This window comes from Carassius carassius, chromosome 47 (assembly GCF_963082965.1).
Source record: "Carassius carassius chromosome 47, fCarCar2.1, whole genome shotgun sequence".
NCBI classification, from domain to species: domain Eukaryota; kingdom Metazoa; phylum Chordata; class Actinopteri; order Cypriniformes; family Cyprinidae; genus Carassius; species Carassius carassius.
The window spans coordinates 24,721,885-24,862,046 of NC_081801.1; the positions used below are offsets into that span (position 1 = coordinate 24,721,885).

Here is a 140,162-nt window from a genome sequence, read left to right on the forward strand (position 1 = left end):
GATGAAACAGAGGATGGTGGTCTGATAATAGTTGTTGTGTCTGGTTGCTGTTTCTGTGGAAAACTAGGTCTTTCATATGACTAGGGATTTCTTTTTTTCAGGCCATGAACTTCATGTGCATGACTTACCAGGGACTGAAAGCCAAAACAAACTTCAATTTGTTTAGCCAACTACAAAGACAAATGTTTATGTATTCCTCCAAGATGTCTGTTAAAGATCGCTTCATCTGGAAAGCATCTTCTGTGTACAAACATCTGACAGACGTCTTTAAGATGTCAGTTTTACATTCATTCTAAAACATAAACGTCTTACAGACATGTTCTAAACATCTATTTGACATCTGATAGGAAACGTCCTGTAGATATATTGCAGATGAGGAAACACTCAAATAGACGTCTCCAGGTTGCACGAGTGCTGTCAGGGCAATTTAAAGCTGGTCTGGGTGGTCTAATGATATTTTAAGACACTGGATGAGTGTAAAGAGCACAACACATACGGTCTATGGGAGTAACGCAATATTGTAATGCAGCATTACTTTTAAAAGTAACTTTCCTCAACACTAGCAATGATGTCAGTTTCAACAAATACGTCTTTAAAGAGAATCTTCAAAACTGAACATTAAATAGTGATAAATGAAATTACAGGACAAAAGGGCAAGAATGAAAAGTTACATTATGTTGACCAGTGAACGAATGAAGCCCTAAAATCAATACGAATGAACACTTGAGATCGATTACAACATCCAGGTTCATCATGTGCAGATAATTATCAAAAGTGCTTCTTTCATCCTTTTTTTGGGTCTTGATTTAACAGTGCTCTGTGATGTATATCTGAAAGAGTGCATTTCTCATTATTCTACTTCATTCAAGCTCTCAGTAAACCATTCCTGGGCTCTTAAATAAAGCTTTCAGAAGTCAGTTTAAGAGTAGCTCAACTACAGCACAAATGTCAAACGAAACAGAGCATCTCAGAGTAATTACAGTCTCTGTAAAACAAACAGCTGTAAAAGACACCTTCAGACATTAGAGAGCCGTGTGCGCTAGTTTCTGGAGCATTTTCATGGAGGTAAACGGCTGAGTAAAGCCTCGAGCTGCTCCTCTCCTAAACGCTGTTTCTCTTCCAGGTCTTTCTGGCGGATGAGTAGAGAGGCCTTGGTCTGAATGAAGCGCCGGTACTCCTGCAGCTGTGTGTCCGTCAGCTGTTTGGAGAGAAAGGTGGAGACCACGCGCTCCCGTCTGTCCAGGTTGTCCTTTAAGTCTTTGGCGTCCTCCCTCTGCTTGCACAGGAGACGGTAGCGGCTGTCCAGTGATTGCTGTGGATCGAGGAAAGTATTGATGTTATTGATATGCTACAATTCTAACAGTCACTTACAGGAAAATACAACTTATTTATAAAATATGAGAAATCTATCCCATTTTCCCATCATTTACAACTGTCTGTAATACTTCATCTTCAAAACAACTGTTTCTGGGTCAAAATGACCCGGAGCATGAAAAGGTTTTTTTTTTGTGCAGAAATTTTATATAATTTAATTTTAGTAAAATATAAACTATAACATTCATGTTTTTTTTTTTTTTTTAAGTCTAAATGACTAGTTTTTACCAATAATTCTTGATATAAAATAAGCACAATCTTCACATTCTTTTACCCAAAAAAAACAAAACAAAAAAAACTTTTCAGTGCATGAATAGAGCATCAGAAATGGCCACAAAGCTGGAGCAAATAAATTTGAACATTTGGGATAAAACTCAGTTTTAAAAAAAGTTTGCTTCTTTATGCATTTAGGTATATATTTAGACATTAAGGCCATTAACACAAAAATGCGGCTCACCAAGAGTGTATTGATTCGATCAAAAATACAGAAAAACTGTAATATTGTGAAATATTATTGCAAGTTAAAATAACCATTTTCTCTATGAATATATTTTAAGTTGTAATTTATCTCTGTGATCAAAGCTGTATTTCCAGCATCATTACTCTAGTCTTCAGTGTCACATGAACAGCCAGGGTTGCCAGGTCTGCGAAACAAAACCAGCCCAACAGCATTTTTCCTGCGGTTTTGTTGAAACAGCTTTCCTTGGAGGCGGAGGAAGGATATCTTTAACCTACGGACTAAAACACAACCCGAAAAGTAACCCTATTTTACCACACACTTGGCAACCCTGTGAAGAATCTTGTCTTTACTGCCACTTTAGATCAATTTAATGCATGCATGCTGAACTAAAGATATCAACTTCTGTAAAATCTTACTTACTTTTCAACAGTAGTGTGTATTTTAGAAATATTTTTTGTGATAACATTTCTGAAACAAATACATTTTGTAATGTTTGAACACTCATGGTTTTCAGATATCTGTCACAAGAGGGCAGTGTAATGGTAAAACTCATCGAAACTAAAGACTGGTTTCGGTCAGACAGTGTTGACTCCATCAACACGACTCTCTCTCTCTCAAAGCAATTCTAGCAGTCTTCCGTGTGTTTAGGGTTCCTCACATAAAGACAGGCCTCATTTAAACACCTGGTGTGATCTAAACTCACTCTCTCCTCCGTGTCCATGCTGTCGTCTGCAGTGCTGAGGGCGTTCTGCACACGGGCCAGACGGGCCGACAGACACAGCAGCAGACTGACCACACGCTCCAGGTCCTCTATAAACTGTGTGTAGCGCTCCAGCTCGGCTGACACACAGCTGTCTCGTACCAGAGCCTCCACAGCATCGCCCCGCTCCCTGTTCACCTTCTCCTCGCTCTGGACACTGGAGCGCACTTCCTCCAGACACTTCAAGTGCTCCTCTATGTGTGCCATCAGCCGTCTCTATACGTGACAAGATGCAAAGAGAAACCATAGAAAATACATCTTCATTTAGGATAGCTGATACTTTATGCATAAGATTACAGTAAATCTCACGTATTTTCTTCACAAACCTTTATAAAGCTTTCAAGACAGAACTACGAGCTCTGAGGGAAAGATACATGCTTCTGTAGAAGTCAGAAGTCAATGTGATTTCACTCCAGTGAAGCATTGTGAATGACATTAACAAAACGGTCTTCAAACTACTTGTAGATTACATATACTATACTATGTTTGTTTGTTTCCCAACATTCTTTGTGTAGAACAGAGGAAAGAAACTCAAACAGGTTTGGAACAGTTCGAGGGTGAGTAAATGACAGAATTAAAATTTTTGGGTGAACTGTCCATTTAACGTTAGTTAGTGCATTAAAATGAACCAACAAGGAGCTATTTATTTGTTACAGTATTTATTAATCTTTTCTTATTGTTAGTACAACTGCTCATTATTAGTTTATGTTGATGTTGACATTAAGATTATTATATGCTTTAGAATTAGGTTTTATTGTTAGTTTAGGTTAACTAACGTAACCTTTGTTAACAAATGGAACTTTCTTGTAAAGTATTGGGCTTAAACATAAACTGTGGCAGGACTAAGTTTGTGAACCCAAAATACTAAGTTATTATACTTATATTTTACATTATTCTAATTTTAAGATTGAGAAAATGTCGATCCCTAGGCTTAATGACTTTTTAGGTTTTTGCATAGTAGAGATTCACTCCTCATCTCTCTGTATTACAAAACACAAACACAAAATCAGATATTTAAAGAATTATATAAATGTCACGAATTACCTCACCTTCAAAGCTTTTTTTTTTCTTTAAAAACATGGTCAAAGTTTAATTTAGGGATTAATTCTCTCAATATAGCATTATTGCACTTTCCAGAAATAAGAGTACCTTTTTGTCGATGACATCCGTGTTGTGCAGGTTATCTTTCTGGTTTAAAAGAAGAACAGACTCATTGTTCACCGATGACGGAGGTTTCAGTGACATCTCAGCGCTTTAGAAACAAAAACAAATAAGCATGATAAACATGCAGTGGAACTGAAATATAAAACAAAATGATTTGAGTGAAATATGAAGTGATCTGTATCAATCTTAAAATGTGCTCTGTTGCAAATAAGGTAAAAATACAAGTAACTTGCTTCACAACGCACACAGGAGACCCGACTCCAGTCCAGTTTTACATAAGCATGATTCTAAGCTAACAATTCACTAAGCATTTAATGCATAATACACAAACTTATGATTAAACCTTTTTTCAGTAGTGCACAAAAACAAAAACCATCTTGGATGATTTATTTCACTTAGCTTGTTGCAGAGATCACTTGTTAATATGCCTTGAAATACCATCTAGGAAGGCAACTTACTGTGTAGTGCAGGAAGCCCTGCTGAAAAAAACAGCATATGCTTGTTAGGTATGTTTTGATGCTGGGATGCTGGTTTATGCTGGTCCTTTTGCTGGTTTATGCTGGTCCTTTGCCAGCACATGACCAGCAAAAACAAGCAAAGGACCAGCATTTTCCAGAAAAGGACCAGCATAAACCAGCAAAGGACCAGCATAAACCAGCAAAGGACCAGCATAAACCAGCAAAGGACCAGCATTATCCAGTAAAGGACCAGCATAAACCAGCAAAGGACCAGCATTATCCAGCAAAGGACCAGCATTATCCAGAAAAGGATCAGCATTAACCAGCAAAGGACCAGCATAAACCAGCAAAGGACCAGCATAAACCAGCAAAGGACCAGCATAAACCAGCAAAGGACCAGCATAAACCAGCAAAGTTCCAGCATAAACCAGCAAAGGACCAGCATTATCCAAAAATGGACCAGCATTTTCCAGCAAAGGACCAGCATTAACCAGAAAAGGACCATCTTAAACCAGCAAAGGACCAGCATTATCAAGAAAAAGGACCAGCATTAACCAGAAAAGGACCAGCTTAAACCAGCAAAGGACCAGCATAAACCAGCAAAGGACCATAATTATCCAGAAAAGGACCAGTATTAACCAGCAAAGGACCAGCATAAACCAGGAAAGGACCAGCATTATCCAGAAAAGGACCAGCTTAAACCAGCAAAGGACCAGCATTATCCAGAAAAGGACCAGCATTAACCAGTAAAGGACCAGCATTAACCAGCAAAGGACCAGCATAAACCAGCAAAGGACCAGCATTATCCAGTAAAGGACCAGCATAAACCAGCAAAGGACCAGCATTATCCAGCAAAGGACCAGCATTATCCAGAAAAGGACCAGCATTATCCAGAAAAGGACCAGCACAAACCAGCAAAGGACCATAATTATCCAGAAAAGGACCAGTATTAACCAGCAAAGGACCAGCATAAACCAGGAAAGGACCAGCATTATCCAGAAAAGGACCAGCTTAAACCAGCAAAGGACCAGCATAAACCAGGAAAGGACCAGCATTATCCAGAAAAGGACCAGCTTAAACCAGCAAAGGACCAGCATTATCCAGAAAAGGACCAGCATTAACCAGTAAAGGACCAGCATTATCCAGAAAAGGACCAGCATTAACCCAGCAAAGGACCAGCATAAACCAGCATCCCAGCATCAAAACATACCTAACCAGCATATGCTGTTTTTTTCAGCAGGGAGGGTTTTGGAACAGAGCCATTTATTTTAATTATATGCACATTTAAAACTTAGGAAAGGACAAGATGCTTTTGATGTGTTTATTTGACAGTCACCTGTGAGCAGACTTTTCTGGGTTAGTAAACTTCTGCTCCTGTTTGTTCTTGTAGTGCTCCTCCATTAGAAGAGTGTCCTCGGAAAACAGCTGCTCCATCAGCATGAGTGCTGTCTTCCTATTGGTTATTGGGTAAAGAATGCCAGCTAACGATTGGTCAGCTGAGACCACCTCCTGAACCAACACCTCCCACTCCAGTTTGTCCACCGGAACGTTCACTTCCAACACCTCGCTTTCCATCACAACAGGGCTGTCTTCTTTCCTCACGTTCCCGTGTTGTTCCTCATTAAGAGCAGGTACCAGGCTGGACTCTGTTTCCTGAATGCTAGGAAATGTTGTGAAAGATGTTGTTTCATTCTCATCAGATGGGCTACGCGGTGCATTCTGGGGTTCAGCAGAAGTTGCCGTTTCAGTCGATGGCCAATAGTTAACCTCGGCCTCATTTATCTCAGAAGAAGTGATCCATAGACTGGGATCTGTCGTGACTCCGTGACCGAGAGAAACCTCTTGACAGGAGAGAGATGTCTCACTCTTATCTCGTGGACAAACGTCCTGCTCCTTGCTGTAAATATATCCAAATAAACAGTTAATTAAAAGTATACCTTAAATACAGCCACACAAACAAATTAATAACAATACTGACGACTACATTTCTTTTGTTAGAAAGAAAATGTAAGTTGTGCTTGCTCATGCAAAACTCTCTGCGATGATGCTGATTATGCGTCAGGGATCTTAGGATGTTGCTTACTAGTCCTCTATTGGGACTCTTGTAATTTTTTAACCCTTGTTATGAAACATTGCTCTGTAAACTCTGTTACAGTGGGAAATACAGTGCTGTTCAAATGTTTTTTAAAGACTGCTCTTCTGATCATTAAGGCTGCATTTATTTTATCAAAAATACAGAAAAAAACAGTAATATTGTGAAATATTATTATAATTTAAAATGATGGTTTCTATTTTAACATACTTTAAAATATAATTTATTTCTGTGATGCAAAACTGAATTTTCATCAACAATTACTCCAGTCTTCAGTTCATGTCACATGATCCTTCAGAAATCATTATAATATTTCGATTTATTATCAATGTTGGAAACAGTTGTGCTGCTTAATATTTCTTAGGACCTTAAAAAGTACCGCATTTATTGAAAATAGAAATCTTTTGTAACAATATAGACTACCGTTCAAAGTTTGGGGTCAGTAACTTTTTTAATACCTTTCTTTAGCTAGGATGTGTTAAATGGATAACAAATGGTAGTCAAGACTTATATTGTTAGAAAATATTTCTATTTGGAACAAATGTTGTTCTTTTAAACTTTTTATTTATCAAAGAATCCTGAAAAAAGTTCCACAGGTTCACAAAAAATATTAAGCAGCATATTAATATTACTGTTTTGTTCTGTATTTTTGATCAAATAAATGCAACCTTGAACAAGCATAAGAGGCTTCTTTTAAAAAAAAAAAATTTAAAACCCCACATGTGGCTTTATAATGTATTTCGTTAAGCAACTGAGGTCAAATTCTGAATGTGAAACACTGATGCTACTGTAAACACACATATCTCCATGCTTGAGAGTGAAAGAGTGAACCAAGCCGTTGTCATAATAAGCCACAAACAAAAACACATTACCCCAGGCCTTGTGCATGTACTGAATAAAACTTTGAAAATTTAATACCCTAGATTAAATCCTAACCCAGAAAAGATTTAGCATTGTGAAGCATGGAAAAAGATAACTCACAGTTTTGTTTAGAATGATCTGGAGGTAAAAATATTAGTTTAGAAACTATTAATATAACACTAGATGAAGTAGCAGGAACATGTGAGTGACCCATCGAAATGTAATACTTAAGCACCTAACCAAGTATGAGCAAAAGTATCAGTACTTACAGAGACTTGCCTTAGCAAGCACTACTAATAAATGAAGCAATTGATTCAGATATACCTGACTTCTGGCCTGGAGAGACTGGGCATAGACAGAACCGTGTCTTCTTTATTTTTACATCCATTGTGTGAAGCTGTATGTATTTCATCATCATGGGAGGATACATGCTTTACAAAATGGGTTAAGAGTAGCTTCTCAAGGCCTGCCTGAGAGCTAGTTGTGTGTTCTGCAGAGCTGGGGATCCTCCTATGTGTGCGCCTTCCTTCACCAAGAAATGACACCATTTTCTTCTCTGCACTGGGATTGACCTGCATGCCCTGAAGTTGGTCAAGCTGCTCTGAACTTTTACTGAGAACTTCAGGTCTCGTGACCTTGGATACACCAAGCTCTTCCATAGATTTCCCTCTTGAAGCTCTGACTTGTACACGCCGCTCATCAGGGACAGATGCTGTGTGACTGTGATGGACTACTGTCTCTTCCTCTACTTTTCTTTGAACTCTGAAAAATAAATCAAGTTTTTTTTGTTCAGTAAAATTAAGTACTAAAATGTCTCTTTAGTCAAACTCAATAACACTCAAATTGTGGTAATAATAAATAGAGATGCACCGGTACTAAATTTCTCAGCCGATACCGATGATATCTGCTGCTGCGGATACAGATAGCTTGGTTTTCCCTCTCCCAACTAATGCGGTGAACTATACAGAGAACCCTCTCATTTGGTACATTACTATAATATTAGAGGTTATAATTAACAAAAGAGCCCAAACTATTATATTAAACTATTTCTATTCAGATATAATAATCACTCAAAACTGAAATGTTTGTATACAACACAATTGCACATAAGGTAGTTTTCAAAGAACAGCTAATTTTTTTTAACTTTATAACATGTATTTAAGTGGAAGAGATAACTTGTGCGCTGTGCCAATGCTTGAAACAAAGTGGCTACAGCGATCTGTCATGCCACATTTAAGAGCATCAAAACACAATTATTGCTTGAATTTGTGATAAAAATGTATATTGTTTTAGAGCTGAAATTTGTTTTTTTATCAGAAGTAAAAAGCCACAAAGGTCTTTGCGATCAATGAATGGTAGGCGCATTATATATAGTGTTTGATGAAGGAGAAAAGATCTGGCAACCCTGGCTTGAACTATGGGTATTTAATTGGGTCAAACAGTACCTGCGTTGGCATCTTAATTTTTAATTCATGAGATTGCATTAATGCGTGGTTACTGCGCTAACTTTGAGAGCCCTATATTCTGCACAAGAGACATTTTAAGTTTTTTTGCACCATTTCAACTGAACAAGTATGATTTGGCTCTGATCATCAGCTGTTTTTAAGCATTCGGCCAAGGTGCAGATAATTGCTTAAATCGGCCGATACCAATTATTGGCCCGCATCCCTAATAATAAATGCAGGACAGAGGTCTAAACTCTACTGCTATCCTGCTCAGCAATAAGAGCAATAATTTATCACCTTAAAATAGCCTTATTATGATTGGCTGAGAACTCATCAGGATGTTTCCGTACCTAAAGAAAAAAAAAAAGAGGAAAAAATTATGCAAAATACAACAATATGAAAGTCTACATGTTGGTCGTGGATGTAGAGCTGCACGATTCATCGTTAAAAGATCGCGATCTTGATATAAACACCCACGTGATCTTATTTCTAAATGACAACGAATCGTCTGTGTCTATTAAACCTTTAATAAAGTCATATCGGAACATTTAAATCTGTGTCCATGCTGTCGCTGACACACAGAGCAGTTTACCACCGTACCACAGTATTATTTCTGTGTTAATCATTCATATTATGACAGAAGCAATGGGATAAAAGTTTAATAGTTTGGGTATAAATACTGATGTCTATGGTAGTGATCAAAATGGAGCAAATCTTTTGAAAGTTATTTTAGATTCAAATTAACATTTTTCATAAGGTTTGTTGATTGGAATGTTGATTACAATGTTTTGCCACTAGGTGGCAACAAGTGACTTAAAATATTTTCATTGAATCATTCATTCAAGATTCATAAAAAAAAGGTTTTATTTGGTAATGGATATATTTGTTAAGTATTTGTTCATTATTTAAAATAATTCATTAAAATTAAATTAAACATTTTTTAATGTTTTGTCATAGCCTCTAGTAAATTGCGTTATTTTGCAGAATCATGGGAGGATCACGATCTATATTTGAAATATTTATTTCATTCATATATATATAAAAAAAACAAAAACATTATACTCAATTTAGCCAGAATTGTGCAGCTCTACATGGATATTAATTTAACTGGAAATTCAATTAAAACTGCAATTTTGTTGAACATTTTTTTAAGATACCTGGAAAGCGTGGGGAGTCGAGGTGCTGCGGGTCCGACAGGACTTGGGTTGTTCAGGCTGGTCCAGGAGATTCTCCACAGAGGCTGACTTCCCTGCTGCAGAGGACTCCTCTCTCCAGCTAGACTGCCTTGAGTGCTTAGCAGTGATGACCTGGGTGTATTTAACAGAGCTTGACACGGAGTCAAGAATCTGACCTGCAGAGAGAGGCCTGTGGAGCTTCTTGGAGTCGGACATGCCAGAATTATGTCTGGAGCTCTCCGCGGTTGAATTCCTGTTGCTGGGTACTTGTGGAATTGGGTGCTGGGGCTCAGCTATCTTTTGACCAGTTTTGCGTTCCATGTATGCTACTAAGGCTTTATGCTGAAGGTGCTTCAGAGGTGATTTTGAAAAGTTGGAGACAGACAGAGCACGTCCCCGTGTTTCGAACATCTTCCGTCTAGCAGCCACTAGACCATGATCACCCTCTGAGAGAAGACCTTTCGCTTTATTGCCAAGAAAGTGAGGGGTCATATGAGCTGGTCCATCTGCCAGCTGGTGTAGTTTCTCAGGCTCAGAGTGAGAGAGTTTCTTCTGATCTGCTGTCAAACGCTTCCTACTCCCTACACGAGGCACCTGTGGTTGAGCAATATTCTGTGGCTTCTCTGGTTCTTTTCCAATGGTCTTTTCAATCTCTTGACCAAGGTCCTCCCTGTACTCTTTGTGTTTTTCTTGAGGATTGTGTAGTTGTGGCATTGGAAGTGTCTCCAAGTTGGGCAGCTTGTCTTGAAATGGAGGACCGGAAGGTTCGGTAAAAGGTTTTTTGTCTGTCTGCTGCATGATCCTGTGGGGCCAAGAAAGCTGCAAATCTCTTCTTTTAAACGAAGTCTCCCTCAAAACCTTAGATTGGGCATCTTTCAGTTTCTCCTTATAATATTTCTTGTAGGAGTCATCTAATGTGCCACATGGGTAGAAGAAATCCTTTGGTTGTTTTTCCTTAGACATTTCATTCTGCCGATATTCACTGCTGGGAGGGGTTTGCTCATCATTTCCAGCTTTATCTTTGGCACATTCTGGATTCTTGACCGCTATACCACAATTATTATTGTTTTTGAACTTGTCTGTATATAATGCCCTGTTCGCTCCTGTGAGGTGATATAACAGTGGGGTAGTCTCCTTGCTGATCTTGTCTCTTGGAATATCCAGTTGGGGCCACCTCGAAACTCTGGTCATCGGATCCTCTTTCTTGGGATGACTGGTATGGTCTTCCTTAATTAGAGCAGGGGTCATTAGTAAACCAACTGAATTGTCCTCTGGACCACAATAGAAGATAGGGTGGCTGGTGGAGTGATTCCTGCCAGTTTCTTTACTCATGACCCTTTGGTCCTCTACACCTTCAGAGGTCTGCTCTGACTTGAAAGATGAATGAAGTGCCTTGTCATTAGGATGCTCCACAACTTCCTTTTGAATACTGAATTTGTGTTCCTCTTGGTAAAACAGTTTACCACTTGGACCATCAGGACAACTTCGCTGAGCTTCATAAGACCCCTCACTGGGGGTTTCCACACCTCCCACGGCACTGGGCTCAGACGACTTTAAGACTCCTGTAACAAAATAAAACTGCCCTTTGTGCTGAATACTCCCATCGATCATATTCCTTGGCATATGGCAGGAACTGACAAAGCACTGGTGCTCAGAAACGGGTCCACTATAAGCTGAATGCGATCTCTTCCTTTGGGTTTCCGATTGACTGCTCCAAGACTTCTGAAAGGGCTCTGGTCGACAGGGTTGCAGGGGTGATCTATTTACAATTCCTTTAGTCTTTGGCGGTTCAAGCATCTTGTCCTCCGGGTCTTGCTTGAGGTGATCTTTAAGCTGTGAAGACGTGCAACCATAAACAGGCTCAGCCTGGACACCACAGACCTCTGAATTACTCGTCTGCTGCGAAGTAGAAATGTCAGCAAGCTGTCCTTCTGGAATCTGACGTGCCCATGAGTTTGCAAGGTTCCTGGTTGTTACTAAACTGTTCAGACGAGCAGGAGGTGGTGGTGGAAATGGATGTGTATAAACTGGTGGATCTTCAATGTCAGAGAAGTCACCGTTGCTACAGTGATGCTCTTGTGCAATGGTTTCCATGGAACGGTAAAAGTGGTCCATGCTTTTGGAATCTGAATCAAGAAAGGTTGGGCTGTATTTACCTTTCACATATTTCAGATCGGTGTAGTGCAAGTTTTGTGACTGGGGCTCATCCAGTAGAAAAGGAGAAGGGTAATCAGGGACTGTGGAACCACCAGAGAATGAGCTATAGGCTGAATCCCCTTTGCAGGGGTGATGGGTATACTGATCAATACTACTGCTGGACTTGGTCTGGGAGAGTCGACGAACCGTAAGACTCAGAGGGTAAAGGTCAAGGTTACTCATCCTCTCAAAGTGGAAATGATAGGAATCCATTTGGACTATGAAGTGGAATTATGAACCCAGCTGAAATATTTCCACACTGTAGTTACAAAACAGAATCCACAGGAATCTGGCATTACCTGGGTGAAACAAACATATAAACAATGTGAAATTGGCATGTAACATCTTATTTACCACAATACACATCACAATACAGTTTTTTTGCATTAACAAAATTACTAGTTTTACATTGATTGTGTTAATGATCAAGTCGCTAATAACATGAGTTGTGCCCCAAATGCCTCAAGTACACTGTAAGTATAGTATGCTTTTTGTACTCTACCATCTAGTGTATGAATTTTAGAAGGTTATTCGATCATCTAGCATCATCTGATAGCCAGCCCCTTTTCGCAACATAACACCATGTCCTAACCAGACGCAACACGACAAGATTCCCAAAAACAAGCAAATTGTTTATCGACACCGAACATGATATGGCCAGATTTCACAGCCAATCAGAAGTGTGGATGGGCTTTCTCTGGAAATGGATAAGTTTATAATCTAATTCATAAATATTAAAACATTTATAACATTAAGTTATATAAGTACATACTGAGTGATTGATACCATCTTTGTTATAGAATACACTTGTTGTTTCGCAATGAGTTCAGTTTTAACGTCCACGTTTGCTTTGATTTATTTTTAAGATCTGAGGTAATATATTTATTGTTGCTTTCAGTATGGCTATAAAAGGTCACGTAAAATGATATTCGGACTCACATTAGACAATTTTAACATCGAATCAAGCACATGTAGTATTTGATATTATCATTGTCACAGTATGCGTGCTATTGTTCCAGTCACGGCGTTGCAGAAGGTTTCTAAAATAGAATGTGCTGTCGCTGGTCACGGTTGGTTGGGACAAAAACACAGGTTAACATGGAAAAGATACATTTTATCACGTGCTGCAGTGTAACTGCACGTCTGGTTAGGATACAGTGCAAGGAAAGCGGTGACAGTTGAGTGTATGAAGAGTTCAACATTGCACACTTTAAATCTGGGTATCTGAAATGCACTTTTCTTTCTGGGATTTCAATGTGAATGCACCTTACTCTATTCACACTACTATATCACAAAATGGCATAAAACAGTGCAGAAGTAAACCATTTGGGATGCACCTATGATCTCTATGAGAGATGTGTGTAAATTACAACTTCTTCCCCTGAAAGAATGTGTTTGAATTCCATTCAAGTTTAGTGCTTGGTACAATCCAGTACTCTTAAAAGTCCCCTAAAATAATTACGAAGCAATCTGATTTCAGCCTTCATGTGAAAAATTCCTTTAATTCCAAGCTCTTTCCTTGAGTCCTATTTACCAGCTCACTGTCAGGATGACTTAACCTATTAAGTTCTTTAATAAAGAAAGCGTGAAACTTGAAAGGAGCAACATTTGCTATTTTTTCCCTACATTTCAATTTCCCTAATCAGGAAACTGATGAAACCGTTTGGTAAAGTGTATAACAAGGTGTAGAATGTAAAAAATGCATATTTTTAAACATACTATACTGTACACAAGTCTAATGAAAGGAGCATGCAATTAGATATTACAAAACTTTTTTTTTTTTTTTAGAAGAAGAAAGATATAAAGAAATGAAAAGCGGCATGGTTGATCAATGATGACATCTTTAATGAGAGTCCTGATGAAATGGTGCTCGGATGAAGGACTGATTGAAAATGTCTGGAATGCAGTTTTAACCAGGCTGAAACATTCTGGCAGTAATCATGTGAGAACTCTTAGATGGATTATGTACTTCGGAAAAATGCCAGCTTTATAAAAGATTCCAACTTAAATTTATATTTGTAAGTCTTTGATCCATATAACCTGTAAGCATCACTTTTATATACTATAACATATTTGATTGTTCATTTTCAACCTTGCTGATCCTTCTATCACCAGACAACACTGATAGCAAGCAATTTAAAAATCCAGATTAAGCAAATAAATTCAACAAACAATGCTTTCTTGATTGACAATGAGAACATTATGCCCTAATTACATATTGCAGTACAGAAACATGGGTGTTTGTGTGCAGGAAATGCTACATGCTGTTCTAGGCACAAGTACAGAGAAGCATTCAAGTGGAAGGAAGTGCAACACAAACTAGTAACAATATGCACAAGAGCTAGAGGAAACAACAGAGGTTCTAGATCCAGGACAAACCCTTTGATCACCATCCTGTATAAATGTATAAAGCTTGCTAGGCTGCATCAGAAGCATACTGTGTACTTCTCTCTTATGTTGTATACTACGTTATGCTGTGAGAAATGTCGCCAAGCCTCTCTTACCAGAGAATCTTTAACTTTCTCTCCAGGCATATCCTGGAAAACATTCTCTTCTGGAGTTCACTTTGATTGGCTGTTTGGTCAGCGCAGTAAATCTCTCCTCAGACTAACGCCAGCAGGATGGGCCTCCTTTCTGTGACGTCCACCCCGAGAGTGCACAATGGGTGCAGCAGAGGGAATATTTCACCGCTGATAATGGTGTCTGAGGAGTGAAAAAAAGGCCTTGCATTCCCGGCCAGCTTCAGAATAAAGAGGGCCCCGGTGCCATTTATTCCCAGAGTCCTCTGCACGGAGAAAGCTGCCAAGCACAGGCCCTCTCAGAGATGGGTCGACCCTCCCCTCGAATACTGTAAAGGCTTCATCATCCAGCCCATTATTCCATTCAAAATCATTTGAGCTGGTAGAACAAGAAGAACTTATGTAGAGCTGTTCCCATAGGAAAGGTTTCTCCCAGACAACGAGATTAAAAGGAAGACTTTTTTTTGTTGTAATATTACATGTCTCCTCTCAACAGTATGGAAGCCTCTTTCTGCCACTGAATAAAAAATAGAAAGATAATTATGACTTTATCTTGCAATTCTGACTTTTTCCTCAGAATTGTGTGATACGAACTGACAGCTGTGACTTATAAAGTCAAAATTGTGAGATATAAAGTCGCTATTCTGAGAACTGGAATTTATTAAGGAAAAAAAAATCTGATTTGTTTTCATATTCCACAATTCTGAGTTTGTAACTGGCAATTGTGTGTATATCTCGCAATTCTGAGAAAGAAAAAAAAAATAAAATAAAAAAAAAAATAAAAGAAGTCGTCAGAATTGCAAGATACAAGTCACAATGTCCATACGACAGTGTCTCAAGATCTGAAATCAATAGTCAGACACTTCCATATGAAATTAAACATTAGATTTCATTCAGCCATATTATATTAGTTCAACTTCTGAATTCACCAAAAGCCTTCCACAAACAAAGGTGAGCTGTTCTTAACCTTTACTCAGACTCGAAGTATCACTCACCTGCTCTCGTAAACGTGTGAGAAGATCTCTCGACAAACAAGATAATTGTCCACACGTGCGATTAATGAAGAAAACGTCAATTATTTCATAATTGCATTTATAAATAATGTTCAATACTGGTGAAGTGAAACAAAACATTAATAAACAAACACCAAACTTAATATATATATATATATATATATATATATTATTTGAAGTGAAACTAACGTGTGGTTAAATGCACACTTCTCTCATTCGGCATCAATACAAAGGAGTACGCTTTACGTATATTTTGCTCGATGTTTATTGCATTATATTGTATAAGACACTTTGGAATATAAGTCACAGTAAGTTTCAGATGATAAAAACATGACTTGTATTACAGATACAAATGCAATACGTTTTCAAAAACTTGTTTCAAAATAGATTTGAGCATTTATTGTTTTGTTTTTACCGTGGAAACTCTTATTTATCTTTGACCTGAAAAAAAAAAATGTAGCTGTCTTTTGGAACCCAAATTATGTAATGTTTATATATTCATCTTTATGTGAAATGCCAGCAAAGACATGTAAATATTTATCAGCAAGACTACTTTCCTCATGATTGGGAATGTCGTGACTTTCTTACTCCGATCTACATCACAAACACATTTTTGACCTGGTCTCGTCAGGATTGGTGTCTGGGATTATCTTTATTGGCTCTGACCCAGACTTTTAATGCAGTTAACAAGCAACAGTATAAAGTGGATCAATGCAAATTATGAAAATACTTGCAGTAGCATTTGCTAATAGACAATTTAGCAATGCAAAATATTTGCCAAGACAGTGGCAATGCTCCAAAAACCCTTTGAAGCTTGACTAACCAAATAAACTTTTTTCAGAAAACATGCTTATGCACTTGAAGAATGGATGAATTCACTCATTAACATAATCAGTTAATACTTGTCTAGATTACATGTTAAATTCATTCATTTAGTCCATGATCCGTGGATGCTGAAGGTACTACTGATTATAAAATGTTCCATTGACACAGTTGGGGTCCTCAGCTAGCACTTCTCTAAATATTTCAAGATTTTGAAAGAAAAAAAAAAACTTTAATGTGACAGGTAACAGAATTTGACACGTTTAAATAAAATTCTATTTAAAACTATTCAAACACAGATCCCTCATAGAATCAGAAATACACAAAAGATTGTTAGATGGCAATTAATTATTTTAAGTTGAGGCTTAATGAAGGGAGAAAAAATAATAATAATTATATATATATATATATATATATATATAATCCCATTTTAGGTTGAAATCCATGGAAGGATAAAATGTGATTGTATCCAAATCCTGAAAGTCACTACTATCGAAGAAACAATGAGGTCAAGCAAACACACACACACACACACACACACACACACAACAACAAAGTTACTAAGACGGACACATAATTATTCAGTAAAAACTTTACAATAAGATTAACTAACCATATATTTTCTACAGAATTTATTAATCTTTGTACTGTAATAATCATTCATTGTTCAACATAATGCTTGATTTTAAAAATGTTTTAGCATGTAAATGTTGGAATTAACAGTTTTAGGTTTTGTGATAATATGTAGAGTACATTTAGGCCTTGTAAAAGTTGCATCATTTCATATTTTTTTTAATTAATGTCCCTGGCACATTTTAAAAGAACGCCACATTATTAAAAAAAATTATAACATCTCCAGAACAACAGATGCAAATGAAAACCATGAAAGGGCACGCAAGAACTAAACCTTAACCAGAGAAATGTTTGTGCCAAATGATGTCACATTCTTAACATTGCCTCGCTTAGGTAACAGGACAAGGTGAAAGAACGAGTGTAAGAAAAGACCGTAAACAGACGCGCACAAGCGTCGGTGAGGAAACGGCCCACTTTGAGATTTGATATTCTTCCTGAAGTCTATGTAGAGGCCGTCCTTTATAGCAAGAACACAACAGAATAAAAAGTAGTGGGAATTTACTAGTAGCAGTATCCTTATTGTCAGCCATGATAAAGATACTGTGAGGAATAATGGTGGACCCTGATACTGTTCTCTCATTACCTAAAAACTCACGATTAGAAGCCATGAGAATACAGGAAGTGGAGCAGGTAGATGAAGGGACGGTCCTTAGGGAAAGGCACAAAAGGTGTCAGGAGGGGAACATTGACGCAATCTTTTCTCCAGGCACTCCAGTGATCTAATTCAATGACGTCACAAAGTGTCTTTCTTTCCTGTCACTGATAGTTGCTCTAGAAAGAACAAAACCGTTCTGATTATAGTTATTCATTTCCTTTCATAAAGAGGTTTCCTTGTATTCCTAGAACTGGTATACAAAATACATTGAGTCACATCTGGAAATCATTTATTTGGCATCCAAAATGTTACTGTAGCAGCTCACGGGTTTATTTTCTGCATTCTATCTTGACGTGCAATGCTACATTTTAATAAACTAAATTTTTTTCTGATCATTATTAATAAAACGTTTGTTGAGCACTGGCGTGTTTTATCATAGTGAGATTGTTAAGATTTGTATCATTTAATAGGCATGTAACGATTCCCTAAACTCATTATGTGATACGACACTGATTTCACGATAAGATCTGCTCATGATTTTACACACGATGAGATTTAACTCAAAAGGAGTCCTTTTACTATTTCCCAGACAAAATGCTGCACTTTTATTTGTGAAATTGAAATATGACTAATAAAGAAACTAAACAGAAATGTTTAAACAAATCCCGAATCAAATAAATAACACAAATGAAATCTCCTCATATACACAAACTAAGGCTTTGTCTGTGCGCTTTATTTAAAATCAGAGGCAACTACTGGATTTTACTTGCAGTCCAAACAAAGATGCTGCATGCATGAGCAGTTTTAAATTAGATAGTATAATTTCAACCAGAAAGGTTTGACTTTAGCTTTGTGTAACTATTCTACATAAAATAGATCTGAATGAAACCAAAACAGCAGAACCGGGCTGAATGAAATCCGATTCACTCTCTGACAGCAGGTGGCGCTTCTGGAACAAAGCAGCGCTGCGCTAATAAACACTGCTTTAAGATGCATTATACAGAGACAAGATGAAAAGAAAACCATCTAAAGTTCACTGAAGAACCTCAGAGACACATTCATGTAAACCCATCACCAACTGGATCAAGATTAGTTTAACATCTCAACAGATTTTAATCTTTTAATATTGCCTGATGGAGCCTGAGAGAATGCAGTTATATGCCATAAATTCAAGATATGAGGGCAAAAATGCCCCTGTTTGGGTTTGTGTCTTATATTTACATCATATGATAATTTAGCAATATCAAACGTGCAATAGTTTTGTCTTTTCCAGATATCAGCACGATTGCAAATGTGAAACTAATCTCACCATTCAATAATCAACGTTAATAGGGTTTTAGATCATTTTGTCAGCCATGTCGGTTTTGCCCAATTTCGCAAACGCAAATAGATCTAAACGAAGGCACAGCAGAACTTTTTCAATACTGCATGAATCTGTGTTTTTTAACAAATCGAATGAGTACGTTTTTTCAGTGAACAATTCTAACAGCAAAACGCTTCGCATCTGGATGAATAGGTTGAATAAATGACTCACTCATTAAGACCTATTGGTGCTTTTGGTTTCATATTTATAGTATCATTTTTATTTTTTTTAAATGTAATTATAAAAAACATTAATACACATTTATTATCACTATTTCTGCACTATTTTCTGCAATGCTGATTCAAAATGAATTATGAATGATGGAAGTTGGCACAAATTCTGCTTACTTCAGGACAATCACGCAACCTGACAGATGCATGGATGTTCATTGTCCCTTCTCATGTAACCTAATGATAACTAGCTAACAGCACTCTTATGGAGTCCTTATCAGTGGTGATAACATGGAATGGGAATGTGCGAGATAAACGTACACATGCAACTCAAGCACATACAGTATTATGACACACTGACTCAGGTTTTTAACATTCATCACACAGCTTTCTCTGATGACTCAACTTCTGTTGCTAATGTGTTTCTGACAGGACTTGTGCTGACTGGGACTCGTCACATTCATGACAGGTGAACTGCACTCACTGCATTACACAGAAATGTTCTGTTTAAAGACCATAAGGACAAAGTTTAATTTTTATCCTCCCTTACATAATATGTAAGCCTCACAGAGGAACTTAACGAAAACAAGTCACTGAATGGCAATGCCAAATGTTTATAAAACCGCAACGCCTGTTAATCATTTCGAGTTCACTAAAGACAAAAAACTACCAGGTGCACTTTTCTCCTTTTGCAACTCCATTGGAAAAGAAGCTGGAAACAGATCAGTAATCCTACCCGGGGAGTGGAAATTGCTGAAATTCTCACATTACCGTTTCTGAAAGGACAAGCCAGGAAGAGGTTACTATCAGGTGACACTCACCTGTCAATCAAACTCAGTAACAAACAGTTCAACTCACTACTAATTATACATGATCCACACAGAAATGAATATGTCTACAATACATACAAAATTATGGAGATCAGGTCCACTCAGACACTTCTTCTTCTGGATTGAAGGCTTTTGATTATTAGGTTAATTCAGTATATCAGCTCCAAAACACGCATACAAAAATCATTTATTTTTCTCAACATGTCACCAGTCTGATGTCCACATGCCTTCTTAAAAGAGCATGAGAACGTCAACCTTACAAAATCAGGGTCATCGTTTACCTCGAAAAATCTTTTTGCACCAGGGTTATTATAGTTAAAGGGTTAGTTCACCCAGAAAGCAATATTATGTCATTAATAACTTACCCTCGTGTCATTCCAAACCCGTAAGACCTCCGTTTATCTTCAGAACACAGTTTAAGATATTTTAGATTTAGTCCGAGAGCTCTCAGTCCCTCCATTGAAGCTGTGTGTACGGTCTACTGTCCATGTCCAGAAAGGGAAGAAAAACATCATCAAAGTAGTCCATGTGACATCAGAGGGTCAGTTAGAATATTTTGAAGCATCGAAAATACATTTTGGTCCAAAAATAGCAAAAACTGCGACTTTTTTCAGCGTTGTCTTCTCCTCCGTGTCTGTTGTGAGAGAGAGTTCAAATCAAAGCAGTCTGGATATCCAGTTCACGAACGAATCATTCAGTTCACCAAATCGAACTGAATCGTTGTTCACCTTCAGTTCTCTCTTCACAGCAGTTCAGTCAGTGTACTGTTTGAGTAAATGAATTACTCCGGGATATTGGTTTGTTTGAACTCAGAGGGAGTGTCAGCCACATTAAACAAGTTAACAGCTTAAGTCATTTGTGGATTAATGCGTATTAGAGACGCGAACCGTTTAAAACGATTCAGTTCGATTTGGTGAACAGAATGATTCGTTCGTGAACTGGATATCCAGACTGCTTTGATTTGAACTCTCTCTCACAACAGACACGGAGGAGAAGACAACGCTGAAAAAAGTCGTAGTTTTTGCTATTTTTGGACCAAAATGTATTTTCGATGCTTCAAAATATTCTAACTGACCCTCTGATGTCACATGGACTACTTTGATGATGTTTTTCTTCCCTTTCTGGACATGGACAGTAGACCGTACACACAGCTTCAATGGAGGGACTGAAAGCTCTCGGACTAAATCTAAAATATCTTAAACTGTGTTCAGAAGATAAACGGAGGTCTTACGGGTTTGGAATGACACGAGGGTAAGTTATTAATGACATAATTTTGCTATCTGGGTGAACCAACCCTTTAACGGAAATGAAAATGAAAATGATAACCATAAAAAAAAAAAAAAATCATCATCACTTTAACGGAGATGAAATCAAATATTTTTATTTCAGCTAACTGCCAAGAAAACATTTCTCATTTAAAGTTAGATTAACCTGATGTACTAAAATATGTATTATGAATGTATAAAAAAAAAAAATAGACACAAAAGAATAATTACTAAAGTGCTATAATAGTACCCCAATGACACTAAAATAACACAGTTTGACAAAGAAAGTGAATCTTATTTTAGGACTGAATGATTGATCGATTGCATTTTCATGACAATCATGACATTAAATGTAATTTTTTTAAAAAGCTGTATTTTCAAATATAATATTATGTTGAGCTAAATTTTATTTATGCTGAAATATGACACTTTTTTGTAATGACAATTACTTTTGCATAAAACTTTTCACTTTCATTAAGCAAATTAAAATTCCTTTACTTTTTTTGATGTTGGGGTGAAATATAATTAGTATAATGTGTTTTCTCTTTACTGCTAGCAAGCCTTTATTAATAGTATGAAGAAATAACCTTGATGTCTGTCAGTTCAAACAATCCTTTCCTGTTCACTGACCTTGAGATCGCAGACAATCATGCAACGAAGCAAAGGCGAAGTCATATAACGATGGCAACTTTACAAGACCAAGACAACCAACCACATACACTAACATTTGCATTTGTTCCTCTCAAATTTGACTTGCAAATAAGGACAGTTTGATCAGCTGAAGAGATGGTACATGCCCTCTGATTGGTTTGCAAAAACACTGAATAAATTAATAAAGCAAAAAAAAGAAATATATAAGTATTTTTTTTTCACGAGGGACAAAAATCTGCACCTGTTCTGCTGAAAGACTCAAAGATCTCAGCAACAAAGACACACTTCCTTGAAACTACAGCTAATGGAAAGTTCAGCGTTGCTGTTCATCCTTCCCACTGCGTAGGACGCTTGAAGCTCAACACAAAGGCCTTGAAGGTAAAAATTAAGGTAATATAAGATAATAGCTGCTATTAAAATCCTAATATGGAAGGAATGGAACAAATGTGTTTAATCCTTGCACTCTTGCTAATTACAGCAGATGACGAAGAGCAGCCATTACAGTAGAAGAAAGCGAGTGAGAGAGTTGAGTTGGAATAAAACTCAGATTAAGCTTCATTGCCACAGTTTAGTGCTTGTGAACTTTGCTACTTGGCATTAATTCAAAGATGCATGACTATAGAGAGTGATGAAAAAGATAAAAACGTGGAAGTCGAGCGATGGAAGAGGCATGCAGTGTGTTACATCTCTCTTAAATCTCTGTTAAATCAGACATCTTGGTGTTTGAAATATGCCTGAGATGCACTGTAATTAAATGTCAAGCCTACCGCATATCAGCATTATGAATACCTCTTTTATGAGCTAAAATAAAATCACACTAGTTTAAGCAAGACACAACAGCGACATAATGCCACAAAGTGGAGAAAACTCCTAGAAACCAAACCAGCAAACCTGAACCGATTGAATCGCCATCAGTGTGAACGCAGCTTCAGATATCTAGCTTCATGCTCATTAATTGCAATAATGTCAAATATTGAAGTTATTATTTGTTAGATTAACCCCCAACTGAAATTCAAGTTTATCCATGCCCAAGCCAGAGTTTGTTTTCCTGCCATTAAAGTGGTGCAACTTTTGCTGGACAAACAGAATGGCATTTTTTTCAGAAGATGGGTGCATTATAAATGTCAGAAGTCTCATTGTCCTACAGTAGGCTTTTCATGCTTGATCACTCAGAGACGCCCAGTCAAATTCTCCAGGAGATCCTCTGAAGTTGAGCCGCTTGGATCACGCTGCTTTCTCTTTATGAGTTACACTAGTTCATGTAGACAGCTCTCTCATTTAATGAATTACAAGTGGGTCACATGATCATGAGCGCGTGAAGAACGAAGAGACATAAAAATGCAGAGATTTAGGGGTGTCAAGCACTAGGCAAACAATACTTTTGCCATCTTATTACTTCATATGACAAACACATTACCAACTTTTTTCCTGAACATGGAAAATGTTCAGAATCATGTTTTCTTTCTTTCTTTTTTTTTTGTTAAAACAGTATTTTTCTTCACATTTTAATCACCTGACTGAAAAGAAAGTGGACTGTGGAAGTAAAACAATGACAAATGTAAACAAAAAAAGCATGCACTAATTAGAAAAGAAATTCACATATTATATTAATAATAGGTTTTATTTTTAAACAGATCTTAGGTAAACTAAAATGTTCATTATGTATACATCAAGGGTCTAATCAAATTCAAGCACATCAGAAATAAAAGTTACACACTTTTTTGTGTGTGTGCACTGTACAGGTCTGCTATATAGTATGTTTTTGCTCAAGTGGCCAAAATGTTCGGTCAATAGAGAAAAGTTTTGTTCAGCCAAAAAAAAAAGAAAGGAGGGAACATTGTGTGTGAAATTATTTTCAGTTAGTGCAATTCAACATGCTTTTGCAACAATACATTTGTCATTATTTTCACATAACTGTGTTCATACATTTGCACAGAGTAAGTGGCAAGAATTCTAAAGTAAGATTGCATGACAATTAGTAATAGATTTCGGTCTTAGTTAGAAATGACACTAATATTATTTGTATTATTATATATAATCTGCTCTCAGAGTTATCAGGCCTGAAGAATCTCAGTTTCAGTTGATGAGAAAATATTTTGACTTGCATCAAAAGCAAATTAACATAAACACTGATCAAATGTTGCATGCCCTTTAGGGATTGTTCACCCAAAAATGAAAGTTCTGTCATCATTTACACACACACACACACACACACACACACACGTTGTGCTGGTAGCCACAGACTTCCATAGTAAACAACAACAACAAAAAACCCGGCAATTTTGTTACCAACATAACTTCTTTTACCTGTAGCTGAAAAAAGAAACTAACATACCTGTAACAATGTGGCTGCTATCCAACACGCTCGATGATGAAGACTTATTCTAAAATACACAGACGATCACTAAATATTTTTAACACAATATGCATTAACAACGACCAACAGATACGAACAAAAACACAGGGCTATATGTACATGCACATAAAGGACTAAATGAAAACACAGGTCATAAATATTGGTAATACAGAAAAAAATTATCACATAATCAGAAACTGAGAAAACCTAAATGAAACAAGAGAGGAGAAACCAGGACAACTGGAAACAGAACAGAGTATCAAAATAAAAGCCAACAGAATGGAACAGAATCCAAACAGCAATGACATGAGGGTGAGTAAATGATGACAAAATGTTTAGGTGAACTATCCCTTGAAGATGTGATCGGATTTAGCCCTTCTTTGATGAAATAGAGTCATTTTGAAAGGAAAACAGTGTTTGGGAGTTTTGCGTGAGGGTGAAAAAGCTCCCCATGCAGATTTTGCTCACTGAATTTCCACACTAAAAGTGGCTTGGTTTGAAGGTGACTTCTGTGAGACCTGTGCTTTATGCATCACGACACCTATGTCATTGAGACTAAGCACCAAGTAACCGCCCAGAACACCTTCACAAGCATCTAGCAATGCACCACCTACATCACCTACCACAAAACTCTCCAGCATCATAATGGTGGGGTTTGCATGGGCAAGTGCACCGAACGCTTCTCTCTGAATATGTAAAAATCCAAATTTATTTTGCTTCCATCTTCCAAGTGCAAGTTCTCTGATGTAAACATGGCTTACCCTGCCAACGTTAGGAAACTAAACCTAAACAGTTCATTCACCGATAAGAAGAGATTCCAAGAAACATCCAGTGGTTTTTCCAAAAACAATATCTTTGACTTTATTTACTCATCTTGCATGTAATCTTTGTTTCACAGAACACACACACAAAACATTATTTAATGATCATTTATGCAGATCTCATATTAAATTATTATGTTTTATATCTTTAAGTGTTTTTTTGGTCATTTTGGAGCATGATCGGCATATTTCCCCATTCATTTTCATTAAAAGACTTCTCCTTGAAACATTTCTCCTTTAGTACTCACTGTAATGAAAAAACCTAAATGAGGAATGGAGTTTCATTTTTGAATGAACTGTTGGTTAACTTAAAAGATGACAAGACTAGACAGGAGTACATCTGGCAATCCTACTAACCCTTTGACCATATTTATTACAACAAAAGCTCAGGTGACTTTGCCTCGGATCGGTTTACCTTCATGCCTCACCAACATCTGCCCATAATGGCATTTTTAATGAGTGTAAATGACCCAATGGTACATTCCACGTGAGTGTGTCAGCATTTGAAAAAACATGAATTTAAGCTTTTGAAACTCGCAATGATAATCAAACAGGAAGTTTCTTAATTAAATGTTTTTTGTTTTTGGTTTTACTCAGAACATCAATGTCAAAAGCTGCAGTTCAAGATGCATTTTATAGATAAACACGTTTGTGACAGAGAGCCTGGATAGACCAGTTTGCATTGGGATGTAGGCTACTGAACGTTACAGTAACACTCAACAATAAATGGATTGTCTCGTGCAAAAGAACATTGCTGAATGTTACCCAGCGAGCAGATGATTATTGTAATCCTGACCTCCTCAACAGACATTCCTTGAGTTATACGAGTGATATTTGTCAGCGTGTGAGCATAGACGCACCTGTAACAGATACAGGTGTTTTCAATGACAATGCAAGCATGGGAAGCGTCTTTGTGACAGTAAAACTGGCTCATGCATGCTCTGAATCTGTGACAGGAGTCGAGGATGCATTGCGTGTTGCATGTTTTTTAGTAGGTGCATGTGCATGCCATGCTATTGGTAAATCAAGCGAAGCCTGCTACAGAGAACACAGGGAGGCAGTTTTCATCGCCAGAGTCTGGTTTCCTCCGAACAATGCAGAGCAGAGCTGTCACATTTTCACCTCTCTAAACTCATCTTGAATAATTCAGCTAAACTGGACTGTGAGTGACCCACAGTGATGCAACTTATCTATTATGAACAGACCATTTGCCAAAATACCCTACAATCCTCTGATCTCTTTCTATCCATTTATTACATAGAGGGGGAAAGTAGATGGTCAGAACTCTTTTCTGCGTGATTAGCCAACCTCTTTCCCTGGTGGGACAAAGTCCCCGAAATAATGCACTTCTGTACAAAAACCTCTTGTGTAATAGCGTTACACTAAGCGCGTATTAAAAGTGCATGTATATGAATAAACATCTTATAAAATAAATAAATCCATTCCATTCCACATATTTGAAGCCCATATACGGACACACTATTTTATCCACCTGCTGCTGTCAGCTGGTGACCGAAACTAAAGTATATACAAAGCGATTCCAGCACTCTTTTATCAAACTTACCTGCACGCTTCCGAGCGCGTTTCATCACCGCTGTGTGTCTGTCGAGGTGACGCCGTTAACGGAGTGTTCTGAACGAAACTAAAGCGGAATTCCGTGTGTCTTGAGGCAAAGTGAAGCCACCGCCTCCTCTGTGCGGGAGCCAATCAGCGGGCGGGGCGGGGCCACAAAGGGGCGGGGCGCGAACAGGAGAAAGTTATTGAGCTGTCTATCAAAGGCCCTCATATTTGTTTATGTACATGTTAATGCTGCATAACTGTAAACATGTAATATCCTCCTGATAACCAGAAAAAAAGTTTTGTGATTTTATGTCATTACATTGTTCAGAGCATAATAAACACATAGAGAATTTTTTTTACATTTTTTTAATTCATATTTTATTCTGTGTCATTTATAGAGAACGCCAGCACTAGGTTATTAAAAATATATATATAAAAAAACCCAATAGACATAAAGAGGCATGTATAGACAAAAACAATGTATTATTTTTCCATGCACCAATCAGTTTTTATGTTTCAGGCTGTTTTTAGCCAAACTTTGTACAAAGATGATTCTCAACTATGTTATGAAAGACATAACAGATTTGATATACTAACGCACTTTAAGATATGTGCGTAAAATGTCCATAAATGGACATATAATGAATTTATACACTACATCTAATTTGCATATTAATGTGTTCTTGGGGCAAAGAAAAAAGATGTGTGATAATGGGAGTAATAACTTGGCAACATTTTCATAAGAATATCTTATATTTCATCGGAATATTGATCTATAAATTCTTGTGTTTCTCAAAAATGCCAGATTAACATGCTCTACAGAATATGAAAATTATGCAGAACAAATTCGGAGATTTTGAAAATTAGCCAGATTTAAGGCGAGACACTGCAGGTGAGTGTAATCAAAATAACTCAATTGATTGATTACATTGATAATTGCAAACATTTTTTTGTATTACAAGTTTTCTAAAATGTGAAGTTTGAATATGCAAATGAAGCATTATTTAATTAAATATGTGCTAATTTGCATACATTTCTAGTACAGCAATCTGAAAATAGAAAGGAATAAATATGTAAAGTTTGGCGTGTGTAAGTGCTACTGATGTCATAGAGATTAATGGCTCAGTTTTGGAGAAAACGGCCTTAAAAATATGTATTGATAAAGTGCTATAAAAGAAACACAATGTCTTTTGGATGTTTTCTTTCCATTAGTCTTTAAAAAAAAAAAAAAAAAACACTAACAAAAAGCAAAAAATCTAAAAAGGTGCTTTTTGTCTGCAGTGTCTCCCCTTAAATAATTGCAAAACATTATCATATTTTCCTAAGAGTGCAAAATTTGAACACACGTTCATCAAGCAGAAGGAGTATTTATGATCAAACATTTGATATCTCTGTAATGCCCAGAATCCATCCAGACTTGACACTGAGGCATGAAGGGTCAGAGAAATTCACTAAAATATAATGACCTTCGGCGACAAAAAGTAATGAAAAAGTAACATTATGCATTACTTTCCATGAAAAGTAACGGACACAATTTACTTTTTTCTGGAGTAATGCAATATTGCAATGCATTGCTTTTAAAAGTAAGTTTCCCCAACACTGGTAGAATTAGTTCCAGCACTGCTCTAAACCTCTTTTGTCACATAACAGAATCATTAAAGTGAGCTGTGAAAAGGTGATTAAAATGCTGAAACACTTCTTTCACCATCTGGCCCAACTTTAGGCATCAAATTCATAGTGAGCTCCTCTTCACACCAATCCTCAAAAACACCTTTAAAGAAAGAAAAGAAATTCAGAACTCTTTAATCATATATATATATTTTATTCTCAATACAGCAAAATACAAAGATGATTCGCAACAGACTCAGAAAATCCATTAGTAATACTCACTTCACCAAAAAAAAAAAAAAAGTGTTTAAATTACAAGTTATTACAAGTTTGGATAACCAAGGCTCATAAGAGTACCTTTAAAATCATAGATCATATTGCATCCATAAATGAATATATATATGTAGATTTCATCTCGTCAATACTTTTAAAACTAAATTGATTTTATACTGCTTGCTTTGAGATCACTCTAAAATGAGTCCTACACACAGACATCTAGAACCGCTCAAAACAATGATGCTCCTCTCTTCAGACAGCAGTCCGATGTCAATAATGGCAGATCTTTCTTCTAGTCAACTGCATTTAGCCCATGTCAACCTGACCAACATCACCTGAATGACAGAAAGCCATGTTCATATAGCACTGGAAATCTGAACATAACTGTACGGACATCACTAACATACAGTGTTCTGTTGAGAGAAAAAGAAAATGTGCATTTAATATATTCACATTCTATTTACAATTAATACAAATGTTAAATCGTTGTAAAAAAAAAAAATTTACCCTAAAAGAGATTTTCTATGTACATCTGTACAAGCTTAGTATTTAAATAGAAACATGCGAGTGTTATTTTTCAAAAGGACGAGAAAAAAAAAAGAAAAAAAAAAAGACACTCTCACCCTGGGTACAGTTATGATCACAGATAATTAAACATGGAGTTAAATCAATCAGTCAGTCTAATCCTCTAAAAGCACGATCATGAATTCTAGTAGAAAAGATTAAAATGGTAAAAACAGAAGAAAAAAAAGGACAGCACAACAACTTCATGTCAGGAGAAGGGAAAATCATTTGAACAACCCATGTTCATATGCAGTTGCTTTCTTATGATGAATCTGGTACATAAATCAAATTAGTGCATGGATTCATTTACATAAAAGCACAATTAACAGACCTCACCCCATAACAGAATGCATTTACTGCCTCTCTAAATCAAAATGATGGATTCTGAAAGGTAGCGAGCACATTTAGTGATGCATGTAGTCGCCTGACTTCAAATACGTTTAACCTCTAAAAGTTTGTTTTAACAGATGTAAATTTCAATTGGCAGGAGTCCTCGTTAGCTACTCCACAAACGAGCAAGAAAAACATCTGCATAGACAGAAGAAACAGTTTAGAGGAAAGATTCTAGTGCAAGAGACGCCAAGTTTCCAGCATTTCGTATCCGGTGGATTGACTTTTCACTTTACCACCTTCCTCTTCTCGGTGCTAAACGCTGCTAAGTTTTGATCTGATGAACTGCGTGTATGGATTGCAGGCCAGTCTGTGCTAATATGTACATATATAAACTGCTATTCTCAACAGCACACATAAATATATCACCACTCGACTGCAAGAACTTTTCAAAGAACTGCAACACACAGGTGACTGTGACACTATAAAGGCAACCTCAAGACTCACATTAAATATTTAAATATGATATTTTCATATACAATAGAAATACGTCTCTTATCTCGTATTGCAACCCTGTTTCCATGCCCAAGAGTGAAAAAACGCAACTTGGAACAATTTGCCATTATCTAAATAAAATCTATATTAGGCTGAGCCACGGTAATAAAATACTCCTGCGTTTAATACCAGAAAATCAATAGTGAGAAAGTGACACCTATGTGAATGAGCGCTACATTTCGACTAAAAATCTTGGCCTGGGAGTTTGTGGTAGTGATGTATACAAATAAGACAGGCTTTAAACATGACTGGCGTCTGTGGATGAGCCAGGCCAAAAAACTAAATAAGAGATTAGGAATAATGCCTTGATATGGTGCCCAACAGTCTTTTAGTCTGGCACTGCTTTCATTATCTGCCGAGTGCATGATGTTCTTTCAGCTTCAAACCTTTCTAGATGTGTATTTCAAGATGGTTAGTTTCCTGTATATCTAATACAAGGCACGATAAAATGATAAAAAAAAGAAAACCTCAATCTTAAAAGCACCTTTGGTTAAAAGGAGGTACTCTGGTTGAAATAAAAAGCTATAAACATCCAATTATTATTCTTGTTTGCTTACAGCTAGCAGAAAATTATCAAAAAAGACAGGCAAAGTAAGAAACCAGGCTTTTCTTTTTTGCTAAACAAGCCGGTGATATGAGCAGGACGATGCAGTGAACGCTCTGACAGATGTCCGGTTTGGCCGCCTCCCCTCTCATGAATATTCATAGGGTCTGTGGTGGAGGGGCGGGGCACTGAGTGCTTCCTTTTTTGGCAAGCTGGTGTAGAAATGAACACAGTGTCACAGGGATGTCTGAGGCAGATCGAGGCATAGATGGCTCTACTGAATGAGCTTGGCGTCCAGTCGTAGCCAGTGCAAGCCCTGCCGTGTGAACCGCACCAGCTCAGTCATGCTGCTGGTGTTGAAGATGAGCGGGCCCATAACCTTGTCCAGTTCAGAGAAGAACTCTGCAGGAAAGACCAAAAGAAGAAGTCAGACTTGACAGTCCTTTAACAGGTGCTCACATGAGGATTCATGCAAGCAGAAAAAAAAAGGACATTAACAAAACATCTTGCGTTTCTGCTGGGAAGAAACTGATCAGTATTCAGCAGGAAACACATGACAAGACGAGCAGGAACAGACCCTGAGCTTTTCACAATATACACTGTTTTTACAGAAAGTCGTATTGTCAAATGTTTACAGTATTTTAATGTCTTCATGCCTTAGTCACATTTATTTTGAATTGGTTTTGTTTCACAATCCCCTCCAGGGTGTGGTTATCCCTATTGCTTGTACACTTTTTTTCTACCACATCTTTTCCTTTCCTTCGCCTCTCTATTAATGTGCTTGGACACAGAGCTCTGTGAACAGCCAGCCTCTTTTGCAATGACTTTTTGTGTCTTGCCCTCCTTGTGCAAGGCGTCAATGGTCGTCTTTTGGACAACTGTCAAGTCAGCAGTCTTCCCCATGATTGTGTAGCCTACAGAACTCTGTGTGTGTGTGTGTGTGTGTGTGTGTGTTTACTTTTTATTCATCTATGCATCTAAAAATTCTGAACAAATTTAATTAATAAATAACAGGTTCCAAAAAATATTAATCAGCACAGTATTTTCCAACATTGATAATAAATCCTCATATCAGAATGATTTCTGAAGATCATGTGACACTGATAATACAGCTGCACATCACAGGAATAAATTATATTTTAAAGTACATTCAAATAGAAAACCAGCATTTTCAAATGGCAACAATATTTCACAATATCACTGTTTTTTCTGTTTTTGATCACATAAATGCAGCCTTGATGAGAAATGCAGAAGAGGCTTCTATAAAAAAAACACATTAAAAAAATCATTCTGATGCCAAACGTTTGTATGGCAGTGTACTTCCAACTTTTCATAAAAAGCTTGGCATTAATAATTACATTTTGTGACGAAATTTAAAATAAAACAAACAGCTATCATTAAGAAAATATTTATTTACATGTGTGTACTGTATGTATGTTTGGGTAAAGTATCAGGGTTTCTGCAGGGTTTAATCAGTCAAATTTAAGACTTTTAAAGACCTTTTTATGGCTATTAGGATTTGAATTTATGACCTACACGAATTACGATAAAAAACTTCAGTCATTAAAATTTCTTTCAAATGTCTTTTTATTATTGACTTTCATTGAAAGTAACAAGTTGTATTATTTAAAGAGTTATTCTATTATTTTTTAAGATTAAGAAACTGAAGCCTTCGCCTTCTTTTTCTTGAGTTTCAAGAACACAGGAACACATAACAATTGTAACATTGTAAAGTAACATTGTAAATTAACTTTTATTAATATTTTATGGCATTACTTTCCAAAATAAGAAGTGTTATTGGTGTTTGGTCACAGTATTCAACACCCACAGGCAGAGCGTAGCTGGGGTCAGCAGGGCCCCAGTGAAGGTTGTAACAGTGGGCCCTGTTTGAAATTGTTTAGTTTGTATGTTCGTTCATTTTTATTTATTTTTGCTATTTACACAATGTTAATGTTTTTTTTTCAAGTTTGTAGGTGTACAGGTACAGAAACCGAATAATCGAATGTAAAACAGCACTGGATAGTCTTCAATGTAAAAATTAAATATACAATCAAACCAAAATGTATTCAGACACCTTCAACATTTCTCACATTATTAGTTTATTTGCTATTGCTTCTAAAATGGTTATTAAATATGACAAGAACTTAGAGTTAAACTGTGTCAGAACAAATTCCTCTTCATGTCAGAACTTTGAGAGAAATGTATGTAATGGATTACAATCAACCAAAACTACAGACTACTGTTATTATGACAATATTTACACAACTATCAATACTTTGTTGACCAATTACCAAGCAATACTTCATTTTGTTCAGACTGTGGTGTGAAAAGGTTGCATTAGCAATTCAGAAAAAAACACATTAGCAATGCATGGTGCTTTATAAGGTGCTGAATAATTTTTGTTCCCAACGATAGATAAAACATTTATATCTATCTATTTCACTAGTAGTTCACTGTATGAAGATTCTTTGGGTATAATATGTCAGTTTGCTTATACTCACTTACAATAATAGGGGCGGCAGTGGCTCAGTGGTTCATGTAGGTTGTCTACAAACCGGAAGGTTGGTGGTTCGATCCCGGCTCCACCTGACCAAGTGTCGAGGTGTCCTTGAGCAAGACACCTAACCCCAGCTGCTCCCGACGAGCTGGATGGCGCCTTGAATGGCTGACACCGCAGTCGGTGTGTGAATGTGTGTGTGAATGGGTGAATGTGAGGCAAATTGTAAAGCGCTTTGGATGGCCATGTGGTCTGTTGAAAGCGCTATATAAATGCAGTCCATTTACATAAATGCATTAGTGTCCTGTACCTACTAGTAAAATATGTATATCAAAAATTATATCTGGAGTCTGGATAATTTTTGGTAATAAACTCTTGTTAAAACTACAAGTAATGCAGTCAAGAGCAGTGAGTGTTTTTCTTTCATTTTCTTGGATTAACATTACAGCAGCTAGTAGCTAAATTAGGCGCGGTCACTTTAAGAGACGATGAACGCATCTTTTCCTCAACTGTTTACTTTCACTTAAGAAATAACTGACAAATAACTGAAAAAATAAAAGTTTTTAAGCATACTTTCCAAGGCGGGTATTTTGACATATTTTGTATGTATTTGCCGGCACAAGAGCAAAAAGAAGCAAATTCGGTGTACAAGCGTTTTGAGACACCTTTCTCTGCGTGAGTCCTGAACACCGTGGTACTGAATTGGGCTCTTTCACATCCTTTTGTTTGTTCAAAACTGCGATTCGTATTTGTTCGTTCATGTACAGGAGGGACTGTCCGTGATACGCGGCTCTCTCTCTCTCTCTCCGCACCGAACACAGCGCGCGAGTAACCAGCTACTCCGTTCAGCTTTTCCGGTCTTGTGTTTAGATCAGTCTATGGTTTGGATGCTTGATACCGATTGTTAGCGACGGGCTTGAGCCAGCTACTAAACGCACCGTATTCGAGCTATAGATCGTTAAGGGTACATTTTCCCATTGTGAAAGCCAGGATGATTTCAATTAATCTAAGCAGTGACTCAGTATGACACAGTATGTTCGGAGTTCGTGCGGGTTTCTGTGAAAGTCCTTCTGACAAGTCTGTATGCAGCCGCATGGACCTTGTAGTTCTGGAACGCTGTGATCCCAGTGTGATCCCACCCAGATTCCTCATACAGAACTACAACAGCCGAAACAAATGAATTCCATTGCCGCTGCAAGCGCAATTTGATGGAAGAACAAATTAATGGACTAGCATATCAATTTAAGACGTGGCAAAATGTTTTTTATGACCTTGTATGGAAAATACGGACGTTTTTATGACTTTCTAAGGCCTTAAGATCTTATTGTTAAATTTATGACTTTTTATGGCCCCGCGGAAACCCTGCTATATATCCAACTTGTAATCGATCAATACTGTAAGCAACTAATGCAACAGACAATGCAACGCTTTCTGTGAAAATCCCTGCTTGCTTAGAAACAGAGAGACTGAATAAACTTCAGAAAAGATGTGTGGAGTCACAAAAGCACCTCAGTACAGCTTCAGGAAGATTGGAAAGAGGCATAAGTAACAACACATACCTCTCTGCTCTTTGGCGAGCTGTTCGCCCTGCTCCCACACCTCGATGGCGTAGAGGAAGTTGGAGGTGACCTGGACGTAGCTGGCTGCCATCTGGTGGATGCGCTGTGGGATGGTGACGGAGGAGCTGGCGCTCTGGCTGGAGCTGCTGGAGGAGAAGCTGGCCCCACTGCCCGGAGACAGTTTAGGAGAGACCGGAGACGGCAGTCCCACAGTCTTACTGCAGGACACACAGGACAGAGTCACGATGCTATTCCACCGGAAGCGTTTAAGAAACTAACTACCAAGATAAACTACGAAAACTGTGTTTATTCAAATCTACAAGGTTTTACAAAGGAAAATTTAAGACTTAAAACGTAAAGAATGGATTGAATATGGAATTTACTTTTCATCATGTTTTCAGTGCAAATGTCTCAAGAGTTTATGATTAAAACAAGAACAAATCTCTGCTAATGGACTGAAAAAAAATTATTCAGATGGAAAAAAATTTTTAACAATAAAAACAACAAACAATTTTTGGATATTTTTTCCAATAATGCAAGGTTAAGATATTTAGAAATAAAAAAAAAATACAGAGGTATGTATATACACACACATACACACATACATATATATGTGTGTGTGTGTGTGTATGCATGTTTGCAATTTGCAAGGTATTAAAGTGGAATAAAGTTACCCATCGGTGTAAATATTTTTCACTTTTTTTCCCTTTCTTTTTTTTTTTTATGTGGTTGCTAGGTTGTTGCCATGTGGTTGCTAACGTGTTCTGAGTGTTGATACACACTGAGATGTGGTTGCCATGGTCACATTTCTATTAAATGAACACCATCTAAAATAAAATAATATAAACTTAACTAATGCAACTTACTTTGCTACTCCAGGAGACGGAGCTTGGGTATTACTCAACGAATTCTGGAAAAATACAAATTAAACCTTCGTTAACACATCTGGTGTATGTTATGATTTCGAGAAACACTAACAACAACTAAATGTCATATTTTTGTTCAATATAATGTATCTTTGCTAAATATAAAAGACAGTTAAGTAATAGCAATGTTTCTTATGAAGCAAATTTAGCATATTATTCTGATTTCTGAAGATCATGTGACTCTGAAGACTGGAGTAATGATGCTGAAAATACAGCTGTGCATCACAGGAATAAACAGCATTTAAAAAATACATTCAATCATTTAAACTGTAGTGTAGATATGACGATAGTTTCAGAAGAGGAATCTTGACATGCCAACCTTATAGTAGTGATATAAAAATAAAACAAACAGGACATCCCGTTACCTTCAAGTGTTCAGTGAGTGTTTTAGAGTATTTCAGAGCACTTTCTTTGCGTAGCTTGAAGAGCCTCAGATACAGGAGCGCTTGGCACCGGAGACTGCAGAGAGAGAGAGACGGATCCTCGGGTTAGATCTGACATCCACATCAACTCACAGTTAGAGTCAAACAAAGACAATGCTGACAATACATTTAAAGGAACAGGCTGACAAAAGTCAATATTTAGTCATCATTTACTGAGTTTCCTTAAAAGATATTTTGAAGAATGCGAGAAGCCAAGCAGTTGATGGTAGCCATTGACTTGCATAGTACAGAAAAAAAAAATATAACAGAAGTCATCAGGGACCAAAAGACTGTTTGCTTACCAGCGTTCTTTAAAATATCTTCTTTTGTGTTCAGCAGAACAAAGAGTGAGCATTCAAGTGTACTACGAGTGAACTATTCCTTTAGTAAAATAAAACATTACTCTTATTAAAGACTGTCAATGCATACTGTTCTCAAATAAACCACGAGTCAGTCTTTACAATTAGTAGGGATGTCCAGATCTGATCTCGTGATCGGAAATCGGCCCGATCGCGTGGTTTCAGACTCGATCGGAATCGGACGTTAGCTCCCGATCAGGACTCGGAGATATATATATTCTCTCATTATTTTTTAACACATCTTTAGTTATGCGGTGGCACAGAGTTAGACCCTTTTGACTCCACACAGAAACAGCGACGCGTGCGGCATGACATCACTTTGTTTTCAAGAGCTGGTGTGAATAAATATAGATTCAAACTCAAAGAGACATGATAGTTTGCGCATGACCCGATATTTCATTCGGACGCAGGATACAGCGAGATGAACATCACAGAGCGCTAAACTCTCATGCAGTGTGTGTTTCATTCATACTCGAAGCCGGAGCGCGCTCTCGCGCTGATATCAGGAAACTCCTAATATGGACAAAAGCGTCCAGCTATGCTGTGGTGCGCACAGGAAAACAGAAACTTATGCAAACACGAAGACGTTAATATACGATCACGACAATAAATTGTTCTTCAAGTCATCTCCAGCAGGTGATAAATAAAGTATGAACAATGCAGTGCTGATTGACATAGTATTTATTACAGTATAGAAACTATTCTGCATTATTATGTGATAAACAGTGTTTGTAGTATATAAACAAATCATTATTATTTGTTATTGTCCAGCATTTATAGATTTCTAAGCCAATTAAAAGCTAGAAAATAAGAGAAAAATTAAAGTTGCCTATACTACCAGTCAGAAGTTTTTGAACAGTAAGCTTGTTAAGGTTTTTTTGTTTTTTTTAAGAAGTCCCTTCTATTCACCAAGCCTGCATTTATTTGATCCAAAGTACAGCAAAACAGTAAAATGTTTTAAATATTTTCACTAGCCTATTTAAAATAGCTGTTTTATATTTGAATATATTTCAAAATGTAATTTATTGAAGATCCTGGATCTGTTTTTTCGCTCTTCTTTATTCTTTTTTTTTTATGTATTATAGAAGTATCGGATCGGGACTCGGTATCGGCAGATACTCAAAATCAAATGACTCGGACTCTAGGGCAAAAAAACCTGATCGGGACATCCCTATTTACAATGATTTAAAACTCAATCCATTAGTGCATTGTGTCCACATGATCGTCTCCTCATATTCTCTCTGGTGTTCATTCAGAGAGCAGTGGATGGGCTTGCTGTGAATGAAAACAGTTGTTTCTGGGACGTACCACAGCACCGCCAGCCTTTTGTCTGCAGAGGTTGCATCCGGAGCCATGTAGCTCTTCAGCTTCATAGTGTACCTGCACAAACACACGCGTGTCAGCAAACTCTGACAGCACAGTGAAGAGAGACAGATGCTGGAGGACATGTTCTGGCAGCTTACTTGATGAGTTCAACGGTCTCTGCGTACATGGGGAAGGGGGATTTGGCCTCCTGAGCGCTCTTCTCCAGGGCGTTTCCACACTCAATGAAAGACACCACAGCGTCCAGGTAATACACGGCCTTCTCAAACCGGTCCATCTGCGGAAAAGACGACGCACGTCAGAGTCAAAACTAACTCGATACAGACGCTTCCAAGCTCCACTCCACATGTTACGTCACGAAATGCGTGAGAATGCAAAGATGTGCTATAAAGGACAATCAGTCTTCTTTTATTCTCAGCTTTCATGCCTGCATTTATTTCTGACACAGATTTTTGACATATGGGTCAAAGACGGGACATCCCATTTTGGTGTCCCCATCAAATTAAATGTAAGCCTCGATGCATAGAAAGGATATTAAATTTAAAGTAAAGTATCTACTTCAATGCTTTAAACAACATGTCAAAAATATAGTGAAATAATGTTCTGTCTTCATTCAGCGCAACAGATAGATTTAAGTGAAAATTAAGCAATTATACTTATTGAAATATATGATCAACCTTTAGTTAGAGGAGCAACTCACTATTAACTATGACTTTTACCTCAATAAACTCCTAATTTGCTGTTTATTAATAGTTAGTAAGGTAGTTTTTAGTTTAGGTATGAGGAAGGATTAAGAGATCTAAAATGTGTTCATGAACAATAATGCATTAATATGTACACTAATAAACAGCCAATATGCTAGTAAAATGCATTCTAATAATCAATAGTGAACAGTGAGAATTTAGTGTTTTCATATATAAAAGAAAAAGTGATCGCACTTAATGCTTTTCTATTTTAAATAACAAAATCATGTGGCAAATACTGGTAAAGATGTAAATTACTGTTAATTAGTATTTTAGGGGCTGCACTGGGAGTCTATTAATGTCATCGAATGTCTTATTTGAAATATGCCTGACAAGAATTTTTTTGGTATGTGAACTATTGTTACACTGAATGACATTATAGTGGTTGTCTTCTGTAAATCATGATAAAAATGCATGCAAAAAAATAATAATTAAGGTTGCATTAAACATTTGTTTTGATGCTTGAAACCCCTTCAGAGTAAGAAACAGAACTGACCCATGTGCTTCGTGTGAGGAGAGCACCTGTTGTGTCGCTCTCAATGTTGAACTAAGACAAAAGGTCAGGGGTCACAGATATATCATGCAGATTATCTGACACGCACATCGAGAACCGTAGGCCAGTAAACAAAGCCTCACCAGAGCATCTGCATTGTGTTTCAGTTTCTTCGCTTCTTGAAGGTAATGATCAGCCGAATGAACCCTGCAATCAGATGAAGGACTGGCTGTTACTTCACATCATATGTTCAAAAACTACAACACCGTGTCAAAAAATAAAGATGGAAGAAATGCACAACAAAATAATAAATGAATATAGTCACAGCCTATGATGCTGGAATCCCCCACTATGTGTCGCCAGATTTTAGACCAATGAGATTTCACCATGCATTGAAAAAAACGAGTTTAAATGAGTTTTAAGGTGTGGCTTCTCAGTGTGACATAAAAAAAAAACATCTCAGTAATAGGCCATTAACTTGCATTAACATGAAAGCTTTTAACTCACAATCACACAGTGTAAAAGGATCTTAAGGAATAAATTAAAGCAATTGTTCAGACAAAAGATGAACATCATACCGGTCCTCAAACAGGAGTTTGGATCTAGATTTAGAGCCATCGGAGAGAGGCGGCACTGCAATGGGATTCTCCGTTTTAGAGCTTTTCTCCTGAAAAACAAAACAAAAAAAACATGTCTTGACAAATGTCTAAGGATTCTTAAATCAAGATATATTTATAATGCCATAAGAAGTCTAGTTTTCTGAGAAACTGATCAAGACGAAGTGAATCTGTGACTGAAACGAGAACAAACATCTGCCAACAAACATCTCCATTCAAAGAGAAAACAAGTTTTCATTCCCAGCTGACAGAGGTGTAAAGCTTAAACACTTTCATTCAGTTAAATCTTGCACCTCAAGTTAACGTGTAGATTGGAAAACAAAAAAACGTTGCCCTTTTTTGGCAATGCATGCAATATTTAATAACATGACTATGAATTAAAGACTTTCTGTTTTGAATTAAGGGTTTTGCAGAAACCCTCGCTATAGGAAAACAAAGTCTAAAAGGCACGTAAAAAAGGCATGTGGGTCAAAGACGAAAAAGTGCTTAAGCATAAATAAATAAAAAAGTGTAATACTGCTTTAAACTGTTGTAGCCCCCTGTATTTTTTACTAATTTTAAACACAATAAAATTAAGTATGCTCCATTATTCTTTTAGATATTTTAATATGTACACGTCAGAATAAGCATGTTGTTAGAATTGTTGCATAAATGTTGTGTCACACTGAATGACAATGTAACATTATTTCAACCAAATTTTGACATTATTCTCAAAAAACTTATTTGAAACCTTAAAAGTAGACATTTTACTTCCATTTAATGTGCTTTCTATGGACACAAAATCACTTTTGTACATTTCTTTTGATGCAGACATCTTAACGTCTTTGACCCATGTACATAGACACACAAAAATATGATGAAAAGGTGGCGTACATGCATTTATGTAAAACATAAAACTATGCACGTATTAAAAATACGAAATTTTCCTTGCATTGAGGCTGACAGGACACAACTGTCAGTTTAGTATTGCATTCATACAGAAGTGTTGCAAAACCTCCAGACACTCCATACGTCACTGTACATACACAATACAGGATGTGTAGTGCAAAAGGTGGAGACAGTAAACACTGGCCCCAAGCACAAACACACCTTGGCATCCCTGCGTAAGGGCTTGTGGTGTTTGGAGCTGCTCTTGCTGTTGTCTTTGCTGTTGGGAACAGATGCGGAGGACTGGCTGAGCGTCCGTTTGCGGCCCTGGTGCTCTGATTTGGGCGTCCGCTGCAGCGTGATGGAAGGAGAGGGAGCAGACTCCTTCTCTTTGTCCTGAGCACGCTTAGATGAGCTAGAAAACATTTAACAGGATTAACAAACAGCTCGGAAGAACGTCAGTTATTTACACTGCTCTGAAGACTCTACTGATGGTCTGCGGTTCAAATTGGTGCAATATAAAATAGGCTTTCACTCTTATTATTTACATGCATATTACATTAGCGCATATATTTTTGTGGCCAGAAAGAATATGCCAATAACTACAATATAGCACAACGTCGTGAACTTTAATGCTTTTGTAGAATGAAAAGCCAGTGTATTAAATAAAATAAATACATTTTACATTTTCTTGGATGGACATTTCAGCGGTTTAAAGGCACAGATTTTCCAGTTGCTAGCTCATAAGCATATGCACATTTAGTTGAGATTTAAAATAATAATACAAAATATTTAAATAATGCATTTATATAAAGTTCACAGTGAAATTTGTTAGATGAAAGCAGAATGAACTCACTCTTTACTACTGGGTTTGTGTGATGACTTTTCATCCAGTTTGGACTTCTTACTGTCTGGTTTGAGACCCTCTTCATCATTCTGTGGGAGAAACAAGATTTAATAAAAAGATACACTATTATTCAAAAGTTTAGGATAAGTGTAATTTGTTTTTTTAATTGATACATTTATTCAGCAAGGGCAAATAAAGACATTTATAAAACAAATGCAGAATATATCTGTTTTAAATCAATTCTGTATTTTTTCCTATTCATCAAATATGGAGCATAACATCAGTTTTCAACGCTGATAATAATCAGAAATGTTTCTTGAGCAGCAAATCAGCATATTATAATGTTTTCTGAAGATCATGTGACACTGAAGACTGGAGGAATGATGCTGAAAATGCAGCTTTGATCACTGAAATAAATATCATTTTACAGTATATTCAAACAGAAAATAGATCTTTCAATTGCAATAAAATCTCACAACAGCAAATGTAGCCTTAGTGAGCATAAGAGACTTTCCTATGCTCCAAAATGTTGAACAATAATGTGCGTTCACAATTAAACCAAGCATACAACCAAAACCCATGCTCAGCATGCTTTAAGCAGTTGACCAATCACAACAGACTTGACAAGCTGACCAATCAGAGCAGAAGATGGGCTTTAACGAGATGGGAACTACAACAGAGCGTTTCAGGCAGATGGTGAAAGGAGGTGTTGTAGCAGTCTCTTTAAACATACCCCAAAAGAAAAACATCTTCCACCAACCTTGTGCTTTCTCTTCCCCTTGCTGGCTGCCTTTTCTCCCGGCTGTTTCTGGAAGTCTTTGCCCTCGGGAGGGGAGCTCCTCTCCACTTTCACCTCCGTTTCCTTGTAGACTCGACCAGGCACTCTGGACAGCAGATTGAGGTCGATCTGCACCAGCAGTCTGGACACCAGCCTCCCCTCTTGGTCACTCAGCGGGGAAAGCATGGGCGAGAACAGGGCGGACGGGTTCTCCGTGTACTGCTCTCTCGGCGTCTGCGAAGACGAGGGAACGCTTTCGTTTCCCTCCGAGTCCGACGATGTCAAGTCAGATTCGATGAACTCACGGGACTTTTTCTTGCGTTTGTCTGGTGCCGGCCGCGGAGAGGAGGTTTTGGGCTCCTTCTTGATGTTAGGTTTGCGGGGGCCTTTGTTGGGCGCACGGACTCTGAGGTGTGACGGGATCTCGGGCGAGGGTTCGGTCTCCACTTTGAGCCCACCCTTCGGCTCCTCAACCACGGGTGGCTTCTCTGGCTTTTTAGGCTGCTTCTTGCCCACCACGGCTCGCCGTCCGCCCTGACTTCCCCCCTCGCTCTGAGCCGGAGACTTCTGACTTCGCCTGTCTTGCCCCTTCTGGTTTGGCCGGAGGTCTCGCCCGGCAGACGGCGTCACGTCTTTTGAACCGGAGCCACTGTAGATCCTGCTGGAGCTGGCGTCTCGTCCTTCTTTCTTATACTTTGTTGGCGTCGTGCTGCGGTTCTCCACCGGAGAAGCAGGGGACAACTTGTTGACTTTCTTGAACCAGTTGTCCAGCTGCCATTTGTTAGCCGTGGGCTGTTCCCGCTGTGATGTCAAACAGGGAAACTTGCACTGAGTGCGACATCAAACTCAGTTTAGCATAAAGCCTAATTAGCATAAACTAATGGCCTAACAAAGTTGAGGGAAATATACATGCATGATATTGTTAGGATTGGGGAGTGAGAACCGGTTCTATATTTACAAGAAATGTAGATCCGATAAGAAACGCATTTCAATTCATATAGCTTGCGAATAACGAATTGAGTTCTCTTTCACATCGTCTTGCGCTTAAAAATACACAAATATTATGTAATTGCAATGCAATTCATTGCATATTAATGTTTATATTGTTATAATTTACAATGAATTTCCAAATTAGTGTAGAAACGACAAAGATGGTATATTTTAAATGTGTTTAATGGCTCCTTCTTATTAAGAAGCCTATTATTAATGAAGACCAGTATCATTGATACCAATACTGCTTCTGAGGTCTCATATAGATGAATCTTTATTCAAGCTACAAAAGTGAATCAGAGTGCAGAGCAGTGACTGATTCTCTTTTTCTGATTTCCATCAAGTTTCACTTTAGAAGAAGCACCGTCTCTTTAAAACCTGACGCAGATCTGACACACTTGTGGTTTTCTCTCTTTACCTTTACAGTCATTTAGGACTTTCCAACTCATTTAAGACTAGGTTTACGAGAGCACTCACCAAAAATGGGCATTTTGACAAAATGATGCGTTTTTGTTAGTGAAACAGAATTCAGTGCTGCATTAATTGTGTTATATACTTTTAACGTGTTAACTGATAGCAATAAAAAGGATTGTACAATTACCATATAAATTCTAGTTAAGACAAAACCAACTATTTTTTTTGTGAGCGTATCTTAAGTGAATGTTAACAGTTGAAAAAGAGGACACATGTGCATTCAGTCTTAAAGTGACAGCAGTCAATCAAAGAACAAACGTTAAGAAAAATCACTCACTGATCTTGACCGAATAAAAAAAGATTCTAACTTTAATGATTAATCTAAATTTTATTTATATTAAAAAAAAAAACTACAGTGTAATTTTACATTTGATTTCAATTTCTGTATTGTATTATTCGTGCTACTGCTAAATTGTTTACTAGTTCTTATATATTATTATTATACTGTCTGTCTACTTGTCTTTAATAATACTGACGATCTTTATTTGCATTCTTATTTTTGCTAAAACCAAAAGCAAAAGTTCCTTCCTGCTGCGCATCTTTTTTATTCTGCAAAAGCTGCAAAAGAATGCTTGCACAAACACAGAATAGATATGTTTGATATCTAAATGGTTTACCATATTGGAATCGAAACTGGTAAGAACTGGAACCGAAAAGCAGAATTGGAATCACTAGAATGATACCCAAACCTCCATACTGTATCATAATGGAGCAATCTTGCTCTGTAGTAAAGCGGAGTTGATCTGTGTGTGTGTGTGTGTGTGTGAAGGCGATTCACCTCGGGTGATGCAGGACGAGGGGGCTCGTTGTTCTCACTGTCTGTAGAGCTGTCCTCGCTCTCGCTGTCTGAACCAGAGCTGCTGTCCGAACCGCTGTGACTGCTGGTGTCTTCTCGATCAGCAGCCTCGCTGTTATTACTGTTGTTACTGGGGTAGACATACACAGTTATTACCTTCGTGTTGGCTACATCTTTCCTCATGCATTCACTACAACTTTGCAAAAGCACAAATCCAAGTATTTATCAAAAGATTCCATAATGAGCAATGTGCATCTCTTTACAACTTGTAAAGCCTAGTTTGGACATAAAGGGGCACTACATTACAACATACACACTACTATTTATAACTATGTTTGAGCTAAATATTTACTAAAGTGCATGAGCAGGAGTAATAAACTAGCAGACTGACTGAATTGTACCAATGAGCTCATGTTTCACTTCAATCTTTTATACACATATGATGTGATGATGACTCTACATTTTAAGAAAGAAAACATTATGTGAAAAATTACTTTGGTTAGGGGCTCTTCAACACAAACCCGATCTAATCAGCATGCCTAAAATCTGTAATAATAAATTAATATTTTTGCATTATTTTTTTTATCAGTATTTACGTATTGCGATTCATTTTAAATAGTTACTGAATGTTATTTGCATCATTATTTAGGGCTGTGAAAAATGTGTACATTTTCCGATTTAAAATAACGAACTCAATTCTTTTTTTAAAAGACATGCAGGTGTACAGTAATAAATTGCTGAAATAAGTCAAATTATTATTATAAATAAATATAAATAAGTAATATTATTATAAAGACCTATTACTCACATTAAAATACTTATTGACGCACTTAAAACTGATTTTTAGAAAATCCATCCACCAATAACAGAGGCTTCAGAATTGGTGAAACTTGCCTTCATTTATTAGTACTTAGTAAAAATAAGCTATTATATTTATATACATATATACTGTCACTATATACTATTGATTTTGCATAAAACAATTTTATCATGCAATTATAATTTCACATTGAATCTAATTAACATTAAAATGTGTGATTAATTAGTTAATGTTTTAACTGACAGAACTAATAGAAATTCTTAATGTTATTTAATGTGGAAATCAATGAAAGGAAATTTTTACCATTAGCTGCATGACGCAAAAGAAGATAAAAGTAAGGATACACTGAAATTTACAGCATGTTAACATAACTTCTGCTTGTGTTTGCTATCAGATCTTTGAGGTGAAACATCATATCTGACTAATACCACTAGGCATTTTGTTTAAGGCCTTAAGACCTACTTCCTACATTCTGCCTAAAGAACAAATGGTGCAACCAAATAAAGATACAAACTAGCTAGTAATTTAAGTCTCTAGCATGGACTTTAACTGAAGAGAGAACTTAAGAACGGCTGGGTCAAACCTAGCTTAGAGATTGTAAAGTGTGTGAAGGCTTTTGCAAAATTACTCAAGACAAGCTCAAGTAATGTCATAATCAAGAGACAGGTTTCAATGATTCCTCCTTGTACGTTTCTGAAAGACTACAGACTTTAATGTCCCAAAACACCAGCAATCAGTGAGATTCATTTTGACAGCGCCAAAAAGAATTGGATTTCACTTCCTTCACATATGTATAACACCATGGGGTAGCACTTTATTTTACAGTCCTGTTCCTCAGCTACATACTATGTACTTATTAAAGTAATTACAATAACTATGTAATAACTAGATACTAACCCTGAACCTACCCCTAAAGTTACCTTGTATTACCAGAGTTTTCTTAGATAAATACACTGTTAGTACATGCAAGTACACATACTGAAATATAAAGTGTAACCAACATCATAACATTTCAGATGAACTTGCCCCTAAATCCCACAAAATGTGGTTAGTTGCTTCACATGTTGGCAAGACTTTACCTTCCGGTCAAAACATGCATTTCTCGACCAGAACAAAATGCATTATGGTCCAGACAAAATTAGCATTACCTTAACCTAATTGTGCATGTTAAAATATTTCATTGTTGCCATATGCAATGGAATAGGAGTTGTGGTAAACTTGACAGTCACCTTGTTGAGGTGTTTCTGGAGGGGTTTTTAGCAGGGTCTTGCTCTCCGTCACTGTCTTCACTGCTGCTGAGCTTCAGATCTTCATGCAGTGTGCTGAAATAAGAGCAACGCAAAAGAGGATCAGTTGAGGCCGACTGCAGAGAACTAGAGGCGACGAAAGCCAACGGTGAATTTACCTTGTATAGAAATGAGTACAATGAAAATATCATAATGTATTGAACTTCTAAAGCTTTTTATCTTGTTCAAATTGGCACATCTCGGTATCTCAAACATCTGTTGTGCTAGTTTTTTTCCCACACATTAGCAGCAGTTTGCAATGCGTTTCATGTCTTCCCTCGAATGCTTTAAATCGCCAAATAGCATTTGAACCTCTATTCTACGATTAATACATTATAGGATATACTTTTCATTTGACTCATTTCTTTATAATACCACAAAATAAATGCACTTTATTTAGAGGCAGAATCTAAGGCATGCTACTCAATATAAATAAATTAAATGTGTTTTTTTTATTTTTTATTTAGTACTCCAGTTTGTAAAAACGCATTACCGGTGCACTAATAAACATTTACAATGAAAGTCAATGTGACAACCATTGTACTAACAACAGCTTTTACTACTGAGGGAGTCCAAAAATAATTTTCTGTAGTAACCGACAGATGTTGTTCATAGAGCTTAACCTGCATTATAATTGGAATATATCCTTAATACATAATACTAGGGCAGAAAAGAACAGGAAAGGCTCAAGACGTCTCCAGATCTAAAAGAAATGCTTGACTGAACGCTTCAAATAGTTTAAAAAGAAAAAGCTCCGGGGCTTCTTACACAACGAGTATGTTTCAGTTAATGGGTGACTCACTTCTGGTCGCTGTCGCTCGGTTTAGACGTGTGACTGGTGGACGCGCTCTTCCCTGAGAGTTTCTCTAAGAGGGGAAAATAATCATCAGCACACAAAATACATCACTGCAAAAGAGCCAGTCTCATTAAAAGATGTCTAGAACTTACTTTGTGCCCCAAAAGACGGGTGCTGGGCATCCTACAACAAAGATAACAGTGACACGTGCATTATAATCTGCACACTTTCTGAAACTATATCATTATTTGTTTGCAGAACCATCGAATGCAATGACATTCATAGACTTCGTGCAGATTACGGGTGTAAATGTTTTTTGCATGTTTTTAGTATTAATGCATGTAGGTATTATATTCTTTCTGAATGACTGATTGTTTTTATTAGATCTTCCAAACATGATAAGAATGGACCGAGGCGAGTGTGCTTCAGGTGTCCTGCTGCTCTGTGACCCTTTCATTTCTGACCTTAGAGGTGGAGAAGGGAAATTTGGATGGTTCGGTCTTGCAGGGCGTGTGAATGGCTGTTAGTGGAGGAGGCCAGACCTGAGTCATTTCCTGATGGAGAAACAAAAACGCAATCGAAAGAGCTCGAGTTAGAAACCAGAGATGAAGCTCGTTTTGAACAATCTTTTCCTTTAATGCTTTGACAACTCAATGGAGCCCTCTTTTACACATGACATTAACATGCATTTCATGGCTGATGTGTTATAGAGGAGTTGCATTTGCACCTTCATTCGGAGATCTTAGCGCCACTTTACATTTTACATATGTTTTGTAAGCAAGTGTCAGTAAAGATAACAATTTACATTTTTCAGTGAACTTTTCTTTCACTATTGACAGGCAATAAAATGTGTTCTTACCTTTAAAATTTCATCAACACAGCTGGCATCTCCCACTGGACCCTGCAGGAACGAGCGAAAGCATGCAGATCTTTGCTTACACAATCATCAATCACATATACAGGGCTGCTTGGGACCACAGGGTCAAGTAGAACTACATTTTTTAAGTTTTCAAACCCTCGAGTAGAGCAATAATAAACTTTAATACAATTATACAACTAACTCACCGCAACACCTAGCATGTACATAAATAAAAGTGTAAAATTGTCTTTGCTTATAATTATTTATAAACACATTCAGACTGACTTATAGCCTTTTATATACATTGCATTTATTATTAGGGGTGCAACGATAAATCGTTTTCTGAGCTAAGATTTTAATAGCACTGCATGCTTTAGAAACAGCCGTATTCTGCTTGCTTCCAGTTCTTTACACACAACCCACTTGAACCTAACATAAAAGGTTTGAAAAGGTTGAAGTGAGTTAAAAGATTGTTCACAGTGGGCTGTGCTTACATTAGTGGTCCACAGATAATGTTTTTTTGACAGCGGATGTCGATATCTTGGAAAGCAAGGGTTTGTATCGATTGTATTTATTTTAATGTTTAGGCGATCACCTGGATACACACACACTTCTCACAGCTGCATTCGACTAAGTTTGCAAAGTTTGTGAAATTACATTTTCATAAGTCATTCAGAGATTTGTTTAAATTATATAAATGCGTATTTGCTGAATGTTGACAGCAAACGAGTAAGTATTATAATGTTTGCCTTTCTATTACTAATAATAAAAAAAGCTAAATCGCTATAATACTTTTTGTATACATTTTAATTCCGTCGTTTAATCGTTCTATCTGATTATTAGACAGGCTTCTATCCGTATTAGACAGTATTGTTAACGATAACAGAAAACAAAAGGGAGAATGTGCGCACTGTGTGCTCAGGCGCCGTCAAAATAAAAGTCCCGCCTCGAATACATCGGCCAAAAAGAAAAAACTTATTGGGCGATGCCGATATTTGGAAAAATGCCACTTATCGGCCGATATATCGGGCATAGCAATATAGCAGTCAACTAGTTCACATTAATCTCACATCAAAAAAGCCACGGTGCAAGTACATTTAACCACTTACATGACAAGCATTTGAGTGTCCGGTTAAAAACTAGCCTAGAGCGCCATCTGCTGTTAAAAACTAAAGCTCAGAATCAATTCCAGAGAGAATCGCGAAGCATTCGGAAGATAGAATCAACCGATTTATTGTCGCACCCCTATTAATTATGCCTTATAATGCATTGTATGACCTCAAGAATATTTATGACCACTGTTAACATACTTTTAATTACTTCTATGATGCATTTTATGGTTACAATTATTTATGAAAATATATACTCCATTACAATGTACATTATAAATACCTTCAGAATGAATTATACATAAAGTGTCACCGAAATCACTTCGTAAGACTTTAGTTTAGGGACCAATTCTCACTATTAACTAGTTACTAATTAAAATGCATATTACTGGCATTCTGGCTGTTTATTAGTACGTATAAGGCACATTAATATTAATGGCTTATTCTGCATGACCATATTCTAGATCCCTTAATCCTTAAACCCCATAACTAAACTAAAAAAAACTTCCTTACTAACTATTATAAAGCAGCAATTTAGGAGTTTACTGAGTCAAAAGTCATAGTTAATAATTAGTTAATAGTGATAATTGGTCCCCAAACTAAAGTGCAACCAAAACCTTGTCTGAAGACAGTCAGTTCCTTTGAGATATACATTAAAAACTCCTTGAATTTGTGTGAATCACATGAATAATCTATTTCAATGTCAGAATGACAAATTTAGCAACAAGTTCAAAGTCCACTGTCGTTTACCGTTGAGCTCTGTTTTATGTCAGTGTATCAAGAGAAATTAATTAATTTCTTATGATGTCAATGCTTTCATTAATATTAGGGGAAAAAAGACAGCATGCATGACTTACATCGACTGGCTGCGTTGGGATCTTGAGCTTGGTGAGGGAAGCCTTGCCATTAGGCTTCATTTCTCCCACGGCACTGCTGTGCGACTGGCCACCGTACGACTCCGAGGAGGTCTTGGGTTCGGCTGTTTCCTGGCCGTCCATGGGCCGCACATAGGCGGTGGGTTTTTGGACCATGGAGCTCGTTTTGATGAGTGAGGGCGGGAAGCTCTGGCTGGGATGCTGTCCGCTGGAGAAGGAGTGGACTCTTGAGGGTGAGTCCCAGTTGGCTTCTCTGTCCCTGGGTGACTTGGTGCGGCTGCGCGGGTGTCCGCCGGAGCTCTTGGCCGGGCTGGATTTGTGCTCTGACCCGTGCTTGCTGGACTTCTTGCTGCTGCTGTATTCTCGCTCGTGCCGTTGACCGCCGCTGCGGCTGCCCTGCACGGACGGGCGCTTCTGCGAGGAGGAGGAAGTAGAGGAGGACGGGCAGGACGAGGAAGAGTTGCCGCCAACAGGAGTCCATTTACTGTTCTGACTCTGGCTGGATTTATCGTCCGAGGAGTTGGAGGCTTTGGGAATGAGCTTGGACATTGGGGGTTCACCGATGGTCTCCTTCATTTCGTCGTAATTTCCAAGCATGCTCTGGATGCGACTTGAGAGTTTATCTTCCTTGCAGGACTGTTGGGAGGAAAGGACAAGGTGAGAAAGACTGGAGATGAGTGAGAACAACAACTCAAACGCTTCAGGCAGACAGATCGCGTTTTTCAGGTTTGAAAATGCAAGGTGCACCACATTGCACTTTTCTGGGTGACTTTTTTTTAATTTAGAAAAGAGCAATGTGCTTTTTTTTGTGCGTGTTGTTAGGCAACCACTGAATCAGCTGTCCTGTCAGTCTGATCAAGGATTATAACGCAAGCGCTCTAAAATCTTTGGTTTGCTGTTAAGTAAACCATCATATAAGCAGAAACTTTAAGGCCGCCTCTCAATTCATTCGACTGGACAAAAAAACAAACAAACAAAAAAAAAAAACCTGAATGACTTTGGGTGCTTTTCTGCTCCGAGAGATCTTTTTTATTTCAACTTAAGGCATTCGGACTGTTTAAAGTCAAACTGGTGCCACTATAAAGTTCGCCAGCCCTCATTAAATTTACTGTATTAATACTAACTCTATTATTCTTGATATTTTGGCAGAAACATTGCATTATCACATATTATTATTCAGTTATTTTAGTGATGCACCGCAAATAAAAATTCTGGGCTGAAACTGGAAATCCTGGATGCACTTGGCTAAAAAACTAAAATAAATATTATTTACTCATCAATTCATTTAATCAACATTATTTAATCATTAACACTCAAATAAAGGCCAAGTTGTACAAACATTTAAATTGCACATAAGGCAGTATTTAATAATAGTATTTCTACAAATCTCAATGTACACAGATTTACTCAAACGTTCATTAAATAATGAAGGTAACAGTTTAGGTAAATGTATAATGAGTATGCAATAGCGCACATATTTAGCAAAATGCTGCTTTATAGAGCTATTTTTCTCTAGCTGACTATTGAGTGTACGGATATTGAATGCCTGTCCCGAGGTAAATGTGACTTTACATTACATGATCATCTATGAATCACTGAGACACAACATTTCAAACCAAAAATTGCTCTTTCGTTCACTAAACATTATTAAACTACAAAGAGGATGAATGAAATATAAATTACAACTATAGCAATTTCAGAATTGTTTTATTTTGTATTTAAAGTTTCTAAATGTTTTAGGCTACTGATTTGATCATAAAACTCAGTTAAAGTTACATCTAACCACGGTGGAGAAGATTCATACATGGTTTAATCTGTGCCTACCTTTTTCTTATTACAAACACTATAACACATTTGTAGAATCAAAAGGCTTTAAAATCTGTATCTAGCTTTAATTATTTTCTTCTGTGTCATTTCCTAGTGGATATTAGCATGAATATCCACTAAAATGTATATGATTTGAAACTGGAGTCAAAAAGATATCCGTAAACAATCCAAAATTATTATTTTTATCTGCTTGTTACACAGTGCTTGCATAAGTCTTGAAATATCAGAGATAGGAACATGGCCACTGTGGACATACCCCATTTGTTGTCTGATCCTTGCAACAAATAAACATGATTTAGAGATAATACTGAATCACATGACAAATAATACACAAGGATTCACTATTCCATGTCCTGTTTTAGATCTTGATGTGTACAGGAGCAGACTGTTATGTGAAGTAGTTTTTGCATTACTGCCCCAAAGAGTTCATCCAGAATAAACAAGTAGCACATCGCATCCAAGCAGGGGTTTTCTACTGTTAGTACACACCACGTCATCTTATCCCAGAGGGAACATGAAGGTAATAACGGGATTCTCTACCTGTCAGGGCACATTTCTTGCATCCTATGACAGGTTCACCAGCAAAGTAAAGCACTTACCGCTGAGCAAAGCTGGTTAGCAGCAAAGATTAGCCTGAGAGAGACCGTAATCTTCTTTACTGTACTATCACATGTGACCCACTGCTGCTTTATATCAGTCCTATTCCAATTAAAAACCCCATGAATGTAGAGTTTTAGTCCATTGATAGTATTTCACATGCTGAATGCGATGACATTAAATTGGTTTTTGCAGCAACCGATGTCGGATCACCTCAATACTAAAAATAGACTCAAATTATTAAAATGACACATTTCCACTCCACACGTTATCCTAATATACTTTACAGAAAGAGTAGCAGAAAATGGTTTCAAAAAAACAAAACTGATAAAAGTCCCGCCAGACTTCCTGTTTAAAAAGCAAATGGGTCAACACTGTGCTTGTCGGGTAATTTTGTGAGGTTTTTAAAATATTAAAAACATCCAAAACAAAAATAGCAAAATGTCCATGACGACAAAAAAAAAGGGGTGGACATTGTAATAAAATGTAACGTTTCAAACATTAAATTCAAAAACTATTGCATTAACAAAGCTTTTCAAAGCTATGACTGACAGGACAACAACAAAGGTATTATCTTGACATTATTTCATGGAGCACTGTTTTTCTCTCTTTGATTACGTGAGATCATCTGATGTACAATGATGTTATTCCTTTGACCCCAGTACTGTAAAATACGTTTCTCAATGAGCAGTTCTTATTGGGAATGTTCTTTCCTTCCTCACACCTGCAGACTCATCCACACACGGATTATCTCTGTATAACTAGACAGCGGGCAACAGAAGATTTTCTGATAACACGCCACTAACTACACATTTGTATAATAAGGAACCATACTGTTAACAAAAATCTCCAGCTGATGCATCCAACAATGCAAGTACTTACCCATAAAATGCCCTGTAATTACGGTTAAGAGTTCAAAAAGCAAGATTTGAGATTTCCAGCATTGATTGGAAGGGTTTCTAATGGTATTAGTCTGAAACCTACCGCCAGCTGTGACTGGATAATGTTTACATTTGGATGCATGCTTACATTTAGCAATTAATTTGGAGCATCTTGGTTTTATATGAATTAATGGCGATCTCATTACATTGGCCTTCCTCTAAATGTTGAAATATTGGATTTAAAACAGAACAATTCATTTTGTGAATTCAATCTGTGGCAAGTGAATTGTCAAGTGTGAAACTTTTTTTTTTTACTTATCCGTTATGAACGTTAGGGTTTTGTTACACATCATGAACATGCATTGATGTTTATTGCATTGCAGGTGGTTGTCATTATATTATAAAAGCTAAAAACAAAACAAAAAAACAGGTTTTCGTATTTTGGTATATTAACTATTAAATTTAATGAAAGGTTTTTTTTACACAGTAAATTTAAGTTTAATCTGTAATACTTCATTTTGCCACTGCACTTTTACAGTAAAGTTCTGGCTAGCACAGCTGCAGTTTTCTAACTGTAAATTTCACAGGTTTTTTTTTAAACCACTTAAACACCCAAATCAATCAAGTTTTCATGATGCATACATTTTTCCAATAATTATATAATGACCAAAGTTGCTGTCTCACCACAGTGCTGTTTGAGCTAGATTCATTGTGCACAGAAGCCAAAAAGGAACAATCCAGGATTAGACGAGGTCTTCAGGCCAAAATAATAATAAATAAAGAAAAGATAATAAAATGGGGGAAAAAAGAAGAAACAAAATGAACTTACTTTATAAGGTTCAGGAAAGAGGGGAGAGTTAGCTGGAAAGGCCTCTCCTCCCTGCTGGATTTCTTGATTTCTCCTTTCCCTTTCTTTCATACGGAGCATATTCCGGTCTTCACGGTTCATGTTGCTAACAACAGAGACACTAAGAGTCACTAAGCAATGAAGAATTAGAGAAAAATAGCTTCCTGACACCTTCATCTACACCTTCATCTACCAAGATAGAGTTACATATTTGAACAACAAATGGAAACAAATGGACAGGATTACTAGAGACCAGATGATGTGCTTTCCCTTCAGAAAACAAGAGCTGGGCCATTTCTCAGAATAACAGACAACAGTCATGTAGCTCAAATGTTACAATTCAATTAGACACGCTTATTGGTAATACTGACTTTAATTCTGTCTATCTTTGTCTTACACTGCGTGCTTCAGCAAACCAAACATTATAGTCGTCATTTGCCCTGTACAAAGTAGTGACACATTCAGCCAATATTTAGCACAGTGGATGGGACAATATTCTAAAGCACACAGAAACCTAAAAAAAAAAAAGGTGGTTTCAAAAGTTAAGACATGAAAGACTGCTAACATTACGTTATGTGAGGTATGTGTTGAGTAATCGATGGTGCGATGTGAAATTTCCTAAAAAACGTCAGTCTTTGAGGCATGTAGTTCAGTAATTAGCAAAATCTTGACTACAAGTCATTCAGAAAGGCAATTTTTTCTTTAAAATAAGAAAAGAAAAATGTTCAGAACGTAATTCAAAACCACAACAGGTTGAAAACAACTCTTGTTGAAGACTTCGGATGCAAAGCGATGAGGCTCCTGCGTTGGCTTCAGTCATTTCACTTTGATGCCAATGAAAAGGTTACCAGTCATTTATTGAATCTTCAAAAATGCCCAATGTTATTTTCACAGGAGCCTGATAGAAATGCTAATTTACAAGAAAAGCCTCACACAGATTTAGAGGTTTTTTGCATCTGAAATTGTACAGAGGCTTATTCTGAACTTTGTAGCTTAGGACTACATAGATAAGATAACGTGCAGGTTTCCACTCATGTCTTAAGTAAAGGCATAGAAAACTGCCAATAAATTAATCATTCCATTCACTGTACTTCCATGAAACCTGAACTACAGATTCACTTTGCTTACGGTTTCACCACAAAATCGAAAAGGGGAAGACAAAATAAGGTGAAAGAAAGAAAGAATTGGTAAATTAAAGGACACTGTGTAAGAGTTAAAAAAGTGTTATTACTGGGTAGTTAAATAGTCCTCGTTTCCTTTCAGAAGGAAAGCATGACTGGTGAGATCAGCACTGCGCCGCGTCACGTCGAGAGGAGGGTGTGATTCTCGGGTGTTTTTAGATCCAGTTTTAAGAGGAGTCACTATTGATGTATTAGATCCTGGTAACAGGTTTATGTTGTCGTGTTGAGAAAGCTCAATGGATGTGCTAATAGCAAACCACTCAAATGACCAATGATACACTGCAACAAAATTTGATTAATCAAAGCGTCTCTGACGAAGCATTCATGATCTCTGTTAATGAGCCGGTGTGTACACACTGCTTATTAAAACTACCAACAGCTCAGTGAAAACTAAAGAGCCCCACTCTGTCAATGTCCTCGCCTCTTCGTTTCAACCTGTATGGCCTTCCAGCTTTACTTCAGCCGTGTAAGTGTAATGGTGCAAGTTTCAGGATTTCAATTAATTAGACATGCATTTTTTTTTTTACCTTAAAATGGAATCCAGACAAAAGTTAATTATTTGAAATTATGGACCTTGAACATTTTATAGAGACAATTCTGTCATGCTTTATTCACCCGCAAACCTGTATGAGTTTCCTGCTCCTGTTGAGCACAGTAGATATTTTGAAGAGCGTTGGTAATGTTGTTGATGGCAGCCATTGAGTCTCACAGTATTGATTGATATGGATTCAATGGCTTCCAGCAACTGTTTGTTTGGTTACCCAAATTCTTCAAAATAGACATAGAGGTTTGGAAAGACAGGAGGAGGAGTAAAGGATGACAGAATACATACATACATTCATGAGGGAACTATTCCTTTAACTACAAATGAGTACATGTAACAAAAATAAATTAATTAATAAGTGCAACTCATCTATGCAAGGACCTGATCAATTTAAATAGCATTTTGATGATCATGTTAAACTGTAAACTGCAATTTGGCTGGATTCCACAATTCAGTCTGAGTTTTGAAATCATGAGGCCCCATTAAGCCATCTGAATATATGCAGTTGCAAAATGAGAATTACAAATAATAAAACAATACGCGGGATATGCATGCTCACATGAGTGGACTGTGCCGATGATGAAAACAGTCATGTGTGTGGTCTCCGAGACAGTAGCACACAGACAAGAGAAGTATACTTTGGGCTTGACGTTCATAGTTTTGCAAATAAGAAATTTCCTCATTACGATCTCTCATACGACATGCAAGAATCAAACAGTGTTCTGCAACACTCCAAATCTGTCCGGAAGCATCATCACATGACACATTAAACAATCCTCTACCATCCAAGTAAATCACTCACATGCAACTACATAATGTCTATCATTAGCTGCTGGCTTGTACACTGTTGGATTTTACTTGTCAGTGTTTCCGTTAGAGTTCAGAACAAGCAGAAGAAGGTTCCTTCAGTAGTGGGCGGAGCTTATCCACAAAATGCCAATCACTTTGACTAAAGTCAGACCTTACCATGTTTTATGTTGTTGTTAGTAGTAGAAACAGTATTAACTTAACCAAATGATTCTTATTTTGTTTTACTAAAGCATTGAATGACCAACAAGGTCTCAAGCACCACCACCAGACCTAAGTTCAGTTAATATGACGAATAAAAACCTGAATTCACATATTTAACACGTTTTAGTTTTAATTACTAAAGTTCTATCAGAAAATGCTTGCTTGATTTTTCTTGTTAAGTGTAGTTCTTCTTGCAGATTATATCACATATGAATGCATCTTAGTAAAAAGCTGTGCCATTTTACAAAGATAAGCCAATTTGTGTGTGTGTGTGTGTGTGTATAATATATGTATGTGTTTTTGTGTGTGTGTGTGGGATGGGGGGGGGGGCATTTCCTCTGTGCCTCTCTTGCCTCCTGAAAAAAAATTGATCAGAACAAACACAAATATTACAAAATATATTATTAAAGTGTGTCTAAATCACTCATTTTTCAAAGGAAGACTGTCCAACTGTGACATCATCAGGTAAAGTAACATCAGGAGTCTCCCCTGAGCCCATTGAGTGTTAACAGATCGACTAAAGCGTGCAGTGAGTTTGGTGGGGGGTAATGGAGAATGAACGAGGGAAAGTCACGTGAAAGGAGGCAACGATATGATTGGATTTTACTGATTATGATCCGCTATGGTTGGTTCATGCTATGATTCCCCCTCGTGTTCCAGTGAGGTCTGCGTTCTAGAATCAGTCTGAATGAACAATATAACGGGGTTCATGGGAAGACGAATTAAGAAGTAAACAACTCACGCACTTAGATATAGAATTAGTTTGTAACGTCAAATTAAAACTTGAAATCAGCTTGGTGAAATACAAGATAAATCTGTGTCTGTGACCAATATTTACAGAGCTTTCATGATTGATGATCCGGAAAATTCAAAAATAGTTCAAAGTAAGCTATTAAAAAGAAAAGCTGAACATAAGTCCACAAATAAAATATATTGTTGAAATTGTTACTGCCTTGAGTTATTTTGGATGTAAAACTCTTAAAAACACTAGTTTCATATTTGGCTTTAATAAATAGAATATTGATTAATGAAACAATTTTATTATTTTTTGTGGGCTAAGCTTGTAAGAAATGTCAGAACCTGGTTAAATCCTCATTTGAGTGTTAAGAGTGTTGTTGAGGCTCTCCTTTAAAACCTATGATGCAAATGTAAACCAAGTGTTTATTCCACTACATATTACTGGGAAGTTTCTCATTTGGCAAGAATTACTTTCACGTTTTGCTCTGTTCAGAGCATTACATGATTGTGTAGGAGCTTACATTTTCACTGATTTCTACACATGCGCTATCCTGAAAAGCATTTTTTATGCATGTTCACCCAAGTACCCCAAGCTTCAAACAGTAATATAATCCAGATTATGATCTGTCCGGCCTGTATATAATATTCTTTGGCAAAGCTGCTACAGTGCACTACTCATTTCAAGACCAATTAAAAAAAAAAAAAAGTCAAGATTCAGTTTGTGAAATAAAACCAATTAAGAGACAAACGGTATACAAATTGTTGTGAGAAGGCCTAAAACTTTGCTGTGACTACGACAGGAGTAAGTCACTGAAAACATGGCTGGTGCTTACCCTGACTGAGAGGCCATGGCCTCAACCAATCAACCATTGGAAGAGGACTTAAGAGAGAAGATTCCAGACAACTTGATGGTTCTTCTCAGCTCTTCTCTTCTCCCTCGTTTAATAGCGTCAACAGTTTCTTGATCGGCAGCTTTCACACTTCTGTTGTCGCTGCTGTATTTCCTGGGAGTTGAGATAAACCTGACTCAGAGAGGGGAGGTTACAGTCCGTCTGAGGAACAAACCACTGCTGACCAGAGGAGACACCACTACAACACACAGCTCAGGACTAGAGCAGCAGGATCTATACCAAATCTTAGAAACCACTAGACCTTCAAAATGTAACAAGCAGATAACATACCCCTTCAAAATGCTTGGTTTTCAAGCAAACTCATCCTTCTACATTTTATCAGTATTACATCCACATGAAGTAACAAGCTGCCTACATAAATCTTTTCGCTGAGAGCAAACACACCTCGAGTGCTGTGGAGAATGGTGCAGTCCACCAGCGCCCATATAAGGACATGTTATTTTATGCCACTCAGCCACTCCCCTCTGTGACATTAAAAGCCACAGCAGCCAATCAGCTGCTGTCTCTCAGTAAACATGCCCTTCCCCACTTGGGTCTGAGCCAACATCATCAGCACAGTTTCCTTAAAGGGCCAGATGCAATTTTCCTTCAGGTCCAGAGGGAAAGCACGGCAAAAACATTAGTAAGCCCAGGTGGTGATGAGGCAATTAGATGCAATATGGGAATCACCAAAAACAATTACGTCTAACCGTTCTGAGACCAGCTGTATAAACATAGCCACTATGTTAAGACTGTGTCTAAGTTTGACCAACTAGCAGCTAGCCCAGTCTTAAACAGTCTTACTTTACGCATTACACCAGTCTTAACCAGATTAACTTTTTAGTCGAAGCTGGCCACAGGTGTTATAAAAATAACTTACATTTTGATCCATTCCATCTCATCAAGATCCTACATCTTCACGATAAAAGTTTTATTTAAGCACAAATTCTTGCTATTAAATAGTTAATTACTGGTTATATTAAAGCACATATTGAGGTCTTATTCTGCATGCTCATATTTTAGATCCCTTAATCCTAATCTAACAACAACCTTAACTATTAATAAGCAGCAAATTAGAAGTTTATCAAGGCAAAATGCATTGTTAACAGTTAGTTAATAGTGAGAACTGAAGACACTATAACAAGAGAGCTCTAAAGCACGCAACATTGAGGGCTGAGTAAAAGAGCTAATATATCTATGTATAGGTTTTTATAAGTTCATCTGAAACAATTTAGTGATATGGTATAATATTAGTGGGGGGGGGGGGGTACACTTTACTAAACCAAGTTAGTTGAAACCTCACAAATAGTCTTTTGACCATTCCTCAATTCTGTATGATTGTACTTGTTGTCACTGTGTCAAGACATACGTTTTTATTGAATTTTATTCAAACATTAACAAATGACAGACATATTGCCGGCAGCACCACATTGAATATTGTATCAACCTTATTTTTCCCGTAAGAGTGGGACATTTTACATGTGTCTGGCTTCCAGCTATTTTTAGCTGTATAAATAGACTCGTATTACTGCTTGATATCGCAAATTGCTGTGTGTCTTAACATATTAATGTATTACCTTAATTATGAACGCACTGGTTTGTAGTGCAGACAGTTTTACCATTTACTGGTCGTTCTTATTCTTCTCGTTATTTCCCACAGCGGCTAATGAAGCAGAAGTCTCACCCATAGGGACTTACTTTCATGTTGAAGAATAAGGTGGATCTTATTTCTTATATCCTTTTCATTCCTGTACAACTTGAAGTGTACATTTATGGCTGTTCGCTACATTTCCATAAGTGGAATCCAGTCATTTCACATGAAGGTGAACGACTTTCCTCTACAACTGGTGAACTCCTCATTACTAATCCAAGCTGATTAACAGAATGCTACTGGATTGGGAAAAGACATCACATATTGCTACAATATTGGAAGAGGTAAATGGACCATTTTTGCTTGTCAATCTGAGCGATGCACAAGATCCCTAATTACTTTAATAAAGCAAATCAAGACCAATCAGGCTTCTCCAGTGAGGTAAACAAGATCCTTAAGCTTTTAAATGAGGACATGCATGGTTATGTAACGTGCAAATAAAGTTAAGGGAATAACCAAAGTGTGCGTGTGTTTTTTTTTAGGTTCCTTTGTTTAAATGCAAATATATCCAAGAAGCTGAGAGAACATTTTAGTTGCTGTAAAGCAATATTCCCATAGCACTGGGAAATATTCTGCCCCAATTTTATGTAAATGATCACCATGTTTGAAAGAAGTCTGCGCTTATCTTAATTTATAAAGTATAGAGAGACAATATAGCTCTTATGCCAGATTGGACATTATTGTACTTTCTCTAGATAATAATACATTTTTAAGGCTGACTTTAAGATAATGGGATTTGAACTGCAATAACCTGACAGTAAACCACACACACACACACACATCTGTGCAATATTAACTTCTTTTAAAAAGCCCTTTGCACTCTACAGTAAAAAATGTACACAATTTTTCAGAAGGTACTGTCCCTTCCATATTTATTCCATTCTACACTGTATTTGTGAATTGGTGTAAACTGAACAGTGGCCAGGGATCTCTTGTCTTTGTGTGTGATGATGATATCTCTGAGGATTGTGTATTCAGGGCGTGAGCAGGAGTCACGCACACAAGCTACAACCCAAAGCCAGGTGCACGTGCTGATTGTCTTACAGTCCGTGTTTCTGAAGGATGTTTTAGATGGGGAAATGATATAATGATACATACAAATCCAAATTTCCAGTATGAATTTGATGAGACCGAAAACAATAATAGTGCAACCCTTCAGCGGTGTTGTTCTGTCCTCACGTGCCACCCGCAAAAACCAACACTGCACCGTTTAGCAGGACTAAAGAACGATGATTCATTTACATTAATGGTTTGAAAAAGCTTGACAAATCCTTCAAAGAAAACACTTACTGAATCTACCCGAGCAGGGAAATCAACACCCTTTCCAAATTAAGCGTTTGTCATTTCTGACTGCTGGTGTGGAACTGACCCTTCAGTAACCTTGAACTGCTCTCGTGTTTACATACATGTGTACTGCATCTGTACAACAATGAGTTAATCAAGGTAGCCACCTTAAGAAACGCAGAGTAATGTCAGGATTAAAAAGGTGCACGCTGAGTAAATAAATAAATCATAATTAGCAAACAAAAAAAAGAGGTTTGTTTTCGCTTTTGGATCTTTTCCTTTGCACTCTTGACACAAATTACTTATTAAATTACTAACAAAACCAGTCATAAGTGTCAATTTTTGGAAATTGAGAGTTATGCACCACCGGAAATCTAAATAAATCATCTTTCCATTGTTGTATGGTTTGTTAGGAGGACAATATTTGGCTGAGATACAACTATTTGGAAAACTGGATTCTGAGGGTGCAAAAAAAACAAAAAAAACATTAGCCTTTCAAATGTTGCATTTGTCAACTTCAATAACAGAGTTCTGCACAGTAGTCTGTATCGTAAACATAAGCAAAAAGAAATTAAATTGTGTCAATCCTGCAAACCAAGAGTTTAAACACCTACAAACTACAACTGGTCCATGATATTTGGCTCCTTTTTTAATTATCGTTAAGTTATTCTGTTTGGCCAGTAAGTCTTGAAAACAGGACTTTTATTTTGACAGCGACGAGAACACTAACGTCTCAGCACTCAGACTATACACACAAATAACAGGATTACAGAACCAAGAATTTTTTTGTTCTTTACTCATAAAAAACACTTTGCTATGAGTTTATACAGTATGTTTTCAGGTAGAATGACCTCTTGTGTTATGCATGACCCTATCACTGTAACTCAATCATCTGGAAAACTTTCCATATCATATGCACAGGAAACACAGGCCTCAGGCACAGCAGAAAGAATGGTCAATTCCATCTTGGAAAAGAGGCTTTTACTCCTCTTACAGACGGGACGTTACTGCAGTAAATAACTCATCCAGCCCTGCTCAAGCTGCGAACAACAACAACTAAAGTCTTCTCGAAAATAAAAGAAGAACTTGTAGCATGACCTACATGCTGCAGAAGCTTGAACAAACTGACAATGATAAAACATTGCAAAGCGTCGACCACATTCTTTCTAGTCATAAACACAGACAGAGGAAATGGTCAGGCCACGTACCACAACTGAAACAGGAAGCCCTGCAGCGAGTCAAGACCCATAACGGCTTTCATACACGCTCAACAATACAGCTTTTGTCACTGGCTTATCAATGAACATCGTGGTCTCTTCTGCGTGCACGTCTTCTGATGATCGTGTACGGGCAGAAGTCAGACACAGGGTCAATGTGTGAGCGTTTCATTTGGTTACATAAGCAGCACAAGGTTTGTCCCAGATCCAGATTCACATCTGTGTCAGGAGCCTGCAGGAGTTAGCTGTGAATATATGCCACACACCAGCTAATGTTTGGATGGCATACAGCGGTGTAGACTTGAAACTAAACGTGCATTTGAAACTATTATTGCTAAAAGTAGAATCCAGCAAATGGTTTTCTTTTTTAATCAAAGTTTGTGTATAAATGTGCAAACATTTGACAGTCTGGTAAAATAATGATTCGTTAAAAATATAAAAATGTATTTTTTCCCTGTTTATTTTTCCCATATGGATAAAAAAAATATCTTTGTTAAAGAGCTAAAAGACATTAAACAGGAGAATCACACCCATTAAAAATAAATAAATAAAAAATAAATAGTATTTGAAAAATCCAAAAGGTTCAAGACTTAATGGCTTTAGTGAGGGAAAGAACTACAATCCCATGAAGCATTGCTAATGGCAATCAAATTAAGAACAAGAGATGATGTATAACTCTTGTTTTATGGATGTTGATTATAGAAACAAGTTTATTGCAAAACACACACAGTGAAGTTCAAAAGTGTTTTTTAAAGAAGTTTCTTTTGCTCATTAAAGCTGCATTTATTTGATCAAAAACACAGAAAAAAGTGCCATTGTGTAAAGTTATTGCAATTTAAAATACATTTCCTGATAAAGGTCATGTGATCGAAACGTCATAAGTATTTTGATATTTTTTGCATAATTGCTTTTTAGTTTTTGACCTAGTTGCTCTTTGTCTCCAACACACCTATCTTCTGCCGTCAGGTGTGCAGAGTTTAATTTTTAAATAAAATATATCTTCTAAAATGTGTTTTTGTTTTAACAGACTTTATTATTTATTTCTTTGAGTCAAATTGAATTTTCAGCATCATTACTCTCAGTTTTCAGTGTTACACAATCGTCAGAAATGCTGATTTGTTATCAAAGCTGGAAAGAGTTCTGCTGCTAGGCTGCTACATTTTTTTTAACCCTTTAATATTTTTTTCAGGATTCTCTGATGAAGAAAATATTTTACATATTTACATATAAATATATATATATATTTTTTTTTTTTCTTGTGTAACAATCTACATTACCATTTAGAAGTTTGGGGTCAGTAAATGTTTTTCTTTTTTATTGAAATTCATACTTTTATTCAGCAAGGATGTGTTAAATTGATAAAAAAAAAATGATAGTTAAGACTTGTATTGTTGCAAAAGATTTCTATTTTAAATAAATACTGTTATTTTTTTTAACCTTTTATTCATCAAAGAATCCTGAAAAAAAGTATAACAGGTTCCAAAAAATATGAATGTTCCCAACAGTGAAACAGAATCATGGGTAGTTTTCCAACAGGAACTCTACTATTAAACATGATTATTTGAAATTATACAGACAAACAGCATTCCACTGATTAACAACTTCATAGCTCACAGTAGGTCTGTATTTAAAGCTCTCTAAGATAATGTTTAAAATCAGTGCCATTCTAGAAAAAATAAAAAAAAATGGATTTCTACTTCCACAACCCTACTGTTGGGCTGCATTAAATGTGAGGTTGAACCATTGCATTGTGGGAAACCATTGCCTAGTTGCCACTATCAACATGAACATTTACTTTTGATGCACTCTTGCTAATCACTTAGCAAACACCCTACGAGGTACACGAAGCAGGTCAGCAGGGAAAACTGGAACACACCTCAAATATAGCAGGAAATCAAGTACTCGTTGCATAAAGAACATTTGCATACAGAGCACATTTACTCTAACCCACAGTGAGTAACAGTATGACTGTACAGAAATATGAACTCCAAACACAGCCTTGTTCCTGCTCTAGCTACTGACTTTAAAATGGCCCCCAAACATGGAAAATGCAACAGATTTGCCCTAAAAAAAAAAAGTACCGAAGATGTTATATCATATGGAAAGAATGAAAATAACACTAACAACTATCAAGCCAACAAACACTACTGTATTACTCTCAAATATACCACGCCTAAACAACTCCTTTCATTTTGCTCTTTAACTCAGTCGATCCCACATAAAAAGTGTGTATTCACACCAGCACCTAGTCTGAACCGAATTTAGGTTAAATTTAAAATCTATTAGTCAAGCTAAAGCCGCTCGACCGTGTTTACATTTGGTCAAGTTAGTGACGTCAAGCGACTTCCGCGGAAGGTGAAACATTGTAACGCCGTGACGTCGTTGAAGCGCTAACGTCAGAGTCAGAAAAGGGAACAAGATACAGCGCGGGGGTCAAAGGTCCACTGGACTTAATAATAATAATACTAATAATAATCGATCAGTAGAGCTACTGAACTAGTCGAGGAGGTGTGTTTACGTGACTATCCCATTAGCATTTAACGTCGTGTAGAAGGTAAAACTCCTTAGCTCAAATGACGTAAAAGCTCATTTCTAGTAATAAACATGCCAAAAATGGCATCAAAGAACAACGCCGCGTCCGAGAGCGCGGTGCATGATACGAGTGCAATCACGAACTGTCCACGATTAATTCTGACCGAAAACTGATTAAAAACGAATAAAAGGTTGTTTGTGAGAATGCTTTGTCGAGTCGATGGCATGTGAGCGAGTGTTCAGGATCGGACGGAAAGAGGAACAACGCGAGCTCTGCTTCTTTAACAACTTGTTACAGTTGGTCTCCTGAATAAAGCATCAAATGTTACTGTGTGAGCGTGGATCTTTTTCAATTATGCAATCGCCCGATTTATGGCCCACTTACCTCTTGGCTTATTTTAGGCCTGAAGCATTCTAGCTTATGAAAGCCTTTCCCTTTGTCTCAGTCCGCTTCACACTGATCTGCTGTAGCGTCCCAATAAATGTGTCACCCACCAACTAGAAACACGTAAATGCTGTAAAAGACACAGCTTGTTTAAGTGAGCCATACCGCCGGGGGTCTTCTGCTCGTCATGGTTATGTCGGACAGATTTCTCCAGCAGAACACGATCATTTAGAGGAGATCATCGCGCATCTGGCTGCGGCTGATCTCGGCTTCGTAAACTAACCTGGTCACGTGACGAGAGCGTCCTACAGAAGGGCTGCGTCTCAACTGCAGTGTGCAGACTACATAGACAGCATTGTGGTCGTGTTCTCAGACTCCTTAGAATTTCAGTTACTCTATTACGTTTTTTTTTAAAAAACGTTAGGCAGGGTTTACTTTTAAACTCATTGCTACTCAATAACGGAACGTTTACATAGTTTGATAAATCAGATTTTTTTTAATCCTATCAAATAATAATCGATTGCAATTTTGTGACTTCTCAAATATTAATTCCCTGCATATTTTGTCACTAAATCTAAATCGTTGGACTAGGGTATAAACATGATAACATATTCGAATAAATTGATTAATCGCGATTAATCGCATCCAAAATACGTTTTTGATTAGAAATATCTACATATATATATATAGAGAGAGAGAGTACATGCATTTCTTAAGTACTCTTAAATATATAAGAAATGTAAAATATATATATATATAACATGCGTTTCTTATATACCCATACATATATACACAGTACACATGATTATCGGATTTGAGAGCCCTATTTTTAATAAAAATAATAATTTTACCATTATATTTGTGTAGCAGACTAAATGGTTGTTAATGAATTTTCATAAGGCTTTCTAAATATTTTTTGTGATTTTCTTATGAGACGTGCTACATTTTCAACTGATTATTTGACACTGCTAATTTCACATTTACATGCATTTCTTTGTGTAAGAAATCAGTTTATTTCATAAGACCATTTTAAAATGAAGACCATGTTAATGCGCCTCAGCCTGTTCATATGCCACAATTCTTACTTCATGGTCAGTCCTTAAAAAAAAACAAAAATTGGTCAGAAAGCTGTGAAATAAATCAACTGATGTTGGTATGAATGAATAAATAATGTTAAAGACACCACTACACTCTGCCATGGAGAGAAAACAAAGTTGTAAATAAGTTTGATTTTCACATTCTACAAAAAAATGAGAATATACATACATATGTCTCAATTTCTTTTTATACATGACTTCCCATCCTACTCTCACATATTCAATAGCAAAGTGACAGTCAATCCCATCAATGTATATGACACAAGTTCTGGACTCGAATCAGATGAACTGGACCCTCATTTCTTCTTCTTTCTCTTCTTTGGAGGGCCCTGATCAGAACTGCTGGAGGAATCAGAGTCAGAAGCGGAGGAAGACGAGGAGGAAGAGCTGGAGCTGTCGTCGCTGTCACTGCTACTGTCTTCAGACGAGGATGAGGAGCTGGACGAGTCGCTGCTGTCCGAGGAAGAGTCGCTGGAAGAGCTGGACGAATCACTACTGCCGCTGCTGGAACTGGAGGAGGACCTGAAAGAAAACAGCAGATGCCATAAGTGCTACTTTATACCATTAGTTCAAATTAATATTACACTGCTAAACGTTTCTGTACTACATTCGTAATTATACTTCTGAAACCCAGTACTCAAACTTTGAAATCATCATTTAAAAAAAAAAATTCATCTTAATAAACAATAATGATGAATGGAATATGATCAATGAATCTAATTTGTTAATTGTTTTGGACAGAAATAACGAATATACTATAAACATTTTTAAAAACCCTACAAGTGCAATTAAATTAAATTCATACCAGACTTAGCATGCAGGAAAATATTAGTTTATTGATTCCCTCAAAGTAATTTTATAGATATAACATTCTGAGATTCTACTTTGTAAAAATAATGCATTCATTATAAAATGTTTATATAGATAACACAGACGTTTTCCAAAAAGACAACGACTCACCTCTTTTTCTTAGGTTTTTTCTCACTGCGTGCCATTATTCCAGCTCTAAAAAGTGTCAAGAAAGTAGAGTTTAAATGTGGCTGATAACACCGCCCTGCATCATATCTGCTGAATCACATCCATTACTAATTTCCTGCTAATTCTGGGGTACTGATGATTCCCAAAAAAATGCTTGTTTTGCTCAAGCATGTCACACTTTCTCACAAATACGATGCATTTTGTATCTTTTTTTTTTTGTTGCTTTTGACAACCACTTGTAAGGTGATGCAGTCTCACTTTGTCCTTTTATCAGCAGAAAACACCACAAAGACATGACTCCTGTCTGAATACTTGTGAAGATGGGCTGAGAGTTGAACATGTATGAATGATTCTCAAGACGTTCCTTCATGCAGAATTACAGGCAGTGACCGAGGAATAGCATTTATTCAAAATATAAATCTCTTCTAACAATATAAATCTTTGCTATCACTTCTTATCAATTTAACACATCCTAGCTGAATAAAAGTTTTCATTTCTTTCAAAAAAAGAAAGATTAAAAGTTACTGACCACAAACTTTTGAACTCTAGGGTATATCGTTAGAAAAGATTTCTATTATAAATAAATGCTCTTCTTTTTAAACTTTTTATTCATTTAAAAGTATCAGTGGTTCCAAAAAAATATTAAGCAGCACAACAGTTTCCAGCATTGATGATAAATCAGTATATTAATTTCTGAAGATCATGTGACTGGAGTAATGATGCTGAAAATACAGCTGCACGTCACAGAAACAAATCACAGTTTACAGTATATTAATGGAAAGCATTTACTGATATTTTATAACTCAGCGTTGTAAAATTAGGCATTTTTTACCATCATAAAATAATTTCAAAATGAATTTCTATGTAGGAATTATTCAGAAACAAACTGTTTTGACTGTGGTTTTCCATTCTGTAGCAGTTCTGTGCTTCCGCCTGTAGATGTCGCTGTCCGTCAAAGAACATCATTAAAACGCGACAAAACGATCCATTTGTCGCAACTACGGTTATTATCAAAGAGTATTTTCTTATAAATCATTGACCCATACGTTCAATATTACCACTCAAGTGTGTGAACGTTTTGTGTTCTGTCGCGTTTCTTACCCCACATCATCCGAAGGATTGTTCTCCTTGTCTTTTAGTCTCTTTTTCAGCTCGGCTGTCCTGGAAGGTCTATAAAGATACTTTCTCTTCCCAGTGCACTCATAGGACCAGTGTCCGTGTTCCAGACACTTCTGACAGCGCACATGCTGTTTGTTTGCCTCCCTGTGAGAATAACGAGAAAGAACATAAACAACAGATCCGCGCTCGTGAGCCTTGATCGTATAACTAAACGACTTTATACTTGATATCAAAACACACGGACTCAAATAGATGACTACTGAAATAATTAACACAACGAATACGTTACAAATTTAATTTATAACTCGAGTAATGTGTGAAATAACTCACGCTTGTCTCCGAGCGATCAGTCTGTGCATGGGAGTCGCCATGTTGGACGCGATCGAGCGAGTCTGACTTCCGGTTTAATCAAAGAGTATAGTGGGAGTCAATAGCAGTGTTGGGGAGTAACTAGTTACATGTAACTTAATTACGTAATTTAATTACAAAATAAATGTAACTGTAATCAGTTACAGTTACTAAGAAAAAATGAGTAATTAAATTACAGTTACTTCTGAAAATTTTAAAGATTACAGTGGGGATTACATTTGAATATTTACACACATCCACATACAGATGTAATTGATTTCTTTCCCAAATTGAACTGACTATTCTGAGACGTACGGCCCTATAATTTCCGCGATGCAGAAACATAGTCTGGTTAGTAGAATCCAGTCATAAAAACGGGATTGCTATTGCCTAACACGGACGGAATATGCCACATTTTGGACAAATATATCAAAAGTACACTTGAATCAAAGCATATGCAAAGTTTTAATATTTGCTATAAATTCAGAGACAAAGGTTACTGTTGTTAAACCATGCCACAAATTTACATATTTATTTATTTAAAAATAAATACAAATGGTAATCCATTTGCAATAATAATAATTAAAAAAAACATGGTTACTGTACTTTTACGTAATAAAAGCAGTTAATTTTTGTGAGGGAAAAACATGACTCATGTTCAGTATTAGGATTTTATATTGTAGTGATGCACTCAATTTGACATGTAGGCAATTTAGAAAGTATAGTTTTGTTAAATCTTGAGTGTTAAAGTCATGAGGTAGATGGATAACAGGGCAAAATAAAGAGACTGAAAAGAAAAAAGAAATGAAGTGAAGGTGAAGTTCAGGAGAGAACTTTTAATTATTTTGCATGTCCCCAAACTAAAGATTTAAATCTTTTTTTATATCAGGTCCATACAAAAAATAGTGTTGTCCATGAATTTGTTTGTATGAGTTTGAGATTTCCCGGTCTGAAATTTTATCCCAGTCCGCCCCATGTGGAAATTAATGAAGCAGACATGCAGACATGTGTTCAAATTTGATCATCTTAATTCAAGTGATGAAGGATTGTAAAAGTCTGACAGTATTGAGCACTGCTGTAAGGTTAAACCTGAATGGTGTAAATGTTTGAAGATGATTAACAGTTGCAAATAAACATTTATTGGAGATTTTGAAAAGTAATCAAAAAGTAATCAAAAGTAATTAGTTACATTACTTTAATAAAGTAATTGAAAAAGTTACACTACTATTACATTTTAAATATGGTAACTTGTAATCTGTAACCTATTACATTTCCAAAGTAACCTTCCCAACACTGGTCAATAGGCACTGAAAGACTTAACATAACAAAAACTTAACAGAACTTAATTTTTTCTGGCCATCATATCTAAATATGAAAACAATTTAAAATACATTTATGAGGATGACCGACGTTAAATGACAGAAAATATACGTCTATGTGTTGGTTATGCATGCCCTAATTACCCTTAGGAAAATAGTATTTTGGGACAAAATATTACTATGGAAGTACTATAAGACTACTATAGAAATGCTATAGCGGCTCTAGGATATTATAGAGGTATTACAGAACATAACATACTTCTGTGATGTTCTGTAATACCTCTATAATATTTTAAAGCTGCTATAGTATTTCGGTAGTAGTCTTATCGTACTTCTGTAGTACTATCTGTGAATGTCCTATTACAGGCAGAAAGGTACAAAAAAAAAGATGTGCAATCTAGCAAGTGCACACATGAAGTATAAACAGTACTAAAATGGAAGTGGTGCCATAAGATCTCAGTAATTAATCAGACACCACCATCTATTTTGTGTGCATTTGTGTATGAGAAGTTTGTTTGTATTTTTTTTTCTTTTTGTGAGAGAAGAGGCATTGGCATAGAATGGAAGCATTAGTCAAAAGGTGTATAATCTAGCAAATGCACACATGAACAAAAAAGAACTCTGACCATCTTTCGGAAACTAGTGTACTACTAGCCAGCTACTTGCTAGCCAGCTACTAGCCAGACTCTTAGAATAGATTGAACCTTTAGAGTTAAAAAAAAAAAGAACCTTTAAGTGCAAAAATGAACTTCTAGCTATCAAAAAGGTTCAAAGTTGAACTTAAAGGTTCTATAATGATCCACTGGTTATTTGGCAGTTATTTTAAGAACCTTTGCTGTGGTAAAAGGTACATATTAGAACCTAGCATATTTAAGGTTCTTTCATGAACCTTTTCTAAGATGTACTGTAAAGACTAGACAGAGTACAGTTAGAACACGATTTGCTTAACTGTTATTATCATTATTAAATTATTAATTTACACACTCAGTATCACTTACTTTTATTCATTTACTAATTGTGATGTCAAATGCAGTTGTGGCAACATTTTTGATACAATGCGTTTTGTCTGTACTCATGACCACCTCACATATCTCTAAATTGCACAATAATCTTTAGTGCACCATGTTGTTGTCAATTTTTAGAACACAAATAAAAAAATCACAAAAAGCCGTACATCCTTTAAATTTTCCCCATACCACATTCAACCTTCAAATCTCAGATAGCCTACTAATTCAGCTCAGAACATGACAAGTGACAAAAGCGAATGATTTTAAATGAATCTGGTTGCAAAACACCTTTTTAGACATGTTTATATTATTGAGGAACACCGTTATGTCATTTGTAACACTCCTTCAAATGTTGTTGTGTAAGGTTTCATCAGCAAAATAATTTTTCTTTCTATCTATCTATCTATCTATCTATCTATCTATCTATCTATCTATCTATCTATCTATCTATCTATCTATCTATCTTTCTTTCTTTCTTTCTTTCTTTCTTTCTTTCTTTCTTTCTTATTAGTAATTGTTTTATTATTATCACCATCATCATTATTACTTTTATTATTACGACATTGCTTCGATTTTGAGAATAAAAACAATCAAAACATATGCATTTAAAGCAGGGCGAAGGTTTCTGGGCTTAATACGCAAGTTGCGTAACGCAACGCAAAGCACTGAATCTCTTACGCGCAAGATCAGAGGCCACGCGGAAAAACCGTTAAACGTTCAAGCGCAAACAGCGGCACTGAGTGGAGCAACACGAATATCTGAGGTAAGACAGCAAAACCTTTCAAATAAAGTATGACCTTTTTGAAAACCTATGAAAATAACACTTACCTAATGTCATAACTGTGTGTTACATAATGAATAAAGGACGACGTGCCAGAGAATTAAGCACACACGATGTTAATGTGGCCACAATATTAAGTCACTTTACCCGTCCAGAGTTAATTTATTTTGCGTATATCGTGGTTACTAAAACACCTCAAGATCGTTTTTCTCAGATATTTTATTTTAAGATATTTGTAAAGATTTTAGCCTGCTGGTTACCAGAGCACTTGTGTATTGATTATTTTGTGAGCTACACTGATTGCTTGGTAATGTGCTTCTACTTCATTCCTGAAGAACTGAACCTGGACGATAGCAGGATGCTATTATCATCAATTCTCAGAAGAGACACCGTTGTCCCTATATAAAGGTAGTATGTTAAATTAAAATAACACTGTTTATATGTACTTTATAACTGCCTTTCTAACTCTAACTTTATAAATATAATTTTATGACTCCTGTTGTTTTAACAGATACTGAAATTGATGGAGACACTTTAACGAACCTAACACTGTGAAAGCTTAAATATTCCCAAAAACTGAAGGATGAAGTTAAATTTATAAGATTACAACAAAACCTAAATACTGAGATGCCAGCAAGACCACAGACACCACGAGTAAGTTACTATTCTACATGCGTTTAAAAATATGTGGACACCTTATTATTTACTATTGTAATTATTTAATGGGATGTACGGAAGAACTTAAGTGACTTTGAAATTTTCTTATATTTATGCATTTGGTTTTTATTACAAATCAACTTTATTGCATTCCCATTTTTAATGGGATGCTCAATTAGGAGTGATGGTCAGGTGTCCACATATGTTTAGCTGAACTATATTGTTATCTTTGCAAATCAATGAGCTGTTTTTACCATACTAACATGCACCTTTCTGGAAACTTTTTTGTAGGACTTCCTGATGATGTTCCACCTGGTCCACCTGGATCAATCTCAAGACAACATATTGCTTGTTTGTAGCAAAAAAATAAATAAAAAAAAAGACTTTAGACCAGAGATTTTTTCTTTGACAGGACAAAGCAAACAAGATAAAAAACAATTCAAGGTCTGTTTGATTAAATGCGCATATACATGGTAATTTTCATGCAGTAAGTTTATCATTTTAGAGAATGATGAGGGTAAAAATGTTTTTCTCTATTTTCAGGTATGCAACAGGTGAACACAAGTTATCTTCAGCCCTTTTTACCAAATACCAGTTCTTGAGGGAAAAGACTGGCAGAGGATGTGCTTAAAAACAAATAAAAAAAAAGAAAGATCACCTTTGATTAATGTTGAAGAAAAAATGACATTTGCTGCAGGTTCAGTAAAGTAAGAAAACAGATCATTTTGCCAGGAGTCCATCAAAAATAATCGCAATCATTGTAGTGGTAGGTTTGCTAAAAATTAAGTGACACTTCAATACTTAAATTTCTATTGTCCTGGGAGAATGTTTCATGTATATGTTTATTTAATTATTTTGCAGATGGAGGATCTATCTGGTCAAGATTTGTATTAAAAGAGGTCAAGGTCAGTTGGGGTAAGAGTCACAGACAGAGTCTTGTGGCACAAACATAAATCAACGAGCGCTAAAGAAGAGCAGCTGGGGGAGATATTGTTACTGAGCTGGATGAAGAAAAGCAAATCTATATTGATTTGGCACACAAAGGTAATAAATCACTGATTTGCATGAACAGTAAAGCTAGAAATCACAATGATCAGAAACATAGAATGCCATAGTCAATTCAACAAATTTTCTATTAAAGGTGTCAGTGGTTGCTGCTGTCCTGCTGTTTCCACTTCTGTTAAAGCAGAGTCTGAGATCTCTTTATGTCATCAGTGAGGTGAGTGTATTTGTATCCATAATATCTAAATCTATAATTTGTTCTTTTTTAACCCCTTCTCTTGGTAATGATTTCTTCGAAACATTTTTTTAGAATGGAATTATTCTATGGATATATATATATATATATAATAAATTTCATGTTAACTACTAAATATTGTTACAGTATAACATTCTTTTCTCCTTGTTTAGGAACCAGATACACCCAACCCTGTGCTGTTTATAAAGGGACATGTCTTGGATGCGGAGTCTCTTTAAGAAATAATGCTGGAAGTGGAGGAGGAGTTCTGTGAAGTAGACGATGTAAACACAGCTCTATACTTGTTATGAGTCTGGTTCTTCCCTCTGACTTCTCCTTTCCTTTTCCTCCCTCTGCTGGTCACTACCTCACTCTTTCCCTTTCCCTCTTCAGCTGTTTCTCATTTGTAGCCTCTTCGCTGATCCGTTCCACCTGTTCCCTCTCTAACCCGCTTGCTATTTAATGTCCTCTGTTTTCTTGCCAGTTGTCGGATTATTTCATCGGAGTATGATGCTGGTGGCTTTCTACAAACCCTGCTGTATCCGTCTTGTCTAGTCACAGTCTTGTCGCTGTTCTGTCTACAGTCAGGTTCAGGTCAGCTACATCTTATCACTGCCTATTAACCTCTCTTTTCGAGGATCTCCCTGAGCTGCTCTCAGAGCATAGCGGCCGCTCAATACGTCGGGACGAGAGGTCAAAGTCCCACTAGCCGGTCTCCCTGTTAACCTGCTGCATTCAAGCCGTTCACTAAACCAAGAGAGAGCCACTGACCCATTCATCGAGGACCCTCTACGGAGACCGTCCTGTGATCTTTCCTTTGTCTTTAGTATCTGCCGTTTCTGTTAAGAGTGACTTTTTTCTGCATAACCTGCAGCTACTTGTGTTCCCGTTTGCAGAGACTTGTGTCATCGCTCTCTCAATAAACTCTTTCATTTGCACTTGGATCCTAGCTCTTCATTACTACAGAATAATCCGACCCCCCTAATGGATCCAGCTAAGGAAAGAACCATTCACAGGTCTGTCGAACTGCAAGAGGCGATGTTAGGAAGACATGATGAGGAACTTACCGCTACTCGTCGTGTGGTCGAGACGCTGGCCGCTCAGCTATCTGATTTATCCACCCAGGTTCAGTTGCTCCGGAGAGCTTCACCGCCTTCTCCTGGGTCACCTGACACACCGGAGCCGCGTGTGAATAACCCCCCGTGCTATAGTAGAGAGCCCACTCAGTGTCTTCCGTTTCTCACGCAATGTGAGGTGGTTTTTTCTCTCCAACCAGTCACCTATGCCCATGAGTGAGCCCGGGTTGCCTATGTCATCTCCCTTCTGACTGGGCGTGCCCGCAATTGGGGAGCAGCTGCGTGGGAAGCGGGGGCGGAATATACCATGCACTTCGATACTTTCAAGGGTGAGATGTTGCGGGTATTCGACCGTTCGGCCCATGGTGAAGAGGCCTCCCGCCTGCTTTCCTCACTCCGTCAGGGAGGGCGATCCGTGGTGGATTACTCAATAGAGTTCCGTACTCTCTCGACCACCTGCGGGTGGAACGAAACAGCCCTCACGGCTCGCTTTCTGGAGGGACTGAGTGCTCATGTCAAGGATGAAGTCATTGCCTTAATCCTATGAGCTACCTACGAGTCTTGACCAACTCATTGATCTCGCTATCCAGGTGGAGAAGAGGTTTGATCAACGTCGCCGCGTCAGAGGCGCTGACTCCACCTCCTGTTCTACGGCTGCAGCGCCTTCGCCTCCCCTCCCCATTACGGTTCCAGAGCCAATGCAGCTGGGCGGTCTGCGTATATCTGCGAGGGAGAGAGAACGGCGCCTTGTCCATCGACTTTGCCTGTACTGCGGAGCGGCCAATCAATTTGTTTTGAACTGCCCCGTAAAAGCCAACGCTTGCCAGTAGAAAAGGGGGTACTGGCGAGCGCAACTTCCTTGATCTCCTCGTCCACGTCCTGCACAACCATTCCTATAACCTTGAGCTGGGCTGGTACCACCGTTTCATGCAAGGCTTTAATAGACTCTGGAGCTGAGGAGAATTTCCTCAGTAAGATTATGCATAGTCGTGACTCGTGAATATTTTAAACGTCTCAAGTATTCTGACTTATCTTCCTTAACTTATAGTTTGCCTGATTGCTAGATACTGGTGCTTGCTTTTGCTTCCTCTTGGCTAAAGAAATAAGTAGAGGGATGACATGATTAGATTTGCATTTGCTATACCTTAGCCACATCTATAGCCACTTTTATTTAGTATGTCTCAATCAGACATTGGAATAACAAAATCATACATAAATAGGCCTTAGCTTACCTAGTCTTCTATCTATACTTGGCGTTTTCCTTTGCTGCAGCTATCGCTGGTTTCTGTTTTTCTATGAATGTCTTGAATTCAGTGCATGACAATTTGAAATTGAAACTGACCTGAAGCTCAGACTTTACCATTGCAACTGACAGTCTGTTATCAGAGCAAACATCCTCTATATGACTGAACACTCTTTCTGCATAGGCATTAGACTGGTATGGAAAAAACAAAAGCAACTAACGTACTTTCAACAGCTCGGTGGATTCAGTTGCCCTGCTAAACTTTTAAATGAGCATACAGAGCAAATAGCATATAGTGGTTTTCCTGGTGTTTGCTTTATAGCCATGTGGAGTAATTGTAATTTTTCATCCAGTCATTATTAAAGTAGGTCGAACGTTTCATTTTCTTTTTTACTGGCCTGTCAGTCTTTGTTGACACACTGTCATCTTCGTCCTCCGTCTCGCCACCCATGTTTAAACTAACAAACGATGTTGACGCCGTACAATCTTCTGCACTGCTTCAATTTGCCGCCTGTAGTAACTGGCTAGCTGCCAAGCAGTGTTGCCAGATTGGAAATGTCCAAGTATCGTACCAGAAGTTCAAAATTATCGTATCTGGAAGAAAATGATCGTATACGAGTCAAAAGAGTTATTTATCTATTCTAAACCAACAACATTTTGACACGACCTGCAAATTACCAAAATAGATAACAAAGGCGTATTTCGAATTACAAAATTATATAATTTCGAAGTTTGTGTCCTCTGTTGTACAACAGTTCAGACATTGGTGTTTTTGTATTGGTGCATCTTACAGGCTTTTAGGATGCCACGGCCAACCTTTCACAGAATTATACATCAAGTGCTGATGAAGTCAAGGCAATTTTGCCAAAGGTTGTGGCCCTGTTAATGTCAGAAGAGCACCTGCTCCAGGTTGGTGCAGGTTTTGCATCTCTCACAAATCACCAAGCATTTGGTAAAGCTGTGGGAGCCATTGATGGACTCCTGCACATTATGACACCTTTTAAGAATGCAGACTCACCAGCATCTGTGCACATTTTTCCACAAGTCACTCTTTGAGCGTGCCTTTTGAATGATGGAGATGCAATTCACAGCCATCTTCCTTCAAGCACTTGAAGTGCATCCAACATTTACACCAAAGGTTACATTATGTTTCATTATATTTGACTTTTACTTAACACACTGTCAGAAATCAAATGGAAACGGGGGAATGGAAGGCCAACATCTCATCCATCAAAACAAACCAGGTTTCTGCAGTCGTTTTTCCATCGTCCTGGCCCTCTCCTGACTCTGGATATTTGCATTCCTTGGCCAAAAAAGGTCGACATAGTATTAAAAATCTTAATGACATCAAAGTTCTTGGGTTTGTGAAGCAAGCACAAGTTAGGGCTGAAATGGTTGAGCCAGTTGTTGACATGATGTATATATATATATATATATATATGACTAGAGTTCTTCGCATAAAGGCTAGCAGATCAACGTGCTACCTCATTTCTCTCCAATATGGTAGGAAGTTAAATGAAATGTGAAGGTTGTGAAAAAATAATAATAATTTAAGTGTGCTTTAAAGGTGCCATGTGTAAAAATTGAGCTAAAAATATCCAAAAAATGACCTACACGCATCAAAAGAATGAGAAGAAATAAGGGTGATGATGTCATTAAAAAAATGTCAAGTTATAGTGCTGCAGAGATATCAACCTTAATTAGCATTAGCATTACTAGCTACGGCCCGACAGGTGTCGTAATACCAGTTTCGGCCATGGGAGGCGGTATGCGGGCAACATAACCACCAGCCAACCTGTAATACACGAATAACTCGCACGGCTTGTGGGCGTAATCTAACCTGATGTCAATCGTGTGGAAAGTACAGCCCACTACTTCATTTCAGTTCAGGGAAGAGAGCGGAAGGATGACTGAAGCCCTTGGCAAGAGACCCCTACCACCACCACCCGCTACAGGGAAAAAACCGCGCTCGGAATCACAAATCAAATCCGATAAGAAAAGGAGCCGTTTACGTGGTACAATTTCTTGTATGCTACGCTTTTTTTATATTTCAATTAAGTTCAATTATTGTGATTTGATTTAGTATTGACTCATGTGGATAAATATTTGGTACTAAAGGTAGGTGTTATGTTTTCTAAAAAAAAAAAAAAAAAAATCACCTAATGCTGTAAACATACAGAGAGTCCTATCAGCCCGATTGACCTCTTAACGTTGATAAAAAAACACTGATTGATCGATATTATGTATGAGGAATACATTTTGGTTATTTGTAGCCTACTGTATCTTTCAACAGTGTTCGTGATTTTTTACTATAGTAGAGATGATCGGTTCACGTGCGCTAGGGATCTGCCGTGTAACATTTACAAGTGCCAAAACGGTATTGTTTGAATTGCGTAATAAAATTGACAGAATCTGATATTTTTTTATATCGTAACTAACCTGCTCTGTCTAGTCTGTTGGTCTCCGTGTCCTCTTTGCTTCGTGGTTTTTCTGTGCGTGAGAAAATTGATGTGTGGCGTGAAAGCGTGTGAAAAGAGTCAATTGCGTGTGTCTCACGGTGAATGCTTGAGAGTTGGCATCTCTGGTTACGTTGGTTGGCGCTAGCTTGGTCAACATCAGCTGTCTGATGTTGACCAATGATGTTGACAGAATGCTGTCTGTCAAATTAATTTAATTCAAATAATGTGTATATACAACTCAAAATGTAATATGAACAAAACGAATATGAACATATTCACTGGTAAAGGTGAAGGGGGTTAGCTTGAAGATGTCATGTTTCAAAATCACTTGACATCACCCAACGTTCCTCTGGAGGCAAAACGTCCTCTTAGGCTTCGGCTATGGCTCTAGGGTTGTTGTGAAGTATAGGGGCGGAGCATAGAGACTATGCCGTTTCTCGTTTGTTACTCTAGAGTAGACCAATTCACTTTATTGAGGCATACTGCCCCCATCTGGTATGGAATGTGGAGTATGACTTGATTTTTTTGCCAGACATGACACATGGCACCTTTAAAATATCAGTATTTTTATTTTATACTCAGTTTATTTTAAAATATAATAGTGTTATAACTGATTATTTTGTTTATTTTATATATTTTATTGAAACACAAAATAAATAAATGCAATATTACTATTGTCGCTATTAATAAGTATTTTTATAGTTATATTTAATGAGTCACAGTATGTGCTTTCATGAGAACCAGACAGTACCACTAAGACACTATTCTAGTTTTTGTTAATATTTTAAATTAGATATTTATATTTTCTGTTTTAGTAATTTTAGTGTGTTTTGTCCTTTGTTGTTACTTTATTAAGCTTTAGTTATTTTAAATTATAAAATATTTTAAACTATTAACCTGATAAATGCTGCCCTTGGCAACTATTGTTATTTCATTTTAGTTTTATGTTTGTTTTAAAGTAATACTAAAAATGGTTTTGGTTTTAGTTTGAAGGTAATAACCGTGACGTACACTCATCCGTCGCTCTTGATTGGCTGGTTTTGTCGTGGTTACGTCACCCACGGAAAGCTCCAGAGCTGTCTAGAACTCCCGAACTCTCGCGATAAAACGGTTGACGTGAACTCCGCAGCTTTACCCTTCAGCGTTCAGCCGGTCTGCAATCAACTTAAGTCAACGGACTCACTAGAGCTATGAGATCGCGCTAAACACGACTTTTAGGAATAACAAACTAAACGACGCTCCTCCGTGACTGTTACATATTTTTAAAAGGACACTTCCCGCTAGTATCCAGTATTTTAGTTGTAATTTCCAGTGAAGATGTCGGTTGTGGGGTTTGATGTGGGCTTCCAGAGCTGTTATGTTGCTGTGGCCAGAGCCGGTGGAATAGAGACCGTAGCGAACGAATACAGCGACCGATGCACACCGTAAGTCCTGCTTCTTACATTCTGCCTCTTTTTAAAGACTGAATGTATTTCTCTGTGTTGTAAAACCGACCTGTCACAGTCCCTTCACGCAGTGACATCAAAATTAAGAAGCGTTTTTATTATTATGTCGTTTTATTTCATCTGAATAGTGTCTAAGTGGTTAAGACATGCTCCCCTTGTTATAGTATCGCATTAATATCGCCTGTAAGTATGTCAGCAGTGTTTCATTGTGATGAGAGAGCCGTTAGCTTTGTGCTACAGCGTGGCTCGTGCTGCTGCTGTGACGTCACGCCGGCGGCAGCAGGAACATTCTAGCACCTTTTAATAAGACCGCTCTGAAACCGACAGACAGAGCTATTCATTCTTCTTATTAATATGTTTTAGCATTAACGTGACTTTTAAGCGTGTTATTCAAAATATTAACTGATGTTGAATTATAGTTGCTGATGCACCAACGAAAAGTGTAAAGAAAAGATGATGGGCAAGCTGATCTAAGATAAGTCAGTGTAATTTATGTAAGACTGGTATTTTGTAGTTGATGCTTTTCCCTGTTGTAAACAATCCCTCAAAGACCAAACAGAATATCTGTTTAACAGTCAAACTGACAAGGTTGTAAATCAACCACTGATAGTTAAAACATTACATTTGGAATTGGGGTGTCTTCACTTCAAAGAGAAAATCTTAATAAATCATGATGATGTGTTTTAAAGCATGCTTTAAATTGTAACTATATTAAAATGGTTGAATGGGTTTTAAAATGTGCATAGTTTATAACAATGATACACCAGTCGTATGAAAGATTACTAGTTAAAGGAATAGTTCAACCAAGAAATATGCTGAAAATTTGTTTCACCCTCGGGCCATCCAAGCTGTAGATGTGTTCGTTTCTTTATCAGATGTGGAGAAATGTTGTAGTGTCACTTGCTTACCAGTGGATGTTCTGCATGAATGGGTGCCGTCAGAATGAGAGTCCAAACAGCTGATTAAAAACATCACAATAATCCACACCACTTCAGTCCTTCAATTAACATCTGGAGAAGACAAAAATTGCATGTTTGTAATAAACAAATTCATTTAGACATTTTTTCTGATCACTTATGCAGTTACTTGTGGATTATTGTGATGTTTTTATCAGCTGTTTGGACTCTCATTCTGTCGGCACCCATTCACTACAGAGCATCCATTGATGAGACACTGATGCAATGCTACCTTTCTACAAACCTGATGAAGAAACAAACTCATCCTAATCTTGAATGGCCTTTAATTTTTTTTCCGCAGTTTTTTTAAGTGACAGTTTCAAGAACAATGATTTATTAGATCATTATGAATTGATATGTGATGTGCTCTTTTCAGGTCATTTGTGTCATTCGGTCCTCGTAATCGATCGGTAGGGGCAGCCGCCAAAAGCCAGGTAGATGTTTATTTATATTAAATGAGTAAGAAAATACATTGCATAGATTGGGAGAAGTTCTAATGGTATTTTCTGTTCTCATAACAAGGTGGTCACAAACTGCAAGAACACTGTGCAGGGTTTTAAGCGTTTCCATGGACGGGCGTTTACTGACCCGTATGTTCAGGCGGCGAAGTCCAGCCTGGTCTATGATCTCGCTCAGATGCCAACTGGAACCACTGGTATTAAGGTAAGACTAATGAAACAGCAGAGATCATGCCAGAAAGTCACGTGTATGTTGTGACCGCTGCTCTATTTCACACACGTTCTGCTGTCCGTCTCACAGGTCATGTATATGGAGGAGGAGAAGGTGTTCAGCATCGAGCAGGTCACTGCCATGCTGCTGACCAAACTGAAGGAGACCGCTGAAGCTGCGCTCAAAAAACCTGTGGCAGACTGCGTCATCTCTGTACGCCTCTTCCGGCTTTCTAAGTATACTTAAAATTAGAGATCAACTGGTGTGGTTTTTTCACTTGCCGATGTTTAGAAATCAGCGATTTTTCCTTTTTTCATTCATCTCAGGGTGCAAGATAGTAATGGTTGTAGTAGCCTAATTTAGTGTAATAATACATGGCTCAAAGCTTAAGCACCTTCTCAAAACAGTTATGAAGCATGGTTTTAGTTTGTTTACTGACAGACACCAGTGTTTCCCACAGACTGCAGATTAATTCTCTGCCAGCAGGAGGTGCTGATGGAGCGGAGATTTAGCAGTTTCCCAGATATATCGGCTGTAATCAAATAGACGCTGCTCACAAACTGCTTTATCAGTCATTACAGGACAGATGAAATTAAAATGACATCGAAGATTTACTGAAGACAGTCGGTTATTTTTAAAGATGCATTCATATAAAAACACGAGTGCTGCATTTTAATTGTGAAATGTGGAGTGCTCATTTTATTCAACGAAGTATAAGCCTTTTGGGAAATGTATTTGTGGCGGTCAATTTTGATATGTATAGGAAAAACACCAAGTCAAATAGCCACAGTGATAACAAAAATAAAAGATTTCACTCACATTACACAGCTTACTGCTCATAACTGCTTAGGAGTGCGCTGACATCGTTGAGGATATTGTTATATTCGATATTGCACGATAAGTTAACATGCACGTTATAATTACCCCAGAAGTTTCATCTGAGTTGAACGTGTTTCTACTTTCACATGCAAATGGCTTGTTGCACTTATGAATATGATAACTTCCCAACATCAATTCTAGTAGAGTAAAACATAATTCTGCTTGTGAACAGCCAGCTTCTTTGGCAGTAAATGTTGGTGGTTTCCCCTCCTTGTGAAGGGTGTCGATGATTGTCTTCTGGACAACTGTCAGATCAGCAGTCTTCCCCATGATTGTGTAGCCTAGTGAACCAAACTGAGAGACCATTTTGGAAACCCAGAAACCTTTGCAGGTGTTTCGAGTCGATTAGCTGACTGGCATGTCAGCATATTTTAATTTGTTGACCGAGTGAATTGGTGGGTTTTTGTAAAATGTGAGCCAAAATCATCACAATTAAAATTACCAAAGACTTAAACTACTTCAGTCTGTGTGCACTGAATTTATTTAATACACGAGTTTCATATTTTGAGTTGAATTACTGAAACGAGCTTTTCCACAACATTTTAATTTATTGAGATGCACCTGTAAATATTAACATATTATGATTTTATGTAAAGCTGCTTTGAATACATTTGACTTACGAGAAGCATCACTGCCTTCACCACACATCACTGTTTTTCATCTCTTATTCGATCTTAAGTTCCTCTGATTCTCTTGCTGTTTGTTCTTCTGCATTATCATCAGTCCCAGTAACACCAATAATGTTATTCTCACAATATTGCATTATGCATGTTTTTATTTCTTAGGTGTTGTATTTACAGCATGATGAATGTGAGTAGTCATTCTTTCTTTGTTGTTCTCATGCTCTTGTATAGGTTCCCAGCTTCTTTACTGATGCCGAGAGAAGATCAGTCATGGATGCTGCACAGATCGCAGGCCTGAACTGTCTCAGACTCATGAACGACACTACAGCAGGTACAATACTTCAGATGAAACCTCTGTCATTATGTCATGCCACACTTCTGTCATAGTCTCCGCTTCATGTCATGCTGGTCATTTCCATATGAGTCTAACTCTATTCTGAGATGTAAGAGTTGAATGTGTTGACTGTGATTGTAGTTTCGCTGGCGTATGGGATCTACAAACAGGACCTGCCTGCTCCTGAGGAGAAGCCCAGGACTGTGGTGTTCGTGGACGTTGGTCACGCTGGGTACCAGGTGTCTGTGTGTGCCTTTAACAAGGGCAAGCTGAAGGTGAGACCTTGCTCCACATACTTTATTATTGTGCTACTACTTAACCGTCACAACGTGTTAATACTCAGGGCGGGGTTAGGTTATTATTGTATTATAACTACATCTAAAACTATTCAAACAAAATTATTATAAAAAAAGTTAAACTGATTTTATCTTTTATATTTTTTATGTTTAAGTTGACGTACTAAAGTTATTAACAGGAATGAAAATAAATGAAGCTAAACAGAAACTAAAAATGAATTAAATTAAGCCTAAGTAGTAATATTTAAAATAAACAAAAGTTAATAGAAATTACAAAAGCTCATAACAATTGTATTAAGATTAAAACAGTATTTATAAAATCTTAAAATATTAACAAACTGTAATAGTATATACATGATACTAAAACAACATGAATTGATATTTAAATGCTCAATCACTTATTATTTCCTATTATTAGATGTGGGTCAAGCTTATAGATTATCCATATTAAATCTGACAAGTTGATTAGCGAGATCAGCTACAATGAAATTTTCCTGATGTTTTTAGACTAAAACATTTCAGAGAATAGCTGTGACGCGTAATTATCTTGAGCTCTGATGACAACAGCAGTTACAGGTTTATTCCGGCACCTTTGTTTCTGCTAATGCTTACAGATCTGGCCTTTATCACAGGACAATAAATAACCTATTCAATGAAAATGATTCTGTTAATACATTGAAGCCTCTGTATTTCACATGTGTTTAGATATTGAACCACACGGGTCTCTCTGCCATCTTGACCGTATTATGTTTATCTTGCTAAACTCTAAATCTATTTTTATTATTTAGACATACATTTTGGTTAATAAAGTTGTGTAGCATCATGAAATTCCCTTAAAATTTGAAGTACTATGAATTACTGAGACAAAACAGTTTAATTTTGTAAGAAAAAAATGACACCTGTTTTGTTCAGTCTGTTTTTACTACCGAGGATCACAAGTGAACTAAATAAGGAAAACTCAAGGGTTAAAGCACTGATTTTGAAACGGACTAAACTTAAACAATAAATGAATTACATAAGTAATTTAGGACTCCTTGTTTGATTGTTGGTCAGTGTACACATGCATGTCTTTTGTCTAGTACCATGAGTTTTGCTTTTATGTAGTTTATGTATCAGCTTTGAAAAGCTTTTGGCATGCTTGCTGTTGTATTTTTGAGCATGCATATGCTATATGAATGACTCTTAAGAAACCGTTTTTAATACACTGTTAAAATGCATAATTTTCTAATTGGTAGCAACAGTTTGACCCTCGATGCTTCTGATTGGCTGATTAACGTAGGTGCTGGGTTCTGCGTTCGACCCTGAGCTGGGCGGTAAAGACTTCGATGAGGTGCTGGTCAAGTACTTCTGTGAGGAGTTTGCTCAGAAGTACAAGCTGGACGTGCGATCGAAGCCTCGCGCTCTGGTGCGGCTCTACCAGGAGTGTGAGAAGCTGAAGAAACTCATGAGCGCCAACTCCTCGGACTTGCCGCTCAACATTGAATGCTTCATGAATGACATCGACGTCTCAGGCAAACTCAACCGGTCAGTGACCGCATGCCAGCAGCTAAACTGGGCGCTCGATGTCAGTGGGTTGATTGGTTAAAATACCTCGTCTAATAATATCTTGATGACTCTCTTGTTCCAGAGACAAGTTTGAGGAGCTCTGTGCAGATCTGCTGGCCAAGGTGGAGGCTCCGCTGCGCAGCATCATGGATCAGACCAGTGAGTACAAGCCCTTGAGCTTTCAGCAGCGAGTCTTTCCCATCATACAGTGATGCAACTGTGGTGGTTTTTTCCCCCCTCCTATAACCAGGACTGAAGAAGGAGGACATCTATGCAGTGGAGATCATAGGCGGTGCCTCCAGGATTCCAGCCATCAAAGACCGAATCAGCAAGTTTTTCGGAAAGGAGCTGAGTACGACGTTGAATGCAGATGAGGCTGTGGCCAGAGGATGTGCACTGCAAGTTAGTTCTTGGGCATGGACTTCTTGATGTCCGATATCTTAGAGCACAGAGTGGCACATGGCTGATATAAACTCGATATACATCACACTTTTTATTTGAAAGATAGTGAATGCATGCATAACAGTTGCTGCCATTAAAATATTATTTAATTTAAAAATGAATAAATATGGAAAAAATTCAGTTGATTTTAAAATAATCATAATACTAATAATATAATGTACCGCTAGTCATGCATTATTCTGCTTATACCAAGGACATTTGCCAGCACTGACAAGTTAAAAATGTTTGCAGCGCAAATATTTGACTGGAAGGTTATAAATGATGGCTATTTTCATTAGTAATGGCTCGTTATTCTGCTGCTTGAAACCAGACAGAGACATGAAATAGTGCATCAAAGGTATAATTTAGTATCTAAGCTTTTTTTATTAATAAAAGTCACAGAGCAGCGTTAGTCAATTCTGCTCCCAGATCTGAAGTGCCCTGTTGAGTCATTATGTGACTACACGTTATTTTACAAAGAGCTTACGGCTGACTAATTACGTTCTGTCTTAAGAACATATGCTGCAACCAAACGAGGAAAAGTTACAAACTAGCCAAAAGTTGCTAAGCCTTTAAGTTCCAATTGAAGTAAAAACCATCTGTGCAACCCTACCAGGCTAATAGCAAATTCCAAGTATCTACATTGAAGCTGTTTAATATCATTTTAAATGTATAATTATCAGATTAAATAATTTTATAACCTGCTTCTTAAGTGTGTGATTTTGTAACCACAGATTCTTGAAAATAACTTGCTGTAGGGCTGAAACCATTCCTCGAGTAACTCGATTACAAAAAATGTTTGAGGCAAATTCCTCTGCCACGTCAGCTTCTTTCACAATTATTTTTTTTAATGTGACACAACGCGTTTACGTCACCCACAAAGCGGAAGGAGACTGAAATCGCATACTGCAAGGAGTCAGCAGTGTTTTAATTTGATGGCGCGGGCAAACGTAAAGAGAACGTCGTGGCGTGCGTCCAGTGCAAGATAGAGCTGGCATACCACAACTAGGGCCTTATGATTTCCGCGATGCAGAAAACGCGGAGGGAATCGCGGAATCCAGTCTTAAAAACAGAATTTACAGTTTAACGCGGAATGGCACAGAATTTGCCAAATTTTGAATGAATTAATCAAAAGTAGGTCATTGCACTTACATCAAATCACGATATGGACTAATATCTGTAAATATTAAGCCGGAACAGTCTGTTTAAATACGAATCCTGCATGTTCTGTGTGTCTGTGTTAATGAATGGAGCAGAAGCACGTCTTCCTTTATCACACACACTGAAGCGCGCGTGACGCTCCGGTGATTTCAGCGTCTGCTGTCTCACTAAATAAGACATGAACACATGAACAACATCTCCAGAACTGCTCTGACAGTCACTTCATGAGCATTTGACCGTTTGATTTGAGTAAAACTGAGTAAAAAAAGGTCGTCAACCCGTCAAAATAAAAGTCCGGTTAAAGACTATTGTTCAGCAGAATGTACATAGCCTACCACTAAAAAAAAAAAAGAAATCAAACATTATTTTTTTTAAGGTTTAATCACACAACATTAAAAAAAAGTTCATTTTCAATAATTAAAAGATAATTAATGTTTTGTGTTTAATGTTTAATGTGCATCTCAGAAAATGCTTTATTTAAAACCCCAACTGAATGGCACTTAAATAACCTGTCAACTTTATTGTCATTGTTCACAGTACAAGAACAGACAGAGAAACAATGGGTGATAATTAAATGTTTATTTTTGATGTATGCATTGCATTCTATGCATTTAAAAAATAAAAATATTTTTTTTCTAAAAAAGGAAACTTGTTCAATTTAAGAGACCCAGGAGTCTTTTCTCTTGCATAATTAATATTGCAGTTTAATTAAGCAAAAACACATTTTATCCGATTAATCGATTAATATTCGATAGCTACAGCCCTAACTTGCTGTGATAGTTTGCACCACCAGTGCTTTTTTATTGCTTTGCATACAGCTGTTTCTCATAATAACTGCCTACAGTGTTTCCTAGTGTTGCAAACCAATGTTTATTGTTCCTCAGTGTGCAATCCTGTCACCCGCCTTCAAAGTGCGTGAGTTTTCCATCACAGAAGTGGTTCCCTACCCCATCTCTCTGAAGTGGACGTCTGCAGCTGATGAAGGCATCAGGTGTGTTCTTTGTTCTCTGTGTGTCATGATTAACTTTCTTAGTTCACTGTTTAATAGTCACATTTTGTCTTGCACTGCAGTGATTGCGAAGTTTTCCAGAAGAACCATGCTGCCCCCTTCTCTAAAGTGTTGACTTTCTACCGGAGGGAGCCTTTCTCTTTGGAGGCCTACTACAACAATCCCAAAGAGTTGTCATATCCGGATCCTACCATAGGTATGCTGGGAATTCTCTTTGCACAGTACTGCTTCATTAAGTGAAGTCCACACAAAAAAACATACAAATCAAATTCAGAAGCCGATCCTTTTACTCCAATAAAGTGAGAAAATAACAAATAGGTTGCATTTTATTTTACATTGTGCATTTGTAAATTTTTATTTTGTGATATTTTTATGTGATGTTGAATTTTATAAAAAAGGTCTTAGTCTTATATTTGATCTTAAAATCCTGTGGAAACCCTGTTTTATTTTTTTTATCGTTTAATAATTTTCCATGAATGCAGCACAGAGTATAAGTGCATTGATTCAGCAACCACAGTTGCAAACAGTATCTGGCAACCCCAAACAAGAACGCTTGTGGAGGCTTGTTATCAATGCAAGATAACGTAGATGTCAAATGTCAGCTTCACAGACAGTTATGCTTAATCGAGAGAACCAGAAATGTGTCCCTGGAGCACAAAAGCAGTCTTGAGTCTCTGGGGTGTATTTGTAGTAATAGCCCCCCAAAAAAACATTGTATGGGTCCAAATTATATATTTTTATTTTATGCCAAAAATCATTAGGATTATAAGTAAAGATCATGTTCCTTGAAGATATTTAGTCAATTTCCATAAATATATCAAAACATACTTTTTGATTAGTAATATGCATTGCTAAGAATTCATCTGGACAACTTTTAAAGATTATTTTCTCAATATTTAGATTTTTTTGCAACCTCAGATTCCAGATTTTCAAATAGTTGTATCTCAGACAAATATTTTCCAGTCCTAATAAACCACACATCAATGGAAAGATTATTTAAGCTTCCAGATGATGTGTACATCTCAATTTTTAAATATTGACACTTAAGTTTTGTGGTCCAGGGTCACAACTCATGATATGATTTTTTGCCTGCCCGCAGGCCAGTTTAACATCCAGAAGGTGGTGCCTCAGCCGTCAGGAGAGAGCTCGAAGGTGAAGGTGAAGGTGCGTGTGAATGTCCATGGGCTCTTCAGTGTGTCCAGTGCCTCGCTGGTGGAGGTCGTGAAGTCTGCTGAAGGAGAGGAGCCCATGGAGATGGACAATCCAGCCAAAGAGGACGAGGTAAAGTCATCACTGCTGATGGCAGCTCTAATGGTTTTGTATCTTGCAGTTACTAGACTCCCAAATCAGATTTTGTTCTTCTCCGAATTCAAAAAGGGAGAAAAAGGTCAGAATTGTGAGCCTAAAAAGTCGTGGTTGCCATTATTAATTAATTTTTCATCCTGTGGTGGAAATAGTCTTCCATACATCCACTTGTGCTAAAACAAAAGTGTATGATCATTCAGAACGTTTTCTAAAGCTCAAGTGTGTTTGTGGCCAGCCATTTACATTTAACCTGTGAACAATCATTGTATTTGCTCCTTAAAGAACAAGATGCAAGTGGATCAGGAAGTACAGAAGGCTCAAGGAGATGCTCAGAAAGAACATGCTGATAAGAAATCAGACACTGAAGACATGGAGGTGTGTGAATACACTTGCACACCAACACATGATATACAACATTTCAACAAATACAGCATGCATTTCTAATTGCAGCCTGCCTGTTGTGCATGTAAAACAGCTAAGGTTCACTCCTACTGACACACTGATGCTTTTATTATTCGTTTTTTATTGTCATATAAAATATCTTAATGTAAAAATAACAGCGGAAAGGAAAAAGGGGACATTAAATCAAAAATGTAATTTTTAAATTGCATTATTTGTGCCCTCACATGATTGTTATACCAGACTTATGTTTGAGAAAACCCAAAATTTGCATTGGCAACCCAACGCCGTACCAAAAATGAACTGCATGGGTCCGATTTCATACAAAATGATTCCAATGACAAAAGATGAGCAACTTTGGTTTATATCTATATTGTGTAATTTGTTGGTTTCATACTCTCGACAGCCAGTTAATTACCGCATGAAACATATTGTAGTGCTTTTAATGCTTTGTAGTCAGGACCGTTTTGAACACTGCATAGTTTCAATGATGGTTTTCTTTCACAATACACATCGTTTCAAAGCAGCTTTATAAAAAATGTATGTGGTGAACTGGAGGTCTGTGGCAAGAGAAATAACTAAGGTGGAACGGAAAACTGAGAGAAACAAATAAATATACAGTACAGGAAGAGTCATGCAGTGATGCAGTAATCCAACGCATTGTCTGTTTAATCAATCAATCAATTGCATGTCCCTTCGTCTGTTTAATGGCAAAACAAAGTTTGATTGGACACAATTAGAGACCCACAACCCACCACTGCTCTCAAACACTTAATGGTCGCAATGAAATATGGGAAATTAACTGTGATTATAATGACTTTTAGACTTCAACAGAAGACAACAAACAGGAGGAGAAGAAGAGTGAACAGCCTCCACAAGCCAAGAAAGCCAAAGTGAAAACGAAAACAGTGGATCTGCCCATCGAGAACAGCCTGAACTGGCAGCTGGACAGTGAAGCGCTCAATCTGTTCATGGAGAGTGAGGTACAGAGCACTCGGACCACACCACCGCCATCAGACACTAGAGCTGCACCATTCTGGATCAAACAGATGATCTCTCATGATCCTGAACTAAAGTCAAATAACTTGCTTGTTATTTACTAGAGGCTGCAGTTTTTTCAAAATTATTTCATTTGAATGAATTATTCACAAAATAATTATAATCAGTGTTTTTGAACAAATCTTTAGAATGAATGATTCAGTGACAAGTAATTTGACAGTCAGTTGTCGACACAAACGTATTTGAAGAGCTAAATTTACAAAGTTGGATTTGGTTTGGTACAGTAGACATAAGTGTTTATATCCAAGCTATAAACCTTTATCCAAGTACTACTGTTTTTTTTTTTAATGTGACTGTGGTTGAAAAGGCTGTTAGCGAAGCTGTTTTTGGCATCGTGAACACAGATCTGAATGTTTTGTTTCAAAAGTTTAACAGATCGTTGTCATTTCGAAAAAAGATGACGTGGGTTTTTGGATTCGAGAGTGTAAACATTTGACGATTAATCGTGCAGCTTTAGGAGAAACCCTGAATTAATTGTCTCCTTTTGCGTGTGTATGAAACACCACTCACACAGAAGTCACTTTTAAAACCAAGCGGCTGTCTTTTCTTCTTCATATATTGCTTGATAAAGCTTAGTGAAATATAAAAATTAGTTATTAATCAGTAGGGATGTAACTATTCACTCACCATTCGATTTCATGTTTTTTTTTTTTTTTTTTTACAAAATTATTCGAGACAAATTATTAATTAAATGTGTCTTTTTATTATTGCTTGGACAAAATGCTGCACATTGAAATTGAAATATAACACTATAATAAACGCTCTTTTGTTGGTTGGGATTGCTTCTATTGTCATCATTTGTAAGTTGCTTTGGATAAAAGCATCTGCTAAATGACAATTTAAATATGATGTAAATAACAAAACTAAACTGAAAGGAGCATGTATACCAATCATAAAATGCATTAAACATTACGTTACACCAGGGTTTCCCAAACTGTAAGAACTGCAGTGGGTTTGTAAGTGAAAATTAACAATCATTTAATCATAAAAATCTACAATAAACAAACGCTTAATAACTGATAAATGATCCAGGCGCCTCTTCTAGAAGTGGTTTCTGACGCTGTGTTTTCTTGTCTGTAGGGGAAGATGATTATGCAGGATAAGCTGGAGAAAGAAAGAAACGATGCAAAGAACTACGTGGAGGAATATGTTTATGAAATGAGAGACAAACTGCATGGAGTGCTGGAGAACTTTGTCAGCGAGGCTGTGAGTGTCTACATGCATCTGACCTCATTCATAAAGAGACCTGTGTTTATAAGTGATGGTTTCTATTAAGCAACGTCTTTCAATTCAGGATCGAGACTCTTTCTCCTTGAAACTGGAGGACACTGAGAACTGGCTGTATGAAGAAGGAGAGGACCAGCAGAAGCAAGTGTACATCGATAAACTGCTGGAGTTGAAGGTAGGTGTGGATGTGTGACTGATTCATTGACATTTGAAACCGTTGACCTTTAAGAAGAATGAACAGATAAAACCGTTTGCTTCTAGAAACTGGGAGAGCCGATTCTGAACCGCTACACGGAGGCAGAGGAGCGTCCGAAAGCTTTCGATGAGCTCGGGAGGCAAATCCAGCAGTACATGAAAGTCGTCGAGGCTTATAAGGCCAAGGTAATCTTTACTCATTAAATCAAGGCACATTTATTTATATAGTGTTTTATACAATACAGATACAATACAAAGCAGCTTCACATTAGCAAACAGTAAAATAAGATTAAGAATATTCTTAAATTCAGTTTTTGTTTTCAAGCTCAAGATTTAGTTAATTTCAATAACTTAGTGTCATTATTTGCCTCTTGTTTTGTTCTCATACAATATGTCAGTGCAGTTGAATTAAGAGATCTTCAACCAGCATAACAAAAATAAATGTTTGAACCAGATCAGGCTCCTTGTCTTTTAAAAGTGGCTTTTAAACCCCATTCGTTTCTTTCATGGGGCAACATTGTTGAACACATTTGGATGAATCCCACTTCTGTGATCTCTGAACTCAGGATGAGCTGTATGATCATCTGGATGAGCTGGAGATGATGAAGGTGGAGAAGCAGGTGAATGAAACCATGACCTGGATGAACAACAGTATGAATCTGCAGAGCAAACAGAGTCTCAGCCAGGACCCTGTGGTGAAAGCCCAAGAGATCCAGGCCAAAACAAAGGTACAACTTCATTTACGATTTAGTTATCCATATGGCTCCAAATCAGATAAGGGGTAATTAAATGTAACAAACCATGCAAAAATGTATTGTTTTATAGTAAAATGAAACCAACTTTGAAGACAGTGAAAAGATACTGATCATAAAAAAAAAAAAAAAAAAATCAAGATCCAGAAATGTCAGCATATGACTTCTCTCAAGATCACTTGGTTCAGAATTAAGCTGACTACACTCACAAGTTTGGATGGTCAATAATGTTACGTTCTGTAACATTTACTGTTGCAAACTTTCATAAATCAAGTTCATTTTTACCAGGCTAGGAGAGGTTTTGATGCACAAAGTCTTATAAAACGCAATGCTTTTATTTAAACCCATGAAAATGCAGATCCTGCTTCGAATAAAACCTTTTTAAACCTGTTGTTTCATTATTAGCCCTTAGCAGGTTCTGACCCATGTATGTCCTCTTGAACTGAATCTTCTGACTGTGTCTTCATCATCACACAGGAGCTGTATTCTGCTTGCAATCACATCATCACCAAACCCAAGCCCAAAGTGGAGCCTCCCAAGGAGGAGACGGCAGCCGAACAGAACGGCCCTGTGAACGGACAGGAGGGGTCAGAGGCACAACCGGGCAACCCAGAGAAGAGCCAAGCCGCCCCAGACACCACAGAGGCCAAGCTTCCCGAAATGGACATCGACTAAGTTCGCTCGGCCCTCTGTGTTCGCACCAGCCTCTCTCACGCCTCTCATATGCCTCAAAGTTCAGATAAAAACAAGAAAAAAACAAAAAAAAGAACATTATATTTGGTGAGGCAGGCTGCCCAATTCAGTTCTCTTGCTGTCGGTGGCATGTTTCTTTCTTTCTGTTTTGGATACATGGAGATCCAATCTCCTTTTTTGTTTCTTCAAACAGGAAAAAACATGTTATAGATATAGGACGAGAACCTGGTCTTCGTCGCTTTTTTAATATCCACAGTTCCAGTATCCTTAAAGGCGGCCGACCATATTATAAAGTGGGATGGACTGGTTTAGTGCTGTTTAATGGATGATATTCTTCTGTTCTGTTCTATGTGGAGAGTTTATTGGCATTGAAGATTTGTTGCACAGACTAACTTCTCAAGTGAAGTTTCTAACTACCAGATGTTGGTGGAGAAGCACTGAAACAGAGGAACCTGAACCTCTTCCCGAGCTGCACTGTGTCCGAGGAGAGTTGAGTTACTGTTCAGCAGTATTTGGTTGTAAAAGGACATCCTGCATGTGGTCGCTGTTGGGTTTAGCTCTGTTTGTTTTCTACTCCGCAGCCTGTGTGAATGGTGGTGTCCATTCCAGTCACAAATGATGAGAATTATGAGAATAAATCATTCATTTTGGTATACAGACAAAAAAGAACTTGTTAGAATGTAATTATTGGATGTACTGTACATACTGGTTTACTATTAGTGCAATTGCAATGTCAGTTTAGTGAGGTGAAATAAAATCATCAGGTATTTTGACCATCACATCATTTCACCAAGAACAATATCAGATTAAATGCATGAAATATAATCAGGTATATAAATGATTAGATTCAGTTGAGTACTCTACTTGGTCCAAACGTATGCATCATAAGCGGTCTTATTGGTGAGGATGTTCACATGATATTTATACAGTTGATCATGCTTCTTTAATAAGTAGAAGTCAGTGTGAAATCTCATTATCACACATCTGCAGTGCATTGTTTAGTAGAGAAAGATATTTTAAATAATTGGAGTATTAACTTCCTCAGAGATATTTCTAGTAAATATTTTATTTTAAGGGGTTTGGCTGATAAATGTTGTGGGAATCCCTGCATTACATTAACAAACATGAAAACGGGAGACCTTTCATGCCCAAAGTCTTCCAGGAATCAACACTTCCTGAAGGTCTGGATCTGATGATGACACTGTGTCTCACAGCTACATCACCAGTGTTTAGTAACTTAAGCAGAAGTATTTGGTTCAATTATAGGTTTGCAAACTTATTCACGTGACATTTGTAAGCATGTCAGTTTACATTTTAGAAGTATTTAATAACAGATGGGCTAATAAAGAAGAAAGAGGGTTTCCCAGCTCTTTTGTGCACGTGCTGATTTAATCATGAAGAGGATTTATCCTTCTGGAGGCCAGAAGAGGAAGAAAAGCGGTAACATACAAGCGGTATTTGATGGAGATGAGATTAATTAAAGGATAATTAATTATATGACAAACACATGTTTTCGTTTCTTTTATCGTTTAATAATTTACGAGATGGCTTACTGGTAATAGTCACATTACCTGGGAAACAGGTTAGCTAGGGTTGCACTTAGAAGAAGCATATTAGTGTTTAGACAAGTGAGCTGTTTTGCTGAATATTCTCATTACGAAAAAAAAAACGCACGCATTACGTGAAGTCTAGTGCGCGTGCGTGTTTAGCAGTGCGCGCTTCTTTCTCTGCATTATTCAGAGTCTATTAAAATACATTCAGAATGATCACAAATTCAAGACATGGGGACAGAAAATGTATATATTTATACCATTTCATATACTAAATCAATTTCACACGAAGAGTCCATTTTTTTCTCTGATTATAAAGTTAGAGCTTTTTTACAACTGTTCAATAAACTAGAAGTTTATTAAGCGATCCATATTGTCTGTTTTTGCAGCAACATAAATAAATCCAAACAAAGCAACAGTCGCTGATCTATAATAGAGATCAGTGAACACAGCTGTTTTGTGTCTCTGAGAAACATGATGGTGTTTCGTTCCTGAATGAATCAAACATTTAAATGATTCGGTTCAATCTAAATGACTCTTTAACAGCGACATGGTGCTGCCTACTAGCGGTTTCAATTTCACATTTAAAGTATCTTTTTATTATTTAAATGATTTCAAATATCAGTATTCAACGTTTTATGTTTACTATATCAAAACATCATTAATGCATTTGTAAAGGTGAATAAAAATATGCAGATTTAAGTATGTAAAAGCTGATAGAACTATAAATAGTTAATGTTACTGTAAATATGAAGATTGTACTGTATCTTCAATGTTGTATTTTCACATCTAATTCTGCGCTAATTAACGAGGTCGCCAGCTTTCTAAGTTAAATCATATGGATGCAACAAAGGCAGGTGGGAATATTTTCGAAAACATTTTTGTCAGATAAACACCGGTCACCTGCATGAATCATGAATATTAATGAAGAGAAATCTGTCTGCCTTTCAAACAAGAGCTTTAGGATTGTTGCTGTGTCCCAGTTTCCTAATCTAAGTCTTAAAAGTATGTTAAAGAAGAAAACGTAGTTAATTTTGAGTTTGTAGCAGAAAAGTAGCTAACACTTGGGTCAGGCTGCTCTAGTTCACTTCCTCATATTACAAACTTCACGCTTTATTAACTATATGTGCGCTTCTCAAACTATTTTGATCTGCCAGTCGTGAGTCTTTCATGCAATGAACTCTGCTGCTGTTTTTGCATAAAGATCTGATTTGTAGGCCTACTAGTCTCTAAAAGTCACCAGTGTTGGGAAGGTTACTTTGGCAATGTGAAAGGTTCCAGACTACAACTGACCGTAATTAAAATGTGATTATTCCAATAGTGTAACTAATATGTGATTACTTTTTAGTACTTTTCTAATGGATGTTTTTTATTTTCAAATACGTAAACCAGGCAGGATTAGCATTAACTCTTTGGTGTCCAACATTAATAACTGTCAGATTTACATAATCCTTCATCACTTAAGATGATAAAAGTTTAATTTTAATGCACAACCACCACAAAATCAGATTTTAGCACCACTTTTTTACTTTGAGATTGTTGTGAGGTTAAATGCAGATTCAATTAATAAGATCTAGTTTAATGGCTGTTTTTTAAATCAAATCTTTGTGTATGGTTATGTCAGGAAACACTTGCATCTAACAATGACTTGGAAAGAAAGTTTATCTTAAAAAATAAAGCATATACAGTACAGACCAGAAGTTTGGACACACCTTCTCATTCAAAGAGTTTTCTTTATTTTCATGACTATGAAAATTGTAGAGTGACACTGAAGGCATCAAGGGCTATTTGACCAAGAAGGAGAGTGATGGGGTGCTGCACCAGATGACCTGGCCTCCACAGTCACCGGACCTGAACCCAATCGAGATGGTTTAGGGGTGAGCTGGACCGCAGACAGAAGGCAAAAGGGCCAACAAGTGCTAAGCATCTCTCGGGGAACTCCTTCAAGACTGTTGGAAGACCATTTCAGGTGACTACCTCTTGAAGCTCATCAAGAGAATGCCAAGAGTGTGCAAAGCAGTAATCAAAGCAAAAGGTGGCTACTTTGAAGAACCTACAATATGACATATTTTCAGTTGTTTCACACTTTTTTGTTATGTATATAATTCCATATATAATTCCACATGTGCTAATTCATAGTTTTGATGCCTTCAGTGTGAATCTACAATTTTCATAGTCATGAAAATAAAGAAAACTCTTTGAATGAGAAGGTGTGTCCAAACTTTTGGTCTTGACTGTATATAAATCCAAATAGGAAATTGTGTCCTGAACTCCTGAAACATTGATGTCTCATATACATCAATCGAATCTGTAAAGGGTCTACTTTTTTTGGATACAGACATAACAACAAAACTTTGTGCACTTATAAAATAAAGATAACAAACAAGGTGTGCTGTCTGCAGCCTTTGTCCGCGCTGATGACAAACACGTCATTAAAATGAACTGTAACTCCGTGAATATTCAACGAAGAGACATGAGAGAGATATCTATAGAAAGCTTGACATGTCTACTTTTAAACTAAACAAACCGGCAAAAACAGATATTCTGTGTTAAAGTAATCCATATGAAAACAACGCGATGTCTGTTTTTCACGGCTCCCTTCATTATATCTAATGTGACCACGCCCCCGCGCTGAACGCGCTATTCAGATTCAAACTGAAGCGCGCGGCTTGAATACGCCCATAACAGAAGAAAAAGCAGCGAGACTGTTCTTCAAGTTTTTTTTTTTTACTGTTTGCTTCGCGATGAGAGGAATAAGACATAAATCACCCCCAAAAGATGTCATGTGGTTGAGGATTTGAGAAATGGATTTCCTCAGCACTTTATTCAGCAGAGATCATAAACATGAGTAAGTCTCTTTTTATTTATGTATATACTTGTACTAGTTTTCACAGAACGTGTAAACATTTTACTACTTAGACTTTTTCCAAACTATAATTCCTGACTAAATGTATAATCAAGTGAAACATTATGAAGTTTCAATAACAATATACAATACTATACCATTCAAAAGCTCTTTTCAACATTAATAATAATGATAATAATAATAACAATAAATGTTTTTTTTTTTGTAGAAAATAAGATTGTTAAAAGGATTTCTGAAGGATTGTGTGACTGGAGTAATGATGCAAAAAATTAGTTTGAAAGTCAGCTTTGATTGTTTCTAATAAACTGTTTAACTGCTCCCCCAAGTGGATATTAAATTATGTTGTGGGATAATTAAATATATTCTTAATAAACTACAAACATAAAATTATATACATTTATTTTGTCTTCACATTCTTTCTTGTAACTCTTCCCTCTCAGTGGCACAGCTGACTGAGAGGCTCATTATGCAGCTCATTATGCAGCTCATTATGCAGGCCTTTGTCTTCTCAGGTGTAAATCACAATGATATTCATGATACAACCCGAATTCCGGAAAAGTTGGGACGTTTTTTAAATTTTAATAAAATGAAAACTAAAAGACTTTCAAATCACATGAGCCAATATTTTATTCACAATAGAACATAGATAACATAGCAAATGTTTAAACTGAGAAAGTTTACAATTTTATGCACAAAATGAGCTCATTTCAATTTTGATTTCTGCTACAGGTCTCAAAATAGTTGGGACGGGGCATGTTTACCATGGTGTAGCATCTCCTTTTCTTTTCAAAACAGTTTGAAGACGTCTGGGCATTGAGGCTATGAGTTGCTGGAGTTTTGCTGTTGGAATTTGGTCCCATTCTTGCCTTATATAGATTTCCAGCTGCTGAAGAGTTCGTGGTCGTCTTTGACGTATTTTTCGTTAAATGATGCGCCAAATGTTCTCTATAGGTGAAAGATCTGGACTGCAGGCAGGCCAGGTTAGCACCCGGACTCTTCTACGACGAAGCCATGCTGTTGTTATAGCTGCAGTATGTGGTTTTGCATTGTCCTGCTGAAATAAACAAGGCCTTCCCTGAAATAGACGTTGTTTGGAGGGAAGCATATGTTGCTCTAAAACCTTTATATACCTTTCAGCATTCACAGAGCCTTCCAAAACATGCAAGCTGCCCATACCGTATGCACTTATGCACCCCCATACCATCAGAGATGCTGGCTTTTGAACTGAACGCTGATAACATGCTGGAAGGTCTCCCTCCTCTTTAGCCCGGAGGACACGGCGTCCGTGATTTCCAACAAGAATGTCAAATTTGGACTCATCTGACCATAAAACACTATTCCACTTTGAAATAGTCCATTTTAAATGAGCCTTGGCCCACAGGACACGACGGCGCTTCTGGACCATGTTCACATATGGCTTCCTTTTTGCATGAAAGAGCTTTAGTTGGCATCTGCTGATGGCACGGCGGATTGTGTTTACCGACAGTGGTTTCTGAAAGTATTCCTGGGCCCATTTAGTAATGTCATTGACACAATCATGCCGATGAGTGATGCAGTGTCGTCTGAGAGCCCGAAGACCACGGGCATCCAATAAAGGTCTCCGGCCTTGTCCCTTACGCACAGAGATTTCTCCAGTTTCTCTGAATCTTTTGATGATGTTATGCACTGTAGATGATGAGATTTGTAAAGCCTTTGCAATTTGACGTTGAGGAACATTGTTTTTAAAGTTTTCCACAATTTTTTTACGCAGTCTTTCACAGATTGGAGAGCCTCTGCCCATCTTTACTTCTGAGAGACTCTGCTTCTCTAAGACAAAGCTTTTATAGCTAATCATGTTACAGACCTGATATCAATTAACTTAATTAATCACTAGATGTTCTCCCAGCTGAATCTTTTCAAAACTGCTTGCTTTTTTAGCCATTTGTTGCCCCCGTGCCAACTTTTTTGAGACCTGTAGCAGGCATTAATCTTTAAATGAGCTAATCAAGTGGATAAAAGTGTCAAATTTCTCAGTTTAAACATTTGCTACGTTATCTATGTTCTATTGTGAATAAAATATTGGCTCATGTGATTTGAAATTCCTTTAGTTTTCATTTTATTAAAATTTAAAATACGTCCCAACTTTTCCGGAATTCGGGTTGTAGTTGACGCCTACTCGCATATGACTTTTACCAACAAAAAGTGTCTTAGAAAATTTAAATCAATATATTGTTTTCTGTGAGTGAGTAAACAAGATGATTTTCACATCTTTTAGAAAGAAAAATTCTAGGCTACAAGCTTCAGTTCTCAAAAACCCCGGGAACCAATGTTCTGTATGTGTTTTATGGCCTTATTCAAGTGATTTAACATTTTTAGTTTTTCACTAACCACGCATAACATTTTTTTCTCAAAAATACAATCATGTACATGCATGCATTTCACATATTATTAAAGCCCAGTTTGTGCTGATTACAGTGAGATTAGACTTTAGCCATTTAGATATTTATAAGAAACTGAAAAAAAGCACAAATGTCAGGGCATGACAAAACTTCTCCAGGCCCCAAAAATACCCTTAGACTCCAGAGACTTACTCATGTTTATGATCTCTGCTGAATAAAGTGCTGAGTAAATCCATTTCTCAAATCCTCAACCACATCACATCTTTTTGGGGTGTTTTATGTCTTATTCCTCTCATCGCGAAGCAAACAGTAAAATAAAAAAACTTGAAGAACAGTCTCGCTGCTTTTTCTTCTGTTATGGGCGTATTCAAGCCGCGCGCTTCAGTTTGAATCTGAATAGCGCGTTCAGCGCGGGGGCGTGGTCACATTAGATATAATGAAGGGAGCCGTGAAAAACAGACATCGCGTTGTTTTCACTGAAAGAAATCAGTCATCTGGGAAAGTTTTACCTGTTTTAATGCATAGTCTAAATTTGGACACATTTCTTTTGTCACATACTGTTGAAATATGTGATTTTGGGTGCAGTCATTCTACGAAAGCACTGTATAACTGATATAGGCTTATGTTTTTTATTTATTTATTTATTTTTCCTTTTTATTCAAAACAATTCCAAACATGCTTAATATATCAGGAAATATCTCGTTTCTCAAATATGTGTAGGTAAACGCGTTTTGCACCTTTATAGATTGTTATTTGATCAATATATGGAAATGTATTGTAATCTATTAACTACACATAAAAACCCGACTTTTTACATAAGTGCCATATCATGTCATAAAATATTTTTAATACGACTGAATTTGCATTTAATGTAAATTTTAATAATATTGTAAGTTACTTATTTTAACACTTTCATTTTACAGAGAGTAAAGAACATTTACATTATCAAAAAACATTTTCATTCAGTCTAGCCAGAGTTCAGGCACTCTCAAAAACTCCCATTAAAATCACTGAAGCACTTTACATTATGAAACGAATATCTTACTTAGGCTACATTCGTACGCACATCTGCACTTTTTGTTGTTTCTGATGAGAGAATTCGCTAAATAATTCAGTCAGCGAGCAAGTGAACAAAGCACCGCGTTTCAGTGATTACTCTTCTGGACGTCTCTGATTGGCCATTGCATTCATAAGAGCAACAGAATAGTTTCTGATTGGTTATCATGAAGCGTTGTATGAACGCGTCTGTCTCTGGCTCAGCGCCAGCCAGCGAACGCAGATTTGAATTTAGCAGCTGATGCTGTGCACTGAACGATCTAATCACACCGCTGTGATTGTATCAAATATATCAAAAATATTATTCTGCAATTTTTTTTGTCGTTTGGAAGCTGCATTTAAAATCCACTTGGCTCAGAAATCTGAGGGGGCACATGCCCCCTCACTTCGAATGGGCACGACGCCTCTGCCCTCGATGCCTGTGAAACGTTTCTCCCTCAAACAGCACGCTAACGTTACTTCTACACTACAGGCTACACACAGCAATATAAACAACATATCTGCATGTTCTCACATCACATCCTTCTTGTAAAATAATAATAAGTAAATAAACATCAAAATCACTTCGCTGAGAATGAAACACCACTTACCAGCTTGTTGAAAATATCCTCTGGCAATTAAAAAATGCGTGTGCGGCGTGAGGAATCGTCCTGGTCGGATGAGGTCGTCATCGTCAGGTGAAAGGTCATCATGTGGGTCATTTTATTGATGGTTAAATTATTATTCAGAAATTTTACTAATATTTAGATTGGGCATGGGCAGGAATTCACAAAATTGTATGTTATGACAAAAAATTTTTTTTAGAAAAATTTGCTTTGACAAAAGGGCACTTTGGGCACCAAGGGGCAAAGGGGCAGGTGCTCAAGCACCCAACACCCCCCCCTCCATCTGCACGTGCCTGCAGTGAACATTACTGTAAAGTGACCCTCAGACGAAGAGATGGTGTTACTGGGTAACGATGGGATGATGAACACAGTGAAGAACTCAACTCTTCTGTATGGTCACATTCATGTCTGTGTGACTAATTGCTTCCCTCTTGCATTCTACTAGAAATGAGTAATGCTTCTGATGATATCACAGTCTGTGTATGTACATACAGCATGACATCAACAGGATAATGAGAAAACCCCTCCTTTTTATGTTTTGCAGAAAAAGAAAAGCCAATAAAATGCAGAAAAGTGATGTTCAACAAAATTTTGAGCATTCGAAAATGTATCAAGCCATAAACGTGGTAAAACAGACCCCCGGGACTCTGGAGCAAAGCTGGTTCAAGCAAGCGGAAGCATGTCGGTGCAATCCAGAGATATTTCCTCATGGCCTGTGACATCTTTTGACTTTGCAAATGAGCGTGTGAGAGAAGTCTTTTTCCAGAGACTGAAACAAACATGCTCATCTAAGTTTCCTGTCAAACCGGTAATTTTCTTTTCTCATTCCCCATATTGACACTTTTGATTCCTTTTGTGTGCATCTGTGTTATTTATAGATAACCTCTGTCTGAGAGTCCAAACATGCTGATTTATATCCCTTTCTCACAAGAAGCCCAGATCACAGGGTCATCACATCTGACCAGCAGAGGGCAGTCAACACGCGCTTAGTTTACATTTCGACATACTGTCTAGAGATGGATTAATGATTAATACCTAAACATTAGAGTGAGACTGTTCAATCAATCACAAGAGCTGAATAATATACAACTATTGGAATAAACATAAACAATTAATTTAAACTGATCAAGATGAACTTTAAGTGATGGAGTCAATGACTTGCAGTGATTGCAGTGAGTGTGGAATAAGATGTTTAACTGTTACATGCCAAATATAGGTATTAAAAGGAAAGAGAGTTTTACAAATTAAATGATTTAAATTGCATGTTTAAGTAAAGGTGAATAAATACTAAAAGACGAACACTTGATCTTTCTTTTAATGTTTTTGCGTATCGCCGAACATAAAAAGAAGGAAATGCCCGTGAAATACAGATTAAATGCGTCGCCCACAAAACATCAACACAGCCGTTCTGACCACGTGGTCTATGAACCAAAATATCAGCCAATCAGGAGAGCGGAGGGGAGCGCAGCGGATACTAGACCAATCAGAGAGCAGTGGCGTTGCCAAGCAGCTCGTGTGACTAACTGCAGTCATATGACTGACACACAAATGGAGTCCGTCTGCGGGAGTCGAGTGTGCCTCAAGAATTAAGCACAAAAAAGGATTTTCTCCTTTAAAATTCAGGGTCCATTATGGCTCCCACGTTATTTCACAAACTCTTCAACAAAAGAAACGCGTTCTCACCGCCCGCGAAATGCAACAAAGACGACGTGGTTTTCAGGTAAGTTACGTGTCGAGCGTTTCATCTCCAGCTTCCGGAGAGCAATAACATAAACAGATTCACCTAAATCAATATTAAAAAGTTTGGTTACGTTCAGTGGATATGTATATATATGTGGCTTGGAGACGTGTGTGTTTATGGTTACGTAAGGTTATCTTCATCTATAGTCTGAATGTTTAGCTTCATGCTAACGTTAGTTGGCTTCAGTCGACACTGTCTGACGACCCTTTGTTGGTTTATGTCACCGGATCTGACGAGCCTAGAGTCCCCTGCTCCGTTTGCGATTTTGTTTTCTCTTTCTCTAAATGTACTCATCATTTTATGTTGGCGATGATAAAAACCGTTGATATGCCGCGTGCGTGCGTGCGCGTGACCGCGTGCTGTCAGTGGGTTCATGCGTCGAGACGTGCAGCAGCTCACACACGGACGCAGATCTGTGCAGATGCACATTATATATTCATCCTGCTATCAGATGTGTGCTGCTCCTTGTGCACGAATCAGACTAAAGCACCGAGATCTGTCTTTGGAGAGGGATTTATTTCTGTTGCACAGTGACATTATCTTATTCTTAATCTTTAAATTATTCTTAAGTGATTGAGGAAAGACTCCAAGGCTACTGGTTATTTCTGATGCTTCTATTTATAATGACAAAGCTGCTTATTTTCAGACTTTTTATTCTTTGAAACTTGAAGTGGCAATATGAAATCATTCAGAGAAATTATAAAATTTCATAATAACAATAACTCCGTGTTCTGCATGCTTTAGAGTTTAATGACTAATGAATATACATTACTTTTGTAGTTTATTTATTATTTTTAAACATTTTAACTCAAAAGTAACAATTTCTACATGAAAAAAAATAGAATATAATATTCAGATTGTTTATTTTTTATTTATTTAGTATTTTACTTAAGTAGCCATTTCTACTTGAAAAAAACATAGAATATAATATTCATTTATTTATTTTTTTTAAATGCAGTGTTTTAATCACGATTAAAATATAAAATATTATAGAATATTATATTTATTGTAAATAAATTGAGGAGCACAATTGAGGAGCACAAGTTTTCCATCTTTCTACCTTAAGTACAAAATCACGAAGAAACAAGGTAAAGGAGGGTATCATAGACATTGTTATTGGCAGAAGCGTGCCCCATGGGTTCCTCTCCATTACAAATAACATTGTGGTACAACATTTAGCAGAAGCTAGAGATTACGGTTTTTGAAGTTTTAAATATGGATATTATTACAAAAATGCAGTGATTCGCTTCTAGGAGCTTTTATTAACCCCTGGAGTTGTGGAGTCACTGCCATTATAAAGCTTTGAAGAGCCAGGGCATTTTTAAATATAACTTTGATTGTATTTTTCTGAATGAAGAAATCATATACACCTAGGATGGCTCAAGGCTGAGTAAATCATGGCGTAATTTTCATGTTTGGGTGAACTGTCCCTTTAAAGTTACATTAGGACAAGTGACCGTTCACACAACAGTGTAGTCATTGAGTGCTGTAAGATTAGGACAGCAGCTGAACGTACCGTGTGTGCAGTGACCTTCTGACCTCTCATCCTGGATTATATCTGTATAGTTTAGCTACATGGGTGAAGAACCAAAGAGCTGCTCACATTTCTGGTGCATCTCTACACGCATAAGACACGCTTTTGAAGCTAATATAGCATTTCCCATGCAACTGCAGTAATAAGTCAGCATAAACAGTAATATTTATTTATTTAAATCGGTTGATCTAGTGTCCTATGAATTTGTCCTAAATCTGTGTTTTTTGTTTTAAATCTAATTTTAGTGGTTTAATTACATTATTATAATAAAAAAGGAAGTCTAATCAATTGGATTCTTTAAAATGTTAACAGTTCGATAATCTATTAAATATTCATCAGTATTATTGCCCTGTAGAATGTTTGATTTTTTTTTTTCTGAAATTTTAAATTAAAACAAATGTATTATTTAAATAATATTATAGAAAAATATTGCTAATAATGTATTATAGATATTCCTTTTTGGCAAACAAAGTGCTGCACAGCAGAGGTTTAATGTTAAGATTAAAATGTGCAAAATGTATACTATAAATAATTTGTATTATAAAAGTACATTCTACTATATAATTGCAATGCCTTTTTAGGACCTTATGAAATATATTTTATTTTTCTGAAACTCTATTTTATTTTATAAAAAAAAAATCTGGATTCCATTTGAATGGTTTAATTAAATTGTAACAATTTTTTATTTTAATATATTTTTTTTGTTAGATGTTTTTGTTTCTGTGTAATGTTAATTTTTTTTCTGGTAATCAAAAAATGGCATAAAAGTTAATTTATCTTTTAAATCAAATGGAAATGAACAAACCCTTTTATTTTTGTAAACAGAAGTTTACTATTACAATTAGAACATGGAAGAAAAGTTGTGTGATTATTCCTTAAAAATAAAGTTTTAATAATTTTATAAGTAGTAGTAGTAGTGTTCTGTCACAGTTTCTTTAAGTTAAACCGAACTTTTATTTTGGCGAGTTGCTGTGTAGAGTTTTATTTCTGTGTGTTTATCTCAAATGAAACTGTCAATTGGTAATGATGTCACTCTCAGATCAATTCCGGAGGTGTTGTTCATGTGTTTATATCCTCCTTTAGTTAGACTGCAGATGCTGAAAACATCGCTTTTAATTTTAATCATAAATTTTTATGACTGGATTCTGCGATTCCATCAGTGTTTTCCGCACTGCAGAAATTATAGGGCCCTACTCTTATATTGAGACACATACAAGCTTCAGTATGTGTGTGTAGTACTAGAGAAAAAGAGACATGCACGCCATGCAGACTTCATTTACTACAGTCTTTCTGTGCTTCAGTATTCACAGACAATATTGCGAACAGACCTACTATTCATCCAAATGATGTGCTGTACAGTAAATTCCATTTTTATGACTGAATTCCCTGATTCGGTCTGTGTTTTCTGCATGGGTTTATGTTCGTGCACTCTGCCGCCTGTGACTGAAGTATTTCTGCTGTCATCAAGCGTCTGTTTCTGTGTGCTGGTGACAGGTAGAGAGAGTCTGAGATGAGACGATAACTCATTGCACTCATAGGACCGTCAGAGTTCAGGACTGAAGCTGGTGTTTGCACAGTTAGATTTAGTGGTCGTGTTGTAGATGGTCTGCACGAGAGGCTTTTCAAACAATGCACACGTCCGCTTGTCCTGTAATGTCATGCTGTATTTGAATGATCGTGCTCCCAGTGAAATCCCACTGATCTTACTCCAAAAGATTTGGTCTTACACATAGTCTTTTTGCTGTTGTTGTGCTGTGTCAGTGCAGACTGATGAACAGATGACTTCCTCTCCAAAATCCACTAGAGGTTATCCTGTCGCTGAAAGTATTTATAAGTGAAAAATGATTGTTAGTTGCATCTTATGCAACAATTTTTTTTAAAAGCTTTGTTTGGATAGTGAGTAAAATCCAGTGTTTGTCTTTATTTATGGAAAAGTGCACAGGTAAAGTTTTAATGTTGTAGATATTTGTATTATTTATTTGATTTGTGTTTTTGTTTTACAATTTCAATTTAGTTTTGTTAATTGACATTTCAATTTCACAAAGAAATGTGCAGCTTTTTGTCTGAGAAATAATAAAAGTACATGTTTTCATTTATAAATCGTGAAGTCAGTGTTGTGGATCGTGTCACCCTACTTATGAGCTGAACATGGTGTCAGTCTTAATTTTACACTTGACTGATATTTCTGGCTTTGGATGGATTCGATCACTGCAGAAAGTGAAGTGTGTGTTGTTTAGTGACTGATTCTGTAAGTTGATGTGCCGTTGACCAGCATCTGTGCACATTCACAGAGCTTGAGCTATTACTGTCCTCGCTGGACTCCTGTAGGCTCTGCTTGAGTGAGCTGACAGGAATATGGCCTGGAAACATTCCCACTGCATGCATTCAAAAATGACCCCAGCTAGTGGAGAGGAAGTGCGTCGTGGTCTGGATGGTTTCTTTATGTAACGGCCGCTCGCTCCCAACATGTTCAGACGCTGACCTCCGCTCACAGGAGTCTGGAGGAGACGCGTCAGCCTCTCTATGCCCATATCACACTTTCTTCAGTTTCACCGCGTCCAGTGGCGCGTCTTCTTCTTGTCTTTGTCCGGGGTTGTCCAGCTCAGCCTGGAGGTCACCTGACAGTCTCATGTTGTTTTGTGAGTTTAGTTCATTGCTATTCTTAGCAGCGCTCTGTGCGGAGGACGAGCGAGCTGCTGGCTGGGAATGATGGGAAAGCACAAGGGTGGAAACGCTCTGATGCCCAGGTACCTGACGACCGCTTGCTTTCTGCTTGTCTGTGGCTTCGCAGACTGCGTGTGGCTGCTGTAGTAACAGTGTAGCGGTGTTTGTGTTTCCTTGTGAGTGAGGTTTAGCTGTCGGTTGTGTTCGTCCTCCTCACTGTGAGCTGTAATGATGATCAGGTCTATGTACATCCAGCAGCTTAAGGGCTCGTTCTTATTTTGGAGCAGTGCATACAGGATCACCATGAAGATAATAGTCTAGATCTTGTCACCTGTGTCCCCCTGAAACTAACCCTCATTACTATTTGGGAATTATATTTTTAATTATACATTATTTATTACTAGTATAAAATGTAGTTGTTGTTTTTTGGTTGGCTGATGCTGATATATTAGAAAGTAGGGTGACCAGTGGCTGATTTAAATATACACGCTGGTATTCAAAAGTTTGTGGTTGAAAAAAAGTGAGACATTTTTTTTTATATTATTACAATTTGAAATAATGTTTTTTATTTTAAAATATTTTATAAATATAATTTATTACTGTAATGCAAAGCTGAGTTTTTATCCATGCAGATAGAGTGATTTAGAAACAGGTTTCTGTGATGAATCATGATTGTCATCATCTTCATGAAGCAGTCCAAGCCCTTATGAGTTCATTTAGCCCAAGATTAATTCAGTCCCGCTGTCATCAGGAGTGTTTTAGGAAGTCTTTCTTTTATCAACTTCTATTAGACTGTACAATCAGTGCTACAGAAGACGATAGATTGCATTATAGTCAGTTGTTTACAGTACTTGAATTGATACTCAAAAACAAATGGTTGTGGATGTGAATGTTTAGATTTTTCTTATTCATTCATTATATATTTGGTGTGGTAGTCATATGTGCTGCTGTGACGTATACATTTCCCTTTGGGATTCATAAAGCTTGATCCTTCAGAAATCATTCTAATATGCTGATTTATTATCAGTGTTCAAAACAGTTATGCTGCTTAATTTTTTGGGAACCTGGCTGCAATATATTTTTCAGGATTCTTTGAATAAGAAGTTAAAAAGAACAGCATTTATTCTGAAAAATTAAACAAAGAAATTAATGAATAAAGACAGAGAATGCTCCTGTTCATCTGGACAGTATAAAAAGTCCCACTTCCGATACTTCTCCACCAATACAGATAATTAAAAAATGGTAAATATTGGCTGCTAATTGACTGTTAATCTGCTACTAATCAGTGTTGGATGATGTTGTTTGTGTACATGTATTATTGTGTATAATTACTGAAAGCTAAGTAACCAGTCTTTGAGAAAATTTATTACTGGTAATATTTAAATTACTGGGAGTGTCTAGTACAGTTTTCACTGATTTTATTCATATGATTTTAATAATTTATTTGTTTGAGGAAAAACATAGTCGTATCATAGGATTACAGAACAATATCATCGAAGCCTCCCTCTAAAGTCTCAAAACTGATTTTAACAGATTTATCAATTTCAAATTGATCTTGCAAATCCAAGTGTCCAATTATTTTATTAATGTGAAAAAAAGGTCTATTGCATTAATGCTGTGGATGTATTATTAAAATGTGTGATAGTGTATATCTCCCTTGGTGTGCAAGATATTGGCATCGTTTTGGTGTTTTAAAGAGGGTGGTTGTGTGTCATGTTGTGTTTGTGCACCTCTTGTTTGTCTTGATTCCTGATAAAGCGGATGATGTGCTCCGTGTCTGGATGGCGAATGAGTCCAGTCATCAGGAATGTGAGGAGTAAACAGCCGCGTGCTCTGGGCTTTTCTTCACCTGCCTTGACGCAGAGCACAGAAATAACTCGTGCCCATGCCATTCCTGCCCTCGCTGCCTTCAACCCGCTCAAAATCCCTCTCTATCCGCTCAAGGCTCCTGGTTAGATGAGTGGCAGCAGCAACCCTCTAAACACACCTCGGCAATACAATCACCATTGGAGATATATATATATATATATGTTTGTAAAATTGCACAGCTTTTGAAATGTCCGAAAGTACACTCCTAACATCAGTCAGTCAAGAATTATAAAATGTTAATCAAGCCAATCATAACATTCTGACTGGTATTACTGTGTGAAAGCGGCTATTGTTGGTCAATCAGTGAAGCGACGGCGAGTCGTACTCCTTCACGCTAGAGTTTACGGTGCGTCAAATACAGATGCACTGCGCATCCATTGAGATCATCCATTAAACAGCATAGAGAGAAAATATATCTGTGTTAAACTTATAATTAGCCTCTAACTTACATAATTTATTCCCCCAGAGAGAATATTTAGTCACACATATGAGTGATTTACTAGGGTTGTAGAGGGTTGAGCGACACCAAACCATTGCCGCTGATGACTGAAGGAAGCGTGTTTGTGTTTGTGGTGCTCATGTTGGTGTCTGTGTCCATCAGCTGGTCATCACCGGAGCTGGAGCCCAGCCAGATCCGTCTCATCGTCTACCAGGACTGTGAGCGGCGCGGCAGGAACGTCCTCTTCGACTCGGACACCAGAAAGAGAAGCACAGAAGATGCCCCGGTCACGGTGAGTGCTGTGTGAACCAGAGGCCTTATCTCCAGTAATAAGAGCATCAGCTGACTCTGAGTGTGTACGCATTCTTTCACATTCACATGACTGAAGGCGTGTCGAACTGTCTGTTACGTCTGCTAGCTGTTTGTCATCAGATGTCATGAGGCTGCGGTTTCTGTGCAAAAGCCGGTTCACCCAAAAACCAACTTTTTCCACACCTGATGTTGTCATCTGACTGTGACGTGAAATGTGAAGGGAATTCTGATCTGTGTTTCCTCTTGGCAGAACAAACTGTCTGGATTGAATGTGATGAGATAAAAGAACATGTGACTCTCAGAGTAATTCAGTTCATCAAGAGTTGCAAAATTGATGGCTGTTTCGAAATGTTTTGTGTACTCAACCGGGTTTCTACGCATCTTAGTCTTAATTCAGTCTTCCACAAATTCAGGCCTTAAAATGTCTGAAATCAGAGCAGAAAGTCTTAGTCAGCACATTAAATATTGCACACACTGTAAACAATAATATATTTTTCAGCATATAAACAGCCTTAACTCAAGACATGTTTACTTGAGATGCAAGTCTTGTTTTCTGAGAAACTGAATAAAAATGGAGTATATGTTTAAAGCAAGAACAAATATATCTGTCAGTATGGAATGAAAACTTGTTTTCCCTTGGAATTATATAGATTTTTTCTTTTAGCCCATTAACAGCTAATAGTTATTGTTTTGATCTTAAACGTAATTCACTTTAACCAGTTTCTCAGAAAACAAGACTTTGTATAAATGTATCTTGATTCAAGAACTTTTAGACATTTGCACTGAAAACAAGACACAAATACTGAGGAAGAGCAGCACTTTTTTTTTTGCAGTGTGATCAGAAGGTTCAGTAAAAGTTATTGTCATAGTCTAGTGTTTGTGAGTGGAGCTTTTTAAACTCCACTGCATGTTCACAGAAGTTTACTGCAGGCTCAAGCTGCTATTGGTTTGTCTGATGAATAATAAACAGCCTGTCTAATGTGTTCGGGTGAGGCTCTGCTGATCGCTGATATGGAGCCGAGCTGCGACTGCAATCACATGACGCTTTTGGCAGAGGATATTGTTTCACAAGAGAGAGAGAGAGAGAGAGAGTCATTGATCGGGAGCAGAAGAGAGTGAGTAAGCAAACAGCCCTGCTCACGAGTTGTTAAGGAAGTCATATGACCGTCTCACATGCTTGAGTTCCTTTGTGCTCTTCACAGAGCAGGACGAGACTCGCCATGAGCCATTAGAGACACTGAGCCTGGCACGCACAGCCAAAACACTCATTAACTCCAGCCTTTTCCTCATCGAATGTATGAATCGAGCAGTTTAATCCAAGTCTGTAGAGACACATGATGACCAGAATTCATTCGCCTAAAATTTGACACATCAAATACGGTAAACCGAAGCTTGAGTGTACTTTAGTGACGCTTGTGAGCAAACCACTCGTGCGTCAAGCAAGCACAGCTGAGCTCCAGCTTATCATATTTGACAATAGTTATAAGGCACGATCACTTTATATGATGAACAGATTCACAAGATTTGGATTAAAAGGCTCCATTCATGTGGATCACAAGTCATTATGAACTTATTAAAGCGTCAGTTTTGGTTGCATGGACTTAATACTCTGAACTAAAATAAAGGCCTGGTTTAATAATCGGACTGATTCAGCTGCGTTTGAGAGTCATCTTGAATGATTAATTTAAAGCACCGACTCATACGTAAGAGACATCTGAACACGATTCATATTAAACTGGTCTCGCTGTTTGTTTCTTGCATGTTTATTTGCTTTGTGATAGAGTTTCATCATTCAATTCAGACTCTCCCCTCACTCCTTAAAAAAAAATTAACAGCTGCAATTGATTCACTATTAACCGTTTAAGATTTCTTCTGCATCCACGCTCCAGAGAAACATGCACCTCAAATGTCTTTTGCAGAGTGCTGATGAACCGATGTGTTCCTCTGGTTTAGTGACTGCACTCATGAGCGTCTCGCTGGGTTCTTGAGTTTGTCCGTGTGTTGTTTGCAGAAGGTGTGTGGAGAGGCACAGGCTAAGATATTTGGGAAGTGTTGTCAGCTGAGGCCTGCAGGTGGCAGCTCCAGTTCTCTGGACAGTAGCTCGTCCTGCGCCTCCGAGCCCAAGGAACAACACCGCTTCCAGGTGAGTCCCGCCACAAGCCTTCACTCTCTCTCTCTCAATCTTCATGTTCTTTGCAGTGGTCCGTTCACAGAAATGAACCGTTTCATGAATGACCAACATTCGCCATCTTTAATTGAATGCATTTGTTCCCCTAATGTCATTAGATGTATGCATCAGCTCGTATGCCAGATTCTTATATTTTGACCAATAAAATCCATTTGAATAATGAGAGACTATAGATGGTTACCAATAGAATAAAATCACTATCAACAAAATCCAGATGTATTTAAACACCAAATCACAAAAATGCTTTGAGATCACAGTTTTTGTATATTAAACTGTATTAAATATACCATATTTTTCGGACTATAAGTCGCATCAGTCCAAAAATACTTCATGATTAGGAACAAAAACATATATAAGTCGCACTGGACTATAAGTCACATTCATTTAGAACCAAGAACCAAGAGAAAACATTACCGTCTACAGCCACGAGAGGGCGCTCTATGTCTTCAGTGTAGACTACAGGAGAACTGAGCAGCATAGAGCGCCCTCTCGCGGCTGGAGACAGTAATGTTTTCTGTTAGTTCATTTCTCTCGGTTCATGTCAAATTAATTTTGATAAATAAGTCGCACCTGACTATAAGTCGCAGGACCAGCCAAACTATGAAAAAAAGTGCGATTTATAGTCCGGAAAATACAGTAAAGGTAAAACTTTTAGTAGGTGGCGTTTTAAGGAGTGAGTGATTGAGTCATTTATTCCAACTAGGACTAAGAGAGATCTTTCTGATTTTATTAATTTGAATTGAATGTTTTGCAATAATTTAGTTTTTTATAAATTGAGATCACAATTTTGAATAGAAATGGTACCAAAAGTTAGAATTAGACACATTAACGACATGCTAATGATAACGGTTAAGAGAAATAAACAAGCCAACTAATTAAAAAAAAAAAATCTGAATCAAGAATTTTTTTTTTTTTTTTGAGATTTTTTGCCATGTTGTCCATCCCTAATTCAACCTATTCATGAAAATTGCTGTTTCATTTTTGGATGAAGCGAGGGACTGTTGTTGAATCACTGATTAATTCAAACTGTGGATACATTCAGGAACATATCGCTGTGTAGCTCAGAGACACTCAACGGGTATCCAGTGGCATATCTTGAAATTCAGGTCATTCGAACTGCATTCTACTGGTCTACATCAGACAATGAAAGCATGCTCTCAAAATGTGCTTTTGTTTGGTTTGAGCAAACTGAGTGACGCGCTCAACAAAGTCAACTCTCACATTAAATCAACAGTTACAGTATTATTGTAGAATTCATATAGAACACCCCCCTGTGTGCTGCTCCTGTAGATTCAGTCCTGTGCTTCGCTTCTTCTGTCTCTGTGTCAGGGCTCCTCACGGTGCTCATCAGACGCTAACATGCTCGGAGAAATGATGTTCGGCTCGGTGGCCATGAGCTACAAAGGCTCAACGCTGAAGATCCACCAGATAAGGTGAGAGTGTACAGATGTCAAGCAGATGGTGTGTGTGTGTTTGTGATGAGCAGCCTGTGCTGATCAGATGTGTGTGTGTTCCCAGATCTCCTCCGCAGCTGATGCTCAGTAAAGTGTTTACAGCGAGAACGGGCGGCAGCGTCTACGGCAGCCTGAACACGTAAGACACACACACACACACACACACACACACACACACACTCACACGTTCAGACGTACATTGGCTGTGCTCCATTGTCTCACTGCTCCTCTTGATTACTCAACAGACTGCAGGACAGTTTAGAGTTCTTCAGTCAGGACTCCAGCGCGCTGCGGCCCGAGCAGAACACCGCCGCCAGCGGCTTCCTGGGCAGCATAGGTACCACAAGATCCTCAGTCTGAACTTATGCATACACTTTCAATATTGTTTCTGTTACCAAATCGATCCTTGGACGACGTTTGCAGCTTCAGCTGCCAGAACCATTTGTATCACTGTTTTATGTTTATGATCCCAAGTTTTCTTCCATGTCTGTGCTCTTCCATTGTGCCCAAGTCTTCTATGAAATCACACTGATGTTTTAAACATTGTGATTCTGTGTTTGTTTTAAAGGCTCATCAAGGACATGTCCAGGTCATAGTTCTCCCTTTAGATTTTGGTAGTTTACGAGGTATAAAGAAACGCATATACAGAAATAAAGAAGCACGTATCATTGTCACATCCTCTAGGGATGAATTGAGACATTGCAAAGCATTTTTATCTTCGTAAAGGAAAGGAAAAATGTGCTTAATGTTTAAAAAAAAGAGAGTACATTTTAATAAATAAGTTGTGTTATAAAATGCTTTAATTTTAAGTAATTACATAAAATATAAATGTAAAGTTTTCACTCCCTAAAATCATATATTTTGATGTTAAAGAAAAAAATAGTTTATTGTTTATGAATATATACATGGAATATATATTTTTTTAAATATGAAATTAAGCAGTTTTTTTCCTATATTACACCAAAATTGTAGATTTAAAAAGTTAATGCAAAAGCAGATTGTGGTAAATATTTCACTGCTACTTGAAGCCACTTTTATCATTCATTTAGATTTTATGTTGTCATAAATACAGCAAAAGAGGACATTGGTATGGAATTATGGGTAATGATGTAGTATCTCAGACTTTTGAAGACCTGCCCATTGCAGTGGACATCATGCGCCAGAGGGTTAAAGAAAAAGACAAAATATAGCACTTGTATCCTCTGTTAGCTTAAAACGCTTATTCATGAAACATTACAGTAATGAGAAAGAAAGTGTGATTTATTGTAATAGTTCAATACAAGAAATCCTCATGGTCTTAAATAAAGGCTTGATTTCTTTTTGTGCAAAATGTCAGTTTTGGTTTTAGGCTGAACTATGACCTGCACATGTTTTTGTGTTGCCAAACTATCATGTATATCTGAATTTGTGTGCAGAACCCACAAAATTGACTGCACAGATTGCAGAATATAAAATGTTGATAGATTTAGTCTCACACACACTGTGTTTGTTCTGTGTGGTGTTGCCATACATCTGTCTGTCTGTGTCATCCTGACAGCTTCAGATACACTACTGCTCAAAAGTGTGGAGTTATTACGATCTATAAAATGCTTTTGAAAGAAGTCTCTTCTGCTCACCAAGGCTGTGTTCATTTGATCAAAAAACAGTAACATTTTGAAATATTATTACTCTCTAAAGTAACTATTTTCTCTCTCTCTCTCTTTTTTTTTCTATATATATATATATATATATATATATATATATATATATATATATATATATATATATATATATATTCAAATGTTATTTATTTCTGTGATGCACAGCTGTATTTTCAGCATCATTACTCCAGTCTTCAATGTCACATGATCTTCAGAAATCATTCAAACATCTAACATTTCTGATTATTATCAATGGTGAAATCATATTCTGGTAGAAACTGTGATGCATTTTATTTTTCAGAATTCTCTGATGAATAGAAAGTTATAGAATAGCATTTTTAAAAAATAGAAACCTTTTGTCACATTATTAATGGCTTTACAGTCACTTTTGATCAATTTAATGCGTACTTGTCCTTGATAATGTTTGTTTATCATTCTTGGCCTAGACTTTTGATATTTGTAGCTGCACAACTGTTTTCAACAGAAAATAATCAGAAATGTTAGATATTAGAATGATTTCCGAAGGATCATGTGACACTGAAGACTGGACTATGAAAAGATATGTGCATTACTGTTGTACTGTATTTTTAATCAAATAAATGCAGCCTTGGTGAACACAAGACTTTTTTCAAAAACATGAAAACATATAAATGATTCCAGACGTTTGAGCATCTGTGTGTCTCTTCCTGTACTTAACTAACAGTTGGATGTGTGTCTTTCTCTTCATTTGTCGTCCTGCTCTCCTGATCACGGTATCGTACAGGTTTCTCTCAGCTCTGCGGCCCGCGCCGGGCGCTCTCAGAGCAAGGCCCTCTCCGTCTCATCAAGAGCGCCTCTTTCTTTTCAGGTTGGCGTGTGTGTGTGTGTGTGTGTGTGCATGTGTGCACAAGCGTGTGCATGTGGCACTAGTGTTTTATGCATGTGCATCTAAGGAGTTTGCTTGTGCTTTGTGACAGCATTTAGGACGTGTAACTGGTAGATCTCTTCTGGTGTGATCTCTCTAGCTTTGACAAGCCCAGGGTTTCTTTCTACCCCGTCCCCCATAATGCACTGGTTTGCCCTCTCCTGCCTGCTGTGTGTCTGATGTGATGTGTAGGTAGATCACAGTGGTGATAAGATGGCTGGACTGGTGGTGGGAAGAGATAAGCAAACTCTTGTAAATCGTCCCTGCATGACTGTCTCTGTTCCTCTCAGGACACAGTAACCCCATGGACATGCCGGGCCGAGGACTGCATGATGAGAGAGACAGCGGCATCGCTCGCTCCGGTGAGTCTCTTTACACATGCATGTGTCATATGGGACACTTTGACATTAAAACACACAATTACTGCATGAGATGGGCTTAGTTACAAATAAGAAAATGTCATATTTAGGGCCCTTTTTTAAATGTGTGTGTTTTCTTTTGCATTTAATTTTAATAGTTGAATGAAATTTGAATAATGATGTCTAATCATGGATTTCGTAAAGCTTTAGCAATGCATTAAAATCTTTACAATAATGGTACCCTATGAAATGTCTTATCTTTTCAGAAATTGTTTTAATTTTGATTTAATAGTTTTATTATCAAAAACCTTGGTAATTGTATTAATGCAAACAGTTTTATTAATGTAATCAAATGTAACAAACAAACAAAGTGCTGCACAACAGAGGTTTACTGTTTAAATTAAAACAGACAAAACGTGATATTACATAGTTTTAATGAAGTACATTGTACTGTAATATATTTTGCCGTAAAATATATAGTCATAATTAAGTTAGAAGTTAAACTGAACCTTTATTTTGGTGTGTTTTAGTGAAGCTCTTGGTCGCACTTTACTTTAGGAAGCAATTCTCACTATTAACTGGTTGCTTATTAGCATGCATATTACTAGCATATTGGCTGTTTATAAGTAACTATAAAGCACAAATTAATGTCTTATTCTGCAAGACCATATTTTAGATCTCTTAATCCGACTTTAGACCTAAACTTGACAACCACCTTAAAAAGTCATATTTAATTGCTAGTTGATGATGAGAATTGGACCTTAAAATAAGTGAGTAAGTGTGTTTCTGGTGAAATGCTGGTGAAGTGGCTCTCAGAGCAGCTCTAGAGAGGAAGTTCATATGTTCATGTCCTCATAGTGAGACTCAGACAAGCGTCATGTGAGCTTCAGCATGTGTGTAGTAAAACAAACTGATACACACACAACATGCAGACCACATTTACATAGCAGGCTTTCTGCGCTTTGGATAGTTCACCCAAAAATGAATTTACTCTCTCAAGTTATTCCATACCTGTATGAGTTTTTTTTTCTTTTGTTGAATACGAAAGAGGATATTTTGAAGGCTGTTTGTAACTAAACAGTTGCTGGTAGCCATTGACTTCCATAGTATGTAATAGTGCCATGGTTTGGAACAACATGGTTTCATTTTTGGGTCAACTATTCCTTTCATATTCACAGACACCACACCATTTCAGCATTTGATTAAGTGTGCATCCCTACTTTTGATTTATTCATACAGATTTGACATTCCACATTATACAGTACATTTCATTTTATTTTATTACTGGATTCTGTGAATCAATCTGCTTTTTCCACATCTTAGAAATCGTGAGTGATCTGGAAATATCAGATGTTAATGTGAAGGGTTTTTCTGATTGGTATGCTAATGATCTTAATGTCAGGATGTTTTCTTATTAAAACTATACAAGGATTGGCACCTGATTAAGAAATCCACCCCAGAAATATCTTTTAATTACTCTGTGATTACACACAACTTCATAAGTAGCCGTCATTATTTCTGTTGTGTCCTAAATGATACTTAAGTCTGCACGCCCTGAAGCTCACAGCACAGGAATATCTGCTCTGTGCCACTGAGATGTGCAGCTTTCTGTAAATGCAGCAGACCTGGAAAAGCTTGTGCAACGGAAAGTGCCTGATGGCCTGGGCAGCATAGCTGCGATCTCTCGTTCTGGCTAATGCAGCATCACATGCACAGACGTTTATATTTAGCAGTTCCCAAAGCTGCCCGCCTGCACTAGTAAATGAGGAGGCTAATTCAGGGTCGACACACAAGTTTCATCTCCATTGAGCTCTATAAGTGCGTCACCTCGTTCTGAACATCCCTCTCTTGCGGCCTCTCCGGTGACCCTGAAAACCTAAATGCTATCAGTGCTTCATCAGAGCTCAGTTCACAGGTGATGGGGTGTTTCTTAAAGCTAAATTCACCCTAAAATGAAACATTTCTGAAATGTTCTCACCCTCAGGCCATCCAAGATGTAGATGAGTTTGTTTCTTCATCAGATTTGGAGAAATGTAGCATTACAATGCTCTGCAGTGAATGGGTGCCGTCAGAATGAGAGTTCAAACAGCTGATTAAAACATCACAATAATCCACAGCACTCCAGTCATCAGTTAACATCTGGAGAAGACAAAAGCTGTGTGTTTCTAAGAAACAAACCATTAAGACATTTTGACTTTAAACCATTGTTTTCCTGCTGAAATACATAATCCATAATAATGATTCCGCCAATGAAAAAGTTGTTTAGTCTGAATCAGGAGAAAAATCTACACAAGATCAGGCACAAGTCAAAATAGTCAAAATTCTATAGAAATTTGTGGGTGGATTTTGATGTGAGAGGACCACGGGATGCACTTTTTCACTAGAGGAAGCATTCTGATTCTGACGGCACCCATTCACTTCATTGGTGAGCAAGTGATGCAATGCTACATTTCTCCAAATCTGATGAAGAAACAAATAGAAGCAAATTTCCTTTTTTGGGTGTAAGCTGTATTAGCAAAATAAATAAGTAAACAGAGCATTTAAGTGTTCAGATGCTCAGAAATAATGCACAGAGTAGTACATCCTCCTGTTTGCACGTCATGCAAGAGTACTTTATTTTTGCCATGTGTGAGTGTTTTGCTCTTGCGTGATGGAGATGTGAACGCACTGACTCACTGCTCCTCTCTTCTGTTGACAGCATCTTTAAGCAGCCTGTTGATCACCCCGTTTCCATCGCCGGGCTCGTCTCTCACCAGCAGCTGTGCTAGTAGCTACCAGCGGCGCTGGTTACGCAGCCAGACCACCAGCTTGGAGAACGGCGTCTTCCCTCGATGGTGCGATTACAACACACTGGTGCACACGCTGCATCTACAGTTAGAAGACCGAAAGTTTACTTCACATTACCAATGTCACAGCAGTTATATTTGCCTGAAATGAGATTGTTACCACTGCAAAATATTAAATGATAAATATTAAATTATCTATATAAACACAATAGGACAAGTTTTTCAGGTCTATCAGAAATAAGAAAAACTACAGAAATGAAAATAACTGTCAAATTAAAACGGCTAAACTAGTTCTCACTGTATAAATGAAATATGCAGTTTTACAAGAGATTCACTTTAGAGCAGTGAGTGCTTTTTTTCTGTCTTTCATTGTTTGATCGCCATTAATGACACAAACTGATGCACGAATCTAATATCCTGACACACATCTGATTGTCTCCGACCTGTCTACATTCACTTAATATGCATAACTGACTGTGACAAGCATTTTGTCATTTTTGTGTTTTTCGCCATTTATGTGTGATCACCAGAAAAAAAAAGTTCAGATTTCAAAAAGATTTCAGTACCTGGATGTTGTGTTCGCGTGTGCTTTCTGTGCGCTCTCAGCAATTTCAGACTATATATATGACTATAGTGTATGACCCATGAGCGAGATATTCAGAAATGACAAGCAGTAGTGAGGACTCATTAGTGCTGTTAAACTTCAGTGTGGGACAGCAGCACGCCGGCATTGGGCTGTGTTTACATTTCCCCGTCCAATCCAGTGATGTGTTTGTGTTCCAGGTCTGTGGAGGAGAGCTTTAACATGTCTGATGAGAACAGCGGGCCGAGTCTGGGTGTTGCCAGGAAGAAGAAGATCGCTATCGGTGTCATCTTCCTGCTCTCGCCCAACGAGGAAGAAAACGCCAAGTTCCAGGACTTTTTCTTCTCTCACTTTCCGCTCTTTGAGAGTCACATGAACAAACTCAAAAGTGCCATTGAGCAGGTTAGACAAAATTTGCATCTTTGTGGTTTGCCGTCTTCTTGTGCCATCTGTTGCGTCTCTCTTACAGTGTGTGTTTGTGGCTCTCTGTTTGTTTGAAGGCTATGATACTGAGCCGCAAGTCAGCTGATGCCAGCCAGAGAGCTTTGGCTTACAGTCGCATGGTGGACGGTCTCAATGAGTTTAGGTGAGTTTGTGGTGACATGTCTGGACGCTGCTCACCAGGTGTTTTGTTATTGCTATCCACCAAAAGACCTGCCAAAGTTTACTGGACACTGAATCCACTAATCCACTCATGTGACATGAGACACAACAACACTGATCTGAGAGCAGTTTCACACGCGATAACTTTGTGTTTGAGCAGTTTATAATAGTTTATAATCTTCATGCTGGAGGTGTTGCTGGAAGTTTCCTGCTGCTACACTGAGCACGATGACCTTTGACACGATTCACACGATAACTCGTGTATCATGTTCAGGGTAACAAGAAGCGTAATGCCTTCAAAGAAATATAAAAAACAAAAATGTGACCCTGGAGCACAAAAGAGTCTTAAGTCTCGGGTATATTTGTAGCAATAGCCAAAAATACATTATATGGGTCAAAATTATTGATTTTTCTTTTATGCCAAAAATCATTAGGATATTAAGTAAAGAAATAATTTGTAAATTTTCTACTGTAAATATAACAAAACGTATTTTTTTGATTAGTAATATGCATTGCTAAGAACTTCATTTGGACAACTTTAAAGGCGATTTTCTCAATATTGTGATTTTTTTTTTTTTTTTTTTTTTTGCACCCTCAGATTCCAGTTTTTCAAATAGTTGTATCTCAGCCAAATATAGTCCGAACCTAATAAATCACACATTAATGGAAAGATTATTTATTCTGCTGTCAGATGATGTATAAATCTCAATTTTGGAAAATTGACACTTAAGACTGGTTTTGTGGTACAGGGTCACACATACACCTGCCAATCATATTAGAGGTGTCACATCTTAAATAGGAAGCATTGATTTCATGCTTCCTGTTGTCTAGCCTTATTCAGACTGTTAGTCTAAATCCGATTTTTATGCATATCCTATTGAAATCCGATCTAAATGACATTGCATTGGTATGCCTGTGTTAAAACGATAACAGCAATACAGTTTGCAATACTTACAAAATGAAAACTAAGCCTTGTTTCTTTTAAGACATTCAGCATGTTTTCTACAAACAGTTTCTGATGCGTTTACATTTTACATGACGTGAGAAAGTGACATTGGCTAAAAAGCTACGCTAAATTCAATCTGAGTTCTCAGACTGAAACGGATTTCCAGAAATGCAATTTTAATAGGATTTCAAAACTATATAAGGATGTAACTTGAAACTTTATTATTAGTTTTTTGGCTGTTCACACTAGCTTAATATGATGGTAATCCAATTGGATATGCACAAAAATGATAATTTATCGTTTAATTTATTAACTGTCAACGTCAAAATATGTGGGAGTGTCTAATTTGTAGGTTGCTTCGGATAAAAGCATCAACTAAATAAATGGAAATGGATGTACCATGTGCACATCTAGTTGTTTTATCTGCATTTTAAATTAATTATTTTTAGTATACGTTTTGAACTGATCGTTAATTTGTTAGTGTTAAATAATTATTCTGAAAAGGAGTAGAATTGTTAACAGGAGCAGACCGAGCAGAAGGCCGTGTGAGCTTGTGCTTCAGTCTTGGTCTATCTAAAATAAGCTCTGTTCGTGTCAGAGGCGGTCAATTATACACCCTCTCATACTTCCAAGTCATATGCTTGTTGGTCCACGGCCAGAGCAACCTGACCCCAGTGCCACAGAAACCTTATCGTCCTCACACACTGACAGGACGGACCAGAATAGTCAATAATGTGCAAGTGAACAGACAAACAAATATTTCAGATTTCCCTCCTCCTGTGGGATAATTATACACCTTGGCATTCATCCTCGGGGTTGTGAAGCAGTGGTGGAGGACACCCCTGACATCTGATTGGCCACCCCAGGTGCCACCTCAAAATTTTATGTGCTACTATTTAATTTACTATTTCTTAAGGTTTTCATGCATCTGGTGCATCAGACAAACCCGCTGACAGACAATACAGAGCAGGTTACTTTTGATAATAGGAAACAAACTCTTTTTATTTCAAATGATAAATAGAGTTTTGGAGCTGTATAAAAATAACGTACGTAATCGCAAGCTTGTTAATTATTCCTGAATAATTCCTGAACTCAAACAGTTGAAGTTTTAGGTTTCCTGAGCAACATTTACAAAATTCACTGTATTAATGTTAAAAGTTAATGTTAATGCTAGATCTTTTTTGCACCAACCGCTGGTTTATCAGATAATAAAAATAAGAGAAATGAGGTTTAATTGACTAACATTTGAAGTTACGTAATGTGGGTAATCATAGGATTTATTCATGCTTTTTTTATGGTCTATGGACCCCATTAATTAGCCACAAACAAATCCTAATTTTTTCACTCTTGTTTAGTTCAGTTAAGTCTTCTAGTGTACCAGTGACATTTATTAACTTGTCAATATATAGCGAGGCTTTATAACACGTGAAGTTGTTAGATTGTGAATTCCTCTAATACCGTATTGCTTAAATCTTAAGCAATCTAAAATTATCTTCATAACTCTTATCTAATCCAGTGCTAAAACAGTTCTGCCTGTCTGTTAGCTGCTGTTGCATGAGGCTTTTTATAGGTCACTACGCACTAACTTCATTACTGGGGCTTGGGAAGGGAGTACATTGTCGTTTTCTTCCAAGTGTCCGGTTGTTTGCAACACTTGGGAGTTTGTGCAAACATCTGCATCTTTCCCAGTGCCTTATCAGCACGTGTATTGCTTGTTACGGTAAACAACATGTAGGAGATCTCCTTACTGTGCTCTCTTAGTGTTAAAGCCGCTCCTCCAGTGACTTCCTGAGCATCCGGAGATTCGCTTTGTGTGTAATAAAGTGGAGAAATGCACTTGTTTTGCAGGAGCAGTCCTACTCGTGACTCTGCAGTTTTTCCTGATAATTTCAAGTGCCATCTGGGTGTTAAGCTCTGGACCGTGGCCCATTCTCCTGGGCTGCGTCACATTTGCAGAAGTTAAATATGCTGCAAAGGTCTTTCCCAGCTGGGGCAGCCCTGTGCAACTGAAGCGCTCTTTGTTTCAGCTGTTGACAAGAGCTCTTTTGTCTTTATGTGTCTGGATGCTATATAGGACGACCATCTGCAACTTGTACACCATGCCACGTGTGTCTGAGCCTGTCTGGCTCACCATGATGTCCGGTCCACCTGAAAAGAACCAGCTTTGTGGCCAGTTCATGAGGGAGCTGGCCCTGCTCATGGAGCAAGCCTCCAAGAACCAGTTGAGTAACATCACACATACTCCTCAAGCCATTGAGCGCACTTGATATGTGTAAAAGTAACCATGTTTTTGCTTGCTTTATCTCTTGCCTTTAGATTCCTCCCTGCACTTCTCACTGCGGTTCTCACAAACCATCTCGCCTGGGTTCCCACGGTCATGCCCAATGGTCAACCACCCTTAAAGATCTTCCTGGAGAAGCACTCCTCACCAAGTTTGGACATGCTGGCAAAAACACATCCCTACAACCCACTCTGGGCACAGCTTGGTAAATGAAGCATGCAAATATGTGTGCATGTCGCCACCTAGTGGAGTGTTGATGGAAATGTCTTGGTACAGTAAGCTTTAGAGCAATGTTTTCCAGCACTGTTTCTGGAGGCACCCCAACACTAGACATTTTGGATATTTCTCTTATCTGACCCATCCATTTCAGGACTTGGAGTCTCTACTAATAAGCAGGTGTGTTTGATTAAGAAGTGTGTAGTGTTGGGGTGCCTCCAGGAACAGGGTTGGGAAACATTGCATTTAAATAGGAGCTGCTGTCCTCAAGAGTTTAGCGTTAACCTGAATCAAACACACTTGAACCTGCTAATATCTACAACATGAAGAGCATTAAACCTTACATTACACTGGGGTTTCCCAAACTGGGCTTAATGTATGAACTGCTGTTCCAACTCTATAAGAGAAAAAATAAACAAATAAATTCTGAATATGCCATTTTATGAGTTAATCATATTGTAATCCACAAAAAGTAACTGTAATCTGATTATGAGCATTTTAAAATGTAATGTAATCCAGTTACAAGTATTCAGTTTTTTATAATCTGGTTACATGATCCAGATTACATGCGATTAGGGGCGAGCACAATTTTACTGCTTTATTTTTTTCCACTTGCTCTGCTTGAGCTTGAATGCTTTTGTTCTTTATAAATATATATTATTTAGTTTACACACCTTGAAATATTACATATCGTTGTTGTAGAGCATTGTTGTGTATAATGCCTAATCATTATTTTGTTCAGAAATGGTAATTATAAAAAAAAACATTCTTTTTAGACGTCATTTAAAAAAGAAGATTTGAATATTTGTTTTTTTATGAGCCCAAATATTCAAATACAATATATTTTAACAATGTAATCGATTACTACTCAGGACTGCTTATTTGTTTCCTGGCAAGTATGCATGAATTGTTTTGGTTGATAATGTTGTGATTGCTGCAGGTGACCTGTATGGGGCGATCGGCTCACCTGTGCGTCTGTCCCGTACGGTGGTGGTTGGCCGAAGACAGGAGCTGGTGCAGCGTCTTCTGTATGTGCTGACCTACTTCATCCGCTGCTCAGAGCTACTGGAAATGCACCTGCTGGAGAGCGCCGTGGACGAGGCCATCGTGATGCCCAACTCGCTCATCACCACGTCGCTGCGCCCCGGAGAGGTGGAGGAGTCCGACTACGTGCTGGTCACCGTGCACAAGCCGAGCCAAGACTACCTGTCTCCGGGAGCCGAGGCTGAGGACGGCTACCCCTCTGACGACCTCAGCTTACAGAGCAGCACCTACATGAACACAGAGGCCCAGGACGAGCGCCCGCATCCTGCCAAACCGGAGGCGGACCTTGTGAGAGAAGCACGGAGTCCCCGCCTCGAGACTCGACTGGAAACCGTGGTCAAAGTCGGCTCCAATTCGCCGTGCGAGAGAAGAGCCTCGCTTGAGGTTCAAGGAGACGTGCGGCCCGAGATTGAATCAGGTGGCGTGCCCATCAGGATCTTTCATCCATCAGATATCCTGCTAGAGAAGAAGCCCCCTGACAAGAGCTTTGATAATAACGCCGGGAACGAACCCTCCGCTAAAGTCACATTCCTCATCGGAGACTCGATGTCTCCTGAATCTGACATGGAGAGTCGCCAGCAGAGTCTGGAGGAGGAGATCAAGAAACACAAGAAGCTTCTCAAAGACAACCAGCAGAAGCAGTGTAACATTGAGGCTAAACTCCAAGTGGACCAAATCAAGACCAACGACAGCAAAACGGGCTCATCTGTATCGTCCTTCACTAGAAAGACGTCTCAGTGGTGTCCAAGAGCGAAAGGGGACTGCGTGGACATGTTTGACGAGTATTTCAATGAAGACAATCCCGTGGAGACGAGGACTATTGATGATGTCAACCAAACAAATTCACAAACGGGGATGAAAGGCATAGGAAAAGATGCCCTAAACTTGCAAGGCTGTCAAGTTAGGGTGCACAGACAGCCCTGCGAGCGGCTGGATGAAGACGGCTCTAAGTGCGACGCAGGAGACAGTTCTGCCGAGCAGGACAAGGGGATCGAGATGTCGCTGAGTGTCCCTTCACAAGGCATCGTTGGGGAGAAAAAGAAAGCAGTCCCGCTGAACGACTGGGAGATCCCACGCAACGAGAGCTCGGACAGCGCTCTGGGGGACAGCGAGAGCGAGGACGCCGGACACGAGCTGCCCAGGCAAGAGCATGATGGACCGTTTTACGCTGATGATCGGGCCGACTGGCAGGATGAACTGGAGGTGCCTTTACCTGGGTAAGAGCCGAGAGGATCATCAGAACCTCTGGTTTACTTTGGCTTGTGTCTGTACTAGGGCTGGGCGGGATATCAAGTTTGTAGCGATTTTGTTTTTTTGTAAATGATATGGAATACCGATTATATCGATTTACAGTAGTTTGATACGAGCGTATCTGACAAATAGCCAAGGACACAGAGTGAGCTGCTGTGTGGAAAGTGCATAATCCAGTGTGTCCTAAACATGAGACATGCTTTATATTAAGAGCTGAAAAGAAGATACATATAGTTATAACACTGGCTCTGACAGACTCATGTGCGGCTGACAGACAGGTAACAGTAACTTAGAGATGTGCTCTTTTCTTCTGTGCATAACTTCACAGGTATATGCTCCTTCTCTAAATGTTAGAAAGTCATGGAAATATTTCCATTTCGCTGTCAGGAGTGAATCATAGAGTCTCTGTTAAACCTTAGCGACTTCAGTGAACAAGTGCAAAACAAGTGATAATTCTGACTAAAATGGCCTATACATTTGATAATGTATTATGTGCCTTAAGTAGAATTTTAAAGCTACAAGTGTATTTTAATAATAGCAGTAACTGTAAAGTGAGAGTTGTAATGGGGTAATCAAAGTGTAATGCAATTAGTCTGTGCCTTTTGTTTTTATTTATAAGTTTACTGAATTTACCTTCTGCTTTACAAATAATGATTTTTGATTTTATGTTCTAATTTTTATTATTATACATTTTTGCTTATTATAAACATTGTTTCATTCGACAACATTGGGCAGGATGTAATAAAAATGTAAAAGTCATCTGTTTGCTAGGGAGAAGCTGGTGGAGAACTACTCTAAACCGAGCATTGCCAACTTTGGGAGATCACTGTTCGGAGGATACTGTCCTACGTACGTCCCAGATTTTGTTCTGCACGGAGCCCCCAATGATGAGAAACTGAGGCAGAACCTGGTGTCGGATCTGGCCCATGCTGTGCAGGTAAACACCACGTCCAGTAGGTCATCACTGAGCCCCCCCGACACCTGAAGAATCAAATCACTGCAACAACTAATCCATTATCATCTATAAAGACAGTTAGTAACTAAAGTAACTAATCACATCTGTGCCAGGGTTATTTTTAGTTTAAAAAACTGAAACTTTAATTTCAATCATTTTTCTTTAAATGGTTTTATTCTAATGTATTATTTCAGCTAGTTGCCAAGACACAATTTCTATTTTGTATCTTGTTGTACTAATTAACTAAAACTTAAAATGAAATAAAATAGAATAAAATTACTAAAACTTTAATTACAATTAAAATGAAACTAAAAAAACTGATTGAAAATATGAATAAAAACTAAGTTAGTCTGTACTTTTTTTTCTTTAGTTATAATTTTCTATTTTGTTTTAATTTAACTTGCACTTTATGTATGGTATGCAATCAGTTGGTATGGGGTTTGCAATGTAACCTATTTTTGCAATATGCACTTCATATCCTACATAGATAAGTTTACTGTGTTTGTTTTCACAATTGCACATTATTTGGGGGACAGCATTGTGCAGGATGGGGAACGACAATTTGTAAATAATAAATTAACATTCATTAGTTTTTTAGTATATCTTTTTTCCATTCAAATAAATTGGTCAATGAATAAATAATCATTAGATTAATCAGGTATCAATATAATTGTTAGTTACAGCCTTGCATACGATCTCCAAACACTACTGTTAAGGGAGCTGAGCCATATTTAGAGACTAGAATATCATCAGACTCTCTCATGTGAAAAGAGTCCAATACATCCCTTCCACAGCACCTGAGCATCACCGAGATTCCTACATGAACAAACCTGTGAAAAGCTTCATTGAAACGAGCTGTATTTTTGTTATGCAGCATCCTGTGCTGGATGAACCCATCGCAGAGGCCGTCTGCATTATCGCAGACACCGATAAGTGGAGCGTGCAGGTGGCCAGCAGCCAGAGGCGACCCTCAGAGAAGCTGGGCAAAGAGGTGCTCGTGTCCAACCTCGTGTCCAACCTGCTCCAGTCCACCTACCAGCTCTACAGACTCAACCTGTCGCCAAACTTCGTGAGTGCACCTTTCTCACGCTGCTTCTGCTTTATTTGATTACTCATCAGCACTTCTGTACGGAAGCATTTACACATTTTAAAAGGACAGTGAAACTGACAGTTATTAATAGTGGTCGACCGATATATCGGCAAGGCTGATATATCGGCCGATATTTGTCATTTTACAAATATCGGCATGTGACCAGCATGATCATGTGTTCTCTGCGTGATGGTCAGTCTGTGTGAATTGAATGATTTAAACTTTAAACTCGTTATTTAAAATTATGCTGCGCTTTATGCATTTGCCCACTGTCATATTCATGTCATTTTCACTGTGTGCTGTATGTAAAATGAGGGTTACCCTGGCTTTATTCGTAAAATATGATTCCCAGTGCACACAAACTTCCCAGAATACTGAGTGCCCTGTTGGTTATAGTGTTTACTGTCATCTAAAGTATAAGCATATTTCTTTTACACATTTATTTTTTAATCCATTGTCAAATGATTTCTTAAATATTCATTATAATAGTTTTAAAAAATCATATCAGCTTTATATCGACTATCGGCCCCCTTGCTTTCCAAGATATCGGCATCAGCATCGGCTGTTTGCTTTTTTTAATTGTTTGTTTAGTTCAAACAAGTACGCTTTTGCTAAAAACTAACCAAGAGTAAAAGTAATGTGTTTATTATCGCTGCACAAGAGAGACTGGGTGTTGTTTCCAAAAAAAAGGAAAAAATATCTGCTTCTGCTATCAGCTAATATGAGTTGAAAAATATCAGCATATTGGATATAGACTAAAATCTAACATCATGCATCCCTAAATGAGATATTATTCGTAATTGATAATTGGTTTGAAAAAGTATCAAAAGTAAGTAATCATTTGGTTTTGTTGAACAAAACTTCGTCCATGTATCTCTGATACACATGCTACAGCAACTCCTTTTAAACACATGGACATCAAAACATGCAGGGCTTTAGACTTTTATTTTGAAACAGGCAGGTTGTAGTTCGATTGAAGACGGCGCTGTATGTTGGCATGAGGTGTGTAATGTGTGTGTGACACGAGCTGTTCTCTCGCTCTTCTCGTTTTCAGTGTATCATGCATCTGGAGGACCGGCTGCAGGAACTCTACTTCAAGAGCAAAATGCTGGCAGAGTACTTGAAAGGACAGACAAGGGTGCATGTGAAGGAGCTGGGCATGGTGCTAGGGTAAGAGTTCAAGCGTATTCAAGCGTATTGTAGTAGTTGTGATTTTGTATTTTTTATTTCAAGCAAATGCCAACAATCTGATCTCCTTTATCCCCACAGGATCGAGTCTAACGATCTGCCCCTGCTAGCGGCCATAGCGAGCACACACTCGCCGTACGTGGCCCAGATTCTCCTGTAGGCCACACGGAGAGCGAGAGAGACTCCATTCCCCCACCAGCAGATGGGTTGGGTCCTCCAGGTTCGGTACGCCTGGACGGGGCCCCTCGAAGCCCCCTGAGACTCCTGGAGCAGGGAGGCCCTTGAGTTGCTGTTCGTTGGGAACAGTCTCAGGGTGAACAGACTGCAGGACAGACGCTCTGCCACTAGACGGTGGCCGAGCTGCAGCGGTCGAAACCCAGAGGTTCCCGAGAAGTGACCTGGGAATATCACTTTTCAACAATGGACACAATGGAGTATATATATATATATATATATATATATATATATATATATTTTAATTCCATAAACCGCATTTTGTTTTATTTTGTTCTTCCTTTACACAATGTAAGAATGTAGAAGCCAAAGAAGATATCAAAGCAGCCCTTGAATACATCAAGAACAAATACTGAAGCGGTTCGTGGCAACTTCTTCAAATCAATGTAGGAAGCAAAGGCTTGGTTATAAAATCAGTTTTATGATTTTAAATGAATATATCATGGACTGTTCTTAATCGTTTGTGGCAGTAAGTGATCACGTACTATTCCTTTCTGTGTGTTTACAAGCAAACTTACCCTGTTGTGTCCAGTTTAAAATGAGCTCTACCTCAAACCTTCAGTATCTCTCTCTCACACACACACACACACACACACACACACACACACACACACACACACACACAAACATCCAACAGGCTAAATTAAACATTTGAAGTAAAATATTCATTTTTGGTTTTCAGGCACCCAATAAAGATGAAACTATTACACGATTTCCCAAGATTGAGCTCTGAGAATTACAATTTGTATTATTGTTTTGGGCACCGTAACATAAGTGTTTACCTGTGAAAATTATTAAGAGATGTATTTTTATTTGAATAGTCCTTTAGACATGACATGCTGTGTGATGCGTTTTTCTTTTTTAAGGAATAATTTGGTCAAGAGAAATTGATGGTCACCAATCACTACGTTGGGATTTGTGCTGGACCCTTTTTTAACACTGATCCAGGGACATTCAACAATCATCTTTTATTTTCAGGATTGAAATGCTGAAACTTTTTCATGTCTCTTCTTAGCTTGCGGATAGATTGTTTACCGATAGAATAACTGAGAGAAATGGATGAAAAATGAACTTGCAGTGATTTAATGCAAGCATTTAATCAGTTAATGACTTGCATAGATGTTTATGATTTTGGGTCAAACCATAAATCTAAGTCTTAATGGAAAAAAAAAGAAACAAGCTTTGCAAGGTGTTACAGGTTATTTTAGCTGGTTAAAACTTGTATGAGTAGCTTCAGTGGGAAACATTTTGTATTAAAAAAGAATCTATATCCATTTGTCTTCTCCAGAATGTGTATTTATATCTAATTATTTCTTTATACAAAAAAGCATTTAATTTATTTACTTGGCATGCATTGTTAAATGTTAGCTGTATATACTGCATATAATTTCTTTATGTATTTGTACATCATGCCTCTCTTTTTGACCTTATCTTTGTTTCCCAGTTTTTATGGGAATATTGTGCAATAAATATGCCAGCATTACAATTAAATGTTGTTGGTTGCTACTTTGTGCAGCAGCTGTCATTATTTATCTGTCTGTCCATCTGTGTGTTCTCATCCATAGTTGGGTCTCAAAGTGTGAGATCACATTGAAAATATCAGATTCATAGTCCTATTTCAGGTAGATTTCTAGACATTTATACCCAAGGTCAACATATTTCTATAAAATAGAAAAACACAAACTAGATTAAATCAGATCAGACAAGTATATTGGGAACATTGTACTTGTTCAACGTACATACACACAATAACTACTGCTTTATATGAATAAATATATAATACATAATGCACAACCCTGAGGAGTCCATTCAGACAACCTCCTATTGGTAAACCACAGTTAACTCGCATAAATGATGTGCCTGCAACGTCTAGAGAATGGATGTTATTTTGTAGTCTTTATGAAAGCTGCAAAGTAAGTCTAAAGAAAGGTGTGACTGTTGCATGAAGTGTTCCACTCTTCCACACTTCTCTTTGTGGTAAAATAAGCAAGTAAAGTGTAATGAATATTACGTTAAAAAGTATGTTAAGCTTGAAAATGATTGGACCATACTATACAACATTGTGTGCAATATGTGGCTGAACGTTGGCTCAGTTTTTGGAACTGAAAGTTGAGGTTATCTTATGTGTGAACTTACAAGAGTAAGTTTTCAAACCCTGCTTTAGGAAATACCCCCTGGTTTCACATCGCTTAGTGATCAGTGTTGTCTGGTACGCACTGGTCTCACATCTGTCTGATGAGCATAGGCAAGGCAAGTTTATTTATATAGCACATTTCGTACACAATGGTAATTCAAAGTGCTTTACATAAAAGAAAGTAAAATAATCGTGAAGAAAAATAACAAAAATAAAACAACATTTTTTAAAACTTTGGAAATTTTAAAAATGGACTTATTTAAAATGAATTTAAAACAGTTAAAAATAGAAAATGATTTTACATAAAATACAGTGAATACGTAAAATACAGTGCAATCAGCGTAGTTTAGTACGCGCTGGTCTCACATCTGTCTGATGAGCGTAGTTTAGTACACACTGGTCTCACATCTGTCTAAGTGTAGTTTAGTATGCACTGGTCTCACATCTGTCTGATGAGGGTAGTTTAGTACGTACTGGTGTCTCATCAGACAGATGAGACACCAGTACGTACTAAACTACCCTCATCAGACAGATGTGAGACCAGTGCATACTAAACCTGTCTGATGAGGGTAGTTTAGTATGCACTGGTCTCACATCTGAGTGTAGTTTAATACACACTGGTCTCACATCTGACTGTAGTTTAGTATGCACTGGTCTCACATCTCTCCGAGTGTAGTTTAGTACGCACTGGTGTCACATCTGTCTGAGTGTAGTTCAGTATGCACTGGTCTCACATCTGTCTGAGTGTAGTTCAGTACGCACTGGTGTCACATCTGTCTGAGTGTAGTTTAGTATGCACTGGTCTCACATCTGTCTGAGTGTAGTTTAGTACGCACTGGTGTCACATCTGTCTGAGTGTAGTTTAGTACGCACTGGTCTCACATATGTCTGAGTGTAGTTTAGTACGCACTGGTGTCACATCTGTCTGAGTGTAGTTTAGTATGCACTGGTCTCACATCTGTCTGAGTGTAGTTTAGTAAGCACTGGTGTCACATCTGTCTGAGTGTAGTTCAGTATGCACTGGTCTCACATCTGTCTGAGTGTAGTTTAGTACGTACTGGTTTCTCATCTGTCTGATGAGGGTAGTTTAGTATGCACTGGTCTCACATCTGTCTGAGTGTAGTTTAGTATGCACTGGTCTCACATCTGTCTGAGTGTAGTTTAGTACGTACTGGTTTCTCATCTGTCTGATGAGGGTAGTTTAGTATGCACTGGTCTCACATCTGTCTGAGTGTAGTTTAGTATGCACTGGTCTCACATCTGTCTGAGTGTAGTTTAGTACGTACTGGTCTCTCATCTGAGTGTAGTTCATCTACAGCGATATCGTTAAATTAATTGCAAATAAATGCACAGACACTATTTAACTGAACAGAGATGACATAACTGAATCCAATGATGAACTGCCTTTAACAATCATTTTTGCATTATTGACACTGTTTTCCTAATGAATGTTGTTCAGTTGCTTTGACGCAATGTATTTTGTTTAAAGCGCTATATAAATAAAGGTGACTTTGACTTTGTAGTTTAATACACACTGGTCTCACATCTGAGTGTAGTTTAGTACGCACTGGTCTCACATCTGTCCGAGGGTAGTTTAGTATGCACTGGTCTCACATCTGAGTGTAGTTTAATACACACTGGTCTCACATCTGAGTGTAGTTTAGTATGCACTGGTCTCACATCTCTCCGAGTGTAGTTTAGTACGCACTGGTGTCACATCTGTCTGAGTGTAGTTCAGTATGCACTGGTCTCACATCTGTCTGAGTGTAGTTTAGTACGCACTGGTGTCACATCTGTCTGAGTGTAGTTTAGTATGCACTGGTCTCACATCTGTCTGAGTGTAGTTTAGTACGCACTGGTGTCACATCTGTCTGAGTGTAGTTTAGTACGCACTGGTCTCACATATGTCTGAGTGTAGTTTAGTACGCACTGGTGTCACATCTGTCTGAGTGTAGTTTAGTATGCACTGGTCTCACATCTGTCTGAGTGTAGTTTAGTATGCACTGGTGTCACATCTGTCTGAGTGTAGTTCAGTATGCACTGGTCTCACATCTGTCTGAGTGTAGTTTAGTACGTACTGGTTTCTCATCTGTCTGATGAGGGTAGTTTAGTATGCACTGGTCTCACATCTGTCTGAGTGTAGTTTAGTATGCACTGGTCTCACATCTGTCTGAGTGTAGTTTAGTACGTACTGGTTTCTCATCTGTCTGATGAGGGTAGTTTAGTATGCACTGGTCTCACATCTGTCTGAGTGTAGTTTAGTATGCACTGGTCTCACATCTGTCTGAGTGTAGTTTAGTACGTACTGGTCTCTCATCTGAGTGTAGTTCATCTACAGCGATATCGTTAAATTAATTGCAAATAAATGCACAGACACTATTTAACTGAACAGAGATGACATAACTGAATCCAATGATGAACTGCCTTTAACAATCATTTTTGCATTATTGACACTGTTTTCCTAATGAATGTTGTTCAGTTGCTTTGACGCAATGTATTTTGTTTAAAGCGCTATATAAATAAAGGTGACTTTGACTTTGTAGTTTAATACACACTGGTCTCACATCTGAGTGTAGTTTAGTACGCACTGGTCTCACATCTGTCCGAGTGTAGTTTAGTACGTACTGGTCTCTCATCTGAGTGTAGTTCATCTACAGCGATATCGTTAAATTAATTGCAAATAAATGCACAGACACTATTTAACTGAACAGAGATGACATAACTGAATCCAATGATGAACTGCCTTTAACAATCATTATTGCATTATTGACACTGTTTTCCTAATGAATGTTGTTCAGTTGCTTTGACGCAATGTATTTTGTTTAAAGCGCTATATAAATAAAGGTGACTTTGACTTTGTAGTTTAATACACACTGGTCTCACATCTGAGTGTAGTTTAGTACGCACTGGTCTCACATCTGTCCGAGTGTAGTTTAGTACGTACTGGTCTCTCATCTGTCTGATGAGGGTAGTTTAGTATGCACTGGTCTCACATCTGTCTGAGTGTAGTTTAATATGCACTGGTCTCACATCTGTCCAAGTGTAGTTTAGTACGAGCTGGTCTCACATCTGTCTGAGTGTAGTTTAGTACGCGCTGGTCTCACATCTGTCCGAGTGTAGTGTAGTACGCGCTGGTCTCACATCTGTCCAAGTGTAGTTTAGTACGAGCTGGTCTCACATCTGTCTGAGTGTAGTTTAGTACGCGCTGGTCTCACATCTGTCCAAGTGTAGTTTAGTACGAGCTGGTCTCACATCTGTCTGAGTGTAGTTTAGTACGCACTGGTCTCACATCTGTCTGAGTGTAGTTTAGTACGCGCTGGTCTCACATCTGTCCGAGTGTAGTTTAGTACGCGCTGGTCTCACATCTGTCCAAGTGTAGTTTAGTACGAGCTGGTCTCACATCTGTCTGAGTGTAGTTTAGTACGCGCTGGTCTCACATCTGTCCAAGTGTAGTTTAGTACGAGCTGGTCTCACATCTGTCTGAGTGTAGTTTAGTACGCGCTGGTCTCACATCTGTCCAAGTGTAGTTTAGTACGAGCTGGTCTCACATCTGTCTGAGTGTAGTTTAGTACGCGCTGGTCTCACATCTGTCCAAGTGTAGTTTAGTACGAGCTGGTCTCACATCTGTCTGAGTGTAGTTTAGTATGCACTGGTCTCACATCTGAGTGTAGTTTAGTACACACTGGTCTCACATCTGTCCGAGTGTAGTTTAGTACGCCCTGGTCTCACATCTGTCCGAGTGTAGTTTAGTACGCACTGGTCTCACATCTGTCTGAGTGTAGTTCAGTACGCACTGGTCTCACATCTGTCTTAGTGCAGTTTAGTATGCGCTGGTCTCACATCTGTCTGAGTGTAGTTTAGTATGCGCTGGTCTCACATCTGTCTGAGTGTAGTTTAGTACGCACTGGTCTTACATCTGAGTGTAGTTCAGCAAGCACTGGTCTCACATCTGTTTGAGTGTGGTTCAGTACACTGGTCTCACATCTGAGTGTAGTTCAGTACACTGGTCTCACATCTGTCTGAGTGTAGTTTAGTATGCACTGGTCTCACATCTGTCCGAGTGTAGTTCAGTACACTGGTCTCACATCTGTCTGATGAGTGTAGTTAAGTATGCGCTGGTCTCACATCTGTCTGATGAGTGTAGTTAAGTATGCGCTGGTCTCACATCTGTCCGAGTGTAGTTTAGTACACACTGGTGTCACATCTGTCTGAGTGTAGTTTAGTACGCACTGGTCTCATATCTGTCTGAGTGTAGTTTAGTATGCACTGGTCTCACATCTGTCTGAGTGTAGTTTAGTATGCACTGGTCTCACATCTGTCTGAGTGTAGTTTAGTATGCACTGGTCTCACATCTGTCTGAGTGTAGTTAAGTACGTACTGGTTTCTCATCTGTCTGATGAGGGTAGTTTAGTATGCACTGGTCTCACATCTGTCTGAGTGTAGTTTAGTATGCACTGGTCTCACATCTGTCTGAGTGTAGTTTAGTACGTACTGGTCTCTCATCTGAGTGTAGTTCATCTACAGCGATATCGTTAAATTAATTGCAAATAAATGCACAGACACTATTTAACTGAACAGAGATGACATAACTGAATCCAATGATGAACTGCCTTTAACAATCATTTTTGCATTATTGACACTGTTTTCCTAATGAATGTTGTTCAGTTGCTTTGACGCAATGTATTTTGTTTAAAGCGCTATATAAATAAAGGTGACTTTGACTTTGTAGTTTAATACACACTGGTCTCACATCTGAGTGTAGTTTAGTACGCACTGGTCTCACATCTGTCCGAGTGTAGTTTAGTACGTACTGGTCTCTCATCTGTCTGATGAGGGTAGTTTAGTATGCACTGGTCTCACATCTGTCTGAGTGTAGTTTAATATGCACTGGTCTCACATCTGTCCAAGTGTAGTTTAGTACGAGCTGGTCTCACATCTGTCTGAGTGTAGTTTAGTACGCACTGGTCTCACATCTGTCCGAGTGTAGTTTAGTACGTACTGGTCTCTCATCTGTCTGATGAGGGTAGTTTAGTATGCACTGGTCTCACATCTGTCTGAGTGTAGTTTAATATGCACTGGTCTCACATCTGTCCAAGTGTAGTTTAGTACGCGCTGGTCTCACATCTGTCTGAGTGTAGTGTAGTACGCGCTGGTCTCACATCTGTCCAAGTGTAGTTTAGTACGAGCTGGTCTCACATCTGTCTGAGTGTAGTTTAGTACGCGCTGGTCTCACATCTGTCCAAGTGTAGTTTAGTACGAGCTGGTCTCAAATCTGTCTGAGTGTAGTTTAGTACGCACTGGTCTCACATCTGTCTGAGTGTAGTTTAGTACGCGCTGGTCTCACATCTGTCCGAGTGTAGTTTAGTACGCGCTGGTCTCACATCTGTCCAAGTGTAGTTTAGTACGAGCTGGTCTCACATCTGTCTGAGTGTAGTTTAGTACGCGCTGGTCTCACATCTGTCCAAGTGTAGTTTAGTACGAGCTGGTCTCACATCTGTCTGAGTGTAGTTTAGTACGCGCTGGTCTCACATCTGTCCAAGTGTAGTTTAGTACGAGCTGGTCTCACATCTGTCTGAGTGTAGTTTAGTACGCGCTGGTCTCACATCTGTCCAAGTGTAGTTTAGTACGAGCTGGTCTCACATCTGTCTGAGTGTAGTTTAGTATGCACTGGTCTCACATCTGAGTGTAGTTTAGTACACACTGGTCTCACATCTGTCCGAGTGTAGTTTAGTACGCCCTGGTCTCACATCTGTCCGAGTGTAGTTTAGTACACACTGGTCTCACATCTGTCTGAGTGTAGTTCAGTACGCACTGGTCTCACATCTGTCTTAGTGCAGTTTAGTATGCGCTGGTCTCACATCTGTCTGAGTGTAGTTTAGTATGCGCTGGTCTCACATCTGTCTGAGTGTAGTTTAGTACGCACTGGTCTTACATCTGAGTGTAGTTCAGCAAGCACTGGTCCCACATCTGTTTGAGTGTGGTTCAGTACACTGGTCTCACATCTGAGTGTAGTTCAGTACACTGGTCTCACATCTGTCTGAGTGTAGTTTAGTATGCACTGGTCTCACATCTGTACGAGTGTAGTTCAGTACACTGGTCTCACATCTGTCTGATGAGTGTAGTTAAGTATGCGCTGGTCTCACATCTGTCTGATGAGTGTAGTTAAGTATGCGCTGGTCTCACATCTGTCCGAGTGTAGTGTAGTACACACTGGTGTCACATCTGTCTGAGTGTAGTTTAGTACGCACTGGTCTCATATCTGTCTGAGTGTAGTTTAGTATGCACTGGTCTCACATCTGTCTGAGTGTAGTTTAGTATGCACTGGTCTCACATCTGTCTGAGTGTAGTTTAGTACGCACTGGTCTCATATCTGTCTGAGGGTAGTTTAGTATGCACTGGTCTCACATCTGTCTGAGTGTAGTTTAGTATGCACTGGTCTCACATCTGTCTGAGTGTAGTTTAGTATGCACTGGTCTCACATCTGTCTGAGTGTAGTTTAGTACGCACTGGTGTCACATCTGTCTGAGTGTAGTTCAGTATGCACTGGTCTCACATCTGTCTGAGTGTAGTTTAGTACGCACTGGTCTCATATCTGTCTGAGTGTAGTTTAGTATGCACTGGTCTCACATCTGTCTGAGTGTAGTTTAGTACGCACTGGTCTCATATCTGTCTGAGTGTAGTTTAGTATGCACTGGTCTCACATCTGTCTGAGTGTAGTTTAGTATGCACTGGTCTCACATCTGTCTGAGTGTACTTTAGTATGCACTGGTCTCACATCTGAGTGTAGTTTAGTACGCACTGGTCTCATATCTGTCTGAGTGTAGTTTAGTATGCACTGGTCTCACATCTGTCTGAGTGTAGTTTAGTACGCACTGGTCTCATATCTGTCTGAGTGTAGTTTAGTATGCACTGGTCTCACATCTGTCTGAGTGTAGTTTAGTATGCACTGGTCTAACATCTGTCTGAGTGTAGTTTAGTATGCACTGGTCTCACATCTGTCTGAGTGTAGTTTAGTATGCACTGGTCTCACATCTGTCTGAGTGTAGTTTAGTATGTACTGGTTTCTCATCTGTCTGATGAGGGTAGTTTAGTATGCACTGGTCTCACATCTGTCTGAGTGTAGTTTAGTACGCACTGGTCTCACATCTGTCTGAGTGTAGTTTAGTACGCACTGGTCTCACATCTGTCTGAGTGTAGTTTAGTATGTACTGGTTTCTCATCTGTCTGAGTGTAGTTTAGTACGCACTGGTCTCACATCTGTCTGAGTGTAGTTCAGTATGCACTGGTCTCACATCTGTCTGAGTGTAGTTTAGTATGCACTGGTCTCACATCTGTCTGAGTGTAGTTTAGTACGCACTGGTCTCACATCTGTCTGAGTGTAGTTTAGTACGCACTGGTCTCACATCTGTCTGAGTGTAGTTTAGTACGCACTGGTCTCACATCTGTCTGAGTGTAGTTTAGTATGCACTGGTCTCACATCTGTCTGAGTGTAGTTTAGTACG

At 37.8% G+C, this 140,162-nt stretch overlaps 5 protein-coding genes and 1 long non-coding RNA gene across 16 annotated transcripts; 3 read left to right on the plus strand and 3 right to left on the minus strand.

The window, feature by feature from the left end:
* Positions 1 to 524: 524 nt before the first annotated feature.
* Positions 525 to 26,708, minus strand: LOC132130946 (protein Shroom1-like). 2 transcript variants are annotated; one of them, XM_059542827.1, is made up of 8 exons: positions 26,588 to 26,708; positions 9,772 to 12,284; positions 8,912 to 8,964; positions 7,494 to 7,931; positions 5,553 to 6,113; positions 3,744 to 3,846; positions 2,538 to 2,810; positions 525 to 1,312 (listed from the first exon to the last, which is right to left on the minus strand). In XM_059542827.1, the coding sequence occupies exons 2-8, from the start codon at positions 12,196 to 12,198 to the stop codon at positions 1,058 to 1,060; spliced, it is 4,110 nt and encodes a 1,369-aa protein (XP_059398810.1). In that variant the 5' UTR covers positions 12,199 to 12,284; positions 26,588 to 26,708; the 3' UTR covers positions 525 to 1,057. The 2 variants fall into 2 exon arrangements, with proteins under 2 accessions (XP_059398810.1, XP_059398811.1); XM_059542828.1 differs by having other exon boundaries at positions 9,772 to 12,244; positions 26,588 to 26,658.
* Positions 26,709 to 28,395: 1,687 nt separating this feature from the next.
* aff4 (AF4/FMR2 family, member 4) lies at positions 28,396 to 65,822 on the minus strand. Of its 8 annotated transcripts, none has more exons than XM_059542277.1 (21): positions 65,647 to 65,822; positions 54,031 to 54,154; positions 49,879 to 50,532; positions 47,913 to 47,954; positions 47,518 to 47,607; positions 47,206 to 47,236; positions 47,060 to 47,123; positions 46,201 to 46,293; positions 44,134 to 44,281; positions 41,874 to 42,719; positions 41,123 to 41,202; positions 40,489 to 40,681; positions 39,361 to 39,449; positions 38,926 to 38,989; positions 38,786 to 38,836; positions 37,687 to 37,823; positions 37,532 to 37,603; positions 35,808 to 35,901; positions 35,383 to 35,426; positions 34,517 to 34,734; positions 28,396 to 30,862 (listed from the first exon to the last, which is right to left on the minus strand). In XM_059542277.1, exons 2-21 carry the CDS (start codon positions 54,148 to 54,150, stop codon positions 30,735 to 30,737), a joined length of 3,258 nt encoding a protein of 1,085 aa, XP_059398260.1. In that variant the 5' UTR covers positions 54,151 to 54,154; positions 65,647 to 65,822; the 3' UTR covers positions 28,396 to 30,734. The 8 variants fall into 8 exon arrangements, with proteins under 8 accessions (XP_059398260.1, XP_059398259.1, XP_059398258.1 ...); XM_059542276.1 differs by having other exon boundaries at positions 65,482 to 65,821; XM_059542275.1 differs by lacking the exon at positions 65,647 to 65,822 and adding an exon at positions 58,356 to 58,541.
* Positions 65,823 to 66,453: 631 nt separating this feature from the next.
* Positions 66,454 to 69,078, minus strand: zcchc10 (zinc finger, CCHC domain containing 10). Its single transcript, XM_059541769.1, has 4 exons — positions 69,006 to 69,078; positions 68,658 to 68,819; positions 67,539 to 67,583; positions 66,454 to 67,100 (listed from the first exon to the last, which is right to left on the minus strand). Exons 1-4 carry the CDS (start codon positions 69,044 to 69,046, stop codon positions 66,875 to 66,877), a joined length of 474 nt encoding a protein of 157 aa, XP_059397752.1. The 5' UTR covers positions 69,047 to 69,078; the 3' UTR covers positions 66,454 to 66,874.
* A 4,135-nt stretch (positions 69,079 to 73,213) lies between these two features.
* Positions 73,214 to 74,316, plus strand: LOC132130949 (uncharacterized). Its single transcript, XR_009428818.1, has 4 exons — positions 73,214 to 73,553; positions 73,649 to 73,831; positions 73,929 to 74,006; positions 74,198 to 74,316. It is a non-coding gene; the product is annotated as an uncharacterized LOC132130949 (long non-coding RNA).
* Positions 74,317 to 79,921: 5,605 nt separating this feature from the next.
* On the plus strand, positions 79,922 to 94,461 carry hspa4a (heat shock protein 4a). The gene is made up of 19 exons (XM_059541639.1): positions 79,922 to 80,226; positions 81,580 to 81,637; positions 81,726 to 81,866; positions 81,963 to 82,085; positions 83,606 to 83,705; positions 83,850 to 83,983; positions 85,284 to 85,528; positions 85,632 to 85,708; positions 85,800 to 85,951; positions 88,036 to 88,142; positions 88,223 to 88,356; positions 89,260 to 89,441; positions 89,748 to 89,840; positions 90,689 to 90,847; positions 92,004 to 92,129; positions 92,218 to 92,325; positions 92,412 to 92,531; positions 92,912 to 93,073; positions 93,575 to 94,461. Exons 1-19 carry the CDS (start codon positions 80,120 to 80,122, stop codon positions 93,770 to 93,772), a joined length of 2,526 nt encoding a protein of 841 aa, XP_059397622.1. The 5' UTR covers positions 79,922 to 80,119; the 3' UTR covers positions 93,773 to 94,461.
* A 9,308-nt stretch (positions 94,462 to 103,769) lies between these two features.
* Positions 103,770 to 130,748, plus strand: LOC132130914 (folliculin-interacting protein 1-like). 3 transcript variants are annotated; one of them, XM_059542788.1, is made up of 18 exons: positions 103,770 to 103,965; positions 110,655 to 110,784; positions 112,816 to 112,947; positions 114,322 to 114,425; positions 114,511 to 114,585; positions 114,692 to 114,783; positions 116,850 to 116,933; positions 117,281 to 117,352; positions 120,048 to 120,183; positions 120,919 to 121,120; positions 121,219 to 121,304; positions 124,342 to 124,488; positions 124,584 to 124,753; positions 125,705 to 127,025; positions 127,831 to 127,996; positions 128,889 to 129,083; positions 130,159 to 130,274; positions 130,374 to 130,748. In XM_059542788.1, the coding sequence occupies exons 1-18, from the start codon at positions 103,877 to 103,879 to the stop codon at positions 130,450 to 130,452; spliced, it is 3,396 nt and encodes a 1,131-aa protein (XP_059398771.1). In that variant the 5' UTR covers positions 103,770 to 103,876; the 3' UTR covers positions 130,453 to 130,748. The 3 variants fall into 3 exon arrangements, with proteins under 3 accessions (XP_059398771.1, XP_059398774.1, XP_059398772.1); XM_059542789.1 differs by lacking the exon at positions 103,770 to 103,965 and adding an exon at positions 108,014 to 108,267; XM_059542791.1 differs by lacking the exon at positions 116,850 to 116,933.
* Positions 130,749 to 140,162: the final 9,414 nt, after the last annotated feature.

Bases quoted from the DNA above. Each gene is read 5' to 3' on its own strand.
- LOC132130946 (XM_059542827.1), bottom strand. From the start codon at position 12,198: ATGGATTCCTATCATTTCCACTTTGAGAGGATGAGTAACCTTGACCTT. The intron at 7,932-8,911 runs GTGATAAATTAT...TTTATTTTTCAG, and splicing joins CATAATAAGGCTATTTTAAG to AGTTCAAAGAAAAGTAGAGG. The intron at 6,114-7,493 runs GTATATCTGAAT...ATATATTTACAG, and splicing joins CTCTCCAGGCCAGAAGTCAG to CAAGGAGCAGGACGTTTGTC.
- zcchc10 (XM_059541769.1), bottom strand. From the start codon at position 69,046: ATGGCGACTCCCATGCACAGACTGATCGCTCGGAGACAAGC. The intron at 68,820-69,005 runs GTGAGTTATTTC...TTATTCTCACAG, and splicing joins CTGATCGCTCGGAGACAAGC to GGAGGCAAACAAACAGCATG. The intron at 67,101-67,538 runs GTGAGTCGTTGT...GTTTTCTTTCAG, and splicing joins AAAAAACCTAAGAAAAAGAG to GTCCTCCTCCAGTTCCAGCA.
- hspa4a (XM_059541639.1), top strand. From the start codon at position 80,120: ATGTCGGTTGTGGGGTTTGATGTGGGCTTCCAGAGCTGTTATGTTGCT. The intron at 81,867-81,962 runs GTAAGACTAATG...TCCGTCTCACAG, and splicing joins CTGGAACCACTGGTATTAAG to GTCATGTATATGGAGGAGGA. The intron at 85,952-88,035 runs GTTAGTTCTTGG...ATTGTTCCTCAG, and splicing joins CCAGAGGATGTGCACTGCAA to TGTGCAATCCTGTCACCCGC.
- aff4 (XM_059542275.1), bottom strand. The intron at 50,533-54,030 runs GTAAGTTCATTT...TCCTCCCAACAG, and splicing joins TCTTTCCTGAACCTTATAAA to TCCTGCAAGGAAGATAAACT. The intron at 47,124-47,205 runs GTAAGTTCTAGA...TTCCCCTCTTAG, and splicing joins CCCGTCTTTTGGGGCACAAA to AGAAACTCTCAGGGAAGAGC.
- LOC132130914 (XM_059542788.1), top strand. From the start codon at position 103,877: ATGGCTCCCACGTTATTTCACAAACTCTTCAACAAAAGAAACGCGTTC. The intron at 129,084-130,158 runs GTGAGTGCACCT...TCTCGTTTTCAG, and splicing joins TCAACCTGTCGCCAAACTTC to TGTATCATGCATCTGGAGGA. The intron at 130,275-130,373 runs GTAAGAGTTCAA...TTATCCCCACAG, and splicing joins GAGCTGGGCATGGTGCTAGG to GATCGAGTCTAACGATCTGC.